The sequence below is a fragment of the Macrotis lagotis genome, chromosome 1 (assembly GCF_037893015.1).
Source record: "Macrotis lagotis isolate mMagLag1 chromosome 1, bilby.v1.9.chrom.fasta, whole genome shotgun sequence".
Classification (NCBI taxonomy): domain Eukaryota; kingdom Metazoa; phylum Chordata; class Mammalia; order Peramelemorphia; family Peramelidae; genus Macrotis; species Macrotis lagotis.
The window spans coordinates 678,953,489-679,079,005 of NC_133658.1; the positions used below are offsets into that span (position 1 = coordinate 678,953,489).

General features: G+C 34.5%; 1 long non-coding RNA gene across 1 annotated transcript; it reads left to right on the forward strand.

Moving 5' to 3' along the window:
* The first annotated feature begins 43,319 nt into the window (after positions 1–43,319).
* LOC141507682 (uncharacterized) lies at positions 43,320–121,694 on the forward strand. Its single transcript, XR_012474238.1, has 5 exons — positions 43,320–59,696; positions 89,198–89,286; positions 92,196–92,330; positions 98,546–98,641; positions 121,331–121,694. It is a non-coding gene; the product is annotated as an uncharacterized LOC141507682 (long non-coding RNA).
* The last annotated feature ends 3,823 nt before the right edge of the window (positions 121,695–125,517 follow it).

The following is a 125,517-nucleotide window of genomic DNA, read 5'->3' on the forward strand; positions in this document are numbered from 1 at the left end:
ATATATATACAATTAACTACAAAGAACAAATGAAGGGTTACTCTATCTGCATCTAGAGAAAGAACTGATAAACAGAAGTGTATATAGAATGACTTTACACATCTATATATTTATACATATATATATGTGTATCTGTATCTATATTTCTATATCTACATATCTATCTCTAACTCTATCTCTATCTCTATCTCTATCATCTCTATCTCTATCTCTATATCTATCTCTATCTCTATCTCCATCTCTATCTCCATCTCCATCTCCATCTCCATCTCCATCTAATGATAACTACTGTTAAGGCAGGAGGAGAAAAGGTAAAAAAAAGAAATTTACATGATAACTTTATTATTTATTTTAAAAGAATAGCAAGTTATACATAAAAGATTTTCAGTTTCATGTATAACCATCCTTTTTAAGTCTACTATGTTATGGAAATGCTTATTTTATTCTATAAATTAAAAATAAAATCAACTTCTAAAAAAGAATTGTTAAAAAATAAATGATAGAACTAACACTTACCTAGTTCTCTCATATCTATATTCAAAACTCTTTGCCTATCTCAGCTTATCTGACCTTTTACAAAAGATCTATGAGGTTTATAATACTCTCCATATTATTATCCGTATTTTAGAGACGGGGAAATAGAATCTAAGAGGTAAAGTGATTGTTTAATGATAACTTAGCTGGGAAATTATGGACGTAAGATTCCAATTCCTGTCTTTCTGTCCCCAGTGCTCATACTCTTTCCATTTCATGGGTCCTGCCCACTTCCTTGTAGCATTTTGTAAAACACAATGTAAACTTTAGAGTATTATGTCAATTTTGAATAGGATGATTGCCTACAGTTCCATAGCTGTAAGTGACAAGGTCCAGGGATTTGTCAGATTTGGACATATATAACAGAATATGTGTGTGTGTGTGTGTGTGTGTGTGTGTGTGTGTGTGTAACAGAATAGGAACTTAAACTGAGTGGCTCTGACTTGTAAAGTCAGTGTTCTTTACATCAGTCCATAAAGACACTCAACAACTCTGTCCACTCTTCCAGGGATGTCGACATCTACTTCACTAAAATTATCTTAATCTTAATTTTAGGCTTCTCAAAAATACACAATTATCTCCCCTCCCCACCCCTCATGATGGGGAAAAGCATGCATATAATTTCCAAGAAAAAACTTGTTTTAAAGTTTGAAAGATTTCTTCATCTTGAGGAGGCAATACAATTGAATTATAATACATTAGAAAGAGAATTAGATTTAGATCCAGATTTCTCAGATTGGAATCCTGACCTTGCCACTTATAGTGATGCAACTTTAGGCAATAACCCTACCTGAAATTGACCTAATACTGTAAAGTTTACAATGGGTTTTACACATATTCTTTCTTTCTTTTTTTTTCTTTTTTGGAGGTTTTTTACAAGGCAAATGAGGTTAAGTGGCTTGCCAAAGGCCAGACAGCTAGGTAATTATTAAGTGTCTGAGACCAGATTTGAACTTAGATACTCCTGACTCCAAGGCTGGTGCTCTATCCACTGCACCACCCAGCCGCCCCTACACATATTATTTCATTTCATTCTTTTCTGAAAACTACAAAGGCAGTACTATGGCTATTTCCCCAGTTTTGCAAATGAAGATATATAGGAACTGAGAGTTTAAATGATTTGTTCCTGGTTGCATAGCAAATAAGTGTTAGAGGTGGAATGCAAAGTAATTTCTCTGGAACTCAGTTCCCTTAGCTATAAAACTGAAGGGAGTTCAGTTGATCTACTTTATGGTAGGATCAAAGGATTTGAAACATATGTAGATGACAGGTGAGGGGAAACTAAGAGATCATTTTTAAGTGACTTGCCCAAGTTCACACAGGTAAAGGTGACAGACATAGGCTAGGTCCAGGACATTTTATAGTCTTATTATTTCTAACCTATTTATTACCAAAATTTGTTGTGGTATCTACACTGAATACAAAACACTTGAACATACTCTAGAGATTGTATCAGCCTAAGTTCCTATTTCTGGTCTATTTATCTGTACCATTAAGAAAGAATCTAGAAAGGTTATACCTTCTTTCTTGCAAGGTTATCTTCAGGAGCCCCAACAAAGTAACTCACCCAATCTTTTAGGATTCTGCTTAATTTTCATTCTCATGGTTATTTTTTATTTTATTTCCTACTGAGCTTCCTCAATTGCCAAGATTACCTGATAATATTCTCTGTGAAATTCAAGTTAAAGCTGTATTTTTTAGGTGAAATTTCTTTGAAAAATACAGGACTGTTTTAACTTCCCCTTCTGACATCTGTATTTCTGTTAATAACACCACCATTTTCCTCGTTATGTAGGCTTAACTTGGGAGTCAGCCTTGACTTCTCATTCTTTTTCACCCCCTAGAGCCAGTCATTTGCCAAGTCCTGTCAGTTCTACTTTATCAGATCTCTCACCACAGTCCTCTCTCCTTTCCATTTCAATGACTTCCATTCTAGTTTCAGCCCTCATTACCTTTTGTTTGCCCTGTTGCAATAAATTTCTGTTTCTATTGCCTCAGTTCTCTCCCCACTCTAATATTTTACATTTCATTACCAATTCATCCTCCTAAAACCCATCTTGATTTGGTCAGCTCAACTATCCTCTTTCTCCAGTGCCTACTACATTGAAAGATTTTCAAAACTTTTAGCTTAGCATTCAAGATCCTCTGTTAAGCTGCAGCCAAACTACTTTTTTATACTGAAAATCACCTACTCCCTATTCTATACTCCTCTCAAAATGAACCAAAAAAGCACATTCTCTGTGCTTTTCTCTTTTGACCATGCTGCTCCCCACTCCTAGAAAGCCTGGCTCCACATTTCATCTATAAGAATTTAATCCATTCTTCAAGATCCAATTCAGTGTCCCATATTTCAATCACTCAACCAATAAATATTTGTAAGTACCTACTAGGTACTACCATGCTAAATGCTGGAGATTTTGAATTGATTTATAAGAGCAAAGATGAGGGCCCCTTATAGGGCATGAGGGAAGGGATATCTACAATCAATCACAGAAAAGAACACAACTAACTAGGACTTTTGAAGGTCTTATGACCTTGGCCTCATTGCCTCTATTCTCTTATCACTCTTACCTCACATGCAAACAGTATTATGTACATGCCTAACCTTGACAAAATAGTTTTCAGCTCTCTCAGTAAACATATTATGAAATAACAGAAATAGTAACCAAGAGAAATCCTTTTTAATGTATAAGTTTTCCCTCCTTTGTGATCTATATACAAGCTCTCAAATTTGCAGAGAATACCACTGATGATTTTATTTGTGTAGTTTGGGTGTGACTGTTGGAAATACTGGTGTGTACATTGCCAACAGTTTTTCTCCTACTTTGCATGGAGAAAGCTTATCTTTGGTCTGTTCCTTGATCTGATATTGGCTGAATATGTTGCTGTTTTTGTGGAACTGCCATAATATAGATACTAAATGAATGTTTTTGAATGAAGAAATATTAATGATATCTGGTATTCATGTAAAGATCTGTCCCCAAATCTCTTTTCATATATCCTATAATGCACACATCACATATCTGATTCTTAAAACAGCCTTAGTGTCCAAATTATTAATCTCCACTGAGGAAACTGAGATTCACAGGTAAAGTGCTAATGATCATATAGTTAATAACTATTGGACGAAGGATTCAAAAACTGGTGTCTCTGTTTCTAATTTCATTTTTTGACTCTAGATTATTTCATAGAGCCTGTCATTAAAGTTGAATTAGGAGATAGTTTGGATTTAGCATTATGCAGAAAAAATCTTTCTGGGGAAGAAGGTTTTCTTCTCTAAGAAACATAGTATTCAAGATTATTTTCAGTTTGAAACATCGGGCTAACTAGTGCAATGAAAATATTAAGGATCTCAAATTCTAACACACACAAATATATATATATATATATATATATATATTTACATACATATATATTGAACTCAAGTATACATATACATATACATACATATATTATATATATTATATATACATATATATTATATATATATTTATATATATATATATATATATATATATATATATATATATATATATAGAGAGAGAGAGAGAGAGAGAGAGAGAGAGAGAGAGAGAGAGAGCACATCAGGAAGTCTATAGAAGGTTAATCTTAGGAAGAAATAGGTTTGAGCTTTCCCTCTAGTCCATTCTAGCTGTGACAATCATCGTAGACAAGTTATTTCACTTCAGTGAACCAAGAGACTCTCAAAGATAGGGTATTCTTAACTTTTCTTGTGTCAGGATCACATTTGGCAATCTGGTAAAGCCTGTGGTCCCCTTGTCTGGAAAAAAAGTGTTTAGGTACAATGCAAACATGACTACATACTCTCACTACTTGAGTCTGAAATAAAATTTTGTCATGTGGTGTAGAAGCAATAGGAACCATTCAGATGAAGAAATTAAGACCCAGAGGAGTAAAAAAAAGAATGAGTTTCCCAGAGGATTTGAACCCACATCTTCTCATTCCAAAGTCAATGAGCTGAGCATTGCATCATACCACCTCCTTTGAAGGTAGAGTTTGTTTTATTTGTTACATTGTATTTCAGTTATTCAATAAACATTTATTAAGTATCTACTATGTTTTAGGTGCTGTGCTAAACATTGGGGATAGAAGAAGAGGTAAAAGATAGTTCCCGTCCAGAAGGAGTTTATAATCTTTTGTAAATAAATATTGATAAATCAAGCTATATATTGGATAACTAAGAAATCATTAAAAGCACTGGAATTAACAGGGGTCATGGTAGGCTTCCTATAGGTGATATTTTATTTGGGATTTAAAGAAAAGAATGGAGGGAGACTTTAGTCAGAGTAGAGGAGGGAGAGCATTCCAGGCATTGGGGGGGGGGGGGGTTCAGAGGAAATGCTGGGAGCCAAGAGAGGGCTTACTTGTTTGTAGAACAGCCAGGAGGTCTGTGTTACTGATATAGCCCAGTGCCTTACACAATGTAGGCATTCAATAAATATTTGTTAAAGGACTTGAAGATTGATATGCTTAAATTCACCTTCATTATTATACAAAGACTTATAATGTGTGCACATCAAATAATTTCTAAGCACCACTGGCATGTAAAACAAAGACAGCTGCTTATAAAAGTCAAATGTAATTTTAAAAGATCCTATTTATTGAAGAAAAAAATCACTATTATCAATAGCTCAAATACCCAAAAGATAAATTAGACATGTGAACATAAGTATACAGAACTCATTAACAGGAATCTCTTTTCTGGTTCTGGTTTCTGATTTTCAAAACTGATCTTGTTTAATAAATTGCTTTGTGAGACATTTTTCTTTTTTCATTACCTGGATCAGATGGTAACCTTCACCCACTGAAAATCTGAAAATGTTGCTAATGATTGTCCTCACTCTGATCAGAGTAGAAATTAGGCTGGACAAATGAAGAAAGCTGGAGAAACCATGAAGAACACATAAAAGGATATCATTCGCCACCAAAACAAATTTGCTGTCATCCTGGGACACATCATTTCTAGAAACAATGAACCATTTGGCAGATTTGCACATGTTCCCATCTCCAAATGCTTTCAAACATTCTCAGGTCTACTTTATTCAGGTTCATGTGTGTATTTCTGGTGTGTGTGTGTGTGTATGATTTTTTTAAAAAAAATTTGGTACAATCCCTTGGATAAGCCAGTGAGGACTCTTGTTTCAACTTAATGTGACTAATTCCATTTACATTAATATTTTTCTTTATTAAATCTTCTCTTATAAGCCCTTCATCTGTCTGTATCTTACTTGTGACCTCATACAAAATGACAAAGTGTTATTTTCTATCTAATCACTTCACTGTTGAACTCACACAGCTGTCCTCCTAAACTGCCTCTTTGTTTTTATGGCTCACGGAAAGGCCTGACCTCAGGACCTTTGACAACAGCTGATGCTGCTCAGAGGAAATGATTGCTGTCATGAGAAAGATTCCTCAGCCTGGCTAGCACCACATCTGAGTTGGCTGGAGGATAGCACAAACCACTGGGGGTAGGGGGGTGGGGTCTGCCCTTGCTGTCTACTTCTTCACTTTGAATTCAGGACATTGTTAGGTGGGTGCCCTCAAGGTAGGTGTTTATTTTACTCAGAGTTAGGGGTTAGAGGGTCACCAAACATAAAGACAACATTGTACCTACCCTCAAGTATCTTACATTCCTCATCTTCGTTGAATTTAGGTGCTTGGTTGAACTAGGTCAATAATGACAAAGCTGATTAGAAAATGCATAATCTCTGGGGCAAAGATTAATGCATAGAATTTCTATAATGTTGACCTACCCTGAGAGTGCTTCCCACTCCCCCCCCCCCCCCAGCTATCAAATTAGAAGTTGTCTCAGCTCTGAAAGCAGGAGGTCTATCTGGGGAACAGAGACAGGAAATGTCATGCCAAGATTAAAAGTAGGGTAGAGCTGCTAAGAACCAGCCCTTTGTCTGGCTGGGGAAACAGCAGAGCAGTGGATTCTTGGGAAGCTGACTGTAGCCCTTCTTCAGTAGGAAGAATTTACTTTTGAACAAATTAAATTGCTCTTTATGAGCATTCCTCACTTTCAATTATACCTTTGTTCTAAGTCTTTCTAATAATCTGATATTCACGGTAAAAACATTTTTTTCTCTTTGTCTTTAAAACCAAATGACTGACAGTTTGCCAGAGATACTTAAAGCAATCCTCCAGTTTTCTTTCTGTGGGATCCAAGTTCATTGTGCTAGTTCTGATTCTGTTTATTCAAAATAGATATGATTTTGAATACTTTTGTATTGTTGAAATTTTTCTCATCAAAAATAAAATCTATTAATAAATCTTACTCTATTTCTGAATCATTTCCTCATTTCAAAAGATGAGATGAAGAAAAGGGGGAGAGGGGGAACAATAAATGGTATGAGGAGTGAGAACCTTTTAGGTTCTTTTAAGATTCTCAATGTTAATCACTATTTCCTGATCACAAATTCCCACTATAATAACAACGAAACTGATGTCTACTTTAAAATATATTTAAAGTTAATACCTCTGGATAAAGCAGTATTTATACATTAATTGATCCCCAAACAATAAATTACAACTTTCAGGGAACATGAATATTTAATTATAATTGTTAGAAAAGATTTTTAGTAAATACATTTTATAATAGGTACTTTAATATAGGTACTGACATGTGAGTAATAACTACATTTTCCTTGAGAAGTTTCACTGATTTCGAATTTCTTGAAGTTTTAATACACATTATGTGACAATATGCATCACAGTTGCTTCGTTAAGATTAATAGAAAAGTACCCCATTCCATTATTTCCAATGCTGGGTCAAGGGTCAGCAAGGCAAAGTGCTCAGAGCAATGTTCCAAAAAGGACTACCACACAGAGTCACTTAGGAACAGACAGATCATTGAAACATGAAACCAATAACCCTCTGTTTCCCTGCTTTGATACAGTAAGCATTCCAATTTGGTTAACCTCTTTAATGCCGGTTTCCAGTATACTTGTGAAAACATGATGTACATTGCTTGGAATCCTGGATCCAACACTTAGACTCAGTGTTTTTTCTATTTCAAGTTTCCTCATTTAAATCTAGTCATTTAAATCTAGATGCAAAATGCATCACTCCAGTCCTACCCTATTAACTACACATGGATAGGTTGAATCATGAGTTTAGTTCCCTGGACATCAATGAAAAATAAGAGTGAGATTTGCATACCTTTATGCATCTGGTAACCACCTGGTCTCCAGGGAGTAATTTTCGCTGTGGTGATGGCACTGATTGGAAGAGCAATGGAAGTCCATGAGGGAAGTGAATCTGGGGAACAGTCGTGTGGGAGGTCATGGAAATCATCAGTTCAGGAATGAATGAATGCTTTTAAACACAATGAGTCTATTTCTCCCAGGGAGCTTTGGGTATTTTCATTTTGTTACCCATGGAGAATTTATACTAAATACAAAGTAAAAACTCGAATGTAGCACCTTTGATTCATAGTCATATGTTTTATATATTTCACTGCAAACCTTTAGGAAACCAGCTGCATTAAGTTAGTTCCTCTGTCTTAACCATTTGCTCATCTTAGTGGAAGATATTACACTCCAGGGCAGTGTCCCAGGGGCATAAATGTGGAAAAATCCACCAACAACTGTACATTTGTCTCTGAGAATTCCATACAAGATCAAAAGGCAGTAATTGCAAACAGGAGCTGGAAGACTAAGAAAAAACATCTGATAGAGATCTGATAACTTTGTAAGAACAACAATTAAAATAAAATAAGGGGAATATTTTATAAAATTTTGAATAAGTGACTAGAATTTACCAACAAAAAAAGATGCACTTGTTTTCATAGGACATGACACACTTACAAAAATACTTACTACCCTACTAACATTCTTATGTTGATGTTCAATTAGAACATCTCTATAATGTTTTCCAATTTTTAATATTCTGTGAAATGTCTTACACAGAAGTTATTTATTATATTTAATGGAATAAATATTTTATTTTGAGATTGGGAGTGATGTAAACTTTCTGGGAGTATTTTGCATGTAAGCACCAATGAACATAAGAATGAGAATCAGAATGGTATTGAAGCCAGATCTATGAATTGACAGTAGGATATCTGGGCTCAAGTTTTGACTCAGACACTTATTTGCTAATCAGTAAGTAATCTTACTTTTTTCATCTGTAAAATGGGGATGAGATACCTGTACTAATTAATTTACACAATTATTATATGGAAAGCACTTTGCAAATTATAGTGAATGGTAAAATTATGAGCTGTTATTATGAGAATAACTAAACTTTGATTACTGTTAAAACTAAAAGGTCCCAATTATCGTCATACTTAATGAGTACCCATTGCTAATAAACCCACAGTTAACATTTCCATAATGAGATGAATTATTCTGTCCAAATCCTGTAATATAAGGGTAAAAATTAAAAGTGGAAAGAATTTTTGAGATTCCTTTATTTTTTAATATATCTTACTTGATCCTCAAAGTAGACTTTTCCAGGCAAACTATGCCATATTCCACTATTAAACTTAACAGTGAACTAAGAACCTTAAAATAGGCTTCAAGTCATATAGTTGCGGAATATATGCTTTGTTACCTGAGTTCAGAACTTATTTATTTTTATTGAATTTGTAAAATTTATTTTCATCTATTTGCACATGCATATTTTCAAGTTATAAAATTTCCTTTCACCCTCCCTTGCCACCCTCCTCCCACTCAGAACTTATTTCTCAGTTTGTAAATTTGCTTCCCAAGAGTGTTTCCTGGTGTGACAACTATCTTAGTGAGATAGAGAGGGTCACTCTCTCTTTTCCATCTTTTATTTCCTTCATCCTTTAGAGAGTCACTTGTCTCCTTGAGTAGGATAAGGCATCAGATCTGACTCCAAGTTATTCTAATAGGAGGCAGAAGAAATAGGATTTGAACCCAGCTCCTCTAATTCCAAATCTAGATTTCATTTCTTGGGGATTCAGTCCCACTTCAAAAGTATTGCTCACAATATTTCTCTAACTCTTTTTCATTTCAAAGTTCATTCCCCTCATCTAATTCCATGAGTTTCAGTGTAGTACATTGCCAAATAACTTAGTAGTGGTATGATATATTGCAACTAGTGTGAGAGGAGGACTTAGAACATTCCCAAATGGTGAACTTTGATGAGTCAGTCAGGATAGAAAATATCGATGTCTTTTGCTCTTCATGGATTGAGGAAAACCTAGCATTACTGAAATGACAAGATCTATTTGAGATAGTTACCTTTACCAAGAGACAATAATACACTGACCACAAAAGAAGAACTTATCTTCTGGGTACAAGGTATGCTATTTTCCTCCATTTTGAAAATAATGAAAAATTAATTCTGAGAATGTACCTTTTGACCTTTGAATTTCTGTTACCATAAAGAGTCAGAGAGTATGCAGAAAATGCAAACGTTCTGGTTTTATCAAAGTCTCATAAAAATCAGCCTGGGTTCCTTTTAAATTGCCTTTTTAATGGCTCTTAATTTCCCTCTGTACTTTGCTCTTGTTTGTAAAACAAGAGACTTAACATTTAGACAACTATAGAAAGTCTCATTCTTCCCAAACTTTCATTTTCAGTGACACCCATCTACTAATTAGATTTAGAAAACTATCTGTTAGAGCAATAGGTTCCAAAGTGACATCCCTTTCTCCTGAAGTATCATAGCTTGATCCCAAAATATATGAAATCAACCAATCAGGGTGGGATGATGTTCAATTCTTTTCTCCAACACAACTACCTCCCATTATGCCCTAACACTTCCTCTCTCTTCAAGCTGTGCATCTCCCAGTCTCTCACTTTCTTCTTAAGACAGTTTTAAATTTAGCATTACTGGACATCCATAGTGACAATTATGTAGGTACCATTGGGGAAAAACAGATTAATATCTTCTCTATTCTATTCTATTTCATTTATTTTGTTAAATGTTTTCCAATTTCATTTTAATCTTGTCCAGATCACAAATTGGGAGTGTTTGTGGTCTTGGGCTACAAGTATAACAGCTCTGTTCAAAATCAGTGATCTAAGGATTGAGAACTTACTACCTAAATTCAAAATCTTTGTGATATTTTTATTGCATTTTATTTTTTCAAAGTAAATTCTAAATCTCAATAAACAAAATCAAATCCTTTTGCTAGGTGACCCAGGGATAAGAGCAATAGGCATGTCAGGAAGATCTACTTTTGAATTTGGTATCAAATACTCACTATCTTTGTGACACTGGGAAAGTCACTTAATTCTGTTTGCCTCAGTTTCCTCATCTGTAAAATGATCCAGAGAAGGAAATGGTAAATCACTTTTGTATCTTTGTCTAGAAAACACCAAATGAAATCATGAAAGTTGGAACAAGATTGAAAGTGACTAAACAACAAGTTAACTTAATGAGAGACAGCAGTTGTAATATAGTAGATAGAAAGTTAACCTTAGAGTTAGGGAGACCTGGATTCAAACCCTAATTCAATGCCTTAATGATCATAGACTAGTTGTGAAACTTTCGGTTTCCTGTACCTATACTAAAAGTTACAAATGGGTTGCTCATCTACAATGGTGAAGGAAGTCTTAACATTAGGAATTCTCATGATAACGAACACTCCCTTATAAACTCTCCTCCAACACAATAGCTTATTTTTTTTATTTAAGGCTTATTTTTAAATTTTAAAACTTTTCTTTATAGTTTTCTTCCTGCAATGTCAATAAACTAGAATATTTGTCAGATAGGATTTTAAAGCTCAATTCCATAATCCTTAAGCAGTAAAGAAAAAATGTAAAGGAAGATTGGGTTTAGGTCATAGCAACCTATTTTCTCCCCCATAAACAAATTTTCAAATGTAATTTTCCATGAATACTGCACATTTTATTCAATAATGGTAAACTTATTGCTAGTATATTGGTTTGGGGTCTTTAAAATAAATCATGAATAATGATATTCAGGATAATCAGAATAATGATATTCTATGAAAATAGTAAAATAATATTCTATGAAAGTATGAAAGTATTCTATGAAAGAATTCATGTTTTTTAAGTCTGTTATGGGCTCAATGATTTTAGTTAGAAAAGATTTGGAGAAAAATAACAATCTATTGCTATTATCTTGCAAAAACTCTTTATAAATGTGCTGCCTGGATTTCTAAAAGTGTCAATCATATTCAGGAATGGCTTAAAAGCTTATTTTTTTTATTATCTTAGAATTCTTAGAAATCTAAATGAAACCATGAAATGAGAAAAATTTAGAAACAGTATATTAGAATTTCAAATAAAACTCTCAAGTTGCATAAACTATTTGAAAGTTATCTTAAATCAATTATTATGATAGGTTTTATGAATCATTTCCTTTATTATTCAGCAAATTCTAATAGATCTACCTAGTAACTACTAATGGTTATGAATATATGATTTAATTGTATATGATGAGGAAGATTTTTAAACCTCTATCTTTTGTCCCTAAAGCCCAATTTTAAATAAATTTATCTTCTTCAAATATCATTTTAATGTATCATTCCATTGTTTAAAAACTACCAGTAGTTTCTCATTATCTATAAGATGAAGACTAAATTCTTTAGCCCCACATGAAAGAACCGTCCTATGGCTAAAATCATTTATCTTTCCAGCCTATGCTCCTTTAAATGAGCCCTCCATTCCAACCAGACTACATTTGCCCCTTATCCCAGGATCTTGAACATCTTTATTTCTTGCCTCATCATTTGTCCCACACCTGAATTTCTTGCCTTTGAGAGCAGGGGATGTCTTGTCTTTTTCTCTTTGTATTGTCAGTGCTTAATAAATGCTTTTTCCTTCATTAATTCACTTTTCAAAGGTCATTTTAAAGAAACTTCCATAAATGGGCTTAAATCCATTTGCATAAGATTCTCCTTATTGAGAGAAAGTAAATAATCAATGCTCTGTAGGGAGTTAGAATTTTGGAGAGAAGAGAGCTTGTCTTTTATGGTTTCCAGTTTTTAGAGAGGACATGGTTCCAGATACTCTTCAGGGAGAAATCCTTGAAGAGAAAGTATCCAGATGAAGGTGACATGTGGAAGAACCAGCACCTAAATCATTCCAAGAGTTTCCTTGGAACATTTTTCTCAGTTGAACTAAGATCTCACACATTGGAAGAGCCCTTTAAATTTGTATATTATCTGACACATTCTCATCTTCCTACTAGCTTTTATATCTGCTTGCTATCAGCTTAGATGAATGGATTTGTTGTTAATTATACCTGCCCTTTATTTAACTTACATATGATGAAAAAAGGTCACACTTTGATTTTGACACTCCCTTCCCATTAAAGGATAATAATGATGTATAGTTGTTTTTCAGTCTTGTTTGATTCTTTGTGACTCCTTTTGTAGTTTTCCATTTCATTTTTCAAATGAGGAAACTGAGGATATTAAATGATTTTCCACGGGTACATAGTGAATATGTGTCTGAGCCCATATTTGAACTCAGAAATATGAGTCTTCCTGACTCCAGTGTATCCACCATACCATCTACATAATTTAAACCAAAAAAATTATTTCCCCCAGACCATCAATATTTGAGGAAAGGAGAACCAGATCTAACTCTAGGATAGTTTCCTTTATGGGCCCCTGGACCCACCAGCCTCTTGGTCCCACTCTCTTGCTTTCCTCTTGACAGGAATCAAAATGTTCACTGGAGAGGAATAATAGAGGATAGTTGAAATATCTATTTAAGCTTCCATAAGAGCCCCAATGAGACGGACTTATGTGCTTATAGCTGATAAACTAACTATATACACAAATACCTCCATATGTATATGTCAAAATATATGAATATAATATATGTAAACATAAACATATCTATGTATCTATATTATCTCTATCTCTCTTATAATGCCAATTGTTTTCTTGCTCTCTTCCCCATTAGAAAATGAATTCCTTGAGGGAAGTGATTATATTTTTGTCTTTCTTTGTATTTCCATCATTTAACACAATGTAAGGCACATAGCAGTTAATAAATGCTTATTGACTAACTGAACACTTTGTAGCTGTACCTAGCTAGCACAGTGCACACTAGATAATTAATATATTTTGTTAACTGAGAGACTAATTTTCCTAGGAGAAAACTACTTGCTAATAGCACCCTTTCCCCAAGCTGTACTCATTGCTTCCACAAAAAAATTAGACTATTATATAATATATATATATATACGTATATATATATATATATATATATATATATATATATATATATGCTTTATTTCATGTTTTCCAGGTAAAATGATCACTAGGCAGAACTGTTCAGCTTGAGTGAGTGTGGTTAAAAGGAGTTCATCTCCCTTTCTGGCAGCACATCAATGAATTTTCTCTACTTCTTTGGAACATATTTAGTTAATGTTCTGAACATTGTAAGGACTTAAGTCTTTATCAAGTTCACATAATTGCTGAATCTCAGAGTTGAAAAATATTTGAGAAACTTTTATCTAAAACATACCTGAACTAGAATTCCCTCAATGATCTCCCAATTAGGTAATCATTTAGCCTCTCCTGGAAGGTATCCAATGAAGAGGAATTCATTGTCCTAAAGCAGTCCATTCTATCCGGAATTGCTCTAATTGTTAGGAACTGTTTCCTTCTGTTAGGTCTAATTTTTTATAATTTTAATTGATTTTCCTTTGGGGTCAAGTAGATGACATTTAATGTTGCCCCTCAAATATTTGAAGACAGTTCTTATGTCCCTTCCTAAATCTCCTCTAAGTTAAACAGCTGCAAATTCATTTACCAATTGCTTCATGGCATGGTTTCCAGCTTTTCCTGCCCTTATTGACCCTCTTTTAATTTGTGCTAGCATGTTAATGTACTTTCTAAAATGTAATGCCCCAAACTAAATATAATAACTTAGATATGGACCAAAATAAGGTTTTATCTCTTTTCCTTTTGAACTCTTCGACTTTTCTTAGATTAACATTCCAGCTTTTTTCACTCTACCACTGCTAAGACTCTGCAAGTCAATGATTCAACATAGAAGCTGTCAGCTTTATGTAATCAGCAAATTTGATAAATATATTGCCCATGACTTTAAGTTATTGACAAAGTTGCTATATTTTTTTAAATTTATTTTTATTAAAGATATTATTTGAGTTTTACAATTCCCCCCCATCTTGCTTCCCTCCCCCCACACCCCCACGGAAGGCAATCTGTCAGTCTTTACTTTGTTTCCATGTTGTACCTTGATCCAAATTGGGTGTGATGAGAGAGAAATCATATCCTTAAAGAAGAGAAGAGAAGTCTAAGAGGTAACAAGATCAGACAATAAGATATCTGTTTTTTTCTAAATTAAAGAGAATAGTCCTTGCACTTTGTTCAAATCCCACAGCTCCTTATCTGAATACAGATGACACTATCCTCTGCAGACAGCCCAAAATCGTTCCCAATTGTTGCACTGATGGAAAGAGCAAGTCCTTCAAGGTTTAACATCACTCCCATGTTTCTGTTAGGGTGTACAGTGTTTTTCTGGTTCTGTTCATCTCATTCAGCATCAGTCCATGCAAATCCCTCAGGCTTCTCTGAAATCCCATCCCTCCTGGTTCCTAATAGAACAATAGTGTTCCATGACATGCATATACCACAGTTTGCTAAGCCATTCCCCAATTGAAGGATATTTACTTGATTTCCAATTCTTTGCCACCACAAACAGGGCTGCTATAAATATTTTTGTACAAGTAATGTTTCTACCCTTTTTATCATCTCTTCAGGGTATAGACCCAGTAGTGGTATTGCTGGGTCAAAGGGTATGCACATTTTTGTTGCCCTTTGGGCATAGTTACAAATAGCTCTCCAAAAGGGTTGGATGAGTTCACAGCTCCACGAACAGTGTAATAGTTTCCAAGATTTCCCACATCCCTTCCAACAATGATCATTATCCTTCCTAGTCATATTGGCCAATCTGAGAGGTGTGAGGTGATACCTCAGAGAAGCTTTAATTTGCATTTCTCTAATAATGAATGATTTAGAGCATTTTTTCATATGGGTATGGATTATTTTGATCTCCTCATCTGTAAATTGCCTTTGCATATCTTTTGACCATTTATCAATTGGGGAAAGGCTTTTTCTTTTAAAAATATGACTCAGTTCTCTGTATATTTTAGAAATGAGTCCTTTGTCAGAATCATTAGTTATAAAGATTGTTTCCCAATTTACTACATTTCTTTTGATCTTGGTTACATTGGTTTTATCTGTGCAAAAGCTTTTTAATTTAATGTAATCAAAATAATCTAATTGGTTTTTGGTGATGTTCTCCAACTCTTCCTTAGTCATAAACTGCTCCCCTTTCCATAGATCTGACAGGTAAACTAGTCCTTGATCTTCTAATTTGCTTATAGTATTGTTTTTTATTTCTATGTCCTGTAACCATTTGGATCTTATCTTAGTAAAGGGTGTGAGGTGTTGGTCTAATCTAAGTTTCTTCCATATTAACTTCCAATTATCCCAGCAATTTTTATCAAAGAGGGAGTTTTTATCCCAATGGCTGGACTCTCTGGGTTTATCAAATAGCAGATTACTATAATCATCTCCTGCTTTTACACCTAGTCTATTCCACTGGTCCACCACTCTATTTCTTAGCCAATACCAAACAGTTTTGATGACTGATGGTTTATAATATAATTTTAGATCAGGTAGGGCTAAGCCACCTTCTTTTGCATTTTTTTTTCATTAAGCTCCTGGCAATTCTTGACTTTTTATTTCTCCATATGAATTTACTTACAATTTTTTCTAACTCGTTAAAGTAATTTTTTGGAATTTTGATTGATAGGGCACTAAACAGATAGTTTAGTTTTGGTAGAATTGTCATTTTTATTATATTAGCTTTACCTATCCACGAGCAGTTGATATTTGCCCAGTTATTTAAATCCGATTTAATTTGTGTGAGAAGTGTTTTATAATTGTTTTTCAAAAAGATTGTGATTCTGTCTTGGCAAATAGAATCCCAAATATTTTATATTGTCTGAGGTTACTTTGAATGGGATTTCTCTTTCTAGTTCTTCCTGCTGTTTCTTGCTAGACATATATAGAAAAGTTGAGGATTTATAAGGGTTTATTTTATAACCTGCAACATTGCTAAAATTGCTAATTGTTTCCCAGTAGTTTTTTGGATGATTTCTTGGGATTCTCTAGGTAGACCATCATGTCATCTGCAAAGAGAGAGAGTTTTGTCTCTTCCTTCAAAATTCTAATTCCTTCACTTTCTTTTTCTTTTCTAATTGCTGATGCTAACATTTCTAATACAATATTGAATAGTAGTGGTGATAATGGGCACCCTTGTTTCATTCCTGATCTTACTGGGAATGCCTCTAGCCTCTCCCCATTGAACATAATGCTTGTTGATAGTTTCAAATAGATACTGATAATTATTTTAAGGAACAGTCCATTTATTCCTACATTCTCTAGTGATTTTAATCAGAATGGATGCTGTATTTTGTCAAAAGCTGTTTCAGCATCTATTGATATGATCATATGATTTCTGATAGGTTTGTTGTTGATATAATTGAGTATACTAACAGTTTTCCTAATATTGAACCAACCCTGCATTCCTGGAATAAATCCTACTTGATCATAATGTATTATCCTAGAGATGACTAGTTGTAATTGTTTTGCTAAAATTTTATTTAGGATTTTTGCATCTATATTCATCAGGGAAATAAGTCTATAATTTTCTTTCTCTGTTTTAACTCTTCCTGGTTTAGGTAACAGTACCATATTGGTTTCATAGAGTTAGGCAGAGTTCCATCTTTCCCTATTTTTCCAAAGAGTTTATATAGGATTGGAACCGATTGTTCCTTAAATGTTTGGTAGAATTCACTTGTGAATCCACCAGGCCCTGGAGATTTTTTTTAGGCAGTTCAATAATGGCTTGTTGAATTTCTTTTTCTGAGATAGGGTTGTTTAGGTACTTAATCTCATATTGATTTAACCTGGGCAACTTATATTTTTGTAAATATTCATCCATTTCACTTAGATTATCAAATTTATTGGCATAGAGTTGGGCAAAATAATTTCGAATTATTACTTTAATTTCCTCCTCATTGGTGTTGAGTTCACCTTTTTTATTTATGATACTTACAATTTGGTTTTCTTCTTTCTATTTTTTAATCAAATTGCCCGGAGGTTTACAAATTTTATTGGTTTTTTTCATAATACCAAATTTTGGTTTCATTTATTAATTCAATAGTTTTTTGCTTTCAATTTTATTAATTTCTCCTTTAATTTTTAGAATTTCTAATTTGGTATTTAATTGGGGATTTTTGATTTGTTCTTTCTCTAATTTTTTTAGTTGCACATTTAGTTCATTGATTTCCTCTTTCTCCAATTTATTCATGTAAGCATTTAGAGCTATAATATATCCCCTGAGAGTCACTTTGAATGAATGTCATAGGTTTTGGTATGTTGTTTAATTATTATCATTATTTAGGATAAAATGGTTAATTCTTTCTATAATTTCTTTTTTCTTCCACTCATTTTTTAAAATGAGGTTATTCAGTTTCCAATTTTTTCTGGGTCTATATCTCCTTGGCCCAGTATTGCATATGACTTTTATTGCTTTGTGGTCTGAGAAAGATGTATTCACTATTTCTGCCTTTTTGCAGTTGATCATTAGGTTTTTATGTCCTAGTGCATGGTCAATTTTTGTATAAGTTCTATGTACTGCAGAGAAAAAGGTATATTCCTTTCTATCCCCATTCAGTTTCCTCTATAAGTCTACCATATCTAATTTTTTTTTAACAATCTATTTACCTCTTTAACTTCTTTCTTGTTTATTTTATGATTCAATTTATCTAGATATGATAGCGGGAGGTTGAGTTCTCCCACTAGTAGAGTTTTGCTGTCTATGTCTTCCTGTAGTTCTTTCAGCTTCTCCCCTAAGAATTTGGGTTCTGTCCCACTGGGTGCATATATATTCAATATTGAATGACTTTATTGTATATGGTACCTTTTAGGAGGATATAGTTTCATTCCTTATCTCTTTTAATGCTATCTATTTTTGCTGCTGCTTTCTCTGAGATAAGGATTGCTACCCCTGCTTTGTTTACTTCAGCTGAAGCAAAATATATTTTGCTTCTACCATTTACCTTTACTCTATATGTATCTCTCTGCTTCAAATGAGTTTCTTGTAAGCAGCATATTGTAGGATTCTGGTTTTTAATCCACTCTCTATTTGCTTACATTTTAAGGGAGAGTTCATCCCATTCACATTCAAGGTTATGATTACTAATTCTTTATTTCCCTTCATGCTATCTTCCCTCTGTTTGTATTTCCCCCTTCCCCCCCCATCCATATTCCCCAGTATTTTCTTTCTGAATACTACCCCTTCAGTGTGTTTGGCCTCCTATATCACACCTTCCCCTTTCTTTCCCCTTTCCCTTTTTCCCTTTTCCCTTCCCTTCCTTTTGTTATTTCCCCCTGCTTCCCCCCACTCCCCTTCCCTTTCTCCATTCTCCCTTCCCTTTCTCCATTCCCCCTCCCCTTTTCCCCTTTTAATACTTGAAAGGTTAGATGTTTTATAAGTTAACTGAGTATGTGTAGGTTGACTTTAAGCCAAGTCTGATGAGAAGAAGATTCAGGTGATTCTCATCTGCTCCCTTATTCCCCTCTATTACCATGGGTTTTTTGTACCTCTTAGTGTAATGAGATTTACCCCATTCAATCCCCTCCCTCCTCCTGTCTCTTTCCTGTCCCCCTTTTTAAGGAGGTAGTGTTTTTTTTACATCATTCTATCTAAGTTACAGAAAATTCTGAGTGTCTGTCCCTTCAAGTTCAGTATATTCTATCAAATAGAGTCAAAATTCCTGAGAGCTTTTAGCGTCTTTCTCCCAAGTGGGGTTAAAGTCAGTTACATCCCATTAGATAGCAGTCTCATGCATAGGTCATGAATGTCCATCATTTCTGGCTGGGTGTATTCTCTCTCTGTTAGAGTTACAATTCTCAAGATTTATGAGAATCTTTTTCCCCCCATGCTGGGATATAGCCATTTTCAATTTACTAGATTACATTTTTTTTTCTTTTAACACCCCCCCTTTTTTTTTACAATTTCATGTGTCTCTTGAACCTCCTATTTGATGTCCAAATTTTCCTGTTTAGCTTTGGTCTTTTCATCAGAAATTTTTGGAATTGTTCCATTTCGTTAAATGTCCATCTTTTTTCCCCTGGAAGAGAAGGCTCATCTTTGCAGGAAAGTAGATTCTTGGCTGCAGTCCAAGCATCCTTGCTCTTCGAAATATCTCATTCCAGGCCCTTCAATCCCTTAATGTTGATGCAGCCAGGTCCTGTATGATCCTTACTGTGGCTCCTTGGCTGCTTTCAGGATTTTCTCTTTTATCTGATAGTTCTGGAGTTTGGCCACAACATTCCTTGGTGTTTTCATTTTAGGATCTTTTTCTTTTGGGGATCAATGTACTCTTTCAGTAACTACTTTGCCCTCCAATTCCATGATATCAGTGCAGTTTTCCATCACTAGATCCTGCAATATTGAGTCCAGGCTTTTTTCTCTTCAATGTTTTCAGGAAGTCCTATAATTTTCAGGTTGCCCCTCCTCGATCTATTCTTGGGCTCAGTGGTTTTGTTGATGAGGTATTTTACATTTGCTTCTATTTTTTCTATGTTTTCATTTTGTTTAACTGACTCTTGCTATCTCATGGAGTCATAGGTTTCTGTAGACTCCATTCTTTTTTGGGGGGAGGAGTTTTCTTCATTAACTTTTGCAACTCCTTTTCCAATTGGTCAATTCTACTTTTAAAAGAGCTTTCAATTTGACCAATTAAGGTTTTGAGAGAATTGATTTTTTTGCATTTGCTCATTTGAGGATCTGAGAGAATTATTCTCATTTTGTATTGGTCCAATTGATGATCTGAGAGATTTATTCTCATTTTGTAATTGTCCAATTGTTGATCCGAGGGATTTATTCTCCTTTTGTATTTGTCCAATTGTACTTTCTAAGGTTTTGTTTTCTTGTTGCAAGGTACTGTCTCTCCCAAATTTTCAAGCTCCTTCCTTATTTCTTCAAGGAAGTCTTTCTGTGCTGGAGACCAGAGGTTCCAGGTCTCTCTGAGTTAGGGTCTTTCCCTTCCAGGAATTTTTCTATGGATCCACCTTTCTGCTGAGCCTTCTTCATTTTGCTAAGACCTTGAGTAGGGGCAGTGCTGGTTCGCAGGGGCTTGGGGTCGCTAAAGGTTTTACTCACTGAGTGCAGTTTTCTGGCTGGCCAGTAGGAGGTGTTGGTTGCTTTCTCTGGAGTGTCTGTGACCTTGGTTGAGGCCTTCTCCCTTTGCTTGAAGGGAGGGGTTGGAGCTATTGAATTCTTTTGCCTTCAATCAATGGTGGGCTTTACCCTGGCCTAAGGTCATTCCTCAGCTGGGCTGGTTCTTCTGCTCACACACCTGGGCCTGAGGCAGAATTAGTTTGCATTTGTTTGTTTGGGAAGAGGCCTCAGCCACAATGGAGGCATGGACTCAAAGTTCCTCAGACCTCAGGAGCCCAGAGATGGCATCCACAGCTCTCCTGCACCAGAACTCTCCCCCCAGCCCCATCCCCAAGCTCCAGGGGGACAGCACCAACACCAGTGCCTCTGCTCTGCTGCCGACCCAAGCCACTGTCATCCAGCCCCATAGCTGATCCAGCAGATCTGGCTCTCAGGCCCTCCGACTCTTGGCTCCAATTCAGCTGTTAATCTGGCTGATCCAGTGCTGATCCTTCCTCTGAGCCCAGACTCACCTGCCCAAATTCAGCCAAAGCTGTGGTTGGAGACAAATCCTGAGGTAGATGTTCTTTTTCCTGGCTTTTCTTTCTGGGTTTTGTGGGTTGGATTTTTTTAAGAGGTTTGTTTTCATGTGATAGATGGGGAAGAAATCAGGAGACTTTAGAACTGTGCCTGTCTTCTCTCTGCCATCTTGGCCGGAAGTCCCCAAAGTTGCTATATTTCACAGGACAGAGATCTAAGACACTTCACTGGAGACCTTTCAAGCTCACATCATTCCATGCATGGCAGTCCTTTTGGTCAGGTCACACAAGCAGTTCATAATCTTATTCACTGTGTCATCATTTGTCCCACATCTCTATATGTTTTTTATTCAGGTAACAAGAAAGACTGATTAAGCAATTCATTTAATTCTTGATATGCTAAAGGATATTTCAAAAGTCTTAACTGAGCTTTAAGTCCTAATACCATTATTATTCTTCTGATCTATGAATCTACTAACTTTGTCAATAAAAAAGTTGATTGATGGAAACCATGTTGTGATCTCTACTTCTTTTTCTGGATGCTTACAGATTATACTTTGAGTGATACTTTCTAAAATTTTGCCAAGAACTGGAGTTAAACTAATGTACTTAAAGTTTGGAAAGTTCATTTTTCTTTGAGAATTAGAACATTTGCCTTTCTCTACTTATTTCTGTCTCTCCTATCTTCCATAATTTTAGGGGGGAGGTCACTTCCTTTTTAAAAAATTTTTACAAGGCAGTGGGGTTAAATGACTTGCCCAAGATCACACAGCTAGGCTATTAGTATTATGATTATTATGTGTTGGAGACCACATTTGAACTCAGATCCTCCTGATTCTAGACTAGTGCTGTATTCACTGTGCCATGTAGTTGCCTCCAGGGGAGGTTGCTTTCAATTTTATTGATGTATTGTTTTTATATCACACATATTTATGTTACTCTTACTTTGTGAGAAGTTTCCTATAACAAGGTAAAACTGTTAAGTAAAACAAAAGACAGTGACTTTATTTGAATGTACTTGCAACATTTGGTTTATCTATCACCCTTCTATGTCTTTTTTCTTTTTTTCACCTATTTCTTAAGAAAAGATTTCTATGAAATCTGTTTTCTTTTCCTCTGATCAATATCTCATTGAAAAAGAAAAAAAGGCCTAATTTCTTATAACAAATATTCATAATAAGCAAAGTAAACTTACCCATTTACAATACAGAAAAACAAATCTACCTCATTCTACATGCTAAATATATGATCTCTCTGACATGGATAGCAGATTTCATCATCTTCCTCTGGAATCAGGAATGGTCATTGTATTAATCATAGTTTTAATAGCTTTCATAATTTGTTTTTACAGTGTTGTTTACACTGTATAAATTGTTCTCTTGTTTCTTCTCATTTCATTCTTCATCAATTTATAAAGTCTTCAAAATTTCTCATTTCATATGATTAAGGTTTTAGTATAAATTCTTACAGTTCTGCTAACTTTATTCTAAATCTGTTCATATAAATCTTTCCATATCTTTTTGAAATCATTCATTTCTTACAGAATAAAGTATACCTTAATATTTATATAAGTTTCTGTGCTTTTCCCCCCAAATATCATTATCACCACTTTAGCAATCACATCCTCCAGCTCTCTCAGTAATATGTGAGTTTCATTCAGGGCTATACACGCCCAGGAGTAAGAGTTAAAATACTCCTTGATCTCAACTGATACTTTTAGATTCTCCCTTTTACTTTCATTACTTAAACTTACCTCTTTTGAGATATTCTGCCCTGGAATCTCTTGCCCCCTTGTCCTACTGGTGTGGACCTTAGGTGTGGATTACCCTTGTCATCCACCACCCCACAGTCATGCTGACTAGATATATTATAAACTTATATATTCAACTTCAATTTACTTTTTGCTATAGTAAGACTGTCATTTATTCTGCTCCTGCCTTCAACTGATTCTCTTTATCACTCCAAAGAAAAGCTATTCCAAATCTTCTCTTTCTTTCTCAAGCCTTTTCCCTATATTATCTTCCCTCACCATTCTCCCAATTGAAGTAATTGCTTCTTACTTTATTTGAAAGGTTGAGGTCATCTGACATGAATTCCCTCTTTTTTTTTGCTTCATCTCAAAACCCATTGGCAACACCCCAAATTCTTTCCCTCAATCTCTGACAAACAAGTGGTTCTTTTGGTCCCATCATCTCTCTAGTCTTCTTTTGTAGACCTCAACCTCAATCATACTCCCTCATTCTTGAATCTTCGCTCTACCCATCTATTGCTTCCTTCTCTTCTATAATTAGACATGTCCAAGTAGCTTTCATCCAGGAAAAAAAATACTTAATAAGGATCCACCATTCCCTCAAGCCTTATATCGTTCTCAGCCAAATTCCTAGGTGCGGGGGAAACTTGTCTACATTTACTCCATTTCTTTCCTTTCCTTTCCTTTATTAGTATTTTGTTTCCTTTCATTTATTCCTCAACCCTTTATTTACATTATGGCTTCTCAATTCACTACTCAAAGAAACTGCTTTCTATAATTATTATAAGCAATTTCTTAATTGCCTTAATTGTCTTTTCTCAGTCTTCATTCTTGACCTTCCCTGTTATTCTCTCCTCTATGGGCTTTTATGATGCTACTCTTATCCCTTTCTCCCCTTAGTTATCTGACTATAATTTCTGTTTCCTTTTTTGGGGTCCTCTTCTATATTTTGCCTTATAACTTCTTGGGTATCCCAAAGTTTTGTCCTGGATTCCTTTCTAAAACTCTTATTATCCTAATTAATCTAATATAACTATTTCACATTATAGATGAAGATACAATTTAAAGTCAGAATTCAGAAGTGTTCTGACTATAAATCTTATCACTACATCATGCTTCCATTGTTTATAAATGAATTGATAAAAATATATCTTAGGTGGTCTAAAACTAGCTGAACATTTTCCTCCCTATGTGACTTTTATTGAATAAAGTTTTCATAGCATTTTGTTATTAACAAACGTCATTCACTCTAATTGTGTAAAAGGAGAAGTATATAGTTCTGCTTTAAATGATAAGGAATTTGAAATCAAGAAAGATTGAATGTGTAGTGGATGGAGAGCTTGTTGGCCTAGGGACAGAAAGCTTGGTTTTTGATTGTTCACGTAGAGCTTTTACCAGATTGTTCACCACTGTGGGTAGTGGGAAGAGAATAGAGGGGTAATAGAACTCTGGGCAACTAGGTCTTACAGTGGATAGAGCACCTGCCTTGGAGTCAGGAGTACCTTAGTTCAAATCTAGCTACAGACACTTAATAATTCCCTGTGTGACCTTGGGAAAGTCACTTAACCTCATTGCCCTGTCCTTCAAAAAAATGTGGAACTCATGCAGTGATAAGTGTTGGAACTGATCTCTGCATGTAATTGGGAACATAAAATTTAAAAAAAAAGCCTGGGTTCGAGTCTGATCTCTGATACATAGTTTTTGAATGAGTATGGGAAGTCATTTAACTTCTTGGGACTCTAGGTAACTCTCTAAGACTAAAATTTGTAGAAAAGTTATTGATCTGCATTACTATTAATAGCTTCCTCCCCAGGCATTCCTTCACTAATGGAAATTACTGATCCAAACAAAAAAAAATTGGGTAAGGCAATATGATAGTTCCCAAACACAGGCAAGTGACCAAACATAGATTTATTTCCTTCCTATTAAAAAAAAAACACTAACCCTATGAGAATAAACTTCCCATTAACATTTATGTGAATGTATATATTCTACAACAACCAGACAGTGCCTTTTAAAAAACATTTAACTGCCTGGTCACAGGAAGATTAATGGTAGAACACAGAACACTTTTTTGTGTCTAAGATATATATGTGTGTATGTGTGTGTGTGTGTTTATCATTCAAATGACTGATTTCACTTCTTTATGCTTTCATTTCCCAATAATAAATTAAAGATGATAATCATTTTTTATTTCCATCTGTTCTAAGGATATACGTAATGAGACAATTCTCAAAGATTTTCAAAGATACAAAAAATGGAAGTATATTAATGCAAAAGAGAAACATTAAAGATCAAAAATAAAAAAATCAAAAATTTTTTTAAAAGTTGATTAAAAATCAACTGCATTTTCCTCAATCAACAAATATGCACTTATTAAATACCTCTTATTGTGCTGGCCATTGAGAATGCAAGGACAGACACAAAACAATTTATTCCCTCAAGAAACTTAGGCTTTATCTAGAAATTAAGTTGTATCTTTATGAAAACAATAGTTAGCATTTTTATAACACTTGTTTGCAAAACACTTCGGATATTTTCTTTTAGTTTGGTTTAGTTTCTTCACAGCAACTCTATGAGGGAGGTGTTATTACCAATTTCCTTTTACAGATGAAGAAACTAAACAAGATTAGTTGACTTGCTGAGGGTCACTTCAGTTGTGGGTATTTAAGGCAGAATTTGAAATCAAGTTTTGCTGATCTCAAGCTTCTATCCATTGATCCATTTAACTAGCACAGATAAGTATAAAATGAATATAACATGCTTTCGATTCATTGGTACTAGTAACTAGAGGAAACAGAAATCAGGAAAGTTTCCATTGAGGGATGTACAATTTGAGTTGAGTTGGGAAGGAAACGAAATTTTAAAAGTTAAAGGGAAGAGGATTGTTTTTCAGCAAATGTATTCCTTTAGCATAGTAGATTGAGGATTGCTATTTCCCTCTTTATTACTATACAAAAACTCTCCCTTTCTTTGCTTTTATCTTAGTTTTTGTTCAATCAGAATGGCTAAAGATTACTGCTTTGCAAACTTAATTGGACTCCAATCTCTTGCTCTGATATGTTTTCAAATATTTCATGGCACCAATCCTAAAGAGCAAATGGTGCATTTTTATTTTCAGAGTTTTGTTTAATTGTTTCAGTCATGTCAGACTCTTTGTGGCCCCTTTTAAAGTTTCCTTTTCCAGCTGTGTTTTTTACAAGTGAGGAAATTGAGGCAAACAGGGTTAAATGATATGCCTAGAGCCAAATTGCTATTAAGTATCTTTGATCAGAATATAACTCTTGAAAATGAATCTTCCTGGTTCCAAATTCTGTATTCTATCCACTATGCTACTTAGCTGCCTTTACAGTCTAGTTTCCCCTAGCTTTCCATATTGTTATATGTCACTCCTCCTCATGCATCTATGTTCCAGCCAAATTAGTTGACTTCCTTTTCTCCATACAGAACATTCACCTCCTGCCAAATACCTTTGCAGCTGTTGCTACACATGCCCCATACTACTACTGCTGTTGCTGCTGCTGCTGCTGCTATTATTACTATCACCACCATCACCACCAATACTACTACTACTACTACTACTACTATACTATTACTACTACTACCTGTCCTTTTTCCTTGCTTTTTCTTCTCTCAAAGTTCAGCTTGACAACAGTCCTCTATTATAGATTTTTTCTGATTTTCCCAGTTTTTAGGTCTCCCATATCATGTTGTAATTATTTCACATAGGTTTTTTTTTTATTTTTCTCATCTGTGTATGTTTCCAACTGTATAGAACATAGTTTCTTTGAAGACAGGGACTTCCCTGTTTTAGTCTTTGGATCTCTGTATAGCACAGTTTCTAATACATATTAGGCACTTTAAAATAATTATTGAATGAAAATATAGAATTTTTGGATGGTGTTGCATTTTGGGAAAATAATAAAAAATCAAAATTGGAGAAAATGGGTTTTTGAAGGGCCTAGACACTATGTCATGTAAGTATCATTTGAAGGAATTAGGTATATTTACTGCAGCTAAGAGGTGACATGTTTATGGAGGAAAACTAAAAATTATCTTCAAATATTTAAAGGATCATACAAGAAAACAACAAGCCATCTTTAGCCTGTCTCAGAGGTCAGAACCAAATCTATAGCTGGAGATGGGAAGGAGATATAATTGGGAGGCAGATTTCAGCTCAATTATAAGTAGAAATTTCCTAACAATAATTAGGAAGATTAGACTAGCTTGACTTAGAATGCAAGGACTTCCCTATTTCTAAAAGTCTTCAAATGGTAGTCTTCACTTATCAGGAATTTTGTTGATAATTTGGGTAGGAGTTTTGACCTGAATAGGAGAAGCAATAGCATAGTGGTCTAGAAGATTGAATTTACTATCAGACAGTTTAAAATTGTAAGTCTGCTGCTGGCATGACCTTAGGCAACATGTTTAGTTTCTTATTTGTAAAATAAGGGACTAGGACTAGATGACTTCAGAGGTTCTTACCAGCTCTAAATCTATGATTCAGTGAGCTTCTTATTCTAAGATTCATTTAAGCATATGCTTATAATGGATTTAAGACAATATATGACAGTGATAAAAAAGCATATAGCCTTTTCATATCTAGGAATACCCAGGTTTTCAGTTTCTTTCAATGTCTCTGAAAACTAAGGGGAAAAAATGCAAAACCTGGGAGTACTATTAGACATGGCAAATCTAGTTTAGAAAGGCAGTCAAGTATGGGTAAATATTTAAATGTTACCTGGGATGTCCATATGTGTTTTTTTCCCAGATAACCATGACATTATGTAAGGGTAACTATTAATAAGTTATAGTCCTTTGAATTTATCCAAGGACCTTCCTTTGAAGAGTTCAAAGAGGAATTTCTTTCATCATAATTGTAGACATTTTTTATTCTAAAAAAGTTTTTTTGCTATCTCTGACAAGTTGAAATGATAAATCTATCATTTCCCACAGAGATTAAGCAAAAAAAAAATAACATCAAGCTAGCATTGACTTAATCTGGTGGAAATAGACTTCAAATTGTAATCAGGGAGGAAATGGAAATGAAAAACTTCATCACAAATAAGATGGTAATGATATTTGAAGGTAATATTTGCATCACTCAGAAAAAATTCCTCTTTATAGTCCTCATTTATAGACTACATTGAAACTTGCAAAGTACTGTGCATGATGTTATATAGTCCTTACAATATGCTGGCTAGATTTGGGTCTATTATTATCCCCATTTTATGGGTGAAAACTGTGACATTTGTAGAAAATGTTTTGCCTAATGACAGAAGGTATTTGATCCCAGGTCTTACCTGATTACACATCCAATATTTTGTCCACTATATCATATCCTTCAGTAAAAAGTGGTTGAAAGTAATTAGGAAATACAAGATACAAATCCTGATTAGGGTTTCTGTCTCAGATCACGTGTGTGTGTGTGTGTGTGTGTGTGTGTATTTGTTTGTCTGTTTTTTGTGTGTGTGTGTGTGTGTGTGTGTGTGTGTGCAGAGTTGCTTTGCTATTGAGAATTTTGTGAAATAACCATCTTTTTCTCTCAGTGCTATCATTTTACAGAAAAGGAAAAGGTCAGAAGATTCTTGGAGATAGCTTAAGCAAATTCCAGTGTTGGGAAATAAATCATGCCTCTTAAGAGAATCACAAATACAGGTTGTCTTCTCCCCAGTATTTTCCCTTTTGCCCCCACCAAATTCCCTCTCTGGAATAATCAATCTTGACTAGAGAGTCATTTTCATCAGCAGATAGAAATCTCTTTACATTACTGGTCTAATGATATCACTTGCCTAGTCAGCAAAAATATAATAGCAAGTATTATCTCTGGAATCAAATATAAATTCTTCTCTTTTTCCTCTGATCTTCAAATTCTATATCTAACCTGCATTTCCAACTATTATTCCACATTACCCTTCTTCCTATCATCTATAAATTGACAAAATTGACATTTTTGTTGACTTGTAGCTGAAAATATCCATATGTGTTGTGTCCCCCATTATGAGGCCCTTAAGAACAGGTATTATCTTTTCTTTTTGTTTCTCCTCTGCTCAGCATGGTGCTTTTCACAAAATAATCACTTCCAAATGTTTTATTCTTTCATCTTCACCTCTTAAAGGGCTTACACTCAAGCTTAATTGCATTCTCTCTCCACCTCAATCTCTTAGATTAAAAAAATTTTTACTGATATTTGATTCCCCCCCATCACTTCTGTTCTATTTCTAACCAAACCACCTTGCATTTAGTTTGAATATAGTTTTATATGTACATTTTATTCTCAGATAATGTAAACTTGTTATGCTTGGGAACAAATTCATTCAACTTAGACCCTATCCAGACTAAATCCTGTGATGGATTTTCTCCAAGGCAGTGGTGAATATGTTTAGGGAGTATTTGCTTTCTTGTTTTAAACTTCGCCTAATATTTTTCATTATTTTTTTCTTTAGAAAGATTTTATTAATTTTGAGTTTTACAATTTTCCCCATTCCTGCTTCCCTCCCCCCATTGTTAATCTTTACATTGTTTCCATTGTTTGCATTGATCTCACTTGGATGAGAGAGAAATCAAAACTTAAGGAAGAAAAATAAAGTATAAGAGATCACAAAATTACATAAAAAAGATATTTTTTTAAAAAAAATTAGAGGCAATAATTTTTGATCTTTGTTTTTGTTCAAACTCCATAATTCTTTCTCTGGGTACAGATGGTATTCTCCATTACAGACACCTGCAAATTGTCCCTGAGTTTTGCACTGATGAAATGAGCAAGTCCATTAAGGTTGATCATCACTCCCAGTTAGGGAGTACAGTGTTTTTCTGGTTCTGCTCATCTCGCTCAGCAACAGTTCATGCATATCCCTCAAGGCTTCCCTGAATTCCCATTCCTCTCAGTTTCTAATAGAACAACAGTGTCCCATGACATACATATACCACAGTTTGTTAAGCCATTCCCCAACTGAAGGGTATTTACTTCATTTCCAATTCTTTGCCAACACAAGGGCTGCTATTAATATTTTTGTAAAAATGATGTTTTTATTCTTTTTCATAATCTCTTCATGGTATAGACCCAGTAGTGGTATTGCTTGGTCAAAGGGTATATATGCATTTTTTTTGCCCTTTGGACATAATTCCAGATTTCTCTCCAGAAAGGTTGGATGAGTTCACAGCTCCACCAAAAATGTATTGGTGTCCCAGATTTCCCACAACCCTTCCAACAATGATCATTGTCCTTTCTGGTCATTTTCGTCAGTCTGAGAGGTATGGGGTGTTATCTCAGAGATGCTTTAATTTGCCTTTCTCTAATAAGTAATGATATAGAACAATTTTTCATATGACTATGGATCATTTTGATTTCCTCATCTATAAATTGCCTTTGCATTTCCTTTGACCATTTGTCAATTGCAGAATGGCTTTTTTTTGAAGATGTGACTCAGTTCTCTATATATTTTAGAAATGAGTTCTTTTTCAGAAATACTAGCTGTAAAAATTGTTTCCAAATTTACTGCATTTTTTTTATCTTGGTTACAGTGGTTTTTATCTGTTCAAAAACTTTTTAATTTAATGTAATCAAAATAATCTAGTTTGGGTTTTTTTGATGTTCTCTAGCTCTTCCTTGGTTATAAACTGCTTCCCTTTCAATAGATCTGAGAGGTTAACTACTCATTGATCTTCAAGCTTGATTTCAATATAGTCTTTTATGTCTAAATCCTGAATCCATTTTGATCTTACATTGGTATAGGGTGTGAGGTGTTGGTCTAATCTAAGTTTCTTCCATACTAACTTCCAATTTTCCAAACAGTTTCTATCAAAGAGAGAGTTTTTATCCCAATAGCTGGACTCTTTGGGTTCATGAAACAGCAGATTATTATAATCATTTCCTGCTATTGCACCTAATCTATTCCACTGATCCACCACTCTATTTCTTAGCCAATACCAGACAGTTTTGATGACTGATGCTTTATAATATAATTTTCTATCTGCAAAGGCTAAGCCACCTTCTTTTGCACTTTTTTTCATTGAATCCCTGGAAATTCTTGACTTTTTTTGTTTCTCCATATGAATTTGCGTACAAGTTTTTCTAAATCATTAAAGTATTTTTTTTTGAATTTTGATTGGTAGGGCACTAAACAGGTAATTTAGTTTTGGTAGAATTGTCATTTTTATTAGGTTAGCAAGGCCTATCCATGAGCAGTTGATGTTTGCCCAGTTATTTAGATTTGATTTAATTTGTTTGAGAAATGTTTTGTAATTGTTTTCAAAAAGTTTTTGAGTCTTCCTTGGCAGATAGATTCCCAACTATTTTATATTGTCTGAGGTTACTTTGAATGGGATTTTTCTTTGTAGCACTTTCTGTTCTATCTTGCTAGTCATATATAGAAATGTCGTGGATTTATGAAGGTTCATTTTATATTTTATGACTTTGCTAAAGTTGTTAATTATTTATAGTAGTTTCTTAGATGATTTTTGGGGATTCTCTAGGTAGATCATCATGTCATCTGCAAAAAGTGAGAGTTTTGTCTCTTCCTTCCCAATTCTAATTCCTTCAATTCGTTTTTCTTCTGTTATTGCTGAGGCTATCATTTCTAATATGCTATTATCTTTGTTTCATCCCTGATCTTATTGGGAATGCCTCAAGGATATCCCTGTTGCATATAATGCTTGTTGATGGTTTCAGATGCATACTGCTTATTATTATAAGGAACAGTTCATTTATTCCTACACACTCTAGTGTTTTTAGTAGGAATGGGTGCTGTATTTCGTCAAAAGTTTTTTCAGAATCTATTGATATAAGCAAATGATTTCTAATAGGTTTGTTGTTGATATAATTATACTAACAGTTTTCCTAATATTGAACCAACCCTGCATTCCTGGGATAAACACTACTTGGTCAAAAGGTATTATTCTAATGTTAACTTGAAACTGATTTGCTAAGATTTTATTTAAGATTAGGGAGATAGGTCTATAATTTTCTTTCTCTGTTTTAACTCTTCCTGCTTTAGGTATCAGCACCATTTTGGTATCATAGAAAGAGTTAGACAGAGTTCTGTCTTCCCCTATCATTGCAAAGGGTTTATATAGAACTGGAATCAATTGTTCCATAAATGTTTGATAAAATTCACTTGTGAATCCATCTGGTGCTGGAAATTTTTCTTAGGGAGTTCAATAATGGCTTGCTGCATTCCATTTTCTGAGACAGGGTTGTTTAGGTTTTTAATTTCCTTTACACTTAACCTGGGCCACTTATATTTTTGTAAATATTCACCTATTTCACTTAGATTTTCAAATTTATTGGCACAGACTTGGGCAAAATAATTCCAAATTATTACTTTAATTTCCTCCTCATTGGTGGTGAGTTAATCTTTTTTTCATTTATGATACTAGCAATGTGGTTATCTTCTTTCTTTTTTTAATCAATTTGAACAGAGTTTTATCAATTTTATTGTTTTTTTCTTAAAAACAGCTCTTGCTTTTATTTATTAGTTCAATAGTGTTCTTGCTTTTGATTTTATTAATTTCTCCTTAATTTTTATAATTTCTAATTTGGTATTTAATTGGGGGTTTTTAATTTGTTCTTTCTCTAATTTTTTAGTTACATATTTAATTTATTGATTTCCTCTTTCTCTAATTTATTAATGTAAGCTTTTAGAGATATAGTATATTCCCTGACAGCTGCCTTGAGTGTACCACAGATTTTGGTATGTTTTTTCATTATTGTCATTATCTAGGATGAAATAATTAATTCTTTCTATAATTTGTTGCTTAATCTGCTCAGTCTTTAAAATGAGGTTATTTAATTTCCAATTAGTTCTGGGTCTATATCTCCCTAGCATAATATTGCACATGATTTTTATTGCATTGTGATCTGAGAAAGATGTATTCACTATTTCTGCCTTTCTACAACTTATCATTAGGTTTTTTATTTCCTAGTACATGGTCAATTTTTATGTAAGTGCCATGTACTGCAGAGAAAAAAGTATATCCCTTTCTATCCCCATTCAATTTCCTCCACATGTCTATCATGTCTATGTTTTCTAACAATTTACTTACCTCCTTAATTACCTTCTTGTTTATTTTATGATTAGATTTATCTCTCCCACTAGTAGAGTTTTACTGGCTATATCTTCCTGTAGCTCTTTCAACTTCTCCTCTAAGAATTTATATGCTGTACCATTGGGTGCATACATATTTAGTATTGAAATTACTTTATTGTCTCTGGTAGCTTTTAGGAGGATATAGTTTCCTTCCTTTTCTCTTTTAACGCTATCTATTTTTGCAGCTGCATTGTCTGAGATAAGGTTTGCTACCCTGCTTTTTTCACTTCAGCTGAAGCAAAATATATTTTGCTCCAACATTTTACTTTTACTCTATATGTATCTCCCTGCTTCAAATGAGTTTCTTGTAAGCAGCATATTGTAGGATACTGGTTTTTAATCCAGTCTGCTATTCACTTATGTTTTAAGGTCAAGTTCATCCCATTCACATTCAAAGTTATAATTATCAACTTTTTATTGCCCTCTGTGCTATCTTCCCTCTGTTTGTAATTTTCCCCCTTTTCCCTTTATCTGTATTCCCCTGTATTTTGTTTCTGAATACCTCTCCACTTCAGTGTGTTTACCCTCCTATATCAACCCCCTCCCCTTTCTTTCTCCTTTCCCCTTCTTCCCTCCCTTCCTTCTGTTAGTTCCACCTTTTATCCCTTTCCCTGTTCCCTCCTTTTCCCCTTTTAATTCCTGAAAGGTAAGATAAATTTCTTAACTTGAGTGTTTATTTAAGTTCACTTTAACCCAGGTGTGATGATAGGAAGATTTAAGTGGTTCTCGGCTCCTCCCTTCTTCCCCTCTATTACAATAGGTCTTTTATACCTCTTAAGGTAATGAGATTTACTCCATTCCATCTTCTCCATCATCCCATTTCCTTACCATCCCACTTTTTTAAGGATAAAATGTTTTTTAAATCATTCGATATGAGTCACAGAAAAGTCATAAGTGTCCATTTCTTCTGGTTAAGTATATTCTCTCTAATAGAGTTATAATTCTCAAGAGTTATGAGAATCCTTCTCCCAGGAAGGGATATAGTCAGTTTTATCTTGTTGGATAGCAGTTTTTTTCCTCTACCTTTACATGTATCTCTTGATTCTCCTGTTTGATGTTCACATTTTCTTTTAAGCTCTGTTTTTTTTTTAATCAGGAAATGTTGGAAGACTTCCATTTTATTAAATGTTCATCTTTTCTGCTGGAACAGAAGGCTAAGTTTTCTGGGATAGTGGATTTGTGGCTGCATTCCAAGCTCCCTTGCTCTTCAGAATATCACATTCCAGGCCCTTCAATCCCTTAATCTTGATGCACCCAGGTCCTGTGTAATCATTACTGTGGCTCCTTGGTATCAAAATTGTTTCTTTCTGGCTGCTTGCAGGATTTTCTCTTTTATCTGATAGTTATGGAATTTGGCCACATCATTCCTTGGTGTTTTCATTTTAGGATCTCTTTCTGGAGGGGATCGATGTATTCTTTCAATAATGATTTTGCCCTCTGGTTCCATGATATCAGGGCAGTTTTCCATCACTAAAGCTTGTAATATTAAGTCCAAGCTTTTTTTTCTCTCTTCAATGTTTTCAGGAAGACCTATAATTCTCAAGTTGTCTCTCCTCATTCTATTCTCAAGGTCAGTGGTTTTGCTGATGAGATATTTTATATTTTCTTCTATTTTTTTTGATTATTTGGTTTTGCTTATCAGACTCTTGCTGTCTCATGAAGTCATTTATTTTTAAAGATGACATTCTTTTTTTAGAGAAGATTTTCTTCTTTTACCCTTTGCAGCTCCTTTTCCAACCGGTCAATTCTATTTTTGAAAAAGTTTTCCATTTGACTAATTGTGGTTTTGAGAGAATTATTTTCTTTTTGCATTTGTCCAATTGTATTTTTCAATGATTTTTTTCTTGTTGCAAGGTGTTGTCTCTCCCAAATTTTTCAATTGATTTTTAAACTCCTTCCTTATTTCTTCAAAGAAGTCTTTTTGTACTGGAGACAGATCATTCTCTTCTAGATCTCTCTGATTTAGGGTCTTTTCCTGCTAGGTATTTCTCTATGACCCTCCTTTTCTCTGACCTTTCTTCATTTTCCTAAGACCTTATGTTAGCGTGGGGCTGGTTCACAGAGGTTTGCTGTTGAGATCCCCTAGAGGCTTTTATTCACTGGGTTTAGTAACTCCAAGTGGGCTGGCTAGTAGACTGTGTTGGTTGCTTTCTCTAGAGTGACTGTGACCTTAATTTGAGGTCCTCTCCCTTAGCCTGGAGGGGGTGGATGAAGCTGATGAGTACTTTTTACCTTAGTCCAATGGTGGGCTTTCCCTAGGTCAGGGTAAGTGCTCTCCCTATTCACAGCTGAGGGAGGTCTGCTACTCTTAGCCTGGGGCAGAGGTAGGCTGTAATTGTATTTGTTCTGGGAAGAGGCTTCAGCTGAAATGAAGGTATGACTGCAGCTCTTCCACATTGAAACTCACCCTCCAGCTCTGCAGGCAAGAACCAGATTGTCAGTGCCACAACCAATGACTCTCTGCTTACTAGTTGCCCCTGTGGCCTATCAGGCTTGCCCAGCTTTTATGATTCCAGGCTCTAGTCTGCCCCACACATCAGGTTAGTGGAACTCTCAGGTTCTGACCCTCTCCTGTGCTCCTGGAATAGTCTGCCCTCTGTGCCTGGCTCACCCATGATCCTAGAGGACAAACGTTGAAGTAGATATTCTTCTCCTAGTTTCTCTTTCTGGGTTTTGCAGACTGGATTTTTGTTAAGAGGTTTGTTTCATGTTATATATGAGGGATGATCAGGAGAGAAGATCAGGAGACTAGCACTGTACCTGCCTTCTCTCCACCATCTTGGCTGGAAGTAACTGCCTAATATTAATGTTCAGAACTGATTCTTAAACTAGGTTATCTTGAAATATTGAATAATCTTGATAAATAGACTGAAGATACATTGCTGGAAGAGTTCCTATTTGGAAGAGGCAATATTTTGTTGTAATTATCAGAACCCAATAATTAAAGTTGAATATTGAAATATTTATACCATTTTTAGTTAATTGTATGATGATGAAAATGTGATTTGCTGTTAAATATAACTTGCAATCTCTTATTTGATTTATTTATTTAAGCATTATTCTAATAGTCTTGCTGCAAAAGTAAATACAATCTCCCCCTACCCCACAAAGCTAGAGAAACCTCATGAAAAATAAAGGGAGAGAAAAAGAAAAAGTAATACTTCTGTCTATGTTTAGATACCATCAGGTCTGTCTGTGGGATGGATAGCATTCTTTTTTTTAAGTCCATCAGAGAAGTTGCTTCAATATTTTTTCCCCACAGTTGCAATTACTAACTGCATTTCCCCTCCACCAATCCCTCCCCACTCCCATTTATTCTATTCTTTCTCTCCTTTCACTTTCTACCTCCTCAAATGTATATTGCAGGGCAATCAAATGGCACAATGGACAGAGCATTGGCCCTGGAGCCGGGAGGACCTGACCCCAAATCTGTCCTTCATTCACCCAAAAACCACCAGCAATGGGACCCCAGGCAAGCCATCCAGCCCCACCACCTTGCAAAACAAAAAAGAAAAGTATGTTGTATCTGATTAACCTCTTCCATGATCTTCCCTTTCTTTTATCACCTACATCCCACCTCCCTTCCCCCATCCCCTTTCTCTCCTTTTTCTATACCCTATTGAGTATATACCTTGTTTCCTCTCTGGAGCCGTTTCTGATGACAATAAAGGTTCACTCATTTCCCCTCACCTTTTCTCCTTCCACTCCATTTCAAAAGCTTTTACATCACTCTTTTTCATGAAACATCTTAGCGCATTCTTTCTCTCCTTTCCCTTTCTCCCACTACATTCCTTTTTCACCCATTGACTCCACCTTTATAATAATTATACTTTCATATTCAACTCCTTCATGTGCCTTGTCTCTATATGCTCCTTCTAACTGGTTTAATAAATAAGAAGGTTCATGAGTTATCAGTATCATCTTCCCATGCAGGAATAAAAGCAGTTCAACATCATTAAATCCCAATTTGTCATTCCTGTCCACCTTCTCTTAATGTAGATGCTGCAAAGTCCAGTGTAATCCATGATATTTGACTTGCTTCTTTCTGGCTGCTTGTAATATTTTGTCTTTGAATTGGGAGTTCTGGAATTTGGCTATAATATTCCTGGGGTTTTTTTGGGGGGAGTGATCTCTTTCCAGAGGTGATTGCTGGATTCCCACAATTTCTATTTTACCTTCTGCTTCTAGAATCCTCAGGGCAATTTTCCTGGAGAAATTTTTTAATTTGAAATCCAGCTTCTTTTTCTGGTCATGACTTTCAGGTAGCCTAACAATTTTTAAATTCTCTCTTTGGATCTGTTTTCCTCTCATTTTTTTCTAATGAGACATTTCATCTTCTACTTTTTCATTTTTTTGGTTTTTGTCTTATTGTTTCTTGTTCTCTCACAATATCATCAGCTTTGCTTAATCCCATTCTACATTTGAAGATGTTGCTTCCTTCAGAGAGCTTTCTTATCTCCTTTTCCATCTGGCCAATTCTGCTTTTTTTGTTTTTGAGACCCTTTTTTGCTTTTTGCAAGGTAGTGGTGTTAGGTGACTCACCCAAGGCCACACAGCTAGGTAATTATTAAGTGTATGAGGCTGGATTGCAACTCAGGTTCTCCTGACTCCAGGGCTGGTGCTTCATTCACTTTGCCACCTACCCCCCCCATTCTTCTTTTTAAGGCATTCTCCTCAATGACCTTTTGGACTACTTTTTCCATATGACCTAAATTGGTTTTTAACATCTTGTTTTCTTTGGTATTTTTTAAATATCTCATTCACCAAGTTCGTGACTTGGTTTTCGTGATTTATGTGAATTACTTACATATTTTTCTTCCCAATTTTTCTTCTACTTCCCTTACTTGATTTTCAAAATCTTTTTTGATTCTTCCATAGCCTGAAACCAATCCCTGTTTTTCTTGGAGGCTTTGGATACAGAAGCTTGAATTTTCTCATCTTCTAAGGGTGTGTTTTGATACTCCATGGGATCAGAGTAATTATCTATGATCAGATTCATTTTTTCCTGTTTATTCATTTCCCCAAACTATGATCTGGTTTTAATGTAGTTCCAAAGATTTTAAGTTTTTGGGACATCCCCTAAGGACCTCAATTCCTTTAAGGTCTTATGAGAAGCTCTAACTGCTCTCCTGCCTGTTATCTGATCTGTGGATGGCCACAAGTATACACCTCTGCCCTGGAGCTGTGAGGAGAGTCCCTGCTATGCTTTGGCATTGGGTAGGCACAGACTGTGACCAGGGTTTGGGTATGGACAAAGCAACAAGATCCTGTTCCAGGATTAGTGGGGAGACCTTGGCAAACTTCTGTGGGCTGAGAACTCTAGAAGAGCCTGCTAGACAGCTCCCTGTAGGGTGGCTCTGCAGACCTGCTTCCATTTCCTGGGCTGGGTCTGTGCTAACACTGAGCTGGACTTGGCTCCTCATTCACTCTGGCAGAGTTTTCTCCCTGCACTTCCAAGTTGTCCTTGCAAACACTGGGTTAAGCTATCTGGAAACCTCTCCAGCTACCAGGAACCCAGGCACTCCCAGGGACCCAGTCACCCTGGGGGCTGTCCATGGAATACTGGATCTTCTTTGCTCCAGTGTAGTGTGGCCCTGGCTGTGCTGCATCCCCTTCCAATCCTGGTGGAACAGAGACTTCTTGCCAATCTTCCAAGTTATCTTGGGCTGGAAAATTATTTCACTCAGTCTTTCTGTTGGTTCTGTCACTCTAGAATTTGTTTAGAGTAATAATTTTTAGGTACTTAGAAGTTTGTCAAGGTCTCTCCATTATCCCTAGGACAGGATTCTGTTGATTTGTCCATACTCAAACCCTGGTCCCAGTCTGAGCGCCGCCCCTATTGCCATAGCAGAAAGACAACCTCCTCACAACTCCAGGGCAGAGGGGTGTGCTTGTGGTCATCCACAGAGCAGATCATACCTAGGAGAGTAGTTAGAGCCTCTCATAAGATCTTTGTTTGTTTGTTTTGGGGGTTTTTTTAGGTTTTTGCAAGGCAAATGGGGTAAGTGGCTTGCCCAAGGGCCACACAACTAGGTAATTATTAAGTGACTGAGACTGGATTTAAACCTATGTACTCCTAACTCCAGGGCTGGTGCTTTATACACTGCACCACCTAGCCACCCCACTTATAAGATCTTAAAGGTATTGAGGCCCTTAGGGGGTGTCCCACAATCTTAAAAGCTTGGGAATTACATTTAGAAGAGAACTTCTGGGAATTCCTGCCTCCATAGTACCATCTTGGTTCTGCCCCCTATAACTTAGAATCTCAACAAAAATTTATCACCCAAAACCTTTATAAACATAGGAAACTAGCAATAGATAAATAGAAATTGTTATTTTTGTTCAACATTTTTATGATACTAATTTGTTTGATATTTTATCAGATGTTTAGTATCTTCCCATCTTTTTGAATTCTTCATGAATTGATTGTTAAATCTCTCGATGTTTTGTTATTTACAAAACAGATCTCATTTGTGTATATTTGGTCTGATTCAGTTGTTTTTTCCATTTTTGTTTCCTATATTAAGAGAAAACCATACTTTGAAAATTTCCAAGCATTTTAAATTTATCTTATTTGGTCCTCAAAGTACCCTAATAAAGAAATTAACCCAATTTAAAAATGAAGACACTAAGGATAAGAAAAACAGTCTTGCCTAGCATTAAACAACTAGTAAGCATCAGAGGCAGCATTTGCCTCCATATCTTCTTTCTACTATCACATTTTAAAGAGATTTCAATTAAAAGAGATTAGTCTAATAGTAGATAACCATTATCTACCTCCTCTTGGAAACATATGTAAATTTGTAATATAGGAAAAAAGGGTGGTGGCTCTATGATGATGAAAAGAAATTTATTAAAATATCTCAGAGAATTTTTTCTAATTTTCTTCTGTTTCCTGTCTACATTCCATTTTTCTTTATAAAAGCACCTCACAATGACTTGAGGTATGAAATCTCTTGCTCACTATTCTTTAAATTCTATTGTTTCTCTTTGTTTTATGGATCAATATACTTTAATATTCTATCATCTTTTATGTAAGATTTCATAAACAATTTTATGTTCTAAAACATTTTTCCTTTGCTTCCATATCTATCTGACATCAGGTGAAGTGTTTACTATGTAAGATAATTTTTTTAAAGTTTTATTAAAAATTCCTTATAAGGGTAAATTATTTTTATTTAAACTTCTGTGTGAAGTGACTGTAGTCTGTTTCTATGTCCCCTATGGCAAAATCTTGTTTAAATAGGTCAGAATAGAGTGATTTTAATTCATAACTTTTACTACTTTTATTCTTTTTCCTAGTTTTATATTACTTTTTGACCTTTGCTCATATAGGTCAGTGACAACTATATCAGTAACATGTCATTTCATGTCTGTTAAGATATAAGAAGTTTCATGTTTTGTGATATTATTCATATTTAGTGTTTTCTATAAGCAGTACTTCCCAATAGTTTATTCTTTCAAAAAAAGAGATTTATGATATATATATAGATATATAGATAGATATATAGATATAGATATAGATAGATATAGATATAGATGTAGATTATATATAGATGTAGATGTAGATATAGATATAGATATAGATATAAATGATATAGATATAGAAATAGATGTAGATATAGATAGGAGGTGTCTATGTAGTCAGTAAAACTTTAACTTCTCTCATTCCTGATTCATGTTTTCAATATAATTCTCATCATCATCTATTTCCATCTTTGCACTGAATTCAGCTAGTATATATTGACATAATTTGAAGGACCTTATGCAATTTTTCTGCCATTTCACCCTTTTCAATAAATGGTATATAAGCTAAAATTATTTTCACAGTAATATTTTTACAAATACTCATCATGGGCTATGCAATATTATTAAATGATCAAATACCCAGTGAGTTGATGTTTCTTGTTGCCTTTGGGCACACTGTAAAATCAAATCTTTGAATTCTTTTAATGCCTCTCTAAAGAGATACCCATATATCATACTTCCATTTGGTGACAACTTCCTTCTGTCTTCTGGTTTAGTTTTTGGTGACAATATTAAGGTTTATCCACTTCAGTTCCTCCGATAGAATGCTCAATCACTATGGGTCATTGAACAAGTTATCTCACCTTTAGAGTACAAACTATGAGCTAGGTTAAAGTTTATAGATTAACTAAGTCCTTTCTGATTTTGAGTGCCCTCTGTCCTGCAATATTGAGTGAAATGAGAAATATAATTAACCCTTAAACATATAAGACATAACCCTTAACCATATAAGAAAATTCTTGAAATCAAATAACTGTAGAATTCAATTTGCCCCACAGTGAAAGGGATTGGTGTTTTCCAAGAGATATTTTTGTAATAAGATCACAATAAGGATAATGTTTTTGAATATGTCAAAGTTTGCAAGTATTTGCTGATGTGCACACTAATGAAAGCTAACTGGGTAAAAAGCATTAGTTATCACAGCAAACAGGGACTTGGATATCTTCTTTTACTCAGGAGACAGTCTGAAATTTCATCATAGTATGAACTAGACAGTGGATTTATTTAGATGCTTTGCATCTTAGACTTCTTTGAATCCTAAAATCTTTGCTTTGGAGATCAGTTTGGAGTGACTTAATAGCAGAAGCCTACAGACAAGTGAAAGAGTACAGTTCAGGATCCTACCCTCTCACACTCTAAGTACGTAACTAAGTATCTAAGTAAAGTAACAGGATCTTTTTCTCACCACTTGGTGAGAGGGACTGAACTATAAAGACTTTTCAGTTTTTCTCTGAAAGTTGTAGATGTTATGTTTTCACTCCCCTAGATCACAAAGGGAGTCATCAGAGACAGACCTATTTTGCCATTCTAGTGAAACTGTTTTCTTTCTAGACATTAATTAAATTCTGTCTTGTCACCCCTCCAAATCCCTACCCTCTCCCTTCCCTTTAAACTTAAATGGATTAATATTTTATTCCTAATTAAAAAAACTGCAAAGGAATGTCATCATGTCACAGTGGACAGAAATCAATAATATTTTTTCAACTTCAACTCTAGGGAAGAAAGATCTTAAATGATAACCTATGAATATTCAAAAAAACCATGGCCCTTTCTACTGAATTAAGGTTCAGAAAGTTTCTTAGATATTTTTTCAGGAAAAACAATAAAATAAAGATATTCTGCATCATAGTCAAAATTGTAAAAAGTCTTTTGCCTTTATGTATATTCAATGTTGGATCAACTGGTCAAAAGCAAAACTTTTAGTCAAGTTAGATTATGGTGAAGGATATAGTTACTTGATAAGTCCTCAGAAATCCACCAAATCAGAAGTGTCCTTTTAAGGAAAGGATATGTAAAATAATAATTAGTCTTTATGTAGTGTTTCATAGGCAGTGGCTTATTGACTCATAATGTCTTAGTAAGTTGTAGCCCCATCTTCCAATTTTACCAATTTGAAAATGGAATATTTAAAGGATTGACTTGAGGTAACTTGATCACAACAAGTAAGTAGGAGAGCTTGATTAATGAGTCCTGGATCTAATGATCACAGATCTATTGCTCTCACTGCTATATTATACTACTGTTATATACAGGGGAATTCTGAGAACTCTTTTGTGAATGAGGGTAGCAATACAAATTGAGTCAAAGGGGAAATATAACACTTTCGAATATTTTACAAATATTTTATAATTATCTAAGTTTTTACTTTGCTTATTCTTAATGCTACACTATTAAAATAGATTATGTTTAGGACAGAGGAACAACTATTATTATTATTATTTCTTTAGCAAGAGCCCATCAATTTAAGTCATAGGGAATCTCCTCTATATTAATTGAACTTAATTTTTCTTTGAATTCTACCCAAGATTTTATTCCTTAGGGAATTTTTACATCTTTGATACTCCTAAAAACTGTTTGGATTCATCTTCTGTTAAATCACTTCTAATAAGCACACATTTAAGAACAACTTCCCTTGATATCTCCAAAGAAAGAGATAATAAGTGAAAATATGCACAATATGGTCTTACATAAATGTGTATATATGTATATATAAATGTGTATATATTAGTATATATGTTTGTATATCAATGTTTATAGGAATCTTTGTATATATATATATATATATATATATATATATATATACAGATATGCATCCACACATATATATATATATATACAGATATGCATACACACATATATATATATATACAGATATGCATACACACACCCATATATATATATATATATGTATATATATATATATATACATATATATATATATGGAAGGAGTTAGATGTAGCTTGAGGACAGTTTCTTGGTTCCATATCTACTTTCTCTACTTTCTTCTGATACCCCTGTTTTATACTAGTTTCTGTATTAGTTTCATCATTAACGTCACTCCACATGAACCTTTCAAAGAAATAATTCTTAAGATAAATAGGTAGAACTACATGCATCTGGAACTTTATATTGTAATTATTAATATAATGATGAAGTATTTCAGAAGAGGATGCTAATATTTTAGAAAATGAAAACACTGAGACACATGAAGATGACTGGATTATAATTGTACCTTTGTGTGAAGGATGTACATTTCATTTGATTGTAGAAATAATTATCTTTTTTGAATATTATCTGTGCCAAAGTAGGAAATGTTAGAGCGACAAATTAATGACTCTTTAGAGGCCACTTAGCTTCTCATTCACACATAAGATCTGAAGTGAAAAGGAATTCAGTCTAACAGAAAGAGCAGTAAAGAACCAGCCCTGGGATTAAGGCAAAGTATTAGTCACAAAGGGTATAAAGCACAAAGAAAATCTTTCATATTCTTTTTAATGAACTACTGATCATGAAATAGCAATCTGTAGAATTGGGTTAATATTTAACAAAGTCTCAAGAATAAAACAGTGAGATATAGATATCATATTATAATTAAATTGAGGGCTTTAAGTCAGATATTCTTCTTATTTTAAGTCTCTTTTAATTATGAAAAATGAGTTTGGAGGTAGATCTTCATGGCTGGAGTGTCTTCACCAATTGGATATTTAAGAAAGCTTTGGAGATTTCATTATAGTTATTCATTATCAGCAGGTGTTTTCTGTCTGTCTGTCTACAGCATAGTTGGATGGGGGGTCCTGTTATCAGCCTAGATGGGGTCTTTTGAGGAAAAAATAGAGTTTAGAACTACCCACTAAGTGGAGGAACTTGAGAGAAGAATACCATACCATACTGATATCAAAGTTCCAAGGGTGAAAACTAAGTATCCCCTCATTTGATAACTCCCTAGGAGGCTGACAATTGCTAGTTATTAGAGCAAACTAATCTTAACCCTTTCTGGGGAAAGAGGAGTTAGAATTCATGGTATATGTAAACCAAAAGTCTAGTTAGGTTAGGAATGAGTTGCTCAAGAATGTCAAATCCAAGAGACTAAAATGGGAGACTGGGAGTTTAGAGTTTAAGCTAGGGTTATCTGTAGGAAGATTAGGAAGCATCCTACCAGAAGCTTAGAAGAGCCGATTCTCTGATAACTACTTCCTCTTTGGATTTCTATCCTTTGATCAAAAGTTGAGTGTTTTCAAGTTGGCCTGCATTGATGTGTGGACTTTTGATCATGTTGCAAAACTTCTTTGTCATACTTGATGACTATTAGGTAAAGGAGCATAACTTTTTCTGGAAGATAGCCTTGACTGAAAGGCTATGGTTTGGTGGGATAGATTTGACAGAAACAGACTTCTATCATTATATGCTTATTGTGTGTTGGCTCCTAAACCATTTCTTCCATTTGCATGTAATCTTCTTAAGAGCAAGAACTGTTTTGCTTTTCTATTCTCTAGCATTTGATACAATGCCTGTCACTTAGCTAGTATTTCACAAGTCCATTCTCAATTCTATGTTTCAGCTAGTATTGCAAATATTGCTCTTTGGTGACTATGTTGTATCCATGAGACAAGGATTTCATCCAAACTTTTTTTTCTGTTGAGGATACTACTACCCTTCCCTGAATCAGGGAGCTCTATCCACATTAAAACAATTATTAAGACAGTTGATCCTACCTCCACAGTGCCTCTCCTTAAATGGCCCTACAATAGTTCAAGCCTATACAACTTCCCATCTGGATTACCAGAAAGACTTCATAAGTGTTCTCCCTACTTGTAATTTCACATCTTGCCAATCCATCTACAATCTACTGTATAGCTAAGATACAGAACTGACCATTTTACTCCCTTGTTCAAAAGTTGTCTGTGGTTTCCTATTGCCTCTAGAATAAAAGAAACATTTTTTGACATGACATTATAAGGTGCTCCATGACTTGGGCACCAGCCTTTCCAGTTTTCTCTCTCACAAGACAAACTCTATTCCAGTCAAACTTCATGATTAGCTATTTTCTGACCTTGACAACCCACCATTTATTTATCCATCAAAATCATTTGCCTTGCTTGGAATGTATCCCTTCATCACAAATTTAGAGCCAGAAGGGACTTATTGAAGTCATACTCCTCATTTTACAGATAAGGGCACCAAAGGACCAAACTGAGGACCAAAAGGGGTAATAGCTTGCCCAAAGACACACAAGTAGACAACAAATAACAGACCTGGAATTCAATTAATTATTCTATCAATAAACATTTATTAAATACCTGATATGACTCAGGTACTATGTCAAGTGCTATGAGTAGAAATAAAATAAATGAAACACCACCTACTTGAAAGAAACTAACATTCTAATGAGTGAAACACAAATAAATATATGCTGAGCACATCCAAATAAATAGTTAAGCATAAGATATTTTGAGAGGAAGGACACTAACACTTGAGGTGATCCCAAAAGGCTTCAAATGAATGTGCCTTGTTTTCCAGTTTCATTGCCTGATTGGGTGTTCTACAGCATCTGAATTCTCTGTATTTCCTTTGTTCAGCCTTAACTGATTCCCTTCCCCACCACCCATTCCCTGTCACCTCTGTCCTCCCATCTCAGATTCCCTAATATTTACTTATCTATATGCATTTTGTAGCCCTTTGATCTTTTGAACATTTGGAGGGCTGGGATTGTTTTCATTTTTATCTTTGTATTGCTAGAGCCTAACATAGTATTCGATAATTGCTTAATTAATGGTTACTGAAGTTTTGAAGTGAATTAAAGGACTGCTTCAATAAATTGGGGTACTGTATCAGGTTCTGGTAGTAGATGAAGCTATTATGGAGATTGACTAACACCTCCTGGTTCAAGAGGTCTTGAACACCATATTCCTGAACTTTTGAAAAGCTGTGGCAATATACCTGGAAAGAGAATTCACTCTTCTTGACCATATTAGATCTGAAAGACCATCTTCCATTTTTTATTTGGATTTTTTTTGTATAATGCAGGGTAATATAATTTGATGGATATCATCAATATTGTTCTATCAATTCTATGTCAAAATGATTGATAATGAGGGGGCAGCTAAGTGGAGCAGTGGATCGAGCACTGGTCTTGGATTCAGAAGGACTTGAGTTCAAATCTGGGCTCAGACTCTTAATACTTTCTTAGCTGTATGACCTTAACCCTTTTGCCTTGCAAAAACCAAAATAAATAAATAAATAAGTAAGTAAAATAAAATTATTGATGATGATGATATATTTGTCCTTCATTTTGGAAGAAACCCATGACATGAGGGAGGTAATGTCATGATAAGCAATTGAATTGGATTTGAGTGAGGGGATGTTGTACTGTCATCAGCCTCATTTTCTCCTCTAGGGCCATCTGGGTCCATTGACCAGATATGAATCAGGACAACTAGAGATGACTCTGAAAGCAGTCAGGGTTAAATGACTTACCCAAAGTCATACAGCTAATAAGTGTCAAGTATCTGAGACTGAATTTGAACTCCCATCCTTCTAGCTCCGAGATCAGTGCTTATCCCCACTGAATCAACTAGCTGTACCTCTATTTAAAAAAAATTTTAAATGTATAATACTTACAAAAGGCACACCAAGAGGTCAAACATCAATGATATAGGATGTTACTCCCAAATATTCATAATGTTCATGGCTTCATAATTAGGGCAGAGTCATCATTTCTTCCTCTCCTTATCTATAGCCCAAACTCTTAAAAGAAATATCACTGGGGCAGATGGCTCACTGAATTTTTTTTTCATTATTGTGCAGGAAATTTATAAAAATTACTATCTCTGACCAAGTCAATATGTCAGGTTAGTTAAGATTGGGGCTAAGTACTAGATTTCACAATGATAATGGAGGTGACTCCTTTGCTTCAATCCATCAAAAAAAAAACCCCAACAACCAAACAATCCAGTAACCTAATAATCCAGATATTGTATGACACTGCAATGCCAAAGGCTGAGTCGATGGTTACAAGTGAGGCACAGCCGAGCAGAACCAAGAGTTTGCTTTTGAAAATGTGACAAATATTCTTTTATATGAAGCAATTCCCTCAGAGGACCACTCCAATTGAACTTGAAGCCCCTCACTGCATGTCCTTGACTTAAAGCATTGAAGTCACTGAATCCTTCCCTTAGGTACTTTCAGGTCTTCAAGTAACTGGTTCATTGTCTGAGTAGAGGTAATTTGTTTGGATGATATTTTTTCTCTTAACCTGTGTTCCATGAACTTGTTTTTATTTTTATTTCCATTTTCAGTTATTCAGTCAACTTATTAAGAACCTAATGTGATGCTAGGCACTTTGCTAAACAGAGGAAATACAGAGAAAACAAATGACAGTTCCTAATCTCAAGGAGTTCATGGTCTATTGGAGGAGGCAACATGCAAACAATTCTGAAGAGATGAGCATATATGGTATAAATTAGAAATAATTAACACAGGAAAGGCACTAGATTTTAGGGGGATTGGGAAAAGCTTCCTTTAGCAAGTGGGAATCGTAGTAAGGACTTGAAGGATAACTATTTTATTAAAATGAGCTCTTTTTGTATTATGCTTTTAAAACATTTTTCTGCGAAGAATTCCATAAGACATGCAAAAAAGGTGAAGAACATCAGTGACTTGTCAAAGAGTCAGATCCTCCTCCCACCCACTCAAGGCTTTTGATAGGTGACTTTAATTAGGACTTTCAGTGAGCCAAAAGGGTAAAACCCTCAGCTAGATAAAGAAGACTTGGGACCCAAAGCAGGGACTGATCTGCTAATCAGGAATCAGAATCTCTGATAAACATCATATCCATGGGCATGAGATGAGAGTTGGAAGCTAGGAGATAGAACAAAAGAGGTGGTTACAGAAATCAAGATGCAGACTACCAGAAGTTTCAGAAAGATGACTAAAATTTTGCCTTTCGTCATGCTTTCCTACCACCAGTTCACCAGCCCACATAAAGGGATAGGCTCCTGTTGGCCCAGCTGCCCCAGGGAAACTATCAAAACAGGTACAAACACTGACAATTGTATTTTTCACATCCCCTTTGTTCATTTCAGACAGTTCACTGTTTGCCACATGATGCTTCTAGTATGCAATTCAGAATATCTGCATTTAAAGATATAATTTGGTCTAAACAGCAGGATTCAGTGAACTGCTTCTGCTGTGTTCACATATCCATAAGGCCAGAACATATGTTCAGCTGAATTAAATTTTCAAATAAAAATCACTTAGAAAACCAACATAGGTGTAATGCATTGTCATAAGTGAACAGTTTTAGTGCTGTTTCAATTTGACCCAAAAATTAGCAAACACATTTATGATTTGAGGGCTGTTGGATAAAATAGGGAAATTTGGAGTGTCATCATCTAAAAGTAATAACCTGTTCCTAAATGTTCAGAGAACATTTCTACTTGTTCTAAGATCATAAATTTGAAGCTGAAAATAACTCCTGAGGCAATAAAGTCTAATGCTTTCATTTTACAGAGAAGGAAACTGAGGCTGAAAGAGGCAAATAATTTGCCCGGTATCATACAATTTGTTAACCTTAAGGATAGAATAAGAACTCAGGGCTTTCTGACTTAAAGACTAACAGTTTGTCCATTTGACCACAATTGGGCACAAATAGATATAAAGTAGATACACAGTAGTTTTGAAGGGATTATCTTAATTTGGGAGAACAGCAAAGTTTCAAGTAGAACATGGAATTTGAACTGAGCTTTGAAGGAAACCATAGTTCCATCCTGATGCTTCTATGTCCCTTGTGCTATATGGAGCAAATTTGTTCTTTTCTATGGGTTTATTGTTCTAATTTCGAGAGCTGTTGACCAGATAAATTTTAATGGCAATGAGCAGGTAATGCTTTTGTATAAAAATCATTGTATAAATAATCTTCATCCTTTAAAAAAATTTAAAATGATTATTTCATAATGTCATTATCACTGAAATCCTAAAAGAATTCTCCTATACAAAGAGAAAAGCAGTATAGTGAAGTGAGTAGAGAGCCAGCCTTGAAGACAATAAGACCTGCTTATATGAACAAGGTCAAGTCATTGAGCCTTTCAATATCTTAGACAACTCTTAAGACTATAATTTGCAGAGAACTTATTCTGATAGAGTGAGTTTCCTTCCCTGAGAGAGCGCTAGAACAATGAGATTATGGGAGCAGTCTTATAGAAACAAAATAGGCCAAGAGAAAGCCAGATTCCAAGATTTTAGAATCTAGAACTAGAAAGAATCCAAATTTTAAAAAGTGTTGTTTTTAATAGGAGATTCCAGCCACCAGAGGCTTTTCTTTTTGTTGTTTTTCAAATATCACTAATCTATTATGGACATAGAGGGTCCATATGCAATACATTAATCATTAGCTCTATTAAATAAGCAACATAATAAAATTCAATTAAATTTCAATTTACTAAAATATTAACATGCTAACATCTACCAACTTTGTTAAAACATAATGTGATGACAAAATGAATAAAACCTTAGAATTGGTATAACAAACAATGTAATTGAAGTTAAAACATTATTTTCTGTACTTCTTTATAGAGAAAAGAACAAGTTGTTTACTTTAATGTGGTGACATTTTATTTTGTGATTAATTTTAAAATAACATTGTAAAAACTACAAACTCATTTTAATTTGACAAGCGTTTGGTAATTAATTTTCAAACAATGCTATGGGAATCTAGGAAGCACTCTTCATTTGACATGTATTTTATAATTTATTTTAAAACAATGCTGCACAAATCGGCAAAGGCATTATTCATTTGGGAGTTCATTAATTATGCAAATGAGTTGCAATTAACAAATCTGTTCCAAGGATGGCATTTGCATAATAATGAACTTCATGTTTGTGACATTATTTAATAAGATACCTTTGTGCATTTTTAAACAAAACACTCTTGTGAATACTGTGCACTGGGAGGGAGCTGAAAATGGACATATAGTCAATGAGATTCAAAACTGTATCCAGAAAAATATTATTAAAATAAACAGAATTATATATAATCCAAATAATAAATATGGATATTCTTTCAAAAACACAGGGGTTTTGATTAACCTCTGCTTCCCTAAACAGCATCAGACTTATTTTACATTTCTAAAGACCAAACTATGAATTAGATTTCATCAAGTCAGATGGAAATAAACAAAAATAGTATTGTGAGTTCATGACATACATTGAATGTATGCCTATTAAAACAAAGGCTTAATTGCATTATTCTTTCTTTAAGTCAATTGATAATTAATTGCTTACTCTTGAGCAATGATGACAATGGATGCAAGAATTGTTCAATATCTATTTTCTGACTATTTGACATGCTTAGCTTATAGGAATATGACTACCAGATTTCCTGATATCCTCATTGTTATGATCTTTCTAGCATATATCACTCCTTAACCCCCATAATCTGTCTTCTTTTCACACTCCTCTACCTAAATTGCTCCTTCAAATTCACCAGACTATCTTTTACATAATTCCTACTCTCTAGTCTCTTCCTGTCCCTCATTGCTTTTCACATCTGAAGAATTTGATAACATTGATCATCTTTCCCTTGAAATTCTTTTTCTCTGGATTCTATGATTGAACACTGCATTGGGTTCCCTCCTGATTGTTAACACCTCTGATACTGATGTAAAGATACCATGGGTTAAGACCATAGGGTGTTACTTCTGCTCTCATAGTCTTGCATTGCTTAAAGGGTACTATAGTAGGTACTGCACACAGAAACCTATCATCCTCAGGTGGATATGAACTCTTCAACAGAACTGATTTCTCTGTCATATCTGAATATTGCTTATTGTGAAATCTTTATTCTGTTTACTTTGTACAGATTTAACAGGCATTTCTATCCCTGCTTTGACTGACCATTTCAGACAATATTTCTTACTAAGTCTTTCCTGGGTCTGGCCTTAGTTTAGTGTTTTGTGACCTCTTTTTCATCTCTGATCTCCTTCACAGTCCAGGCTCCTTCAACAGTTGAGTTTTGCTGTGTCATTAATCTTTGATTGACCTATAGCTAACAGTAAGATATGATAATCTCTTCTACTTACTATTTCCTAAATATTTACCCTGTTTATGTATGGAAGATTAACTCACTGAATAAGTGAAACTTGAGTAGTCAATGAATATCATGGATGTTTCTCATTTGTAATATTAAGCAGATTTAATTTGGTGGGAAAACTTACTCTGGGAGTACTTACATGGTAAATTTTCAAAAACACAGTAGGAATCTATACAGAGATGTTAGGTCAAGTATGGCAGATTTGAGGCCAGTTAGACTATCAGTGGAATTTTTATAATGTGGAATAAAATTTCATACTAGGAATTCAAGGAATAGGTTCTGAAGAACAGGAACTGGGGAGACTCATGTCATGGAGAATATATGTGATAGGAAGACATGGTACACCATTTGATTAGTACCATTTGAAGATGTACAAGTAAGGTATGAAGCCAGAATCAATTTGGGTGGAGACTCATCAGCTGAAATTTCAAGAAAGAAGGATTTTGAGAGGGAAATGACATGATCTATTGGAGAGGATGGAGATTGGAAATGGAACATCCAGTTTGAGGAATATCTGAAAGTCATATTTTGCTTGAACATAGAGAGTGTGAAGTAGAGTATTTTGAAATAATGTTGGAGAATTATATTACATGCAGATTGTGGAAGGTTGAATAGGCTGTATTTTATCCTAGCTTGTGGGGCAACCACTTAATTGAAAAGAAAAAGCCAAGAGAGATATTGTGAAGCAGAATCAGTAAGACTGAGGAGATCATTGGAAAGACAAGGTGGAGGAATACAAAAGTATGTAACTGTAGATTTGAGTGATGGAAAGTATGGAAGTGCAACCAATAGGAATAGGGAAGTTTAGAGATAGAATTATCAAGTTCTATCTTTTTAACTTATTTATGTTCAGAAGAAGGAAAGGTTGAAAGTACTAAACACCTCAGAAATGTCAAGAAAGAATGATTACTGATGAAGGCCCATTGGATGAAGCAGTTTAGAGATCACTGGTAGCCTTGGAGAGAACAGCATCAGTCAACTAGTGGAGTCAGACATTGTCTTGTAAGAAACTGAGAAATAAGCAAGTGTTGAAGAAGTGGAGAAAGTGCAACTTTCTATTAATTCAACAAAAAAAGAAAGGAGACATAGATAATGACAGTAACAAAAGGATAAATTTTGAGTGTGTTTGTATGTATGTATATGTTAGCAAGCTAAGAGGGCTAATGAACATATTGATTAGCAGTTTAGCTCCTAGAACCAGCAGAGACAGAATCGAATGAGCTATTTCTTGGAGAAATATTTTATAGTGAGGGCTCATATCCACTGAAAATTCTCAGTCGTGATTGAGACAAGATGCAGAATGATAGTTGAGAGCAGTAAGGATACTCCATAATTGTGTCCCAATGAGTGAGGATCTTCCCAACCCCCAAAAGAAAATGGGATTTCAATCCCAGCATTTCCACTTGCCGTATGATCTTTGGAAGATTAATTTTCAGTTTCCTCATCTATAAAGTAAGCAGGTTGTAACAAAGTATTTATGCTATCAAGTAAAATTATTTGAAGGTCCTTGAGGGATTGGGAATTTTTTTATGTTGCATAGACATTTTTGTTTTCATTTTTATTTATTTAAATTTTAATTTATAGGATAAAACAAACATTTCCATAACATAGGATAATAAAAAAAGTTTGCACATGAAACTGCAAATCTATTTTGTGTAATTTTCTATTCCTTTCAAATATACAAGGAAATTATCAAGTAAATTTCTTTTTTTCCTAATTTTCTCCCCTCTTCCTCTGCCTCAGAGATGGCTAACAAGATACAAATATATATGTGTGTACACACACACACACACACACACACACACACACACACACACATATCAGTTCTGTTCTTTCTATGAATGCAGATAACATATTCCTTCATATGTCCTTTGTGCATAATTTGGGTATTTATAATAGTCAATATAAGTTATTCAATTGACCTTTTTCTTAAAAGAATGTTACCGTTACCATATAAATGTCCACTTGATTCTGCTCATTTCCGTTTTCATTATTTCATGCAAGTCTTTCCATTTTTTTAAGATCATCAAGCTCATAATTTCTCATAGCACAGTGTTATTTCAGATGGCAATAATATTCTTTGTAAACTTGACGATGTGGTTTCTGGTCTCATTGGTTTCTATAGTAGATCTAGAGGATCTATGGCTGAGTTACTACATGATTTTCATAATCCACATCAAAATATTACAGAATACCCTTAATTTAATAATTGAAGGAGGTACCATATTCTAAATTTTCTCCCAGGTTTGGGATTGAGGCTGATAGTAAAAGGGATTTTATATTGGAACCTAACAACCAGCCTATCCCTGCCTTCCCTTCTTTATTCTCACAATTCCTTCACCTACAACCCTGCCTAGTTAATTAATGTTCAAATCTATCTCAATCTTAAAGCACCATCTTAACTTCTACAAGAGTCACAAAATTTTTCCTTCATCATCTTAGCTGGATTCTCCATCCTCTTAATTACTATAGCTCTTATTATCTGTTCCCATATACTTTTATAAACTCCTGTCATCTGAAATCTAGAAACCTATAATCTCTTCTGAAAATAATATCTGTTGCCTACATCCATAATTAAAGGAAAAGTTAAATTTCAGTTAGAGGTTGTGAAAATAGAATTTTTTGGCACCAGTCAACTTCATAGACTTCTAAAATCTATCTATCAACATGTTGTGGATCCAGAAATCACAGCTTAAGAATACCTTATATAATAGTAGAACTTGGGGTGGCTAGGTGGTGCAATGGATAGAGCAGCAGCCTTGGAGTCAGGAATACCTGAGTTCAAATCCAGACTGAGACATTTAATAATTTCCTAGCTGTGTGGCCTTGGGGAAGCCACAAAAAACCTAAAAAAATATTTTTTAAAAATAGTAGAACTTAAGAGTCAGGAATACCTCAATTTTTCCTGTGTGGCCATAAGCAAGTAACTTCTCAAAGCCTCAGTTTCTTTATTAACACCTGTAACACTTAACTTGGACTTTTAAATTTTTCAAGCACTATATAAATGTTGTTCTGATCATTATTATATGTATATAAGTTAAGTCATTATTAGTATAAATAATAAATCCCACAAAGGAATGGCATGTCAAATTTGCAGTGTTTGAAGTTATAATTATGTAAAATATGGTCATTGGTTTCAGCCCAATAGAAATATGCAGTGTGAATGTGAATAATGAAACTACTTCAGAGGATTCATTATTAATGTTAATTGAGACCTAACTGTTCTTCTCAACTAAAATGTAAACTTCTTAAACAAAGACACCATGCCTAATTTTAATTTATTTTAACTTTCTCCACCGAAATTTGCACATCAGATATACTCAGTTACACTGTTGGCTACATATTGTCTCAATCTATACAAGAGCTATCATAAAGAGTTTCACCAAAAACAAAGGTTGAATCTTTTGAAAATTTATCTGTCATTGTGCTCAGCCAAGCCTTTCTTCTGGGACATTTGCTTCTGAGATCCCTTCACAATATTTTTTACGTATATCTAAGGATTCTTCACAGGGTTCCCTTAACAAAAGGAAGTTCAGTCAACAAGAAACTATTTAATTAGGAATATTTTAAAGAAAAGAAACACGTAAAAATATTCATTGGGAATAAGAAGAACAAGCTAGCATCAACATGCATCTAATTATAGTCATTTTAAGAGTCCTTTCAAAAAGAGCAATGAAAAAAAAATCAGAAAATTTCCTAATGGGTTTAAAAATGGGTCAGAGAGCGGAAGAAAGTCTCCTAAAAGGAGGAGATTTTGTGTAACTTATTCAACAAGCATTTTTTGATGATCCCTAAGATCATGTAGCTACTATGTCTCTAGCACTTCAGAAATACAAAAAAGAATTTACTGTCATAGTCTTCAGCTCCTTAAGGACTTAAAACCTTATTATGAGAGTAGAATATGCAAACATGAAACAACTATCATGTAGTGGAAATTAAATATCAACAAATGCCCTAAATATAATGTCTGCTCCCTAATCTCTATCTCAACCCCCATTTTATTACAATGTTTTTTCCCTTCCTCTCAATTCCCATTCCTCAATAGAAGCAAACAAAGAAGAATGGCCTCTTCTGAAAAGTAGCTTTGGAATGTGTTTTCTTTCACCCTTGGGAACTAGAGTGATATAACTAGTTGGGAGAAAGAATAAAGAGCTAAAAAATGATGATGTGTGTACTTGGAATCAGCTGCAAGACCTTGAACATGATGGAGGTTAGGTAATACAAGACAACTGGTTAGCTAAATAGAGCTTTCAGCTGTCCCTGAGACCCACCCAGATTTGATTGTACAAGAATATAAATGATAAAAATTGCTGAGGGTCAGCAGCAACTTAACAATTGATTTTGACCTTATTAAGTACATAGTATATGCAAATTTCTGAAGAAACACATTAAGTGTAATGATTCAATGTACCTCTAGTGTTTAGCCTTGTTTGATTCTGGCTGTATCTATGTGATCCCTGACAGCTAGCTGAAAAATGAAGAATTCAGTCACAACCACCTGGATATTTCCAAACATCTGGATGCTTGGCATTGTGTTGATGAAATATCTAAGGGACTGCTAAATTTGAAGGGGGAGAAAATGTTGAGTGTAAAGGGAAAAAAATCAAGCATTATGGCAAAAGCTATCTCCATATGGTTTACATTGCAAGCCTCTGTGATGGGGGGGGAAGAAAACAAATACAGACTCATCTATTTGGTTTATCATGCCATTCAAGCGCTAGTCAATGGTTTTAAAATTCTTTCTGTACTATTTCTGTTCTCTAAATCCCACCTAGTAACATTCCCCAAATACTCAGGATGCTGTCAGTGCCATTCTTGGTAAAGGCCAATAGACAATGGGACACTGACCTCCCTCTTAACCATCCCATCATGTCAGCTATAATCCATTTACACTTCAAAGATTTAAATGATTCTGATGAGCTTCCTCCTTCCCTGCCCCCAGGAATCCAGTTGCCAGAAATGGTTAGTCTACTGGAGTTGAATCAGCCAGCTGTCTACAGGCAATTTAGACTGATGACTGACAGCTTCTTAAGATGTATGCCTTTCCTAGGGTCCCACCTCATTGTCATCCTAGGTCAAATGACCTTTGAAGAATGTCTCTGATATCAGAATATCATTCATTTTCAATATGGAACTCAATTATGTTATATAAAATAAGGGGCAAAATCACTTTGGTACATCTCAGATGCAAATAGACTGATACGTCTAATATTTTAGATTTTGAGGAACTGTTTCAATTTGGATGTTTATATGAAGCCATTAAGTAATCTCTCCCTTCCTAGAATCCTAAAGCATTCATTGTTTATATAAATCATTTATTCATATAAATGAATAGATAGATAGATAGACAGATAGATAGATATAAATAAGAGATTTCAAAGTACAGAGTCTAGTAGAGAAGGTCAAAATCATGTGAGAACAGGATGATGTTATGTCATCCCTGATGTTCTCTGTATTGTATTTCAGTAAGCTAACTGATGCTGAACTTACCCAATCCATATCCTCATTCCTTTCCTCATGTAAATCACAAACTACACGTAAACACACAAACACACACACACACGTACACACACCAACATTCACCACAACCATCTTAAGATTCTAAGCTTCTTGATTGTAGGACCTCCTGCTGTTTGGATTAGTATCTTGCATATGATATTAATAGTAATGGTGGTAAGAATAACAATACAAGGAAACATCAAGCTGTAAAAAATTAACACCTACCAAAATATCCAGCAAGACACAAGCTAGTGGCTAGGTCTATCTATCAGAAGTTCAAGGAAATTCCATTTTTCATTAACTGACAGATAACAAAGTTCTATACTCTCAATACTGACTTCAAAACGTCCTGGAGAATCCAAACAATAAATTGTACTTGAACTGGTCTATTATCACAGAATAAACTGGTGTTTGCATTTGCCATGACATAACAGTGATTCATAAAACTTTAGAACACTGTTTTGAGTAGATGGCATTATCCCAAATATGCATCATCCCTACCTTCAGAGTCATATGGGAATAAGTGATGTATACATCTATCATTTCTGCCATCCTAGCAATTACTTGGTTTACACAGAGAATGTTTTTAGTAAAACTACAAATGATGAGCTTCCACCCTAATACTTTTATTCAACAAAAAATCATTATTTTATTAGCCTGTTCTACTATGTCAGTAGAAAATCAAATATAAAATATAAGATGGACCATTTTCCCAAGACTATTTTTAACTGGACCCTAGCAAAAAGAAGAGAAAGCTCACTTTTGTATTAACACTTACAATTTTACATAGCAATAAGGGATCACTAAACATTTGTCGAGTGAATTTATTCCAATATAGTATTATCATTGTTTACTCATGCTTCTTCATTCTTTAATTTCTTTATGTATTGATTTCCTCATTGCTCTATCAAGTATGAAAAAGTGAGAAATTTCTGTTAAATGTGTTCTGTGTAGAGAAAATTAAAGGATCATAACACTCCCAGCTCTTACAACCTACTTCAGTTTTTTTTTTTACCTCTGTCTTTAATAATGTGTCCTTAATAATAGCACATACCTCTCAGGGTTGATGAGCCCATAGACATACAGCCCACTGTGGCACCAGCTAGGATTTCTGTCCTGGCATTATCCTGGATGCTACTACAGATCAGAGATATGATAAGGAGCAATTCCCTCAAGAAATTTCAGATTAAGGGAAGAGCTTTGGAAGAGCAGAGAAGCTTTTTCCTTTCATACTAAGGCTACTTTTATTAATGACATAATCATGACCCCTGGAAGGAAAAGCAATGCTCTTACATTTTTGTCCTAGCATTAATGCTAATATCATAATGGATAAAATTTTTGTGAAAGTTGGGATAAGTAAAGAAGTAATTCTGCATTAATGAACTCTAAGAAACTCTAAAGAATGACTGGAATTTTGCTTGTCTGGTCTCATGACAACACATGAGCCACACTGGAAAGAGATATCTCATGGGAGAAATCCTGCACCTGTGTGGTTAGTCAATTATCCACAAATCATCATAGGCCTTATATATATTTCCTAACCCTAATTCTGTCAGACAGTCAATTTGTAATGCTAAATGAAATATGTGTTTGAACCTTAAACACACTGATGCAGAAAATATGCATGCTTCCAACTCTGTACTCACATTAGGCATATATGCCATCAAAGGTGGAACAGATTGTTCTTTAGCCCCATTTCAATTGTATTCTAGGAGTGCTAAGATCCTACGTCAAACAGGAACAGTATATCCTGAACGCCCAAATAATGAGGGGATAAAGGATCAAGTCATGTATACAATCATGTGCCAGAAGATTGCAGGCATCTGAAAATTATTAATCTATTGCTTGGAACCAGTTCTTGTTTGCTTCTGCCTGTGTGCTTCAAATTTAATTTCACTTGGGGGTAATTTCTGCAACCTAAATTCCTTCTGAGTAAGTGATAAAGGCAAAGCTATTGAATATTGTACCATTGGACATAATTAAACAGTAGAAAAGATGTGTCAGCATTAATAACCTCCTACTCCCTTCCCCATCCCCCAAAGAACTGACATCCCCATTAATTTATAATTTCTACATCTTAGTGAAGGTTCTTCAAATAAAGGGTCTTGTTATGAGTATTTTTTTTTTATGTTTTTTTTCTTAAATAGCCTAAATGCCAGCCAGACATATTGTGATAACTTCAAATCTTATACTCTGGATCAAGGTAGAGTTCAGTAGTATTAGCCTCAAGCTTCATTTATCCCAGAAGAATCAAAGCTGGAGAATATAGTCATCACCAAGAATTTTTGCTTTCCATGAGGGTTTCTCTAAATTTCAAGTACTTCCACAAGTATCTTAATCTTTGACTATGGAGCCTTGAAAGTTATTAGAAGCATTCATGAAAGAAGAATACTTTTTTTTTGAGTGGCAAGCCTATTGTCCACACAGGGACTCCTGGAAAGAAAAGGATGGATAGCAGTAGTTTGTGGCAAGTTCCATCTACCACAGAACTTGACATTTCTCTAGGGCGAGTAGATGAGGAAGCTGTGCTATGAGACAGAGAATGGAGAAGTGTCATCTTAGAAAACCTGCCCACTCATTGTGATCTTTGGATGGGAACAAATGTACTGTCTTTGGTTTCAGGTAATTTGGCTTCCAGGTTGAAGAAGAGGAGTTAAACCATAGTCCTGGGTACCAAAGGATCAAAGATTGCAGCCCTCAGAACAATTGTGAGTTTGACTTCATCTATGTATGTTCTGGATTTTGTGCAATTTATTCCTAACCAAAGGAATCAGTCAAGTTTCTAATGAAGTCATATACAACATTTTATATAATTCACAGGGTCCTCAACATGGGGACTGTGAACTGTAAAAATATTTTGTTAACTGTATTTTAGAATAATTTGCTTTCTGTTTATTTTAATATATACACTTAAAATTCTATTATGAGAAAGGGTCTATAACTCACAAAAGGGTTAAGAACCCATGAATCTAATTAAACCAAGAAGCTTTTGGTTTGATTCCAAAGAAGCTTCTAATTCTAGCATTCTCCAACTATATTATAGCATATGCATTTATTTTTTAAAAATTAAATTGAATTCAACTAGAGATAATTACAGAACCCTGGGGTGCCCCCAAACTAGAACTGCATAAAAATTTGTATAAGTTCAAAGGGCCTAATAGCTATTCTCTTATACATCTCCTCCATGTAGATGTAGTCTGAACTGTACTTGGTATAGGCTATGTATTTTGGCAGTAAAGTATTATAAGTGCCAAAGAAAAGATATTTTAAGGGTACTAGAGAAAGTCTTGAGGGAAAAATGCTTTCCTGCTATCTCAAAGCTACTAAGCATTAGAATACCACAAGGAAGAAGCTCTGAATCTTGTTTTCCTTCTTTATTAAGATGCTTTGTGTAATTAGTAGTGTTCCTATCAGAAGAAATGGTAATTTGGAATTCATCCAAATTAAAAACCTAAATGAAAAAAGAACATAAGTAGTGAGTTGCATGTTAAAAGAGGTAAACTTCTCTGGGGTAGATATGTTTGTGCAGTTGGTCCTGCTTAAGTAAAATCCATAGAATCTATGTGGAATTAAAGGAAAAGAATGGATACAGGGGGGAGGAAAGAAGGAGCCAAGGGAAGAGGAATACCAAACAGCTTTGCAGCCAGAAGGGCAATTCACTTTTAGTTTAGTATAAACTCTAAACCAGGCTAAATTAAATATGCCATAATGAAATTTTCCCTGGCATTAGAAATAAAGCCTTAAAATAAATGCAAAAGTAAATCAAATTTTTCATCACTAAAAGTGTCAGAGCTCTCATAAAGGTGAACACTATTGACAGCATTGGCATTGAAAAAAATGCAAAAGTGACCTCTTCAAGTAACATTATTTTAATAAGGATGTTGTTATAGCTATGGGGAAGGATGTGGCAGCATTTACAATTATAAATTCCTATTTGGGGTCTCTTTGGCTTTTCCTTATGTCAGAGCACAGAATAAAATAAAAAGTTAGTGCTCTTAGGCATGCAGAGGGTAGAACTAAAAATAGTTCAATTTAAAAACGGAATTTTTACAAGACATTAATCTATGATGTGCACTTGTGCTCTGGGGTATAATGAGGGGAAATGATAAGAACCTAAACCTTTCGGGTTTAGAAACCCCAACTCCAACTGATGTATATTCTTGGATAAATATTTTATAATATTTCTCCAGTCTCTGTGGTCTGGTTTGACTATACATGTTCAGGAGCCCCACTTACTGAATGCTCAGAAGAGATTCTGAAGGAAACATCATAAACCAGCCCATTGCTATCCATCAAACTACAATGTGTCAAAAATTACTGAAGCAATCTCTGAATAAAGATCCAAAGCACAAGAAACTTAGAAATGTTGTTAACCAACTATATTATTTTCTTAAATTGTTGCTTCAGACTACACCTTGAGTCAAGTCCAGGAATGGATCTATAGCTTTGACCTATAGCTAAAAATTGCTCAAGGACCAGAATGATGTTTCTTAAACTGGGAAACAAGTAGGGGAGTCATAACTGAGCCCAGGGCAAATTATTCTGGAGACAATTATGGAATATTCAATGACCATTGGAGTAGTTGCCTTGGGGGATGAAGATAATCTCTCATCCTAAGTGGCCAGGAATCAGAAACATTAACCCTGAATGTCTTCCAAGATACCCATAGGAAGCCTATCCTCTCCAACTGCTAGTTCCTTTCATCCTGTTTATTTAAATGTTATATATATATATATATATATATATATATATATATATATATTATATATATGTATATATACACATAAATATGTATATTTATGCAAATACAAATGCATATATATACAAATGCATATATATATATACATATATATATATATATGCATTTGTCTTTATTCAGTTTATGTTTATGGTCCATATATGTACTTGTGTCTCTCCCCATTAGAATGTGGGCTCCTTTTGTTTAATTTTTTTTAATACTTTTATCTCTAGTATCCAGTACAGTACCTGACTAGTTGACTGATTAGTTAGTTGATTGATAGTATCAGAATGCTTGAAGGACAAGGTTAATTTCCAATTTTACTTAAAAAAATTTTATTCATTATTTCCTTTTAGATAGACTCTATTTTCAAAGCATTTTATATGCATTACTTCATATGGCTTAAGTTCAATGATACTGGGATATATAATTACATAAAAACAGAAATGGGAAGATGGAAGAACCAATGATTACATTTATTAATATACACAGGAATGAGGTACTAATTTCTCTGAATGCATATATTTAGATCTTCCTTCTTTGGGTTGCATTTTAATGTCATGTGGTCCCAAAACACATGCAATGTGACAAGCATAAGTCATATGTCAAAAGTTGACTCTAGACATTTTTTTCAAAAGGAAGTGTTCTTGTATGACTGATATGGAGAATTTTTTTTACTCTTCTCCCTTCCCCTGGGATGTAAAAAAACAATCTACTTTGATTATCTATGATGTGTAGAAAGGGTCTTTGAAGTGAAAATGAAGCTATCAGCTTCTTCTCACAGTTTGACAGTTAAAGGCTTATTTCATAGTTTATCCAGTCTATACTTAGGCAAAAAATTGTCAACATATTTGGACTATGAGTCCATTTAATTTTTACTATTTTTCAAAAATTCCATCAAAAATATCCTTTATCCAGTCCTCCATAACAGACATGTCATATACATCTGTGCAGCTACTATTTATAATTTTATATAACTATTTTATTATTTTCCATTATCTACTATTGCCATGTCTGTAAAATACTTCTTAAGTACCTCAGCATGTCACCTAAGCAAACATTGATTTTCAAAGGCTGTATCTACTTTGGTAGGTTTGGCCATGTGAGAAAAGCTTTGAGTTTAGTTCCCAGTAAAAGGCTATTTGCTTTCCAAAGATGAATATGGAAAAAAAGTATAGAGAGATTTCGTCACCCCAAAACTGACAATTTGATCATTAACCCTTTGGCCATGGCAAAATAAAAAGAAGTAAAATGTACAAAATGTACACCAGTCCCATGTAGCTAGCCTCAATTTGCTTCTGCAGTGATGATCGCAGAGTAGTAAAATAGAGGCAAGACATAGTTGGAAACATGTAATTTTAAGACTGTCTAAGAGTATTTAGCTCATTGAACTCTAAGATAGAGACAAAGTTAAATTGAACTGAATTGGATAAATTTTAATATTTGTACTACACATTATACATAATATTATAGATATTATATTTTCTCAAATAGGAAATGGCTTGTTATTAATATGGAAGTCATTCATGAATCTGCTTTCTGTGTATACTCAATATACCAAAAATCTTTAGAATAAAAGTCAAAATGAGTGCAAAGCAACAATAAAAATGAGAAAAGATGGTGTACCTTTAAAGGAACTCCATTTATGCTTCTTAAATAAATGACCAATACTTAAAAGGGGGAGAGAAAAGGTATAAAAAGAATACATTGCCACAATATGTACTTATTTTATGCAAAGTTTGACTAATGAAAATCATGTGGTATAATTATGAGTCTAAAAAAACTTGAAAAAATATTAGACAACTAATGCTTGACTTACCAAGTGGAGAGATACGGCAGTAGAGGTTAACACCAATATAAATATAGACTCATTTGTAAAGTCTTAAATAGGATTATGGATCATTATCAATAGCATGACCTCATAAAAAAGCAAGAAATCAGGCATAGAAGCAGATTAAAGAAAGATTTTTGAGTAAAACAATTAAGCAAAATCATTTCAATTACATATAAGAATGAAACCCCAAGAACAATAGAGAAAAATGTAAAAGATCTGTGAAAAAAAATTATAACTGACTTCTTTTCTCATTAAGGGTAGTTGAGTCATATTGAACCACAACATAGTTCCCATGTGTTTATAGAAAATGTGGAAATGATCTGAAGAAAACAAAAATAAAAGTATTAGACTAGGAAATCTGATTTGCAAAAAAAAATATGAGGACATTGAGAGTATTTGAAGTATCTAAAAGAGGAGCTATGAAAAGATTGGGGGAGGGTGGAAACCTACTTTATCTTTACCTGGTACCTAGGGAAACTCAATTATTATTTATAACCCTATTTTCCTATCTATAGAAAAATATAGAAAATATTGATGAGAATAAATGCACAAATTAGGACCATCAAAGATAAAATGATGGAGAGATGACTCTATTCCAAGAACTTTTTTTAGTTTGTATTCTGTGTTGGGTCTATACGAGACTGACTCTCATAAGACTGAATGATCTTAGAATAATTGTCCTCTTTTAGGAAAAACCTTCCCTTTAAGAATTTATGTCAAACATATGCAAGATTCCTTTAAAATATAGCAACAGATACAAATCCTTCTTAATGGTGATAGAAACATTGATATCAGGTATCATATAAAGAAACATAAGAATATTGTGCTCACCAAATGTGTTAGAAGAGAGTGAGCACAGCATCTAATTTGAAGAGGAAGAATTTCTTATAGAGAATGAGGTTCTCCACATTGTTTTTATCTGAAGGATGCACAGTACTAATTTCATCACATTCTAGAATATGGCAACATCACTTACAATATATCCATAATTACTCCAAATTTGGTTTAACTATCTATATGAAAAAAGAACTATTGCCAAGTCTATGATACACAATGGAATTTGACAACATATTAATAGTTTTGGGAGAATAACTTCAGCAGCAATTAGAGGACAGGTGACATGAGGAAGCAACTTTGAAGATATGGAAAGAATTCTAGGTAATTAGCATGAGAGACATTAGCACTAGCAAGTGGGAGGAAACTTGAGCTAGACTGAAACTAAAATTCAGGAAGGCTTTGTATCTTGGAAGAAAGGTGATGGGCTAGAATGAAACATTCATTTTCTTTTTTAAAAAATTATTGGGTGGCTAGGTGATGCAGTGGATAGAGCAAAGGCCCTGGAATCAGGAGTGCCTGAGTTCAAATCCTGTCTTAGACACTTAATAATTGCCTAGTGTGTGGCCTTGGGAAAGCCACTTAACCCCATTTGCCTTGCAAAAAAAAAAAAAAAACTAAAAAAAAATTAATTTATTTATTTTTGAATTTTATAATTTCCCCCCAATCTTACTTCCCTCCACCCACTCCCCACAGAAGGCAGTCTAATAGTCTTTACATTGTTTCCATGCTATACATTGATCCAAATTGAATGTGTTGAGAGAGAAATCATATCCTTAAGGAAAAAATAAAGTATAAGAAATAACAAAATTACATAATAAGATAATTTTTTTAAAAAAAATTAGAGGTGATAGTTTTTGATCTTTGTTCAAACTCAACAACTCTTTCTCTGGATACAGATCGTATGCTCCATTGCAGATACACACAAATTGTCCCTGAGTTTTGCACTGATAAAATGAGCATGTCCATTAAGATTGATCATCACCCCCATGTTGCTGTTATGGTGTACAATGTTCTTCTGGTTCTGCTCATCTCACTCAACATCAGCTCATGCAAATCTTTCCAGGCTTCCCTGAATTCCCATCCCTACTGATTTCTAATAGAAAAATAGTGTTCCATGACATACGTATACCACAGTTTATTAAGCCATTCCCCAATTGATGGACACTCACTCAATTTCCAATTCTTCAGCACCATAAACAGGGCTGCTATGAATATTTTTGTACAAGTGAGGTTTTTACCCTTTTTTCATAATCTCTTTAGGGTATAGCCCTAGTAGTGGTATAGCTTGATCAAAGGGTATACACATTTTCATTGCCTTTGGGCATAATTTCAAATTGCTCTCCAGAAAGTTTGGATGATTTCACAGCTCCAGCAACAGTGTATTGCTGAGACATTCATTTTCATACATAACTAACTATACAATGTATTTTGCTTAATTATCCTTCTTATGAAAGAATATCAATAAAACATTTAAAAAGACAAAGCAGAAAACAAAAAGTTCAGAATTGAACACATACAGATCAACTTGGTAACTCTAATGATAAATTTAAAAATGCATTAACAAAATTTCCTGGGTTCATACACTGACCTTTTTTTGTATTATGTTTTTTGAAGTGTTTCTGTGTGTAGATGATTGTTCTTTTTTTAGAATTGAAAGAATTTGATGAATTTTATTTTTTGCCTCAAAATCTAGCAATGTTTGGTACAATGCTTCACATCAACAATTGTCTTTTTTCTCCTAAAGACTGTCAGTGATCAAGATGGTGACATCTCTTAGGCGTTCTCTCATAAAACTTCTAAACTAAGGACTCTAACTAAATTTTTGAGACAGAACCCACAGAGGGACCCAGCGAGGCAGTTCTCCTGCTCAAGGTAACCTGGAAAAGAGCATAAAGGCTCTGCTCCCCAGGGTTGGAGGGGCGACACATCAGAGGTGTGGCCTGCCAGAGCCAAAGAACTTCAGCCAACAAGAGGCTGCTGGGAGCCATGGCTCTCAGCAGCAGGGGGGTTTCCAATTTATGCCCTGGGCAGCACCAAGCACAACTTGGGGGAACAGCTGGGACCTCTGCCAGAACCAGCAGGTGAAGTCCAGCCCTCAGGGCAGGCAGTCCAGATCCAGGAAACAGAAGTAGGTGGAGCAGGTAAGCAGGAGCCCCCAGGGCATGAGCCCATTGAACCTAGGGAGGAGAGTGAAGAGAGATTGAGGAGCCCTGTCCTCTCTCCCAGGAACAGGGCACTGGGGTTCTGACCACATTCAGATCCTGATCACAGTCTAGCCCCCCCCCCCAATAGAACAGCAGGGCCCCCCCACCTCAGCCCCATGGCAGAGGGGGGCCCATATGGTCATTCACAGACCAGGAGGGAGGACAGAGCCTCACACACTGAAACCCTTGTGGGAGTGTCCTAAAAGCTCAGGAAGCACCCCCCCAAACAGGCTAAGGCTCAGAAAATGGGCAAGGAGACAAACAAGAAGAACACCATTGAGAAATATTTTTCCTGTGAGCCCAAGAAGGATCAAAACACTCAGTCTGAAGATGAGGAAGCACAAGCTCCTGCATCTAAAGACTCCAAGACAAACAGAAATTGGGTTCAGGCTATTACAGAGCTCAAAAAAGACTTTGAAAATCAAATGAGGGAGTCAGAAGAAAAACTGGGAAAAGAAATGAGAGAGATGCAGGAAAAACATGAAAATGAAGTCAGCAGCTTAGTCAGGGAAATCCAAAAAAATGCTGAAGAAAATAGCATGCTAAAAACCAGCTTAGGTCAAAAGGATAAAACAGTTCAAAAAGTCATTGAGGAAAAGAATGCTTTAAAAAAGCAGAATTGGCCAGATGGAAAAAAGAGATAAGGAAGCTCTCTGAGGAAAACAAATCCTTCAGACAAAGAATAGAACTGAGGGAGATTGATGAATTTACTAAAAAATCAGGATTTGATACTTCAAAACCAAAAGAATGAAAAATTAGAAGAAAATGTGAAACATCTCATTGAAAAAACAACTGATATGGAAAACAGATTTAGGAAAGATAATTTAAAAATTATTGGAATACCTGAAAATTATGATCAGGAAAAAAGCCTTGACATTATTTTCAAAGAATTACTACAGGAAAATTGCCCTGATATCCTAGAAGCAAAGGGCAAAAATAGAAATGGAAAGCATCCACAGATCCCCCTGAGAAAGAGATCCCAAAAAATCCAACCCCCAGAAATATTATAGCCAAGTTCCAGAACTCCCAAGTCAAAGAGAAAATATTACAAGCAGCCAGAAGGACACAATTCAAATACTGTGGATTGCAATCAGGATCTCACAGGACTTAGCAGCAACTACATTAAAAGTTTATAGGGCTTGGAATATAATATACCAGAAGGCAAAAGAGCTTAGAATGCAACCAAGAATTAACTACCCAGCAAAACTGAATGTCCTCTTCCAGGAAAAATGATGGATTTTCAATGAACCAGGGGAATTTCAAATGTTCCTGTTGGAATGGCCAGAGCTGAACAGAAGGTTTGATCTTCAAATACAGGACTCAGGTGAAGCATAGAGATTGGAGGAGAAGGGGAAAATATGAGGGACTTAATGATCATGAACTGCATATATTCCTATAGAGAAAAATGACACTGATAATACTCATATGAACCTTCTCAATTGACAGAGCAGGTAGAAGGAGCTTTTATAGATGAAGCACAGGAGAAAGTTGAATTTGAAGATAAAATATGGTGTAAAAATGGAGTCAATAGAAAAAAGGGAAATGTAATGAGAGAAAGAAAAAGGAGAGGGGGAATAGGGCAAGATATTTCATATAATAAGACTTTTCTTTATTCCAATGAGCTATTGCAATGATATGGAAGGGGGGAAGGCAAGGGGGAATGAGGGAAACTTTGCTCTCATCAGAGGTGGCTAGGAGAGGAAACAGCATATATACTCAATGGGGTATAGACATCTGGAGTAAGAAGGAGAGAAGGGGGACAGGGGGAAGGGGTGGGGATGTGAATGAGGGAGGAGAGGATGGACCATGGGGGGAGAGCGATTGGATATAATACATTTTCTTTTTTTCTTCCTGCAAGGGGCTGGGATTGGATGGCCTGTCCTGGACCCTAGGGCCAGGTGGATTCTGGGCCTATGGGGTGGTATGGGGGCTCAGGGCCTCTTGGCCCCAGGGCCAGGGATCTGTCTGCTACACCACTCAGCTACCCTACAGCAGAGTCAGTGAAATGAGAGAGAAAATATAATACATGGTAGTGGAGAAATATGAAAGGAGGGAGTTGCATTCAGCAATGACAATGGTGGAAAAATATGGAAGTAACTTTTGTGATGGACTTATCTTAAAGAATGTGATCCACCCATGACAGAGTTGGTGGTGTTGGAACACACGATGAAGCACATTTTTTATTATTATTATTTTGGGGGTGCAGGTCAAATGGGGCTGGATGGCCTGCCTGGGGCCACATAGCAAGGTGATCGTTGGGTGTCTGAGGCTGGATTTGGACCTGGGTGCTCCTGGCTCAAGGGCCAGTGCTCTGTCTGCCACCCAGCCACCCCTACTATCATTATTATTTTATTTTATCTTAGGTCTTTTTTTCCCTTTTTTTGGTTTATGCAGGGTAGTCAGGTTGGGGTGGCTTGCATATCACACAGCTGGCTGATTGTTGGGTGTATGGAGCCGGATATGGGCTTGGGTACTCCTGACTCCAGGGCTGGAGGTCCATCCACTGTGCCACCTGGCCATACCTACAATTATTACTATTATTTTTTAATTTTAATTTTAATTTTTTTCTCTCCCCTTTATATTATCTCTCAAATGAGTCTATATTTTGGGGGGAAGGGGGTATTTGTTTACTCTTAGACAGGAATATTTTATTAATGTATTAAAAATTGTGCAAAATGAGAATAAAAATATTAAATAAAAAATATAATTGCAAAAAAACAGACTGTCAGTGATGGAAAGAAGACCTTTATTAACTTGAGAGCAGGCATAAGAAGTTGGAATTACAAAGTTTGGAGACTGGAAAATAAGAGCTAGTAATGCCTATAATATCTTGCACAATAATCATATGTTTGATAGTGATATTTGAACACTATAACAATTAGTTTCCTTTAGTAAGCTATTTGTTTTTTTTAAATGAAGTCTGTTATCAGAGAAGCTTTGTTTCAATATTTCCCCCAGTTACTATTCCTAACTATTGCTACTATTGCTAATCCTCCATCTTATTTACCCCGCCTCATTTATCCTATTTTATCTTTCCTTTCATCCTATCCTTCTTCAAATGTGTTTTGTATCTGATTATCCCCTCACACAATCTTTCCTCTTTTCTATCACCAACCCTCCATCTCATTTCTGCCATTCTCTTCCCCTCATACTTTCCTCTAGGCTAAAATGGATTTCTATACTCATTTGAGTGCTTATGTTATTCTCTCTCTGAACTGATTTCATTGAGAATAAGGCTCATTTACTGTCCCTCAACTACAACCCCCCCCCCGCTCTACTTTCTTACCATTTTTATGTGAAATAATATATCCCAATGGGATTTCAGAATATCCTGCATAAACTGATGCTGAGTGGAGTGAGAAGAACCAGAAGAACATTATACTCAGTAACAGCAACATTGGCTGATGATCAGCTTTGCTAAACTTGTTCATTTCAGCACTACAATAATTGAAGACAATTCTAAGACTTATGATGGAAAAAAAACATACATATTCAGAAAAGAAACTGTGGAGTAGAATCACAGACCAAAATATACTATCTTCAATTCTTAAAAGTTATATCATGTGTTGTTTTTTCTCTCCAATGTTGAATTTTTTTCTGATTTGGTGTGATTCTTTTTTATGTGTGTAACCTATATTATATTGAATTCTATCAGGGAGAGAGAAAGGAGGGAGGGAGAAAAATGTAAACTCAAAGCCTTGCAAAAAATAATTGTTGAAAATGATGTTTGATTGGAAGTTGATGAATAAAGTTGATTGGAAAAAACAATTTAACAGTTTTGAAAAGTATCAGCTTGCCCCATTCTACCTCTGCCTTTCCCTTTTTCCCAGTACATTGTTCTCTCACCCATTAACTCTTTTTAAATATATTTATCTCTTCAAATTCAACTCCCACTTGTACCCTCTCTCTATATGCTCCTTCTAACTGTTCTAATAAATAAGAAAGTTCATGAGTTATCAATATTTTCTTCCCATGCAGGAATATAAGTAGTTCAGAAGCATAAATTCCCTTGTGATTTTCATTCCTGTTTACCTTTTTATACTTCACTTTAAGTATATTAATACTCATATTTGAAGATCAAATTTTCTGTTCATCTTTGATTTTTGCATCAGGAAAATTTGAAATTCTTCTATTTCACTGAATGTCCATCTTTTCCTCTGAAAGAGTATGCTTAATTTTGCTGGGTAGTTGATTCTTGTTTGTATTACAAGGTCTTTTGCCTTCCAGAATATCTTATGCTAAGTTGTAGGATCCCTTAATATAGAAGCTGCTAAATCTTGCATTATTCTAATCAGCACTCCACAATAATTGATTTTTTTTCTTTCAGGCTCCTTGAATATTTTCTCCTTGACCTGAGTGCTCTGAAATTTGGCTATAATATTCCTGGCATTTTTCATTTTGGCATCTCTTTTAGGAGGTAATTGGTGGATGCTTTCCATTTCTATTTTACCTTCTGCCTCTAGAATATCAGGGCAATTTTACTTGAAAATATCTTTTAAAATGGTGTCTACGCTTGTTTTTTAATCATGACTTTCAGGCAGCTGAGTAATTTTTAAATAATCTCTTCTTTATATCTTCTAGTTCAGTTGTTTTTCCAATGAGATATCACATTTTTTCTAGTTTTTCATTCCTTTGGTTTTGTTTTATTGTTTCTTGATTTTTCACAAAGTCACCAACTTTTCATTTGCTAAGGAATTATTTTATTAAATGATCTTTTATATTTTTCAATTTGGTGAATTCTGCTTGTTAAACTATTCTCATCGGCTTTTTGTACCTCTTTTTCCATTTGGATTAGTCTGATTTTAAAGATTTTTTTTTTTGGCATTTTTTGTATCTTATTCACTTGGTCTTCATGATTTTCCTTCATCATTCATTTCTGTTCCTATTTTTTCTCTACTTACCTTACTTGTTTTTCAAAATATTTTTCCATGGCCTGAGACCATTTCATATTTTTCATGAAGGCTTTGAATGTAGATGCTTTGACTTTCCTATCTTTTTCTGAGTGTGTAGTGTTATCTTCCTGATGACCAAAGTAATTGTCTATATTCAGATATTTTTTTTCTTCTGATGTTTGCTCATTTTCTCACCAGTAATTTGATTTTAATTCTTTATTAAGGTAGAACTCTGCTTCAAGGGCAGCTGTTTTCAAATCTATGGATCTGTGAATTTTCAATTCTTCCAAGGTCTTATGATCTGAGGAAAGGTTTGAATCACTCCCCTGACTTGTGTTCTTGTCTTTGGGTAACCAGAAGCACTCCTTTCTAATTTAGAAATATGAGAAGGGTCTCTGCTTCATGATGGAAGTAAGCTCTGTTTTATCTTTACTCCTTTTCCTGGGACTGGGACCCAAGACTGTGACCCAGATCTAAGTATGGGCAAAGCATCAGAGTCCTGCCTCAGTGATATCAAAGAGACTCCTGTAATCTCCTTAAACCCCTCCCCTTACTGGAAATATCCACCTCTGCTGATCTAGGGCCTCTGGAGGCCTGCTCCTGGTCTGCTGGGGTCTAGTTAGTGCTCTGAGGCCTGTACTATTCTGTGCTGTACTCTCACCCCAGTGCTGCAGACTTTTCCTGCTGACCTTCCAAGCTGTCCTTGGCAGTCTCTGGACTGAGAGTTCTGTATACATCACCAATGCCACTAAACTAACTACTCTTAGATTGTGGGGGCAAGTTCACTCCTGTGCAACTCTGTTTTCCTTTTTCATTCTTCCCACTGATATTCCAAGTTGTCTTGAACTGGAAAATTGTTCACTCAGTCTTTTTGTGGGTTCTGCCACTCTAGAATTTGGTTAGAGTCATTGTTTAAGATATTTAGAGGGATTTGGGGGAGAACTTAGGTGAGCCCCTGCCTTTATTCAGCATCTTGGCTAAGCCTTCCAGTGATTGTTCTTAGAAAGAAAATGCATGCATTGAAGTTTGACCACTGAGTGATTATTCCATGGTCTCAAAGAGAATTAAGTCAAGGTGTGTCTCTAGGATATCTCTTGGAACTAGAAAGAAATAAACTCAAGACACATATGCAGTTGAGTCTCTATTTTTTCCCCTATTCAGTAACTTTGAGTTGAATGTATCTTTCTTTTGCTAGGTTAGGAAAAGATAAGAATTTTTTAAAAATTCTATTATTACTTCCCTGGAAGAGTTGGAGATAATATCTATCTTATGTAAATATGAAGAGAATATTTGCTATTAAATTTGTTATTATTTCCATTCTATTCAATCTTCACTAAATGTCTGTTTTTCAATCTCAAATTTATGTTATTTTTGTATTATATGATACAGAAATTGCTTTGGTTATGGCTTGAATTGTGGTTTTAATTGATTGATGATGTTTGCCCTTCTCAGAAAAAGGTCATCACTCAGGGAGGTGAGGTCAAGACATGAAAATGAGTTAGATTTGAGTGAGGGGATGCTTTACAAAGTTATGGGCCTCACTTTCTTTGCAGCCATCTGGGTCCAATGTGTCCATTCATGGATCAGGATAACAGGAGATAGCCCTGGATATAGTGGAAGAACTTGACTTTTTAAATGTTAAATCTTTCCCAAGTCACAGTTTGACTGAGGCAATGCCCATTCAGTCATTAAAGTTAGATAACAGAGAGATAAGAGGACAAGAATGAATACTTCCAAAAAAAATTAGTCTGGGAGGGTAAAAATGCTCAGTATTTCTCATTGATCAAGTTAAGCCTAATTGGTCATTGTTTGGGCCACAATGGGTTCAGAGAATGTAAATAGCAATTGTTCCTATTTTGCTCAGAAACCCTGAAGGTCTTCTCCCAAATAGATTTTCTTTTTTTGGATAGTGCAGAAGAGGCTCTTCTTGATTTAAAAGAAAAAGGGGTTCTGATAAATGATAAATCCCCAAAGTACAATCAACCTGGCATATAGCCAAGGGTCCCAGAGTCATGTCAGGGCATAAATCTGTGGAAATCAGAACTTGCAACTGCATTTATCGTAAGGGCAAAAAAAAGCCAAGATATGTCTGTGCTTTGGAAAAAAACTGCAATATGAAGTCATTGCTGCTAAGATTCTGTTTTGTTCTTGACTACAGAGAACAAAAGCTGCATCTTCTTTCAAAGTCACATTTAGTTTACTTGTTTAATCCTTGGCTGATCAATGGTATTACTATCTGAGTAAGTGATGCTCTGTGATTTTAAATTTAGAGGGGGATGATGAATTTAAAAAAAAGCCTAGAAGTATAAGAAAATTGATAGGATTTAGAAGGAACCAAACAGAACAACAGAGCAAAGAAAATGGAAGAGATCAGCAATGCTTGGCATAGTTAGTGAAGTAGCAGGAGTGGTGGCAATTGCATATAGTGATGGGGATAAGATATAAAAGATAATTTGACAGCAAAAAGTATAAGATGTCCCATCAACTTGTTTTCTATATGTTTGCCTTTTTACCATTGTAAATTAAATTTTGCCCATTCTTTCAAGAGACACTGTATATATGTACACACACATATACCCTGGGTTTATTGGGAAGAAGGATTGTGATTTGTAGCTATTTTTCTTAATATGATATCCTAATAAATGTCTTTATATTGAGTTGTGTCTACTGGATGGCTGTTAAGGGCAATCTCACTGATTAGGGTTTGTGAGCTCTAGTTTTAGAAATATGGGTTTATAGTATTCTCTATGAATTGTGTATCAGTCACCTTCCTGGTGACTTCTTTATCTGACTTGTAAACCCTGTCAATGCCACATAGAAGAGATAGCAAGGAAGGGTTGCCATACAAAGTAATTTCAAGAAAGCATCACTAGCAACTAAGGAGATTTTGAGTGGTTTCATGTAGTATTTAATCTGGAGATGAAGGAGGGTACAACTTATCCAAAGACTGGAACAGTAGATCAAAGATCTTATATTAGGATAGTAAAGCGACCAGTTAGCCATATCATAACATACGTGAAAAGGAATGATTATTATACAATAAATATGTGGATTTTGTCTTCTTATCTATTCTATGATTTTTATTTCATTTGATTGTCAAGTCAATTCAGATTTAAATTAATGATTTCTTTTCATATCGTATTTTCCTTCATTATTTTGTTAAGTTAAAAGAAACACTTCTTATTTTAGGTCATTACTTTGTCCTTGCAATTAATTTTATTTATAATACTCTTATGTCAGTCTATTCTCACAGATCCTAACTTCCCCACCCCATTCCCTCCCAATTTCCTTAAATTGGCTTAAATTGTTAATTTCTCTTATATAATTTTTTCAATTTTTATTCTTTTTTCATTTTTTCTTTCTCTTTCCACTTAAAGTGAATAGTTCAATGTTTTCCCTTCTTTTCAATCTCTTTTTTCAATCTCAATATTTTCCTGAGTTCTTTTCCAAATATTTTATTTTTTTTTGGTCATAAGATCATTAATTCTACATTCTCCAAAAAATAATTGGTTAAAGAGATTTTTGAAGGAAGAAATCTAAACTATCAATTATCAAATGAAAAATTCTTTGAATCACTAGTCAGTGAAATAAGTTTACAAAGACATTATTAGCAGCTCTTTTCATTGTAAGCCCCAAATTGAAAACCAAAAGGATATCATTCTATTCTGAAATGACTAGACAAATTATAGCATAAGAATATAATGGGCTATTACTGTGCCATAAGAAATTATGATATATTTCTTTGATAAAGGTCTCATTTCTCAAACATATAGAGAACTGAGTCAAATTTATAAAGAGAAGAGTCATTCTCCATTTGATCAATGATCAAAAGATATGAATAGTTTTCAGATAAAATTAATCAAAGTTATTCATAACCACATTAAAAATGCTCTCACTCACTACTGTTTGGAGAAATTAAAATTAAAATAATCCTGATATATGCTCCCTCATAGCTATTCATTTGGCTAATAGGTCAGAAAAGGAAAATGACAAATGTTGGAGGGATTATAGGGAAAATGAGATAATATACTATTGGTGGAGTTGGAAACTAATTCAATCATTATGTAAAGCAATTTGTCTCTCTTCCCAAAGGGATATAAAATCATACATACCCTTTGGCCTAACCATACCACTACTTACATCTGTATCCCCAAAAATGCCAAAAAGGAAAAGGACATACCTGGGCAAAACTATTTATAATAACCCTTTTCTTGTGACAAAGGATTGGAAATTGGGATATCTATCAATTAGGGAATGGCTGAACAAATTGTGCCATGTGATTATGATATAATAGTAATGTGCTCTAAGAAATGATGAGAAAAACCTGGAAATATGTACATGAGTTCTTGAAAAGAGAAATGTATTGTGTTCAATGTAACAGCAAATAATTTTAAGTTTATCAGCTGAGAATTATTTAACTATTCTCAGAAATACAAAGATCCAAGACAACTCTGAAGAATTTAACATGAAAAATGTTATCCATTCTCAGAGAAGAAACTGATGATGTCTGAATTCAAGTTGAAGCATACTTTTTAACTTTATTTTTCCTTCACAACATGATTAATATGAAAATGTTTTGCATGATGATACATGTCTAACCTATTTTGAATTGCTTGCCTTCACAATGAGGAACTCAAAATTTTAAAAAGAAATGTTAAAAACTGAGGAAAAATAAAATTCTAAATATTTTTTAAAAGATTAAAATGGACAGTTTTACAAGAAATTGGAAATCTTTATAATCCTCAGGCAGGGTAAAATGAACATAAAAAGGAGAGTAATTCATACAATGAAAACATTATAAAGAAAAACATTTCTTAAGGAGTTAGGAATTCTCATCAATGCAATTATAAGCTACATATCTGGATGATCATGAAATAAACATTCCTAACAGAAAGATGATAAATTAAATGCAAAATTTAGGGGGTATGACCAATGTCGGATTTGGTTTGCTGAACTACTATTCATGTTTATGATAGAGCTTTACTGTCCAGTTTTTTGTTGTCTTGTTCTTTGGGAAAGATGGTAGAAGATATAAATATATGTAAAAATATTTCTTTTTTAAAAAATTAAGGGGGGTGGCTAGGTGGCATAGTGGATAAAGCACCAGCCTTGGAGTCAGGAGTACCTGGGTTCAAATCCGGTCTCAGACACTTAATAATTACCTAGCTGTGTGGCCTTGGGCAAGCCACTTAACCCCATTTGCCTTACAAAAAAAAAAACCTAAAAAAAATGAAGACCAAAGGAAGTTATTATTAGTTATAAAGTTACATTGCTATTAAGATTATAGTTAAAAAGACTCTCAGGGGCCATTTAGTAAAACTATCCATTTCACAGATGAGGAAACTGAGACTCAGAGAGGTTAGAACTGGGTCACAGAGGTAAAGGGCACCAAAGGAAGGATTTAAATTCAGTTATTTCAACTCTGTGGAACCATACTGCTGAACAGCAATTGACTTCAGTATTTCTCTCCTCCTCCTCCTCTTTGTTTCTCTTCTTTTTTTATGTATTCTCAATTTTATTTTCTGAATCATAAGCAATCCTCTTAGTTATTCTTTTTTTAGATCAACTCTGAGTCCCTTATGAAATTAAAACCAATGAAATAAGTTTCAAAGATCCTTCCCTCTTTCTCAATTTCTCTTTCATTGTCTTTGTAGATATTACTCCATCCTTCATTTTTTCTGCTGTTTCTCACTCTTAGGAATATCAGTTTATTCCACAATGTCAGATGGTATTGTATACCCAATTCTGAGGACAGATCCTGCTATTTACCTTTACCATGATAAGGCTCTAAATGTTATTGCAATAGTCAATTTGTAAAAATGATGAAGGCCTGAACTAGGGGTATGGGCAAAGAAGGGAATAGATATAAAATCTGTTGAAGTGTCAATGGACAAGACTTGGCAGCTAATAAGCTATGTTGAATAAAGTAGGGAGATATTGAGAATGACTCTGAGGTGTCAAACCCAGGTGACTGGTTAAGTGTTGGTACTCTCTGGAAATGTACATTTCAACTTTATCATCTATTTTTTTTCATCCCTGGAAAGTATACTATCATACTCAAATCAATGTATATCTATTTGTAAAAAATAAAGTTGAAAGAATGCTGCCCAGATTCATATGTCATTGCTAAAATGTTACAATTGCAAAAACCCCAATAGTGACACTAAAGGACATGTTTGGAAACATGAACAACCTCCTGATATGTCCTCCCAAGCTACTGACCAGCTTTATCTGTTTTTCTTTTCCCATTTCTTTGTTTTCTTCCCCTATCCTCTGTTCAATTTTTAATTCTTGAAATACAATAGTAAATAATAATCTACAGTCTCAAGAAAAAAAATAAGAAAGTATACTGCCAAGGTAAGTGAATTTATTCACAGAATTCAGAATTCCTACATGTCCTTGAACCCATGATTCCATGAATGGATGGTGTGGTGCTGGTTGGTTGAGAATCCTTGTTTTTGTGATGAAGATAGTTAGACATAAATGACAAATGACAGAGAACAAACCATATTTTCTTGCATAGCAGAAGAACTACCCTTGATTGAACGAAGTTAGGAAAAGGAATTGGTTGGGAAGTAGCTATAAGAAAAGTTGAATAATAAGTTCTATATTGAATATCTCTACTTTGATATGCCTATGGGACATACCTTTCTAAATACAGGCATACCAGTATTTTTTATTGCACTTGGTTTTGTTATGCTTTGCAGATATTGTTTTTTTTAATTGAAAGTTTGTGGCATTCCTGCTTCAAATAAGTCTATCAGTGTCATTTTTCCAACAACATGTGCTCACATCATGTCTCTGTGTCACATTTTGCTAATTCTCTCAATATTTCTACTTTCTTCATTATTATATGTGCTATAGTGACCAGTGATCATTGATTTAAGTATTGTAATTGTTTGTGGTCTTATGAACTATGCCCATTATGTCTGCAATTGATAATGGTTGTGTGGGTTCCTTTCTCTCTCTCCTCCTCAGACCTCCCTATTCCCTGAGACATAATAGTGAAAGTGTGTCAATTAATAATCTTACAATGGCTTCCAAGTGTTCGCATGAAAGGAAGAGTCAATTGAGACAACAAACTTCATTGTTGTCTCATTTTAATAAATTACCATAGCCACTCCAACTTTCTACAACCACAACTCTGTTCAGCCTGCAGCCATAAACATGAAGGCAAAATCACCCAAGCACATACATACACACCTGAAAAGTGATTATGACTCAATGAAGGCTCAGATGATGGTTAGCAAAGTTTTAGAAATGAAATATTTTTAAATTGAGGTGTATTCTTATTTTTGAGACATAATATTACTCCACACTACATAGACTACATAGTATTGTGTAAACATCACACAGGGAAACTAAAAAAAATCGTTTAACTTCCTTTATGGAGATATTCATTTTATTGAAGTGGTCTGGAACAGAACCCACAATATCTTTGAGGCATACCTCTTTTCAATAAGTAGTTAGTGCTATGAGACTAGGATTGAGGAGAAAGTCTGATATATAGATCTCAGCACTATATTCATAATAATATTTATCAAATCCAGTAGAGTTGATAGTCACTAAAAGAGTATAGAGAAACAATAGACTGAAATAGAATGTTGGATAATCACCATAGTTAGGAAGATGATGTTGAATGATGATTCAGCAAAGGAGAGTGGGACAGAATAATCAGACAAATGAAAAAATGATCATCAGCTTCAAATGCTGCAGAGTCCAAAAAGAATAAAGACTGAGTTAGAACCATTGTATTTTTTTTTAGTTTTTTTTACAAGGCAATGGGATTAAGTGGCTTGCCCAAGGCTACACAGGTAGGTAATTATTAAGTGTCTGAGGCCACATTTTTACTCAAGTCCTCCTGATTCCAGGGCTGGTGCTCTGTCCACTGCACCACCTAGCTGCCCCTAGTCCATCATATTTTTAAGAGATTTTGTCAGCTTTGGAAAGAGAAGTTCCTATTGACTGATAAGAACAAAATTCATATTACAAAGGTCCAAGAATGAATGAGAAGAAAAGAAATTAAACTTTGTTACTTGTGCCTGATTTTTCATTTCCTTCTCTATAAAATGTGTTTAATAATACAGAATACCACCCTCAAAGGGTTGTTGTGAAGGTCATATCTAATGAAGTCTGTAAAGTATTATAAAGTCTATAAAGTAGGATACAAAGTTCATGCTTCTTCCCTTCATAGAACCTATGTACGTTTGCTTCTTTCACATTTTCTTAACTTTCGTCTTTTTAGAACTGATACTTTGCTTTTTAGTTTTCTTTTTTGAACTGGACAGCACTGTCTTTGTGTCTTCACTGATTATCCTTATGTCTAATCTCTCAGAGCATTTAGTGTCCCACCTCTTCTGCTCTTAAACAGATCTCTTTGGATCTTTCCTGGTACCTCACACCTTCAATTATATCCTCTTTTTTTCTTCCATTTTCTTGTTCTCCTTCTTTACTGACTCCTTTCCCTGAACCTATAAACATGCTCAGGTCTTCCTAGCCAAAACCAAATGGAAGCAAAAACTAAGGGACAGATAAAATGATCTGTGCATTTGTGTTGTGTCTTCTTCAGACTGCTGTCATATCTCTCTACTTTCTTTCCCGTCATACCCCCAGGAAAAAACAGTTATTTATTTCCTGCTTCCTCACCACCCAGTCATTCTTCATATATATGTTACCCACTTTCACAACTCTACTAAAAACACTTTATGCAGAGTTACTAATAACATTTTTGTCATCCAATCCCAATGACCTTTTTTTTGTCTTCATTTTCCTTGATCTTTCTGCAACCTTTGATAAACTCTCACTTCTCTGAGATTTTGTAATACCTCATGATTCTTCTATTTCTTGTCCTCTATTTTTCTTTCATCTCTTTCACTTGCTTTTCCTCTTCTCACCTGCTACAAAATTGGCATCCTCCAAGATATCTAGGAGGCAGAATGGAAAAAGTGCTGAGCTTAGAGTTTAAATTCTCTAATTAAATTTTGCTTTAGGTTACTAGCTGTGTCCAATCTTTTTCCATCTCGATTGTTTTATCTGTTAAATGTGATAATAATAGTTCCTAGATTCCAAGGGTGTTGTGCATATAATATATACTAGTATTATTGAACCTTAGCTATTATTATTTGTCCTCACCTTTCTTTCTATCTTTTTCTGCAAAAACAAAACCAAAGACCACCAAAAAAAAAAACAAGCCAAAAATCCCCTTCCCATATAATCTACTAAGTGAATATAGAAGTCACAGTATCATTACTTTCTTCCTCACAGTGCTTCTCTTCCTTTGAATGTGGACAGGATTCTTGCCTTCATTTTTATATTTATTATCTAATTGAATGAATTGCTTTGAACATATTAGTTCATTTTAGATAGTCAACATAAAAATGGCAGCATCTTTCTTCTTACATGAGTGGAAGGTTTATAACTAGCTTTATAGTCAAAAAAGTTCCTTATTTTCTGCCAAAAGCATCTGCAAAAATTTCTAGCTTAAAACACTTTCTGCATTAAACAGGTTGAAGTCATGAATCACTTGGTAACACATTAGAGGAACTAGCATCAAAGGATCCCTTAGGGACTTTGGGAAAATGTAGTTAAGCAATTAATGAAGATATTTAAAATCGTAATATGGCAGAGCCTTCTTTGATGGCAGCTAGGGATTAATATTTATTTAATAGATTGTCAGATTCCATGCCAAAAATAGGCACAAAGAAGGAAAAAAAGGTGATGAAAATCATCTTATTTGAAATATAAGGCATACAGGGTTGGAAGTATATTTTCAATGTATTGGTAGACACCCATTATAACATATACACTCATTTCACAGTACAAAAAGCAGCATCTAAATCCAGAAATTAATGTTCTGGTGTTTTCAATGAAAAGAATTGGCTCTACTTCTGGCAATTGTCTATAGTAATTTATATTTTCCTAGCTGCCATCTTGCATCAGGAGGGAGCATGTTATAGAATCACTCCTCTCTGATGAGACATAAACTATTGAAATTGATATCACATGACAAAATGGGAGCATTAGCATCGCTTGGAGGATTGTCTTTCACTTGCTTTGGGGGGTTCTGTTGATGGCAGAGTTCCTGGGAAGCACTGCCTCGTGTTCCACTTGATTCACAGCCTGATTCTTCCCATGGAGAGGAATAGGATGTGAACTCAGTGGTGTGTAATTAGCTCATATCTCCTGCATACAGTACAGAAAATTTATTAAGTGTTAATAAGATCCCATTTGTAAGAGCAAGTTGTGCATAGTGGCTGGAGGTGATTGTCAGAATTAATGCTCCCAAAGTCAGGGCTGCAGACAGAAACGGCTCTACAGCAGTTTCTTTAATTGTGCCAAGATTTATTCACCTTTCTCCTAACCATAAACTACTCTGACCTACAATAGGTTTTAAAAAGCAATGAAATGAATGACTTTCATCTTCAAGTTCAATGTTATAAACTCATGAAGTTACATATTTCTCAAAGTATTAATATTTATATGTTTAAAGTATAGTTATTTCCAAATCAACATCATGTGTTTCTTTGGGGAAACTTTTTCTTCCTCACTGACACATCATCCTATTGGGAATATCAACAGGGATGAAAGGAGGTAAGACAAGTTGAAACTGTGCCTGGGGCAAAATTAGTTGGGGGTGGAGAGGGTTATGCAAAAGACTAATCCTCCCTGGATAGTCACATAGGGAAGGGTTGACCCTTCATCCAGAAAATTACAGCCCTGAGTGGATTAGAGCATCACAAGGGGAGACTCAGAGACCAGAGAAATTCCTTTCTGTCCTTTCCACCATCCCCTCCCAATCCAATTGTCCTATTGTTATTAATGACTCTGAATAAAATATATAGTTTGTGAAAATGCCTTGAAAAATTAAGTGTCATATAAATTTGAATCATTATTATTCTCTTATCATTATTGTTATACCCAAGCATTTAAAAACATATATTTAAAAAATGAGAAGTTTCATTCTTTCCCTCTATGCCAGGGAACAGCATGAAGGGAAGAAACATCCTTTACACTGGCTTATATGTGACATATTTGACTTCTTAAAACTGCTACCCTGTCTTTGGTTTTTAAAGAGTTAATGTCAAGAATAGAGGTGTCTTTCTTTATATTTGACACCAGTGGAAACTTTTAATCAGCCTTTATGGTTTCATCTTCTTTAGAAGTGATAAAGGTTAATTATTTTCTGTCAAAACATCTGCAGTTTTGCAGATGTCATCTTTGGTTAGGGAGTCAGTACCAGAGCCCCACTGCTTGCTTCTCTGCTTTCTCTTCAACTCTGATACTCCAACCCGAGTGTACCCAAGTAATCATGGATAAATCAGGGGGTATTTGAACTATTTTTGAAATGAAGGAACAAAAATTCAGGGGTATGATTTGAACAAGATTTCAAAGTTTGTAGCAGAGTTAGAATCTAAACTCAAATCTTCTGAACCCAAAACCAATTCCATTTCAACCATGCCATGTTGCTTCTTTTACTAGGAAGTTCTTCCTTTCTCTTGATTAAAAATTTGTTAGTAACAAGGCTGAGGGAGAAAATGGATTGCAAAAAAGTATGCTTTATTTGATAATATTCATGAAAATGTCTTCATAGAAGGCACTGTTGATCCAGGATGCCACCAGTATAATCTAGCTCTTAAAGTATGAATCTCAGTTCTGACTATTAAATTCATCATCATAGGCAAGTCACTTTAACCCCTTTCCCCTTAGTGTTCACTTTTGTCAAATGAGAACAAAAATATTTATGCTTTCTTCTTTAAAGAGTTTTAGTAGCATTTTGCAAAACTTTAAAGATTCATTCAAGATTGTTGCTACTGTTGGTATTATAAGAATCGCATCATAACTTTGGCACTCTATAAATTGTCATATAATTCATTCATATAAAATGTCACCTGATATAAATAATTTTGCTGTCAGTGATGTTGTTGGATCCATAATTAACCCTAATTATGTAAACTTTCAGACTCCAAAGGCTTACCTCTATCGTATGCTCTCCTCTACGGTTGTGTTTCCTTGTCTGTGTTTACTAGCAGTCAAAGGCACAACATATTACCCAATCTATTATGCATATTAGTTAGAGTATATCGATAACTTTATATAATGAAAACACTTAGGTTAAAATGTTCTCACATAACATAAAAGAAGGAGTATGTAGAGGAGAGTGATGTTTCTTTTCTGGCTCATTGTCCCTACCCTGAAAATCTGAAAAGCTACTTTATTCCATCAGCAAGTGTACTGTCACCAGTTCCCATGACACACTTCACAGAACACAAGGAGCAAAAGTCTCATCTCTAGATAACAGAAAATGAATGAAACTCATAGCAAGGCTCATGGGAAATAACTGACACCTTTCATGAGACATATATATATATATATATATATACACATACACACACACGCACACACACACACATCTTCATAGGCTTCCCAACATTACTTCCTACAGATCTATATTGGTGTTATTCTGTATCAATATTCCCTATCATTCTTTGTTATTAATATCTATCTTAGTTTCATTAACTGTTGAGTGCACTGTAACTCCAAAAGAACCAAAATCTTTGGAAGAAAAACAAATAACAACAAAAAAACAGACTGAATTATTTCATAATTTCCCTACCTTGACAGTACCCAAATGGAGTATAATCTCAATTCTAGAGGTCATCCTTCATGCTAAAGCTAACGCAGCCAAATCTCAAATCCATCATAAGGGAATCAGGTATACCAACTTCTTCCATTCACTTTCACGTGGATCTCTTACACTATTACCAGACTGACATATGGTAACTCCAGTGTCTGACCTCCTCTTTCCCTCAGGTTTTGAGTTACTGGCCTGAATAAGATGTCCCTTTACTTTCAGATGTCTGTTCCCCGCCCCCATCATTTTTCCCTTATATTTCTACAAGTTCTCTGAAGTTAAAAGGTGGAGTTATTTAAGTTATTTGATGCAGTTTCCTATCAAATCTAAGGTAGGAGGAGGGTTCAGAATAAGAAAATATTAGTTCCTACCATCATACTGCCCAGGTTGAACAAGACTAAGGACCAGAGTTAATTAATGTCATGACAATGTCTCCCCTAACATTATAATAATTAGATTTTTAAACTCCTATGTATATTTTATTTAACATTATTATTAAGGTGGGGGTTTATTGTTTGTGATCCCTGCTTTCCATTTTGACATAATCACTGTAGAATTAGAAAAGGACTACATAGGACCAAGGGTCATTCTATATTTTTCTGTTTTTTCATGGAAAGAATTCATAGACATGACCAGCCAATAAATAGGGATAAGCATTTCTATATTTAGTAAGACTGGTAATTGGAAAGCAGATATATTATGTTTTAGAGATTTAAGTCTTTTCCAGAATTAAAGAATTTGTCAGGTCTCACTGGCATAGCTTTTGAAAACTCTAGTTAATTTTTTTTAAAAATGTATATTTTATTGATATCTTCTATTTTGTCATTACCTAAATCTGCCCCAATATCTTAGAAGCCATCCCAAATAATAAAGATGTTTATTAAATATAAAGAAGAGACAGATTATAAGCAAAATCAGTTAATCTATTTTTAAAAATCAAAAAAACCAAATACACTGTTTTATACTTTAAGGAAGGGAGTGAGATGTCTTTTTCTTATCGTTTATTCAGGATTATATTTATTCTATATATTCACATTGTTTTGTGGTTTTCTTGCCATTTAACATAGTTTTTGTTACTGTGCCTATTGTTTCTTGGATTTCCTTACTCCATTATGCATTAGTTTGTGTAGATCTTTCCATGCTTTTCTGCATTCATAACATTTATTGCTTCATGGAATATTTTATTACATTTATGTTTAACCATTTCTTAGTGAATGGACTTTGTTTCTACTTTTTTGCTAACTATGCCACAATAAGGTAGACAACAAAGTAAAAGAAGCACATGTGACACCAGTAAGTTGCAACCCATTACAAATAAGAAATCACACAAGGAGTAGTGTGAAGGACTTCATCAATGACAAGCAAGACTAGGGGAATAGGGTTAGACACATACTGAGAGCAAGGACTAACTGATGCTAAGTCCATGTTCCCCAATAATAGCTTTATAAGGTCAGAAGAACTTGAAAAATGCCTATTAGAATGTTCAGTGGATTTACTGTGGGGATTTTTTGATGAACAAAGAATAGGGTATAATGAGTAGGCATGGATGAGTTTCATTCTGTATTAATGGGTAGAATGTCCATATTATTGAGACCATGGATTTGTTGAAGCTTTAAAGCATTACTTATAGGACCAAATTTTCTTTTCTATGGTTAGTTGTCTGAAGAGGCCTCATGTCTCTCTATGAAATAACATTTTAGCTATCTATCTCTTTGTAAATGTTAGTGATGATAATGATACCATTTGCAATGGCAAGTGTTCCCATTCTGGAAACTGTCTTCACTCCATTGCAATGCTCTATCAGACTTTACATTCTCATAGAACTTTTGTCTGAGACCTATTCTCTCCGGAAAATCCATCTGTTCCTGTAATTCCTTCCTCTTGATGCTCATTTCTTCCCAGAACCTTCATTTTAAGGAAAGTCATGTTAATTTACTCCATTTCTCTCTGATATCTACACCTGATTCTCTGTACTTCTTTATCAACCTAATTGTATGGGTACCCTTAACTGCACTTGATGTTCAGTTCCCTTTTGGACAATGCCTTCCTCCATCAAAATATAAGCCTCTTGAGAACCAGACCACCTTTCTTTTTTTTTCTTTTCCTTTGTATCCCACTGCTTAGCACAATGGTCAAAACATAGCAAGAATTTAATAATTGCTTGTTAACTTGTGGACATTATTTTATACATGTTTTAATGACAATATCTGAAGAGGAAGTTCTAAAGAGGTGAGATAATGCTGAGACCACTGTTTAGCCACACTTGATATGGAGATACACACTTCTGCGCATCTTATATTAGAAATTAAGTCAGAGACGGAAACTCTGAGATGTTGAAGACCAGAGAAGCTGACATCAAAGCAATAGGAAAGGGCTTTGTATTTGTGGAAGAAAGGGTATGAATACACATGGATCTGATGTCAAATTAGACTCATTGGAAATTTATCCTACTTTGGGTTTGGGAGGATAAAATCAGAAAGGTGAAAGAGAGATATTTTTAAAGCATAATCCTATGCTAATGTAGATATGATTACAATTTTCTGCCTTCATCAGAGACTGGTTTGAAGGTGATAATAAGCTGATCACTCAGGTAAGATTTGAACTTTGGAACTTAGATGACAATCAGTTATCATGATTCCAGAGGAAACCATCCTAAAACCAGGGGAAAAGTAGAAGCTAGGAAAGGATAGAAATGGAGCAAAACATAAAATGCACAAAATGACTATTGACCTCTAAACAAGTCTTTTAATTTGAAGATGTGCAGGAAGCCAGTATCAGATTAAAAATAGCAATAACAAAAGAAAAATTATGAACTCTCTCATTCTCTGCTCATTTTGCTTTAGAAGAAGCAATTACATAAGCAGAAATAGCATAAAGAGGTAGAGGCTGATTTTTCTGAAGACTATTGGGTCGAAAGACATTCAAAAATATCCCTAGATGATTTTCCTATAGCTTGGAAAAAATGAATAACTCCCATCATGCAACCCTTGTATGATCATGTGCTAATGAAGAAGATGCTCTAATAATTAGGCCTTGAGCCTACAGAATGTAACACCTTCCAATTAGCACTCCCCAGCACGAGCCCCACCATTATCATTAAACAACAAAGACAAAAATGGGTATCAATCCACATAATAGAAAATAATTGATGAAGTTGGAGGGTGTGATTATTTGTGATTACTTTACAGTCATGCACAGAAAGTAGGAGAACTACTGTTAGCGGTTAATCTCTGGCTACCTCTTTGAAGATAATGAAATTGGCTTCCTCCTGATGATTATTCATTAACAATTAATTCTTTCTCAGTGATCTGCCTCATTTTCAGCTTCTCACTACAAACATGCAATGGAATAATTACAAGTGGAAATGAAAAAGCAATTAGTGGCAGATAATGCCAACATCTGATTAAAAAACAGTAGAACAGATTAGCAGTTCACTAACTGCAAGTCTGCTGCCTTCAGCAGGGAGGTGTAAGTCACCCAGTAATACTGCATTTCAAGCTGTGTTTTCCCTTTTTATGACTTCTCCTACATCATGGTCTGTCACGTTAAATGCTCTCTTTTATTCTAGGGGGCATTGGCTTGTTGTAAATACTTTCTAAAGATTAAGTATCATTTGAGATGATTTGTTGTCCTGCATGCTGAGACACTAAAAGAGCTTTCTCAAAATGGGATAACTTTAAAAATATACCCTTCATTGTGTATCATAGAAAATACCATCATACAATGATTTCTTCAACATCAACTTGATTCTTTTTGTAGTTAAGCTGATCAAAGAGAAAAACAACCTGCCTTTATCTAGTAGCTAAAAGGAGTATTGTATTCACATATTTAGAGAGCAGCACTTCTCTGGAGTGACTGCCACTGGCTTAGTTAGGTTTTTACAGCATATTTAAGATATGTCAAATAGAAGATTGAAGAAAAATGGTCCTAGAGTAATTTTGCTGGGGCCATCATTATGGTAACCTTCTGACCAAAAGTCCTGAAATTGTAATCTTTCTCAGTAATCCAGGAGATAGATGACAGTTAAAAAAAATCCTCTCCATATTGTAGAAAAAGAGATTAGAGAAGTACCATAATTTTAGTTGCTTTCCAACTCTAGGGAGTCATAGGATTCATATGTCTTATGTATGTCCAGAGAATTCTAAAAAAATATTAAGCAAATTCCTCTAGAAATTCTAGTTGATGGATTTTGTGAGGATTTTTAAAAAATCCATCAAGTAAACTGTAGGTTTGGTAAATCCAGGGAACTGTAGAGTAGGAAGCAATTTTATTTTTCATTGTTTGGAAGATGGGACACTGTTAAGGTCTGCTAAAATCTATATCAATTCAAGTAACATTTATCACCTATCTACTATGTACAAAGCATTGTGCCAAGATAAAAATGACATCGCGTCGCTCTTCCAGAAGTTTACAATATAGAAAGGGAAGTTAAGATGTGTACATAAAAAATTATGATTTAGAGTAGAGAAAACATCTAGAACTTTTCAAGTTCAGTGATATGAGAATACAAAAGGCAGAGATTGCTTCCAGTAGTCACTATCAAGAATCTTCATGGATGTGGTACCACATATGATGAGAATAGAAAGAAAAATAAAGTTTCAATGGACAATGACATTGGGAGATTGAAAAGCAGGGTTAGGTAACAGTTTATGTAAGTGATGAGAGATTTGTTAGCAGCACAACAAAGGAAGGTGAGCAATACAATTTGGCTAGAAGGTAGAGTATGTTCTTCATTTCATATATATGTATATATATATATATACATATATATATATATATATATATATATATATATAATTATTCAAGAATGAGTAGGGGAACTATAGAAGTCTTTTGAGCAAAAGACCTGTGAACTAGAAATATTAGTCTTGTGAGGCTATGCAGTAGCAGTACATGACAATGAGGAAAGAGAAAGAAACCAATACCATAGTTCAAGAAGGAGGAAGAGAGGGTGTGAACCATTGTGGAAGGTGAAAAATGGGTTTTATGTATTCCAGGTATGATATGTTACCTGGTTCATTGATATGAATGAGAATTTTTACAAATTTTACAAATTTATATGATTATATCTAGTTTCCCTACATTCACAAGGATCAAGATGAAAAAGAAAGATGGAGTCCAATCTAAATATGAAGATCTAAGAGAAAACTTTTCACATGCAGGTAACAAATGTACTTATTAAGATTACTTATTTCATTCCCAATATTTAAAAGATTTAAAAGATTCAACATCAAATTAATAATGGTAAATATTAAATATGCAAAAATGAATTTTTGAATTTTGAAATTTAATGCATTTTTGTCTCAAGGTCCAGCAGTTATAGGAGTACTTACTAAATTAATAATTTTTTTAAATGAAAAATCCAGAGAATTGTCACATTGCTTTCAACACTGTTAAAGGATAGGAAAAAACAACAAGCCCTTATCATCTTTAAAAATAGAGGCTTTACATACAGCATGTTATTTCTGAATGTTAACTTTAGGATACTAAAAATTAGTAATTTATCTAGTAACAGAACTGTCCTTAATGATTGCGTAAAAACTAGGTTTCAATTACAATACATTTATTTCAGCCCAATATGAACACATATTTAAGGTGTTAAAATGATCTTTTAGACTAATCAAACTAGTAAATGAAGTTAATTAATATAAAAGATACTACAAAGGTCCAATACAAAGAAGATGAGAGCCAGTCTTCATTCCTTCTGAAGAAAAATTAAAGTTTTTGTAGCAAGAAGGGCATTAAAATAAATAAATGTAAAAGGTTAATTCATAGCAATCCTCACAAGACAGTAAATGATATGGACAAGTTATTTGGCAAGACTAGAGATATGTTATGAGAAGATACATTGAGGGAACTAGGAATATTTCACATAGGGATGATAAGCCTGAGGGAAGATATTAAGCTATCAGTCAGCAAATGTTTACTAAATGTCTACTGTCTGACAGTCAATGTTCTAAGTACTGAGGATACAAACACAAAAACGAAATAGTCTATGCTTTCAATGAAATTATTTTCTAATAGTGGAGCTATCATGTGTATACATACATACTACATGTGATCCATGAAAGATAGGTAAGATAGATAAACTTAGAAGGAAAAATGTAGACAGCTTGAAGTCTGTAGCTAGATGGCATTCATCTAATTGGTTTCTCTTCATCCCTGGGATGCCAGAAATGGTTCAATTTAGAAAAATAATTAACTTTCTTAATTATATTAAAAATAAAGTCAGTTAAAATATTATTTAATGGATATAGAGATATTTAGTAAAGTACAATATCTATTTATCAAGTATGTATATATGCAGATTATGTAAATCTATATATTACCAAAAGCATATGTTATATTCAAAAGGAAAATCCTAGAAGGTTTTACAATAAATTCAGGATTAAAAAAAAGGATATCTCATTATCCAAGGGTTATTTGATGTAATTTTTAAAATGTTAATAAGAACAAAAGGATAAGAGAAAGAAATTAAAAGCATAAAGACAGGTAGAGACAAATCTATTCGTTTTAGTTGAAGGCATGATGGCTATTACTGAAAATCCTAGAGAATTAGCATAGAAACTGAGACAATCATTAGCTCCATTAAAGTTCAGATTACAAAATATACCCACAAAACCACAAGCATTTCCATATTACAATGAAAAAATTCAGAAAACAATGACAATACCCATCCAAAATAGTTACAAAATGCAGAAAATATTGAGGAGTCAATCTTCCAAAATGCTCAATACTTAGATAAATATGGTTACAAAATATTTTCTTAATAATTTTTTAAAGTAACAACTGATTGGAGGGATAATCAGTGCTCATGGTTACACTGGGCAAAAATAATATAAATGAAGTATTACTGCAAATAATTTATTGATTTAATGCTATAGAAATCAAAATATTAGAATGATGATTTGAAGAGCTAAAGAAAAATTTTAACAAAATTCTTTTGAAGTAAAAAAAAGATCTAGAATAATACCAAGGGAAATTATTTTCAAAGATATGATTGAAGGGATTATATCACTTCTAGACCTCAAACAATATAATAAAGTAATAATCATCAAAACAATCTGACATTGGTAAAAATAGAATTGTTAATCAATTGTAACAGACCAGTCAAGGAAATATTAGGAGTAATCTATTTGATAATTCTACCAAATACAAATTAGCTAGGAATGATCTCCCTATTTGCTAAATATAGCAGGGCTAGCCATATACCCAGATTAACTAAAATTGAAGCTTTCATATGGAAAGCAGCAGGCATTTGCTTCTGGAAGAAGACATTTAATGTTCTATTCCTATGTGGATTGGAACACTCACTTTCCATTGGTTACTTGCTGTGTATGGAATGTGTTTGGGATGAGCTGTATAATTACATCTATCTGACTGTAGCATAGTTTTTTCTCTCTATCTAGTCATGTCCTGGGAGTGAAGTGGAGATCCAAAGACCTGAAGCTGCACTAAGCTGGGCTGGGGAAAAGTTATCTTCCCATTCTGTGAACAAAACAAAACAAAACAAAACCCCCTCCCTTTCTAAGAAACTCTGGTAGGCTACAATGTAAATTGCTAGAACAACAAAATAATGAAAATTAAACCTGTGAAATTATGTTGATGAAGTGTGGCTCCAAAGAAGAGATGAGAAGGCACTACTTTGAAATATTGGGTATAATTTTCAACTTTTTCAATATGTTTGTTGATTTAGCTGAACTTTACTCATCTCTTTTTATTATAAAGGATGGTTTTGGTGCAGTTGGATGGATAAACCACTGGCCCTGGAGTCAGGAGGATCTGAGATCAAATCTAGCATCAGACATTTAATAATTGCCTAGCTGTGTGACCTTGGGAAAGTCACTCAACCCCATTGCCTTAAATAAATTAAACATTAAAAATAATCAAAGGATGCTTCTGGAAAAGAGAAAAGAAAAAATTCTTATTGAAAAATGTAGATGATACATTAAAGAAAGATATTGATATTTATTTTTAAAGATAAACCTTGTTTCAGAGAAAAGTTTTGGCTCATTAATATCACTATAAAATATTCCTCCCAAATGCAACTAACTTTATTTTTCCACTACAGGGAGAAGTTGTGCATAAAGGCAAGAGGAGTCTCCAAATGCCACAGAGAAGGGCCTAAACTTGTGAATAGTGAATGGAATGCATTTCAACTGCCAGCGTTATCATTCAGTGCCTGCTTCCAGGTCATAGATTGAGGGTGGGTAGGTGGTGTTCCAGGCTAAGGCGTTGTCACAGATCCTAAGCTATACACCAAACAAGAAACAAATTTAGAAGCAAGCAGCAGATTTGTGACTTGGACACCCAGGAGCAGGGGAGAATCTAGCAGCAGTTATTTTTCAGACCTAAACCAGGTGGACCTGGCAGAGCTCAAATCATATAGGCAGACATTAAACTTGCTTCTGGGTCAGCACTGAAAGCTTGCAAAACCTTAATCTGAGCTGTCTAAGACAGCCTCCTCTAGAAACAAGCAGAACCTGGCTCTAACAGATCATCTGTATCAGGATGCAGACAAAGAAACAAATCCCACCATCAAAACTATTATAATGACTCTCAAGACACAAATCCCCCCCAAAAAAAGATGAATCCAAAATATCAATGAGCAATATCTCAAAGAAAAATACAATTTGCAAACAAATTCAACTAGTATTCCAAGGAGAAATGAATTGAGTTTTAAAATAGTTTTTAAATGGTTTGATAAATGAAAGGAGAGCGTTAGAGGAAAAAAAATTGGAAAAGAAAAGAGAGCTATGGGGGAAAGAATTGGAAAGGGAATTAACAGCTTGGCAAAATCAGTTTAAAATCTTGCCCAAACCACAAACTGCCTGAAAATTACAACAAACCAAATAAAAAAGAGATTCAATGAGACAAAATAATGTAATCTTCAAAAAATAAAACAGAAGTAGATTTAAGGTATATTGTAGCAAAAACAACTGACTTGAAAAAAACTGAGGGGAGAAAATTTAAGTATCATTGGAACAGGGGCAGCTAGGTGGTACAGTGGAGAGAGAACTGGCCTATGAGTCAGGAGGACCTGGGTTCAAATTTGACCTCAGACACCTAATAATTATCTTGTTGTGTGACTTTGGACAAGTCACTTAACCCCATTGCCTTAAAAAAAGTTTAGAAAAAAGAATCATTGGAACAACTGAAAGACATGAACCCCCCAAAAGAAATTAGATAATATATTTTACGAAATCATAAAATTTTCCTGATCATTGGTCACTTCTTAAAAGAGATTCTAAAATAAAAGGATACATCTAAGAAACAAAACAGGCAACCCCCCAATTTTCTAGACCTAATGAAAAATATGACAAGCAGCCATAAAGAAACATTCAAGTATCAAGGAGTCACAGTCAAGATTACTAATGATTTACCAGTAACTTCCGTGAAGATATCTTAGAATACAATATTTGAGAAGGCAAAAGATATATAGTCTTATATTAAAGATTAAACTACTCAGAAAAACTGAGAATAATGAAATTGAAATAGATCAATGATATCAAACTCAAAAAAGAAGTGGGGGGTCACTAAACCATATAGAAGGATCTCTGTGTACCACATATTGACTTGGAAAGCTATATATAAATAACTTTATATTCTATTGCATTTTATTTACTTTGTTAAATATTTCTCCATTGCATCATAATCTGATTCAGAGGTGCTTGAGAGTATTGAGGGCCTCAATGTGGCCTGTGGGTTGCATGTTGAAACCTCTGAAATAGAGAATTTCCAAGCATTCTTGATGAAAAGACAAGAATTATGCAGAAATATTAAAGTGAATACACAAGAACCAAGAGAAATATGAAAATGTAAATGTAAAAGTAAAAAATTCAAAGTGATCAGAACAAGAACAATGTATATACACAATACACAAATGAATAATCCTAAAGGAATAATAATATCATCATCATAAGTCACAGAAGGATTTTAAATAATCAAAAGATCTGGGAGCAGTTCTTTGATGTCTTGACTATGTAAAAAGAAGAATATTGAGAAGAGAAGAGGAGGAATATTGGGGAGGAAAGGGAGAGGAAAATTATCACACATAATCAAGACATACAAATAGAAATCTATACAAGCAAAGAGAAAGGAGTGCACAGAGTGACTGACTCTTATCTGAATTTGTCTACTGAGAAAAAAATCACACACAAAAAAGTTGGATGCAAAATATATTTCATTCAACAGGCAAATAAAAGAGAAAAGGAAAAAGGAAGATGGGAAAATTAGGAGGGTATTCTGAGGGAGTAATTAGTCCTAAGTAAAATAAATATTAAGAACATTAAACATTCAAAGTTCTTTTTGAGGTGATAAAGAATTAGAAATTAAGTGGGTACTCATTAATTGAAGAATGGGTGAAGAAATTATGATATAAACGTGTGAATGTATATATACTATTATGGTATAATAAATGATGAAAGGGATGGTTTCAGAGAAACCTGAGAAGTTTGAATTGAAGCAAAATTAAGTGAACAAAACCAAAAGAATTATATACACACAATTATATGCAATGCATTCCTGCAATGAAAATAGTACTTCAAAAGCAAACATTTTTGAAAGGTTTAGAAACTCTGATCAGTATAAAGACTAACCATGATGTCAGAGGACTAATGATAAAACATGGTACCTATCTCCTGATAGATAGGTGAAGTACTGAGTGAGAAAGAGACATTTTTGACATAGTCAATACAGAAATTCATTGTGATTGACTATACATGTTTGTAATTAACATTTTTCCCATTCTCAACTGGTGTAGAATAGGAGATGGAAAGAAATCAGTTTTTTGTTGAATGAAAGAAAATTTAATTAAAAAAAATATGTTGCATGTATTCAACTACTTATTTGTCAGTTGTTGTTCAATCATTTCACTTGACTGACTCTTCTTTACCACATTTTGGAATCTTCTTGGCAAAGATACCAGAATAGAATAGTATATCACTTCCTTCTCCAGCTCATTTCGCATATGAGGAAACAGAGACAACCAGGGTTAAGTGACTTGTCTGAGGTCACACAGCAAGTAAAAATCTGAAGTGAGATTTGAATTCATGAAGATGAATCATGAACCTTCCTACCAAGCTGTTTGTTCATAGTGTCTGTCAAATACATATTCTGATGAACCAACTTTACGGACTTTCTATTCATCTCATGTCTAATACTCATTTACTCACTTTGTCTTCTGTGAATAGTTTAGCCGAAGCCTTGGAGTAAAGATAGTGGGCCTTTGAAAGGTGTTGAAAGGTCTAGGACTTGATGCAATTGACTCAGTATCTTTTTTGAACAAGCGCATTTTGAGAACCTTATCATCAGAGGGAATTCCTACTCAATTGGAATCTATCCAGGGATATCTTCCATAACAGAAGCTAACACCTTGACTGAATACTTTTTCTCGGTTTTGTTCTCACTTAATAGTTCTATTTTGCATCTTTCAAACAATCCCATAATACTTTAACATGGAATAGTCTTTAAGATGATACTAAAGAATATTGCACTTATAAATATACACATATATATGAACCAAAAATCAATAGCACAAAGAACTTGAATGTCCCATTCCTTTCTGTGAACTGTGTTGTGATAAAGATGTAGACTGTTATAGAATATTGCTTAGGAAAGCCTTTTCACATCTTTACTAGTTATGCTCCTACAAGTTTTAGCAAGATGGCCTAGTTTGGCACAAAGATCTTTTTAAAATGATGTCTTTGAACTTTTTGTTTGATTTTCGTATCCTCTTCTCATATATATTTCTTAAAAAGCTCTCAGTGCCCTTTAAACAGTATCACGTTCAGTAAAACTACTTTATACTTGCTATAGTTCAACTTCTCTTCCCATCTTTTTCCTTTGTGTCATTTTTGCTTCTTCTTGTTGCACCTTATTCATTGTAATATTGGAAATTAAATATGGTGTTTCCATTGTCATTGAAGGAGAAAAATAGTATTATACAGAAACTTTGACAGATTTTTTTTCAATTTTTTTCTCTCATAGATGGGGGAAATCATGAAAAGTTTTGTGTTTAAGTTGACATTTTGAGTGAGAATTGGAGGAATTTAGAGTCAGATGAGAAAGAAGTCTATTAGATGTATGTTGAGCAACCAATGAAAATACAAAGATGAGACATGGAGACTATATATGAGGAAGAGGAGCTAATGTGATTGCAGTGTAGAGAACATGAAGGGGAATACTATGTGGTAAAGACAGAAAGATAGGCAGCTAAAATGCCTGAGCCAGAGTGAGGAGGATTTGAATTCAAGTCAGCCCTTAAACACAAATTGTATGACCCCCTGGACAAGTCTCAACCCTGTTTGTCTGTTTCCTCATCTGTAAAATGAGCTAGAGTAGTCACACTACTTCAGGATCTTTGCCTAGAAAACCCTAAATGGAATCATGAAGAATGGAACATAACTGAAAACAACTGAACAATACCAGGTTATAAGTTCATTTAAATCCCAAACAGAGTAGTTTAAATTTGATCATAGAAATAATAAGGAGTCACTGAATTTTAAATAGTGGAAGGTTGACATTATCTAATTGTAGTTTAAGAAAATCGCTTTGAAATCAATTATCTATAGTCATTGAAACAAAATGCTCTAAATCACTGTGGATTAGAGAAATGTAAATTCAAGCAGCTCTGAGATAGTATCTCACACCTTTCAGATTTGCTGATATGACAAAAAAGGAAAATGCAAATGATGGAGGGGATGTAGAAAATCTGGGAAACTAATGTATTATTGGTGGAATAGTGAACTGATGCAACCATACTGGAAAGTAATACCACTGCTAGGTCTATATCCAAAGACATTCAAGAAATGGAAAAACCTATTTGTACAAAAATATTATACCAGTTCTTTTTGTAGTAGCTAAGAATTGATGTTTGCTGTTCATTCTCCAAGAAGACCATGACATCAGGGAGGTGATGTCATCACAAGCACATGAATTGAATTTGAGTGAGGGGATGCTGTGCTAAGTCACCAGCCTCACTTTCTCCTCCAGAGTCATCTGGACAGATATGAACCAGGACAATTGGAGATGGCCCTGGATGTGAGGCAATCAGGATTAAGTGAGCTAAGTAAGCTAGTAAGTATCTAAGATCAAATTTTAGCTCAGGTCCTCCTGACTCCAGGACCAGTGCTCTATCCAGTGTGCCCCCTAGCTGCCCTGGCTAACATTGGAAATCAAAGGAATGTCCATCAAACAAGAAGTGATATATGATTTGTAATGGAATATTATTGCTATTGCAGAAATGGCAAACAGGATGATTTCAGAAAAATTTGAAAAGACATGAAGTGATATATATAATGAAGTAAAGAGATCCAGGAAAACACTTTACACAGTAACAACAATATTGTTTGATGAAGATTATAAATGACAACTATTCTGAGCAATACAATGACCCAAGACAATCCCAAAACACTAATGATGAAGTATACTATTTGCTCCTGAAAAAAGTGATATTACTTGGATAAAGATTAAATCGTACTATTTTTCATTTTCTTTTTTTCTTTTGTCTTCTTGTAAAAATTATTAATATAGAAATGTTTCCATAATTACATGTGTATAACCTATATGTGATTGCTTGCTGTCTTAGGGAGGGGAAAGAAGAAGGAGGGATAGAATTTAGAAATTAAAACTTTAATAAAAGTGTTTAGTAGGGGCGGCTAGGTGGCATAGCGGATAAAACACCGACCCTGGAGTCAGGAGTACCAGGGTTCAAATCCGGTCTCAGACACTTAATATTTACCTAGCTGTGTGGCCTTGGGCAAGTCACTTGACCCCATTTGCCTTGTTAAAAAAACCCTAAAAACAGTGTTTAGTATGTGGAGACTTGATTGGATTAAGGAAAAACAAGTCAAGGAGAGGGATTAAGAGACTGTGGCACTAATTCAGGAGAGAGGCTGAAGCATCTGAATTAGGGTAGTGACTGTGAGAAGAGTATGAAAAAAGATATTGAGGTGAAAATTAAAAAGATATGGCAATTTGGATATATGGTATAAGAATGAGAAATTCATCCATTTATTTTTATAGTGCTAGCTACATACCAGGCATCTTGTCAAGAACTTTACAGCCTTTATGTCATTTGATCCTTATAACAATCCTGCGAGACAGGTGCTATTATCTTTATTTTACAGAAGAAGAAAGTGAGGCAAACAAAGATGAAGTGACTTATTTAGGATCATATGGCTAGTAAGTGACTGCAGTCACATTTTAACTCAAATCTTCCTGACTCCAGGTTCAGTGCTCTATCTACTGAGTCATTTTGAAAATGTGACCTAATAATGACATTGATGATGGTCATAGATAGAAACAAGAAAGTCTGGAAGTGAGTTAGGATTTTGAGTGGAAAAAGTAATGAGCTCTGATTTGGACATGTTAAATTAGGGATACCAATGGAACATCCTGTTGAATTTGTCTATTTGGTAGATGATGACAGAAGCCTGAAACTAATAACAGAGGATAGGACTGGACAGAGATCTGATGGTCATCAGCAGAGATCATAACTATGAGTGGCAATCAGAGGTAAGAAGACCTGGGTTCAAAGTCTCACTTCTAATATATGCTGACATTCTGACCCTGGGCAAATTACTTAACTTGTCAACATCCTCAAGTAACTCTCTTGTAGAACAGTTGCTAATGTTCACTGATAGAAAAAATTTCCTAATATCAGATCCCTATATCATATATTTACATGTACATACCACTAACACAATTCTAGCTTGTTATTGAGTTTCATTTTTGCACTAATAAGGGAAAGGAACAAGCTTTTATTAAGTGCCTACTAATTGTCACAGTGCCAGACTGTGTTATAATTATGTTATAAAAAGATTAGTTTTAGGATACTGCAAACCATGGTGACCAGTTGTCTGCTTTCTTTTAGAAGGCAATCAACCTTATTCCTAATGCTCTTTGGTCTCTATCGTGTCTATAATCTCCAAAGAATCTTCTTGAAGAAGTATTCTAGATATAAAATTAGGTTTTTGAGTAAGCCCTATGCTTTTGTCCTCAATTTTTTGTGGGAATGGAATTTAATTGTGTTATTGTATTTTGCAACTTATTTTTCCTCTTCTCTCCTCTCTTTTACTTTTGAATATCTTGTTTTAATTTAGAAGCTTTTGCTTTCCTGTGGAATATCTTCATGGTGGGTTGCTTTATTTTGCTTTATTTTGTTTATTCATTTGTTGTTATACAAGCTATAGTTATCTTTAAGTTATACATTTTGTTTTTTAATAGAGTACACCATGAGTCCTGCAATACTAGATGATAAGGATGTGATGAAGTGACACTTCTTGTTGCCTTTGGAGATGTGAAAAACAAAAGCAAAACAAGCAGAGATTGTTTATTTGCCCTTCAAAGGAGAACTTGTGTGTCATCCTACTCAGCTGAAACTTCCTTTATTTTTTGGTTTCATGTCAAGAGAGTAAGGTTCAGTTCCTCTGTTCATTGGTTATTGGAAAAAGATATTATGTGTAGATTGCGAACAGTTGCATATGTCTATTTTCATGTGTATAAAATGTTCATATGTGCCTCTTCATTAACATTTCATTCTATATAGACATACATGCAAACATATATGTATGTGTGTATGTATGTATGTATATATATATATATATGAAATTGTCCTTCAAGGGGCCTATAATCAGATAAATCAGATCATTTGCCCAGGTTTCCTTCTTTTCATTTCACTTTAACCTTCAACAACAATATTTTTATGTGATAAAGTGATCTTATTTCTTACCAAAGTTAATCTAGCTTAAATGATCCTATTCCATCCCACCTCATCCAACAGAGTGCCCCCTTGGTCATCCCCATTCTTTCACTTATTTTTCACTCTCTCCTCTCTAATGGTTTGTTTCCTACTGCCTACAAACATACTCAAGTCTCCTCTATTCTAAAAAAAATAATCTCACTTGATCTTTCCATCCTGGCTAAGTATCATATTATATCTAATGTCTTTTCTAGCTCAACTCAAAAACATTTTAGATGAAATATAACAGAACCTCTTCTTCAATCCTTTACAATGATTTATGTTTTAATGTTTTTAAGTCTTAACTTGGGAAAATTTAGGAGTATTATATATTACTGTCTTGTAAGTTTTTTTGGTCAATGAGTTTTGGTGGTTCTTGTGTATAGTAAGCATTTCTTTTATGTGCAGGAAATAAATACCAGTGAGATGGACCCTCTTGTTGTAGGACATAATGATAGTTAATCTGAACCTTGCTACAATATACAATGTACTTGAATATAGTTATTTGTATCTATATACATATGTTTATATGTATGTGTTATTATTGCTGTCACTATTTCAGTTACATCCAACTCTTTGTGACCATTTGGGATTTTCTTGAGAAAGCTGTTGAAGTGCTTACCCTTTCCTATTCCAATGGATCTAATGGATCCATTTTGCTAGGCAATCAGAAATTATGTGAGTTGAGCAGGGTAACATAACTAGGAAAATGTGAGACTAGATTTGAATTCAAGTCTTCCTGAATCCAAGTTCAATGCTCTATCTACTGAGCCATCAGTTTCCTCTCTATGTATGTAAGTCAATGTTAAAATATATATCTATAAGTCAATATAGCTGCATGTACACATGTGTTTTCCATGTGCATAGACATATATCTGCATGTATTTCTATATATTGCATTTATAGATGTCTATATTTTAAATGTCTATTACATATTACATAAAAATACATATTAAAATATATACAATTTAAAATTACATATTTAAACATTTATATATAAATATATATGAGATGCCTATAAAATATACATGTATATTTTAATGAGATAAAATTAAAGAATATATAATATAAATATGTAGATAAATAGTTTATGATACATATGTAATTTCACTAGTATAAAGAGCTACTGGTTAAGAACCCACTGTGTTAGTTCAGCTTGGCATTTTCCTCTACAACTTCAAGTGTTATAGAGTTGTCCAAGAAATTGAGAAATTAAATGACTTTTCCAGGGTATACCACCAGCATGACCCAGAGATGGAACTTGAGATGGTCTTCCTTAATTCAAAATGAGTTCTCTGAACACATCATTAAAGGAGTACACTTTATTTTTTTCAGATCCCAATACATATAGGAGAGGCAACATTGGGCAGCAACATTGCTGCAGTCAAATACTGTTTTTGAAGCATAATTTGGCAAATCACAACTGCCCAATTCAGGCAACACTTTTAGACTGGAAGCATTTAGACTATATGCATTGTTTCCTCATGGGGAACCAATGAATCAGAGGTCTGAAGAAAACAACTGCCAGCCTATAGCCTTAGAAAAGGAGGTTTAGAAAGTTGCCTAAGGCTCTGGATAAATAACCAGGACAATTTGTGAAAATTCAGGGCCATACACATGAAAATGTAGAAATAAATGGACTCTCACTCTGGAGCTCATATGATTTTCTTGATTTTCTTATCCATGTATACTGGCAATAATTTGTCTCCTGAATTAGTTCTGCCCAGAGGAGATGGTCTGTTCTGATTGCTGTCCATTTTACATTTTTCTTCCCAAGGATCCCAGGGGATTTTATAAAACATAGATTACAAGAGCATACCTCCTACCACCTCTCTAAAGACATGCTAGTTTAAAAAAAAAACAGTGATATCTACCATGAAAAAATATGCTTCATTTCCTAGAAATGAACATACATTCTGCCAGCAATGATGAGTTAGCAGTTGTTATTTAGACAGAAGGTAATGGATTAGCCATTTTCAGGTTTTCTGGGTAAAAACAGTCACTGCCCTTTGCTGTGACAGAAATCATCATCCATGCATCACCATGAAAATCATTCCACAGTAAAATACTTAAGCAGTGTCCAGATGGATGGTTTCATTTCTGATGGGTATCACCAGCACTCTGAGAAGTGCTTGCCGAAGAGCAGGTGCTTAAAAAATACTGGTTGATTGACTGAGTATATCATTTCAAGAGTCATATCAACATCTCAGACTAATCATCTTATGCATCTAGTAAAACATCACATAAAGATCTGTCCTAAGATACAGAATCAAATGAAAATCAACGCAATTTCAAACTGGTAAAAGACTGATAGCTTAACCAAAATATTTCCTGAGCCATGACAACAATAACCTTAGCCAAAAATATGCCCTGGTATTATTATACCTCTCCCATTTTATGATAGAGAATGTAAGCTTCTTATATAGTTTTAATAGCCAATATTTTATTTATAGATGACAATTGAAACAAAAGCCAAACTGAGAAGTTCTTTTTAACCAAATTTGGGCAAACTAAATAAACAGTCTTAAGATTTATTTTAGGACACCAAGAAAGGATAAGACAAAATAAGAAGTGTCCAAATTAAAACTGAAACCTCTCTCCATTTTCTCCACTAAGGAATTTGACTCAGATTGATGTGCCACTATGTTTTGAACTAATAGGTGACCCTGAGAATAAAAAGATGCAAAGGCAAAAAAAAAAAAATAATAAAGATCCTGGCTAAAGGGAGTTTATGTAAAACATCTTTACAATTGTTAATTTTCAAGTTATCAGTTTTTATGCAAAATGGTTTCTATAGTAAACATTTTCCTAAACTTCTTAAGGTTAATTATTTCACAAAATTTCAGAAAAAAGGAAATTAATATTTGTGGAACCAATGCAACTAAACTTAGCATGAGGAAAAACTACCTCATAATGCAATGAGAGCATTTCTACAATTGAGATAGCCTTGGAGTTTAATATGTGGTACAGAATTAAGATAGGAGGCCAGAAGAACAATCCTAGATTTCACAAACCACTATATTCTTTGTGAAAACTAGTTACAAATTTTCACTGAATGGTTTTAAAAGTTCAAATTATATAATTAACTAATTAATTAATATATAATGAATATATCTCACTCACTCAGCATTTAAATCATTTTAGAGACTAATGCAGGGGAACTGGGGACACAAAGAAATATTATAATCTTATATATAGGAAACTATTTTTGTAATCTCCATACTTTTAAGGTATTTAAATCTTGTAATCTTACATATACATACATTGGGAACTGACTTTTGCAGTTTTTTTCTGATTGTTAAAACCTCTCCTTTTTTGGCCTTCATTTTGACTTTGGACACATACTCACCTGTGGATGAGGTTAAATAATGCAGGTTTAGTAAATATAACCTTAAAGTAAATAGGACCTCCTCCTATACTAACTTCTCTAATACCAGATGTGGACCTCTCCCAAAATTCAGGCCCTTCCACTGACCCTGGAGGGCAATTAAGGGGAGTCTGGCAGCTTACTCTCTCATACCTTACCTTTCCTACTCAATTTGAGTCTCACTTTTTTTTTTGCAAATTAAGGAATAGCATTCGTATCTCCAAGATCTTTTACAATGTTAACATTTCTATGATTTTAGTACTGCTGATCATATGCTTTAACATGGTAAATGATAAGGAATAATCATCTGATTACAGCTATGAACCAGAAACAGAGGCATAAGGAATATTTGGTTAATCTTATCAACTCCAATGCATCTTCCTGGTTGTGGGATTGGTACCCCAAAACACTTATCCATGCCTCCATAAGGACAGCAAAATAAATGAGTTTTAGAAACTATTCCTTTTTTCTCTCTCTCTTGTTTTGCTCCAATTTCATCAGAGGAAAACAAAGATAATTTCAAAGTTTTGCATACCCATGTGCTGGAGAGATTTCCTCCTGATTACATTTTGTGGGAAAATCCCAAGTATTGTGATTCATCCCAAAAATTTAACCGGGGAAGAAATCAAGAAAATTCCCAATGTAATTTTAGATTAATAATGTCTCATGTACCATACCATATGAGACAATTTTTGATTTTCAACTACTTTGAATCTATAATTTCTTTACTTTGAATTCTTGCTGTCTTCTGTCCTGTTGGTCTTTTCATCCTGCATGAATCTTATCCAAGTTTTTCCATAAATCCCTCAAAGAGGATAGGATTGCACTGAACTTTTAGTATTATGACTGTGCCAAAGTACCACTCAAGCCTTCTGATCTATATCATCTGTCATTCTCAGTACATAACTTGTCCACCTCATTTTCAAGTCAGAATTTGTTGTAGTCATTTCTGGCATGAAAGTTGTTATTGGTAAAATGCTATTGCCTAAATATACTTACCAATTTCCACTGACATTCAAATTATTTGTAATTTTTATCTTTTCAAAAATCATAATGTTTTATTATTCTTAACCAAATAGGTCCACTGGAAGGATATTCATTTCAAAGAGAAGAGCTTTTGCTATAACTGAAAATTTGGGATTACTGAAAGTTGGCAATTATTTTTCCCTGCATGGAAAGGTCTTCACAACCTTGAATCTTCTCTTTTCACTTTTCATCTTCACACTACTCTCTTCCAGAACCATATGATCTAGTCTAGTTATGTTAAATTTCTTTCAAAATCAATTATAAAGTCTAGCAATTCTGAATCCCATTCAAGTGCTTTTGAATCAGTTGCCACTCAGATCTGGTATGTTATTATTCCCAGAGCAACTAAGGCGGGATATACAGCTGTTGTTCATTTGAGTGAAAGTCTCACCAAACTGATTCAGGGAGGTAAGAAAAGCTTAGACTTAAATTCATAGGTTGCACAAGAGGTGCTGCAAATTACCACAAAAAATCCACAAACTACTAACAAAAAGTTCACAAGTTTAGGTCCTTTGGAGAAGCAGCTAGATAAGTGAGTTTCAGTATTGCTGTGAGCTGAAGGGAGAGAGAAGTTCCTAATGAGGGAGTTTAGATATTTTAACAAGGCGAAGAATGTGAGTTCCTGTGAAGGTAATGGAATTAAACAAAGAAGAGAGGCTAGGGGAGGAATGGCGAAGGGGATAGTCATTTTAAAGAGATAGTTAAGCAAAAAGAGACAGTTGTGAAAAAATAGCAAAGAGGATAGTCAAGTTAAAAAGGGTGAGATTCTAAGAAAGTAATAAAATTAAGCAAAAAGAATTACAAGTTATGAAAGAAGGAGATAGTACCTTCTAAGGAGATAGTTACAAGTTGTGAAAGGAGGTGAATTTCAAAGGAGCTGAAGTAAGTAGATCCAGCTTAGAAAAAGAAAGGGAGAAGAAATTGGAGCAGCAGAAGCCTGACCAAGCCAGAAGGAAAAAGAGGACAAGCTGGTGGAATCTTGCTCAAATAGATTTCCATGGTGGATAGAACAGGGTGGTGTTTGAGGAGTGACTAACACCTGGTGGAGGAGTTGTAGAGTCTACTGTGCATACTGCTAGGGTGGTCTCCAAGGACCTAGTGCTTGAAGTAAGGCAGGACTCACAGAGTTTGAGGAGCATTCATGATTATTGCTCATGCTCCTGACCTAAAGTGGGTGACCAAAGTCGGTCTTACTGTTAAAGTCCAAAGGAAATGAGGTTCACAAAGACCCATCAAAGAATGGAGAACACACACACACACACACACACACACACACACACACACACACACACATACACACTCACTCACACTCACACACTCACTCACACTCTACAGAAATGTTTCCAATACAAAAATATTACAACATTTCTGTGTCCAGAATTCTCCAGATTCACTCTCACTCTTTTCTTCTGTTTCTAAAAACTCCTGCTGTTCTTCAATACCCAATTCAAATCCTACCTTTTAAATGAAGTCTTTCCCAGTTTCCTCTAGCTATTCAAACCTTCAGCATTTTAAGATAGCTTAGAAAAAACCCTCTAAGAATCATTACACTACGTAAAAATTAAATCACTTAATCTTTCCAAGACTCCCCCTCCTCATCTGTAAATCTGGGGACATAAACTTCTTATCTTAGAGAATTATTGTAAGAGTTAGAGTGCTACATTAGCTTTTTTATTACCAATAATGGTGATATTAATAATACTTATACTACCCTATTCAGAGCTGAAAAAAAAGTTAGACTAGAATAATGTTGAGTATAAAGAAATTCTGTTCTCTAGAATATTTGAGGGGAAGAATTGAAAAATTCCCCTCAAATGTCAATTTTTCTTTAATGTCAAGTTTAGAACAATTAGAAAAACAATCAGGGAAGTAATGCAGGGAAAGGAAGTATTGCCTCTTCCTAAATGTCATCAGCCTAATAGATCTAATCATAAAAATTTTAAGGTGTATTTCCCTATATGCAGAAGATTCCTTTGACTGACAAACCATTTTCAAAGCAAATTTGAGTAATTTTACTTTACACCAAATCTTCTACCTAAACAGCAAATATTCTAACTATTGGTAGTATTTAGAACCCTTCACTTCTTACCAAAATTATAAGCTGCCACCAATTTAAGTCTAGTCCCTCAGATAAATCTATAAAAGAAAATAAACATGAATCATACAAGATAGGCAGGCATGAGTGGGTTGAAGATCACTATTAGAGAGAAACTATATTTTCTCTATTAATGAGATCACAGACCTACTGGAGGAGGTAAGTATTGAAATTATTCATGAATAGGTCACATATTGTAAAATATTATATGAAAATGGAAAATTTTGATTCACAATAAAAAATGAAATCAGCAAGAATTTAGACTTTGATTGCATCGGGCCTATATTATTAATAATTTGTGTGAGATGATCATCTGTCAAAAGAAATTTACAGAAAGATGGATTCCAGAGTATAGCATTTACTTTCCTTAGATCCTGCCCTTCTTCCTAAGTGAAGTTTTTTGGATTCTAAATCAGGATGTGCTTTACATAGAAAGATTATGTTATTTAGGTTTTTATTTTTATTAATAACAATGAGAATACAAAGATATAAGATATTGTATTCTCAATAACAAACAGTAAATCCATCATTAAAACTCTTCAGAAAGCATAATTTTAAAAAGTAAAATATTTTATTAATACAATTGATGTAGGATCTCTCCTTTCTTCTCTTTCTTTCTTCTCCCTCTTCCAATTACGGGTGCTGAAGCTTTGAACACCTGCTTCCTTTTCTGGCACTGTTATTCTCAATACAGAAAGAGATTTCCTGTTGAAAAGGAGTAAGAGGTTAAGTACCCAGAAACATTATGCTAACGGATGAGATTGTAAAGAGAGAAAGTCAACTATGAAATAATTTCATTTGTCATGAGTTGCTGTGCATGGCAGGATCATCTTGGATTTTTTCCAAATATCATCCTGTTTAAAGAAGAAAAGTAGCAAAAAGAAATAAAAAGCCCAAACAAGAACAAAAACCCAGCACAGCATAATGGAGAACTGCCTGTGTTATCTTTCTTCCTTTATGGTTATGGTTGATTGTTCTGTCTTGAATTGATAAAAGTCATGACACTAGTTGCAAAAGATGGTGGGAAAAGGGGAAGGGTAAAAAAAGTAAGAGGAAATTCTGAAAGTTGTAGAGAAATGTGATGGGGAATGTTAGATTTTTGACATCAAGAACTGTTTTGGTTTATTAGAGTCTAATCCAACAATTATATTAAAAATATTTGCTATGTGCTAGGCGTTGGATAAACAAAAACAAAAGAAAAAAATAGAACCAGTTCTCTAGACTTCCAATCTACTTGAGAGTTAGAAGAGGTCTGTGCATAAACAGATTTGTATTTGCATAATAATCTGAGGAAATACCTTACCATAATGCCTTGCACATAGTAGGCATTTCATAATTTTTTTTTGCAGGGCAATGGGGTTAAATGGCTTGCCCAAGGCCACATGGCTAGGTAATTATTAAGTGTCTGAGGCCGGATTTGAACTCAGGTCCTCCTGACTCCAGGGCTGGTGCTCTATCCACTGTGCCACCTAGCCACCCCATTTCATAAATTTTTAATTTTAATTTTTAATAAATTACACTAAATTTAAACAAGATCTATTTGCAAATATAGGCTCTCTTTGCCTTGTTGGGAACAGCAAAATTTTATATATTGCATATTTCAATATGCCCATAGATGCATGACTTCATCAATATGATCATTTCTCAGAGATTATACAGTCTGTCTAACTATATCTTCTTATTTTATGAAATTCTTGATTTTCCATAACTTTTCTATAGAGTATCTCTACCCAACATGCTAGAGGCTATCCACTGAGTCTTAATCATTTGGTGGGTCCCATTATAACTTGTAGACCAGAAGCAAGAAATACATAGTTCAGGAACCAGACTAAAATGAAATTGGGAAATATTTAAGTAAACAAATAAAAATATAATAAAATATACATATTGTAAACACATGTAGTTTTCTAAATATCCCTATTTAGATCCTATTGAGATCCTTTTGCATGTATTCTTTGTTTATATGTATGTGTTCTACTTGAGTTTGACTCACTGGTATAGGCTATTCATCTGTTTTCAGTCAGTCTTGTACAAGAAGAGGGCTGGTCTTAGGCTCCTATATTTAGAACTGGAAGGAATCTCAGGGACTATCCATCCCAATGACTTTATTTTACATGAGGAAACTAAAGCATAGGGAAGAGAAGTGATTTGCCCAAAATAGTAAGTGCAAGACTTGAAATTTGAACCCAGTGACATTGGAGGCAGTACTATTTCCACTGTGCTCTTCTACCCTCTTATAGTCAGAGTGAAGGATACCTATTGGGATTTATGTGAATTTTATAGAGAAAATATTACATGGATAAATTCAAGTAATGGTAATTCCCTTTATATTTACAGAAATATAATTTAGGGGAGGCTAGGTGGCGCAGTGGATAGAGCACCGGCCCTGGAGTCAGGAGTACCTGGGTTTAAACCCGGTCTCAGACACTTAATAATTACCTAGCCGTGTGGCCTTGGGCAAGCCACTTAACCCCATTTGCCTTGCAAAAAAAAATCTCAAAAAAAAAAAAGAAATATAATTTAAACCCAAGCTACCATAGAAGAAGCCTGACCACAAAACTATTTGCTTCATACAAATGGGAAAATAGAATAGAGCCTTTATAGCAAGGTTCATTTGTAATTTTAAAGATATGTTAATATATTATGTAACTATATTATAGGATAAATATATATGCTATCTAAGGGAATATACTTTATGGCATTCCTTCTACCTTATTTTGGAATTTATCTTAGGATATATTTTTTGAAGAAACATATGTTGGATATGTCTCTAAACTGATGAAATATTAGCTTGTCAAGTTCTCTTTTTATTATTCAGTTGTTTCAGTCATGTCTGACTCTTCATGACCCTATTTTGGGTTTCTTGGCAAAAATATGAGAATTATTTGACATTTCCTTCTCTGGCTCATTTTACAGATGAGGAAACTGAGGAACATAGGACTAAGTGATTTGTCTAGGAGTCCTTCAACTAATAATTTTCTGAGGCCATATTTGAATTTAGGGCCACCAATGTTCCTGACTCCAGACCCAGCAATGTCTCCACCAAAACACTAGCTCTTCCTAGTGATAAGTGTGCAGTGTTCAGTAGAAAAAAAAATCCTGAACTTGGTATCAAAATATTAAGATTTCATTTCTGTTCCCTCAGATGCATGGCATTGGTAAGTCACAACTTCTCTCAGTTTTAATTTTCTCATTTGTAAAATAGAAAGGGAGCAATAGTACTACTTATATTTAACTATTCAATGGCATTTTTGTGAGGAAAGGATGTTCTAAATGGTCAAACAATTTGTAAATAGTGTGGATGATATTGTTGCTGTAGATGATAATGAAGTAAATGATGATGGTGATGATATTGTTGTTGATACTGTTTTGTTGCTGTGATGGGATGATACATCGCTGAAGATAGACTCAAGGCAGAAGAGTCTCACTAGGCCAACATCCTCACTTTATAGGTGAGGAACATGAGGTCTATAGAAGTTCAGTAACTTGTCCGAGATCACATAGGGTAACAAGGTGGCATAGTGCATAGAGCTCTGGCCTTGGAGTCAGGAGGACAGGAGATGGAATCTAGCCTCAGACACTTGACTCTTACTGTGTGACCTTAGGTAAGTCACTTAACCCTCATCGCCTCTCATCCAAGGCCATCTCCAATCATCCTAACTCATATCTTTTCACTGAACCCAGATGAGTCTGAAGGAGAAAGTGAGTTTGGTGACTTAGCACAGCCCTCCTCACTCAAATCCAATTCATGATATTGTCATGGCATCATCTCCCTGATGTAGTCTTCTTTGAAAACGAAGGACAAAAATCATTGTAAGTAATAAATAAATAGCAAAGTAGGAATCTGAACCAAGATCCTTACTCTCCAAATCTGTCATTCTATACTGCCTGAATTTTATATTGACTATAAATTTTTATTTAATATATTTTTCATTGAAAGAATATCTACTGATTGTAAACTCCATTAGCACTGGGACTACTTTTTGCCTTTGTTTGAATCTCCAGCACTTAGCACATAGTATCTATTTGTAAATCATTATTGAATTGAATGGAATTATTTTTGAAGATTAATTCTCTTACTGAAATATTTCTTTGACCTCAATTCCATTTATAGAAATTATCCAAAATGAGTTCCTATGGCATAAAATGGATCTAACCTCTAAAACTCCTATATGAGAAACAACCTGCCCCTAAATTCTGTCTCTTTTTATATGCAAAAAAGGGATAAAAACAATTGAGAAATAGAAAGTATATTCAGATTTGAGGAAAGGAAAACAATACACCAACAATGGCACTAAGGGGAAATTTTACCATAAGTCAAGTTATCTATGTAGTAATATTCCATTTCCAGATTATAAAATACAACACTGATGCTCCTCACTTGCATTACTGAAGTGGGGTTTATTTCCCTCTAGAAGCAAATGTGTGATTTTTATAGACCCTTTATCACATCGTTATGGTGTCCATACTGTGTGTTATAATAGCATTGACATGAGAGAATGCAGTTGAACAAGTCACCTAAACACAGAAGTGAATGAATGAAGAATTTCTCTCATTTCTCTCTCTCTCTCTCTCTCTCTCTCTCTCTCTCTCTCTCTCTCTCTCTCTCTCTCTCTCTCTCTCTCTCAATTATGGGTGCTGAAGCTTTGAACACCTGCTTCCTTTTCTGCATTGTTATTCTTGATACATAAAGAGATTTCCTGTTGAAAAGGAGTAAGAGCTTAAGTACTCAGAAATATTATGCCCCTTGGATAAAATTGTAAAGAAAGTCAACTACGAAATAATTTCATTTGTGGAGAACTGTTGTGCATGGCAGGGATCTTTTGGATATTTTCCAAATATCATCTTGTTTAAAGAAAAACAGTAGCTGAAAAACCAAAACAAACAAAAATCCCAGCACAGCACAATGGAGAACTACCTGTGTTATCTTTCTTCCTTTATGGTTATGGTTGATTGTTTTGTCTTTTGGGTCTTGAATTGATAAAAATCATGACACCAGTTGCAGAAGATGGTGGGAAAAGGGGAAGGATAAAAATAAGAGGAAATTCTGAAAGTACGAGAATATGATGAAGGGGAATGTTAAGTTCTTGAGAGTTGGAAGGGGTATGTGTGTAAACAGATTTGCATAAGTTGAGGGAATAACTTGTTAAACATTGTGCCTTGCACAAAGTAGGTATTTCATAAATTTTTAATAAATTATACTAAATTGGAACAAGATCTGTTTAAGGGTAGAATATAGGAACAAAGAAAATATAACAGTTCAAAATGTAAGAGAAATACTTTTATTTAAAGAAACTTTTTGCACAAATAAAACTAATGCAATCAAAAATTTTTGAAACAAGTATCTCTGATAATGGTTTCCTTTATCAAAGATATAGAGAAGTGAGTCAAATTTATAAAAATACCAGTCATTCCCTAATTGATAAATGTCAAAGGATATGAACTGGATATTTTCAGACAAAGAAATCAAATCCATGTATAAAAATGCTCCAAATCACTATTGATTGGAGAAATGCAAAATAAAGCAACTCTAAGGTATCATCTCACACTTATTAGATTGGCTAATATGACAAAAGAGGAAAACATTAGATGTTGGAGGGGATGTGGAAAAACTAGGACACTAATGTATTGTTAGTGAAATTGTAAACTGATGCAACCATTCTGGAGAGCAGTTTACAACTATGTCCAAAGAACTAAACAATACTCACCCTTTCATTCAACATTATCTCAAAGACATCCAAAAAAGGGAATGCACAAAAATATTTTAGCACCTCTTTTTTGTGGTTAGCAAAGAATTGGAAATCAAAGAAATATCCATCACTTGGAGATTGGCTAAACAAATTGTGGTATATGATTGTAATGGAATATTATTGTGCTATCAGAAATGACAAGCAGGATGATTTAAAAAAGAAAAGCTAAACCTGGAAAGAATTGTATAAACCATGTAAAGTGAAGTGAGTGAAATCAGAAGGATGCTATTCACAGTAGCAGAAACATTTTCCATGAAGAACATATTATGTTATGAACAATGATATGAAGAACAAGAGATTGACAGTTATTCTCAGCATTACAATGCTCCAAGACAATCCCAAAGGACTAATGATGAAGCATATTATTTGCCTCCAGGGGAAAATGGAGCTAACTTCTAAAAATCCTGTATGAGAAATAATTCTCCCCCAAGTTCTGTGTCTCTTTTGCTATGAAAAGAGAAATAAACAAAAATAAACAAACAAACAAATAAATAAGGGACTGACAGGAAGCTGCTTCTCTTAATTTTAAAAGAAGGCATTTCCAAATTTGAGGGGAGGAAAAAAAATCCACAAACACTGGCACCCAGGAGATTTTTACCATGAGTCAAGTTATCTATCTATCATCTATCTATCTATCTTTCTGTATTCCATTTCCAGATTATAAGATACAACAGGGATCCACTTCACTTAGGGGTTTTTATTTCCCTCTAGAAGGAAATGTGTGATTTCACAGGTCCTTTATGACATCACTATGTGATGTGATGTGACACTGTGTGTCAAAATCACATAGAAATGAGACAGTGATTTTGATCAGGTTATCTAAGCATAGAAGTGAATGAATGAACAATCTCTCTCTCTCTCTAGGCCCTGATTTCAAATCCAGCCTCAGACTCTTAATTACCTAGCTGTGTGAACTTGGACAAGTTGCTTAACCCCATTTCCTTGCAAAAGAGAAAGAAAAGAAACACTGAAAATACCTATGGTTCTTTTCTCTCTCTTCCCCTCTCCTTTCACATTTCCCTCTCCTTCCTTGAAAACTAGACATTTGAAATGTGGATAGTTCAGGAGACACTGCCCAATTCACGTTCTCTACTGCCTTTTCAGGAGTGAAAAATGCCTTGGAGGGAGAGGAGGGTCATTGGAAGAGGGGAGGGGAAGAGTGAGTGGTTTCCAGATGTGGGTAGCAGGTGCATGATATTGCCATATCGTCTCAATTTTGTACACAGCTGCCACCCCTTTATATTTAATGCTGGAGAACTGGGGACACATTTACCATTGCCCCTTTTGCAGCCACTTTTTCTTTCCCATAGCTACTTGACCTGTATTTCCCCCAGAAGACTTGTTCTCAAAAGAAAGATTGTAAGTAACTCATTTTGGGGGCTCTAATTTTCTCAGCTGGCTCTTGCCAAACCTTTTGTGGTTTAGCTTAGGTAGACCAGGAAGCATTTATTTAAAACTCTTGCAAACTCTTCTTACCCACACCTCAGTCCCACCCCCACTCCTCAGCCCTAGAGAAGAGATTCTCAGTGTGATTCAATAAAGTTCTGACAATGTCTAATGTTTCCTTTAAGCAAGGTACATATATACATGTTGCCACACAGCTTATATCCATTGCCACAGCACATCAATACCGTGAGATTCCTGAGGATTATGAGGTTATTTATGACTGACGATACATCTGAGGAAAATGGCAATGCTAGAACAAAAAAGGTGCTTTAGCGCTCTCTCTCTCTCTCTCTCTATCTATCTATCTATCTATCTATCTATCTATCTATCTCCCTGTCTCTTTCTGTATCTTTGTCTCTCTGACTGTTTCTGTCTCTCTGTCTCCTTATCTTTGTCTGTCTGCCTCTCTGCCTCTCTGTCTGTCTGTCTGTCTCTCTCTCTCTCTGTCTCTGTCTCTCTCTCTCTCTCTCTCTGTCTCTCTCTCTCTCTCTCTCTCTCTCTCTCTCTCTCTCTCTCTCTCTCTCTCTCTCTCTCTCTCTCTCTCTCTCTCTCTCTCTCTCTCCTCTACTGTTATATTTGTTTACTGTTGATTATGACTATGGGACCATATTGACTGAGTTTGAGTCATAGTAAGTTAGGACTGAAAGAGATCTTAGGAATTATATAGCCCTCTTCTCCCATAAGTCCCTTCCTTCAGAATCAGAAACTATAGTGCAGTGAGGGAAATGACAACAAACAATATTCAGTTAGAAGTATAGGCTAGACTAAAATAAAAATCTTTTGCTTTCCACGTGTATCTTCTGCCTTCCACTATACCATGATATCAGTTCAATTCAACAAATATTTACTGAGATTTTAGTATGTGGAAAACACTGTGATAAGCACCAGGGACACAAAGATTAAAAAGCAAACAGTCACTGGTCTCAAGGAGTTTATAGTCTATTGGGGGGAAACAGCAGGTCTACAGATAAGTAAATATCTAATTTATACAAATTAATTACCAAATAATTTGGGGGTGGTGGAAGAATTCCCAAACAACTTTTAAGGAGGTGGCAATCAAAAAAGGTCTAATGTGAGAAGTGGCATCTCACCTGTGTTTTGAAAGTTGCTAGATATTTCAAGAGGTATGGGGCATGTGAAACAGTCTTTGCAAAGGTGAGGAGGTGGGAGATAGGAGATGGAATTCCATACATATTGTTGAGTCATTTCAGGCTCTTCTTGAAGCTTACCTGGAATTTTCTTGGCAAAGATATTGAGGTATTTTGGCAAAGATACATTTCCTTCTCCACCTTATTTTACAAATAAAGAAACTAAAGCAAACACAGTTAAGTGACTTGCTCAGCATCACATAGCTGGTGTCTGAGGTCAGATTTGAACTCACAAAGATGAGTCTTTCTGACTCCAGACCCTGTACTCTATCCACTCTGTCACATAACTGCCCAAGCAACTATGAACAATAGCCAATTAAACAGAGATATATTTTTTTATGATTTCACATATATAATTGATTTATTGCTTATCTTCTCAAAGGGTAAAGGAAGGGAGAGAACTTGGAATTCAATTATTTTTTAAATGAAAGTGAAAAGTAAATATATATATATATATATATGTAATAGTGGTCAAGATGGCATTAAATAAATATTTAAATTAATAAATGAATGATTGATAGGAAACTAAGTTTGTGGTAAGTATATTTATGCTAAATGATCCCTTAGGTTTTTCTGACCTGATGTTCTAGAAAAGTAAGAGCAAGAAGCTGGATTAGTATTTGCCAAATGTGACTGAAGGAGGCCAATGTCTATGGAATGAACATTGCAGTCTATTAAAAAAAACAGTGCCAACTGAAAGTTGAGAAACTTGGATCCCTAGTTCCAGATCTGTCATTAACTAGTTGCCTGATTTTAAATACTCTTTGGCTTACTTCCTACACCAGTAAAATGAGGACAATAAAATTATACACCAGCCCCTTGCAGGGTCAATGCAAGGATGGTATGAGACAAAAAAATTATTTAATGAAAATGCAATTCTTCAGGCCATCGACTTATGAAAACTATTGACAGAAAGGAAATAATAAATCAGTGGCAGAGCCTGAACTAGGATTTAGATTTTTACTCCACCAGCTCTTCCCACTTCCCTATAAATATGTCCCAAAGCCACTACCACAAATGAGTCATTAAAGCTGGTTCTTCTAGGTCTCTAAATAGCAAAAATGTCTTAGGTTTAAAAACAGCTCTGGCATTTTCTGAACCATACAGTTAATGTTCACTAAAGGGATTAGAGCTTCAATCCAACTTCATTATTTTTAATGAAAAAAAGTCCACAAAGAAAAATTTGGAATGAAGAATGCTGCTACAATGTGCATGTGGTTTCATTTCATTTGCAGCACTTCCTACTTCCCTTTAAGCCCATTCTCACGGGACCAGAGCACTTCTGTTTCCAGTATGAACACTTGAAAAACAAAGTGAACTTTCACAAAGGACATTTCTTATTTTACCCAAACTGGATTGCATGTCTCCAATTTCACAAAGACATGTGGCTAAAAGATTCCAAGAGAGAAAGTGGAGTGGGAAATGGATGCAGTTAATTGTGAAAAGAGAAATAAAATTCTAAGGATTTCTGAAAATTGTTAGACTTTTAACATTTCAGTTGATAGAGGAAGTTTCCTCTTTGAAATTTTCCAACATCAATCAAATTGAAGTTTGAGTAAAAAATATAATAATAGATTGATGCATTTTTCTTTTGGGACATACAATTAGAAGTTACAAAATCCTGTGAAGGAATCTAAGTGAATCTCTTAGGATTTGAATGAACAGTTCTAATGACTTGGGATTCTCAAGTAGCTGACCAGGAAAACAAGAGAGGAGCAAATAAGGTGATTCCATCTAGATAGACTAGGTATCTGAAATAAAGAGTGCTAATCCACCAGCGGTTACCTAGAATACAAAGACAAAGAATTCTCAGGATCTGATTGACCTATTTCCATTATACAGTTTCCTGGTCACCTAAGGTCATAGAAAGTCATCATATACATTTACATATACATATACACAGATATATATAAACACACATGCACATACATGTGGATACATGCATATATGCATACTCATATATAAATGTCTCATGTTGTACCTTAAATCGAACACTTCTTTGTCATAGTTAACATATTCATCACTGGTTCTGTATTGATCATAGTTCTTACAGTTTTCAGTTATGGTGATGTTATTGTATAAATTATCCTTCTGGTTCTGGTCATTTCATTCTTCATCTGTTTTATAAAAGTCCTCAAAATTGCTAATTTTTATCAATTGATGAAATAGAACAATTTTTTTCTATTTCTACTTACTTCACCCCAAATGATGCAAATTTTTCCATGTCTTTCTTTGAATCATCCATTTTTGTCTTTTCTTACAGCTCAATAATATTCCATTGAATTCCCTTATTATCATTCATCAATTGATAAACATTCCTTTATTTTCCAGTCTTTTTGTCTCTTCAAATAAATTTATATAAATATGCTGTGCAAATTAGGATCTTTTCTTCTTTCTTTGATTTCTTTTGAGTATAAACCTAACAGTGGTATAGTTAGATAAAAGGGCATACACTAATGTTTTTTCATGTATAATTCTAAATTAGGGCAGTTAGTACAGTGGCTTAGAGCACTGGCCTAAGAGTCAGAAGGACTGGAGTTTGACACTTGACAGTAACTGACTGTGTGACCTTGAGCAAGTCACTTAATCCTGATTTCAAGGTAATCATCCAGGGCCATCTCCAGTTGTTCTGATTCAGATTGTTCTGGAGGAGAGACTGGTGATAGTACCCCCTCACTCAAACCTAATTCATGCATATGTCATAGCATCACCTTCCTGATGTTGTGGTCTTCTTTGAGAATGAAGGACAAAACATGATTAATTCTAAATTGCTTTCTATAATTTTTATCATCATCTTTTCTCCTAACTATAAATCTGATAGGTTATTTTCCCCATGATTCTCTAATTTGTTTTTGATGTGACCTTTCATATCTAGAACATGTAATTTTTTAAAAAATATTTGTCCCTAAAATGTTGCTGAAATTCAAGATCCCATCTTGCAGACAGCAATTTAATAAGCCTTTGTGGTAAAGGGGATTTGTGATTTTGTATCAAGTGTATTGTATGTATTGGGGATACTAAAGAATCACTAGAGAATAATCTAAAACACCACAGCTGATACCACATGAGGGTGTTAAGGTTTGTTTGTTTACTTTTCAAGTGCCTACAGATGAAGTTTTCCCCTCACAATTAGCATTTCACATTTTTTCTAAGAGAAGAATAAAAGTTTCAGTTACTTAGTAAACAGTCTATAAATGTACATCCTGCCTAAAGAGAGCAAAATATTACAACTAAGAGATTTTTGAGACTTGAGAAATGTTATGTCTTTCAACCTTTTCACATTCTTTCTGGTACTCTTTCTTCCCACGTTATCTTTTTTCCTTTAACCCTCTTGATCCTGTCCTTTTGTAAATTATATATTTTCTCCGAATAGTGACAAATTAATGAAAAAAAAAGAAATTGAGTGTTGAAAATTATAGCAAGAGCTGGAGATACAAATAGAAAAGCAAATAGTCTCTGCCCTCAAGGTGCTTACATTCCAATAGGAGGAGATTAAATACATAGGGGAAAGGTAGAGACTAAGATACTTCTTTCAATGTATAAAATGAAATACATAGAATTAATTACAAAAGAAATAAATTATATTGAAAGTTATCAAAATATTTTTAAATAAGTTTTCAGAAATCATATTAAGAGCCCTACATCTAGAGAGTCTCAAATATTTCTAAAAACTAAAATTTAAAATTATGTACGTTTAGAATTTGTTTTGTTCTGAATGCACAGTATGTCCTGGTTCTGCTCATTTCATTCTTCATCAATATACCAGTCTTCAAAATTGTTCATTTTTACACTGATGTCATAGTATAATTTTTTCTTTTATGATGTTTGCTTCACCTACATCAGTTCATATAAGTCTTTCTATGTCTTTTTGAAAAATCTATTTTCTCATTTCTTAGAGATCAATAGTGATTCATTATATCTCCTTTTTTCAGCTATTCCTCAATGAATGAATATCCCTTTAGTTCATTATATTTTAAAATTGTTTATATCGTGTCACTTTTTTATCACTTAAATTTTCCATTTTATTCCTTGCTCCCACTCGTCCTGAAAACCATTGTTTAAAAGAAAGTAGGAAAAAAGAAAGTAAAGGGGAAGATTATTACCTCAACTAGACAATCCTAAACTAAACAATTCAATTTCTTAGCATGAAAAATTAATTGTTTTATTGTTACTATTGTTTTTGTATCAACTGTATCATCTTTCCATAATTTTGGCACTATCAAAAAATTTGGGAAAAGGCAAGACATTAGGAGTAACTGATAAACTTATTTTAATTGCTTTTAAGGCAAATAAAATTTTAACTGATTTGATTCGTCATTTTGTACTAAATCATAAAAACAATTACAATCATACTTCCAAATTTCCATAGCCAGTCAAAAATTTATATGACTTACTAAGAAATTTTATTTGATTAAAAACAAATGCAGTTGCACAATTTTAAAACACGATTAAAGTTCATAACACTCCAATGATTAGTTAAAAGTAGGTACAGTATATGAAAAAAATCAAACCTTGGGGGCAGCAAGGTGTTTGTCAGGAGGACCTGAGTTCAAATGTGACTTCAGACACTTAATAATTACCTAGCTGTGTGACCTTGGGTAAAAACAAAAACTAAATTAAATAAGGAAAATAAAAATATTAAACATTGAAATCTCATTTTTTCATCTCTCAGGGCCCCTCAAAGACATAATTCACTAATTCTCAGATTCTTCTAAAAGATTATTTCCTATTAGGACATTAATGGTTGATAAAATTGTTAACTGATCCAATTCTTCTGGAGAGCAACTTGGAATTATGCCCAAAGGGCAACCAAACTATGCATACCTCATGCTCTAGCAATACTACTACTAGGGCTGTCTCCCAAAGAGCTCATAAAAAAGGAAAAATAACCCACATGTGCAAAATTATTTATAGCAGCTCTTTTGTTATGGTGGCAAAGAATTGCAAATTGAGGGGGATGCCCGTCAACTGGGGGAATGATTAAATAGATTGTGGTATGTAATAGAATACTACTATGCAATAAAAAATGATGAACAGATTTCAGAAAAACCTAGAAAGACTTGTGTGAACTAATGCAAAGTGAAATGAGTAGAACCAGGACAACATTGTATGATGATCAACTTAGCTCTTCTTATCAATACAATCACCCAAGACAAAAGCAATAAGAAAAATGGTATCCATATCCTGATAAAGAACTGATAAACTCTTAATATAAGCCAAGGCATACTTTTATTTATTTATTTCTTATTTTGTTCTTTTGGATCTATTTCTTCTTTTACACTAATATGAAAATATGTTTCACATGATAGCATTCATAACATAGCAAATTGCTTTCCATTTTAGGAAGGAGGGAAGTAAGGGAGAAAAGTTTGGAATTCAAAATCTTGTAAAAAATGAATGCTAACAATTGTCTTGACATGTAATTGGGAAAAATAAAATACTAGTAGAAAGACCAAAAACATATAAAAGATTGTTTCCTGTTTCACTACATGCCCATGCCTTATTTCTAATGAATCTGTCACAATTTGTTGGAATGCTGTTTTTAATGTTCAATGAGACACTCCATAGGAATCACAAAGCTTCTTCAAACCTCTGAACAAGTCTTGGGTCAGAGTCTTAACTCCACATGGTGAATATCTTAGGGCTGTAATGTGCTCACTGCAAGAACTATCTAGCAGCTTTACTCATATGTCCAGTGCTATCTGCCAAAGGTAACTGAAGCAAGAAGCTATATGGAAAAATCATCTATCCAGTAGCCTTGCCACCAAGTAAAATTCAACTGAACTGAGGAAATCAATGATATATCCCATATTAAGTTACAATCGAATTATTTCCTTCTCTTTTAGTGAAGCAAAACCATTTACTGTTGATTTATCAGCCACAAGGCAGAAGTGGATTTACTTTTGCTAATTTTGAAATGAGAACATCTCACATAATATGTTTTTGCTTTTTTTTTTTAATGGGAGGTTATGAGGAGGGAAGAGAAATCAGGATTTATTGATATAGGTTATACTGCAATATCTTTGGAGCTGAAAAAATATTAGAGGACTTCTAGATGAAATACCTTGATTTATAGATGAGAAAACTGAGGCCCAGATAATTTATTAGCTTACCTCATGTCACACTTGACGTGGTTGGAGGTGACATGGCCTAGAACTTGAAACCAAGCCCCTAACTCAATTATCTTTGTTCTTTCCACAGTAGCTGATGCTTTAAATTGATAGCTGCTAAAAACAAAGAAGTACTTTACCTTCCCAGTCAAGAAAAAAAAAGGTAATGAAAAGCAACCCTGCTTCATAGAACTCTTCCTCAGATGGAAAATAAGATATCTAATAAGAACTTTGCTCAAATATCCAAAATCCTGGGGGCAACTAGGTGGCACAGAGGATCCACTCCTCCTGGAGTCAGGAGGACCTGAGTTCAAGTTCTACCTTAGACACAATAATTACTCAGCTGTGTGACTTTGGGCAGGTCACTTAACCCCATTGCCTTGCAAAAACCAGAAAGAAAAAAGAAAAGAAAAGTCAAATACCCAAATTCAATGTTACTGAATCTCTGTTTCCTCATTTGAGATTTTCTTGGTAAAGATACTGGAATAATTTGCCATTTTTCTTCTCCACCTTATTTTACAGATGAGCAATCTGAGGCAAACAGTGACTTGTCCAGTATCACAATAAGTGTCTGAGGCCAGACTAGAACTCAGGAAGAGGAGTCTTCCTGACTTCAGGCCCAGCACTCTTTGCATTGTACCACCAAGCTACTCCTATAAATCAATAAATACCTCTTATATACAAACTGTGATCGGCATTTTCAGAAAATCTCCTTTTAAGGTGAAATGACTTTTTCTATTAAGTTTTCCTGAAAAGCCATTGACTTTACTCCGTTAAATAGGAAACCTGGCCCTCCCACCTGATAGTTGCTTTGAGGAGGAGGAAACTAGAAATAGATCTATATGGGGCCTTGTTTTCCTCAGTAAGCTAGCTGCTTTGTGGGAGGCTTTTATACTACTCTTTAACAGAGCACACAGGTGCCAAATGAGTACAAGCCACAAGAGGGAGGAAATGTCAAGATTTGGGCTTTCATACTACTTACAGCTTGTATTTTTATCAACATACTTCAACTGTTGTAACATTTACCTTTGAAGATAAGAAAAGAAAAAAAAATTCACCTCAGCCCATCAGGAAGACACATAGAGAATTTCTATAAAAACCTTGAACTTTTTGTAGCAGTTTCCTACAAGCCACAAATGACAGTTCTACTCTGTTAGGAGAGCAACTGAGGTCTCTCAGGCTTGTTCTTTTACCTTTCTGCTCTGTTAACAACCCACTGAAAACCTCTGACATGGGGATGAAGGCCAGGGACATCACTATCTGTTATCATGGCTGCTGAAGGTACAACTGAATTACATTCTTTCACATGTTGGACTTGATGGACATACATGGTTACAATGGGTTGGCAAACAGTGAATGACCTCCCAGAGTCCAGGAGACAAAGCTTCATCTTCACACTTAGGGCTTTTTAAGTTCACTTCAATTCTTTTTAATGAAGGATTTCATGCTGGATTGTCCACAATTTGAACTAAAATGTCTGGCAAAACAAGCTATAATTAACAGGCACTTCCTTTGACTGTCCCTGCTATGCCATTGATAAAAAATAAAAATTAGTTTCTCCCTAAAGTACCTTCTCATTAATACCAGAAGCTAAGGACAGGTAGAAAACTAGTAGAAGTGAAGAAAATGGTAGAGTCAAAGTGATTTGTTCTGTGGGGGGGATATGCTAAGTTTTGTCATTTGTTATTTCTTTCTGGAAAATTTTCCTACTACAGTGTTTAAATTGTGATTTAACAAAATAAAATATCAAAAGATAATGGAGGGGGAAGAATTGTGAATGATGAAATTGTATTCATTGTAGTAGCAGGGAATTTAAGTGTGATTCTAAAAGCAACAGTATTTTTAGATTCTTTAGTATATCTTTGAGGTCATGGAGTTGAGTGCTTCTCAAGGAAAGAGATCACAAATATTTGTGCCAGTCTATCCATTGTGAACCATGTTGATGTTCTAAAAATTCTCCTCAGGGATTGCATAGCATTTGGAAGACTTTTTCCCCTAGTCCCTTAGTAATGCATAGTCACTAATGGACTACATGGGTTATCCATTGATTATCCTGGTACACTTTTCTTCCCCAGTAATGGTATCCATTTGATAATATCCTCAATTGCCCATAAATTAGAGCAAGTATGAAAATCTCAGAGTTAAACTGAAGGGCTTCAATAGAACTAATTATGTTTCAGGTGAATTTTCAAAAAGTGGGAATAGTCATCATGATGTCAGAGAAGACAAGTAAAAATAGACATGGTTAAAGTAGAGAAATTGTATCATACTGCACCATAGATAATGTAATAATATCAATACATAATTTACCAGAAGGCATATAATCTAAATATTTAAAGGAAAAGTACCATTAATTTATTGAAGAAATTAGAAAGCAAAGCTACAGTAGTTGGAGACCTTAAGTGATTTTAATAATTGGGAACCTTCTAAAACTAAACTAACCCTACAAAAGGATAAATAATAAGGAAGTCAAGAACATTAGTGAATTTCAGAAAAATTGTGATGGGTCTTTGTTAATCACTGAATAGGAAAAGAAACATATACATGTATCAATTATGCATAAACTGACCATATCTAAGGCATAAAAACCTCATAAGTAAATATAAAAGTATTAAACATTCTTTATTAAACACAGCAAAATAAAAATTATGATCAATAAGGGGGGCTGAAGAAGTAATTCAAGTTTCAATAGAGACTAAATAATTTAATCCTGAAGAATTGGTAGGTCAAAAAAGCATACTGAAATAATAGACAATTTCATCAAAGTTCAATGAGGACATTTTATTAGAAAGTTAGGTACCAAATGTAGTTAAATACGTTAAGAATCAAATTACATTTTGTAAATTCATTAATCCCTCAATTGTAACCATTCCTTTTCATATTTCCTCATCTGGTAGATTTTAAGCTTCAAGAGGGAAGAAAGTGTCTTGCTTTTGTATTTGTATCTTCAATGCATAGCTCATATCCTAGCACATTGTAAGCAGCTGATAAATTTTTAAAATTCATTTATAACTAATTAAACAATTATTCACTAGCTACATGGCTCCATACTTACAGCACTGACCTTGGAGTAAACAAGAGTCAATCCAAATCCTGCCTCAGACACATATTAGCTGCGTAAATTGGACAAATCACATAAGCTCTCAGAGTCAGTTTTTCTTCCATGTAAAATGAGATGATAAATCTCTATATGTGAGATGACTTATTTTTTTTAGGTTTTTTTGCAAGGCAAATGGGGTTAAGTGGCTTACCCAAGGCCACACAGCTAGGTAATTAAGTGTTTGAGACCGGATTTGAACCCAGGTACTCGTGACTCCAGGGCTGGTGCTTTAACCACTGCACCACCTAGCTGCCCCTCTGAGATGACTTATTAATCACCTCTTATTAATCACTATGGGCACTGGGTCTTGTGCTGAAGCAACAAAGTAAAAAATTATATAGTCCTTGCCCTCAAGGAGCAGGTAGAAACCACATGTATGACACAGAGAATGCATGTTTAATAGATGTGAGATAATTTCATTGGGGCTACTGGGTGGCATTTTGGATAGAGATAACCTCAAATATTGCCTCAGATATTTACCGACTATGTGATCTTGGGCAAATCATTTAACCTGCCTCAATTTCTTCACCTGTAATATAGCCATAAAAACAGCACCATCTTATAGAATTGTTGTCAGCAACAAATGAGATAAGTCAAGTGCTTTGTAAACTTTCAAGTAGTCTGCCCTTAAATTCAATACCCTCTAAGCTTCCTTCTACACGTAAAATTCTAATTCTTATGGGATTAAGATTTTTCAGTAAGAGTATGGGAAGAACCAAAAGCTAGCAGAAAAGTAACTCCAGGAAGGGGCATATTGATCCTGAAACAAAGACCTCAGGACCTTTAGTTAACAGTTGTGAGTTGTAAGTTGCCATGAGCAAATTTTTTTCTCATTCATGAAGCTCATGAACTCCTTGTTTCTTAAATGGGAGAATATGACCTGTTTATATATGGAATATAGTATATTGATTATTCCTGAATTTGCTTTATAGTAGACTAATCACTTAGGGCAGCTAGATGATAAAGAGGATAGAGTACCAGGGTTGGAGTTAGCAAGACTACTCTGAGTTCAAATCTGGCCTCAGACACTAAATAGCTGTTTGACCCTGGGCAAGTCACTTAGTTCCATTTGCCTCAGTTATTCATCTGTAAAAATGAGATGAAGAAGAAAATGGCAAACCACTTCAGTATTTCTGTGAAAAAAATTCCAAATGAGACCATGAAGAGTTGGAAAATGAATGAATCAATGGTAACAACCAAAATTAAACTTGTTCATAAACTGTAACCTTATATATTAAGATATTTGTCCATTGAGTTTGAGGCAGGACTTGAACCTTGATTTTGCTAATTCAAAGATCAGCTCTCCATTCTCTATACTATGTGACCCACCTGCCTTTCATTTAGTTAATAAATGAAGGTTGAATAGAATTGACCTGAATTAAATTCATGGGCACTTAAACAGGAAACTCAAACCAATTCAAACTTGAACTTTAAATACAAATAATGCCAACCTCAGCAAGGAAGTTACATACACTCCAGTGACTAACAAAACCCCCAACAATGTACTAGTGGGATAAACATAATTAATTATATACACCACTGGAAGTTTAAGTTTATTTCTTTTCTGAAAGGAATAAAACACCAGAAATCCTAGTCATGCCATTTCATC